Source organism: Ochotona curzoniae, unplaced genomic scaffold (assembly GCF_017591425.1).
Source record: "Ochotona curzoniae isolate NIBS_2020 unplaced genomic scaffold, NIBS_Ocur_1.0 contig_3255, whole genome shotgun sequence".
NCBI classification, from domain to species: domain Eukaryota; kingdom Metazoa; phylum Chordata; class Mammalia; order Lagomorpha; family Ochotonidae; genus Ochotona; species Ochotona curzoniae.
Window position 1 is genome coordinate 5,313,703 of NW_024465777.1, and position 140,196 is coordinate 5,453,898.

Genomic DNA, 140,196 nt, shown 5'->3' on the forward strand with positions numbered 1-140,196 from the left:
TTACACAAACACTGGGAAGCAGTGGTGATGGCTCAAATGCATACCAGAGCTGGACTGAGTTACAGGTTCCTGGCTCTGGTCTTGGCCCAGTCCCAGCGTGAGTATCTGAACTAACAAATGCAAGATGTCCCTCTCTCTGCCTCCTGAAAGATATATATATATGTGTGTGTGTGTGTGTGTGTGTGTGTGTGTATATATATATATATATAATTTATTTTTATTTGAAAGGCAGATTTACAAAGAGAGGGAGAGGCAGAGAGAAAGATCTTCCATTTGCTGATTCACTCCCCAAGTGTCCACAACAGCCAGAGCTTAAGTAGATCTGAAGCCAGGAGCTAGGAGCTTCTTCTGGGTCTACCACATGGGTGTAGGGTCCCAAGGCCTTGGACCATCCTTGAATAATATATATATATTTTTTTTAAGTAAAATATTTCAGGCCCTACGTGGTAGTTCAGTGGCTAAAGTCTTCACCTTGAACGCACCAGGATCCCACATGCATGTCGGTTCTAATCCTGGCAGTTCTGCTTCCCATCCAGCTCCCTGCTTGCTGCCTGGGAAAGCAGTCATGGATGACCAAAGGCATTGGGACCTGTACCCACATGGGAGACCCAGAAGAGGCTCGCGGCTCCTGGCTTTGGATTGGCTCAGCTCCGGCCGTTGTGTCCACTTGGGGAGTGAATCAGCATCAGATGGAAGATCTTCCTCTCTGTATATTTCAATGTCCAGGCCTCTCCTCAGAAAAGTGAAATCTGATTCTCTTGGGGTGGAGGCTTTGTTGTGGCACAGCAGTTAAGCCTCTGCCTGGGACACTGGCATCCCATATGCTCTCCTCCATTTCTAATCCAGCTCCCTGCTATTGGTCTGGGAAAGGAGCAGCAGGTGATCTGAGTGCTTGGGCCCCTGTCACCCATGTGGGAGACTTGGAAGAAGTTCCAGGGCCTTGGCTTTAGCCTGGCTTAGCCCTGGGCCAGTATAGTCATTTGGAGAATGAACCAGTGGATACAGATCTGTCTTTCCTCCTAACTCTGCCTTTTGAATTTAAAAAAAAAAAAAAAACTTAAAAAAAAATCTGTTGGGGTGGGATGTGAGCATCAGCATTTTTAAATTTTATGCTTTTTAAAGATACATTGATTGGGGCTGTGGAATGGCTCAATTTGCTGTTTCTCTCTGTGTTAACAGCCAGCATCCCATAAGGGTGCTGCTTCATATCCTGGCTGCTCCTCTTCTGATTCAGCTCCCTACTTACGGCCTGGGAAAGCAGAGGAGGATAGCCGCAAGAGTTGGGACCCTGCATCCACATGGGAGACTTGGAAGAAGCTCCTGGTTTTGGATTGGCCCAGCTTTAAGCTGTTACAGTTATTTGGGGAGTAAACCAGCTGATGGATGATCTTTCTCTCTGTCTCTCTGTAAATCTGCCTTTCCAATAAAAATAATTAAAAAAAAAAAGATTTGATTGATTTGAAAGGGAGATTGAGATCTTTCATGTGTTGATTTACTCCCCAGATGGCCATAATGACCAGCAATGAGCTAGGCCGAAATGAGAAGCTAGGAGCTTCATCTGGGTTTCCCATATGTGTAGTGGGATCACACTTGGACCATCTTCTGTTGCTTTTCTCAGGCCATTAGCAGAGAGCTGAATCAGAAGTAGAGCAGCTAGGATTTGAACCAGTGCTTGTGTGGGATGCTGGCATCACAGGCAGCAGTTTTATCTGCAATACTATAATGCCAGCTAGGGTTGGTCATTTATTTATTTATTTGAGTGATAGAGAGGGACACAGAAAGGTCTACTTTCCCCCAATTTTCTCAACAGTTAGAGCTAGGCCAGGTCAAAGCTAGGAACCTGGAACTTCAGCTAGGTTTCTGGTCTCCCACATGGGTGGTAGGAATTCAAGCCCTTGAGCCATTATCCACTGCCTCCCAGGTACGTTAACACAAAGTGCAGAGTACCTGGGACTTGACCCAGCACTCCCATAGGGGCTATAGGCATCCCAGGTAATGGCTCCACATTGTGTATCACGCAATACCTGGCCAGGTGTCTACCTTGTGAAACTTGCAAGTGGTTCCTCTCCAGCTGGCTGGAGACCCTTTGATCTGGATGGATGGCCTTAAACCTGTGGGTCTGGGGATGTTCACAGAGCAGGCTTCGCTCCTTGGAGTTGAGCCTGGAGAAGCAAATTCTTGAGCCAGGGTGCCTGGTTTAACCTAGGGGCCCATCACTTGCTCATGGCATGGCCTGCACTGGAGTTTCCTGTCTGTAAAATGGGGGTGATTGTTGCAAGGAACCTCCTGGCCTTGCTACTGGCAATGAGTTTCTCTGGAACATGTTTAGAGCAGTTGGTGTATAGTAAATGCTGTATCTTTTTGTTGTTGTTGTTATTGCTGTATTTTCTATCATTTAACTTTCTAAAAGATTTATTGATTTTTATTGGAAAGGCAGATTTACAGAGGGAAGGAGATCTTCCAACCACCAGTTCACTCCCCAAGTGACCACAATGGTCAGAGCTGAGCCAAACCAAAAGCTAGGAGCCTGGAGCTTCTTCTGGGTCTCCCACATGGTGCAGGGTCCCAAGGCCTTGGGCCATCCTGTACTGCTTTCCAAGGCCACAAACAGGGAGCTGGATGGGAAGTGAGGCAACTGGGATATGGACTGGTGCCTATATGGAATCGTGGGTGTGCAAGGCAAGAATTTTAGTCACTAGGCTACTAAAATGGAGGCTGGGCCTCCATTTGACTTTTTGAAGCATGGGATGGATTGATTTTTGGGTTTTAGGAGAATTTCTTTTTTTCCTTAACTTATTATGAAAAAGTTAAGGGTCTGGAGTCAATTCTCGATCCACCTGCTCCCGCCACTTCCGTGTGACCTCGGACTAGCAACACTTCCTTCAGGTAGCTCCGAGAGCCTGTCTTCTCATCTGCAGACAAAGTCTCCTTCTGCACGACTGGATGTTGTTCTGAATAAGCCCCCTTGGATGAGTGTTTCATCTAAACAGCTGGCAGCCATGTTGCCCCCATACCTTCTAGGAGTCAGGTATGACTGCGGTAGGGCCCCAACCTCAGAAAAAGTCAGACCAGGGGGCCCCCCAGCCCTGCTCCTCCCACCCAACAAGGTTTCTGCTGGTTTCCTCAGGGACTTCCTCAAAGCCTTCCACCCCCAGCCACACCTAAGCCCTCCCCACCCTCATGGTGCCTGGAGCTGTTCTCTGCACCAAGCCTTCTCTGATTCCCATCTTACTCTGGCCAGGCAATCCCTGCCTGTCCTCCCTTCAAGCAAAGGCCCACCTCACTGCAATTCGATGACTTCCCTCCACACTGTTTCCTTCCTGCGTCCCCTGCCCCTGCCCCATGCCAGAGCCCTGGGCTGTCCACTCTTCACCACTCTCCTCCAGCTCTCCATGCAGTGTCTCAAGTTCAGCATCAGTCCATCTGTCCAGGGCAGAACTCTCCCATCCTCCACGCCCAGCTCAACCTTCCAGGCCCCACCAGTTAGGATCCCCGACTCCCTGTCCCCGCTGCTGCTGTGCAGGGTCCTCTTCTCCCTGAAGGTGACTTATGGGGTCTGGCACTGGCTCCTCTGCTGCTGGCCACTCCCACAGCTTCCTGATACCCACCCAGCCCCCGCCATGCCCACAGGGTTCTCTCCAAAACCCCTGACCTTTCCCAGAGCACTTCTGGTTTGTCCCCAGCACACCACACTGTGGAGGGTCTTTGCATGTAGCTTCCCCCCTTTTCCTGCCTAGCACCCCAGCCTTAGCTCCTCCGGGTAATACCACTGCCTGACTCTCAGTGGAGGCTGTGTGAGATGGCTGCTGCAGTGTGAGATTTGTGCCCCTCCATCAGTGGGACAAGGTCTTTATCCTTGAGTCTTGGTGTGCAGTGGGTATACCTTTACCTCCAGCACAGTTTGGCAGATGGAGTCCTCTGGCCTGTGGAGTGCCTAGGCAGGGGCTGTGTTGCCCCTCAGACTGAAGGTTCCTCTGTACATTCCTGGTCCAGGTCTTGCTGGCTGGGTCATGGAGGGCAGACTCCATGAAACTGTCCTTGGTGTCCCCAAGGAGGGACACAGAGAAGTCATGCTCAGCAGAGCTGTAACACAAGTTCCCAGTCATGGGAAGGCCCACTCACAAGACCCAGGGACACCCTAGTGGACAGCACTTGGCCAAGAGTGTCCCACGGTCGAGGCTGGCAATCTGCAGGCTTCCAAAAGCCTTAAGAATACCCAGAGCTGGCATGCGGGGGTTAGGAAGGTGGAATATGGGGGTGGCTGGCTTGGTCCTACTGTGGGTTTTCCACAGCAGATGCAGTGTGCTGGAGTAAGGTGGGGGATCTGAAGGTCCAGGAGCCCTGGGCCCTGCAGGAGGGGACATGGCAGTCCCAGGAGAAGGCTGGGGTCCACATGTTCTCCACACAGGAATGGATATCTCAGAGATATACATCACTGAACCAGGGTAGAACCAGAGGACCCAGCCCAGGGGCACACAGGACAGAGGGACTAGAGGCAAAGCCCTGGAACCTCGCTGCAAGGACAGAGGCAGATGGAGGAGACGCACAGTCTGGCCTAAGATGGGGGCAGGGAGGGGCCATCTCAGGGAGAGGAAACCCAGGAATGGGGGTCCAGGGAAAGATTAGTGAGATTTGGAACTTGGGACAGAATACCAGGGGGGAGGGGTATGGCAGCATCTGGGCTGTGTGAAGGTTGTAGAACCAGGGGCCCGAAGTCGTGGGGAGAAGACGGGGGGGCCTGGAGCAGGGGAGATTTAGGGCCAGGATGGAAGGGTGAGGGTTCAGGGGAAAGGTGACACAGCCCTCGGGCAGAAGATAGGGGACACATGTGGGTGCTTTAACCCCTCTGAGGAGGAGACCCAGCCACATGGCACCTTCAACTCCATCCGCCCGCACTGCCCACCCTCCACAAAACACGAGTTTTTTTTTTTTTTTTTTTTTTTTTGCTTTTTTTCATTTCTTTTTAATACAAACTTGGATCTTTGGGTGTGTCCTGCCAACAGAAAACAACAACAACAACAGAAGAAAAAAACCCAAGAGTGAAAAATAAGAAAGGAAAACAAACAAACAAACAAACAAAAAAAACAAAAGCTCCCGCAAGGTTCTTCTCCCTCCCCCCCGACCATGCGAACTTGCACACCACGGGACCACAGCAGGTTTACACAATGCAATATACAATCCACGATTTATAATAAAACAGTATGTACAATAAATAGGATATTGTTCATTTGTGTCAAACGACCTGTAGATAAATTTCTCAGTGCATTCTTGCAGGGGCTCTGGACACTTCAGGGCCCCGCTTGCAACCTCTTGCACACGCTCGCACTCTCTCGCTTTTTTTTTTTTTTTTGTCTTTTTCTAAAACTGTGTTTTGTTTTTTTTAAGTTTTGTACATTTTTAAAAAGTATTTACAATTGCTGGTTTTGTGCAGAAAGGGCTCACCTTCGGCTTCTGCGTGGAGGAGATGGGCAAGGAGGGGGAAGTGAGGGGAGGTGGGGCACACGGAGGGGTGCGGGGCACAGAGAGGCAGGCGCTCCTGCCAGAGGGCTGTGTGGATGCTGGGACGCTGGGAGGGGTCTCGGCGTTGGTTTTCTGAAAGCTGCAAAGAAAGAAGAGGCACAAGTCAGTGGCCAGTGCACACCGAGCTTTGAGCTCAAGATGGTGGTGAAGTACTGGGGACCCTGGCTGTTTCTCCAGGACCCTGGGAAAGGATTAGTGTGTCATTCTTTTGCCAAATAAACTCCACATGGGCACCTGGAGGACTTCAGAACTGCAAACAGTGAGGCAGGGATGTGCCAGGGTGGGGGTAGAGGGGTGAGCTGCACTGAACCTAGCTGAGAACTTGCACTCTGGAGCCAGACACAGCTGAGTGCAAATGGCAGTACCACCGAACAGCTCTCCAGGACCCTGGCAATTCATGGGGCCCCAGGAGCCTCAGTTTACCCACCATCCCTGAGATCTGTCAGAGGACCCAGTGGTTTTGGGCAGATGAGGCCGGGTCCTCGAGTACAGGATGAATTAAACTAATCACTGTTTGCTATTGCTTCACAGTCCCAGGCTCCCTGTGGGAGAGAACAGCTTGGTTACCTCCAGGTCTAGGCCACTTTGAGGGCTGACACCAGGCTCTTGGCCAGCACAGGTGTGGACCCTGCTCACCCTTCCTTCATCCAGTCCACTTCCCAGGCCCCACAAAGCCATCTGGAGGCACTGAGTCAGTGACTCAGGAAGGTGCCCAGCTCTGCGTCACCCACACGTGGCTGAACACTATCTTGCTGCATAGACACTCAGGTCCCTGCTCTCCCTACCTACAACCCCATCTGGTGGGACCCCAGCCTCGTAGGAGTAAGAAGGCATCCAGGTCAGGGCTGGGCCAGGCCAGGCCACTCCTTAGGGCCCCCTTAGGGTCCGTCCTGTCTTGAGGGCTGGCTCCATGCCTCCCGCCTCCAGTGAGTGACAGCTGTCAAGCGAATCAAGGGGTATGGGGGTGAGCCACCAAGCCCCTCTTCCCTGTAGGTGGCATAGAACCCGTCTCCAAACCCTTTCCTTCGCTTCTCTCTGCAACGGGTCCACATTTAAATTCCACTCAGCCTTGGCTGCTGTCTGCCAGGCAGCCAGCCCCAGAGAGGACTTTTGTCCTGAAGCTGGACTTGCCAGAACTCCCCCGAGAGCCAGGAACAGCCTCCTATCTTGGTGCAAAGACCAGTGGCAGGTACTGGTAGGAAAAGGAGGGCTGAGGTGGGTCTGGCTGTCAGGCCCACAGTGAGGGTAGATGCAGTTAACAGCTGTTGGGGGAGCCCCATGCTCACCAGGGTGGTGCTGGGTTGAAGTGGGTTGTGGGGGACAGGTAGACAAGTCACTCTGGGGGCTTCCCACAGTTAGGGTGACCAACAAGGCCAGTGATCCAGATGAAGACAGCTTGGTGATCACATCTGGGTATGCAGGCTCAGCCAGGAAGCTGAGGGTTTTTATCCAAAGGGAGGCTTCATTACTAAGCCAGAGACCCCCATGGTGCTGGACAGGTATAGTGTATGGGGGTAACGGGTAACAAATGAGTGGGAGGCTCAGGCGGCTGCCACAAACCACTTGGCAAACCAATGGTGCTGAACCCCAGTGCTCCCCACCCCCTCAAGGGCCCAGGGGCAGGCTGGGAGCTTCTGCACAAATCCCTGCCGCCCCCACCCCTTTCAGCCCTTAGCCACTGCCAGTGACCCTCTCCAAGCCAGGTCTCCATGGTGATCTCAGCCCAGCAGGCGGCTCCTGCCAGAACCACCCCTGCGGTGCCCGCGGCCAGGCAGCAGGAGGCTTTCTCACCCTCTGCTAAGCCGCCAGGCAAGGCTCACCTTCCTCCTCCCACCGCCCTCCCCAGCTTTTAGGACTTGGCCAGCTAAAGGCTCTGGCGGGACCTGGGGGATGGGGGAAATCAAAAGGCCAGGGATCCAGGCGGTTGCAATGGGGGTGGTGGTGGCAGCGGGGAGGAGGTGGTGTTAGTGTGACCTAGCACAGTGCTGGGTCCTGGGGACAAAGCAGTCAGGAAGCAGAGCAGACCCCCAAGCCAGGCAGCTGTAACACACCGGGTGAGATGGAGGGGGGCTGTGCCAAGGGAAGTCTGGGGGCTCAGGAAGAATGGAGGGGCCGTGGCTCTGAGCTCATTGTTAGGTACATGGCCCAGCACGCACCGGGGTCAGAATGTGTGCACACTGAATGGACAGGGCTGTGAGGGCAGTCAGAGTTTCAAGGTCCAGCTTCAGGCTGACACGTCTCTGGGACGTGCCCTGGCCATGATCACCCCGTTGCTATAGCTACTGGTGCACTTGGCATTCACTACCCTGCTCCTCTAGGGCATAGACCTGCGTGCAGCACCTCTGTACCCCAACACCCATGGGGTACCCACCACCGGCCCCATGACTTAACCCTTGAGTGTCTCCACAAGGAGCTAGCAACTGTGGTGCCACATTCCACTAAGTCTTGAGGCTCTGGCAGTTTTAGCATCTGAGGTGCCAGGACAGGAAGTGGTGTCTGCCTGTCAGAGGGGGCTGGCATTGGCAACGCAGAGGGACAGCTGGGCAGAGTCGAAGTGCTACAGATCAGCGATAAATCAGGCTCTCCGGATGGAGCTACTCTCTCTGGCCAAGGCTCCAGCTGGTAGCTGCAAGAGGCACAGGCTAGGTCTCCCCTCTCTCCCCTCTGCCCTCCAAGGGGTCTCAATATTGAATAAGGCCAGAGAACATAGGAGGACCTGAGGCTGACTTGTTGTGTGAAGCAGAGCAGGCTCACTTTCTCTGAGCTTCAGTTTCTACTTGGTAAAATCAGGAGGACTGCACAGGCAATGCGAGAGACTTCTGGGGAAGAAAGGAGAGGCAGCCCCCGCTACCCTCAGCACTTGCAGGGTTAATTCTTCTTCCAATGGCTCAGGTCACACCTGACAGCCAGACTGTGAGGCTAGCTGGACCTGCAGCTTCCAGGTGTCCCTGAGGTTGCCCAACCCCACAATCTGTGCTCACAATGGAACAAGGGCATCCCTCACATTGTGGCTCCGCCAGCCATGCCCACCACAGAGACCTTGCTGCTTGCCTCCCTTGGTCACGGAGGAGACCTCAAGTCCTCCTTACTGGGACTGGAGGGGGTCCATGTTCACGGTCACTCAGCAACTGTGGGTTCATCTCCCATTTGTCTGACTCACCACCATAACCATGTACCAGCCCTGGTGCCTAGCGGCAGATGCCCCATGGCAAGACAGGTGCTTACATGTACCACTGAGCTGGACCAAAAATGAGAACAATGCAATCGGCTGGTATCATGGGCCCCTCCTGGCTCTGTACATTGGTAGGTGCTGTGCTCGGTGATCCCCAAGAATCGGGACTGGGGCCGCCCCCCATTCCCGTTCTCTGATGCTCAGTCTTTCTCCCTGTTCCAGCCATGTTTCTCTGATTCAGGTTTTAAAATAAATAAATAAATAAACATCATTCCAGGCAGCATGAGATGGAGTGGGGGGGAGGGGTGTGGGCAGAGATGAGTAATGGGCCCAAAGAAGCCAATGGTGTACAGGGGAGGCCATGCCCAGGAAGGCCTGTCACATGGGCAGAAAGGGCTCACTGGGTCTGGGAAAGATCCTGGAATGCTTCTTGGAAGAGGTGAGGGATTAGTCAAAGATAGGAATCGACAGGTGGGAGACCATGGTGGGTGGGAAAGGGCAACCCAGGCCAGAAACAGCAGAAGCACATTCCCAGGGCTGGTAAGGAAGGGAGTGCCTGGGGAGGAGTTGCTGACAAGGAGGCTGGGTGCCAGGCCAGGCCTTGAATACCTCCAGTGCCCTGTCAGGAAGCTGGGTCTCAATGTTACAGGCAAAGAGACTGTAGCGCTAAGAATGCAATCTGAAGGTGTTAAGCAACAGAGTCGCAGGAGCAGATGTGTTTTAATCAATTCATCCAATAAATATTTTAGGGGCTCCAGACACCATGCATCTAAAAGCGCTGAGGACTAAGCACTTTGGCGGCCAAAATGGGGAGGATGATGTGGGAGGGCAGGGTGGGGGAGGGGAAGGGCCAGGGACCCAGGTGGCTGAGCTCAAATCTCAAATTCAAGATCTATTTCTTGGCTCTACCAAGTTCCTGCTGCTGGCTCTGTTCATAGGGCTGGGAAGGGGTGGTCCCTGGGGTGGCGCCAGGGTCCCCACCCTGGGGAACAACACCCACGTGGGGGCTGTTAATGCCTACTGTGTGTAGGCTATAAGCTCCACAAATGGCCAAGGGAGGGACACTGTGGTCAGAGCAGGCTGCGTGCTTACACACGGTGTTCATGGAGCTGATCCTCCTCTCCTTGCCTCCCTGCAAGGAAGGGGGCACTACAGTGGCAAAGACGCTCCAGGAGAAGTCATACTAGGTGACAAGGTCGCACTGGGACAGAGGACTGAGGTGCCCCACTGTGGACAGGGCTTCCCATGACCTTGCTTCCTTGGGAGAGGGATGTTAGTGGCTGACTTCATCTTGGCCCCTCCATTCCCCCTTCCTCCCACTCCTGGTCCCAGGAGGATACAGTCCAGGTTCTATGGAGAAAGACCAGGTGGTACTTGGGTACCTCCCTTCAGAGGAGCCAAGGTCTTCCTGGGAGGGCAGCTGGGGACTCTGTGGTGCAGAGCAGGGGGACTGGAGTGTGTGCCTCCCACAGCCTGGGTCAGAAGCCCTGAACCACTCCCTCCCCAGCACTGCTCACAGGCCCACAGTGCACTGGATGGGAGCCACAGCCTCACAGACCCATGGTAAATTCTCCCAGGAGACACAAACAGGCCACCTGACTGGTAAACAGAGGCCTGTCTGTGGTTACAGGAAGGTCCCTAGCCACCACCCTCATTTGGGGGCCCTGCTCCCGGATGTGTGGCAACAAGAGGAAGGGGCGTCAGAGGCTGGGTTCCCAGAGAGGTTACCTTCCCAGGAAATGGGAGCTCAGCCTACTCCAGGCTGCAGGAGAGGCGGGAAGCAGGTCGGGAAGGCTCCTTGGCCTGGGAGAGGGGGTGCAAGCTGAAGCCCTGCAGAGCCTGGACCTGAGACCTTTTGCTTAGAGCCAGGGGCAGGAACAAATGACCTCTTGAGGTTTCAAGACTTAGCAGAGCAGCTGAGGCCTGTTGATCCTGACTGAGCACTGAGTTTGGAAATGGTTTACTGCTCCAGTTGGGCCGCAGCCGGGGTGACCTTGCAGGACATGTGACATTTGTCTTGGCCTCAGGTCCAGATCTGGGAGGGGAGAGGGACTCGAGATTCCTGAATACCTCAGAGGACTCTTCCTCCCTTCCTTGCCTTGCCCTGGGGTCCAGGAGAGAGAAGCCGTCTTTGGCCATGGGGGGGGTCTCTTGTGAAGCCAGCATGGCTGACTCTGCTTGAGCTCAAGGCACCCTCCCTTGACCCATTCTTTTTTTTTTTTTAAAGATTTATTTATTTTTATTGGAAAGACGCATATACAGAGAGGAGGAGAAACACAGAGGAAGATCTTCTGTCCAATGGTTCACTCCCCAAGTGACCACAATGGCTGGAGCTGAGCCAGTCCGAAGCCAGGAGCCAGGAGCTCTTCTGGGTCTCCCACTTGGGTGCAGGGTCCCAAGGCTTTCCCAGGCCACTAGCAGGGAGCTGGAAGGGAAGCAGGGCCACCAGGATTAGAACCTGCGACCACATGGATCTGGTGCATGCAAGGCGAGGACCTTAACCACTACGCTATTGCGCCGGGCCCGACTGATTCTTGTCTCTGTCCCATCAGCCACAGTTCTCAGACCAACTGGGTCCCACATTTTCTCCTCTGACCTTTCACGTCCCAATCCACAGTGGGATGTGACCTGCCCTTCCTCATAGTTCCCACTGCTTAGTATGTCCTCCCTCAGTCTCTTAATCTTGCCTATTCTTCAAGGTCAAGATCAAATGTAGCTTCTTCCACATCAACATTTTCCGAAAAATGTCAGATGCCAAAGGAGTTGCAGGAACTGTCCAGGCCAAGCCATTATCCTGCAGATGGTGAGTCAGGACTATGGGGATGGAGCACTCTCCAAACTTTGTAGGGGCAGTGTGGGGTCCATGATTATAATAGCTTCTAGCATTGAGCCAGGGTTGTGGTACAATGGGTAAAGCCCATCAGGTGCAATGCTTGCATCCCATGTAGGTACAAGTTAGAGTGCCAGCTCCTATACAGTTCCCCGCTAATGTGCCTGGGAAAGCAACAGAGATGGCCCAAGTACTTGGGCCCATGTCACTCACTTGGGAGATCAGGATGGAATTCCTAGCTCTTGGCTGTGGCTTGGCTCAATTCTGGTTAATGCAGCCACTTGGGGAGTAAATTAGAATATGGAAGATTTCTCCCTCTTATTGCTTAACCTTTCAAGTAAATAAGCAAAACTTTAAAAAGGAAGGGGGCAGGCCTGGTGCAATAACCTAGTGGCTGGATCCTTTCCTTTCATCTGGTGGATCCTGTATTGGGACTGGTTCATGTCCCAGCTGCTCCACTTCCCATCGAGCTCCCTGCTGTGGTCTGGGAGGGCAGCAGAGGATGGCCCAGGGCCTTGGGACCCTGCACCCATGTGGGAGACCTAGGGGAAGCTGACGGTTCCTGGCTTCAGATCAACTCGGCTCCGGGAATGAAACAGCAGATGGAAGATCTTTCTGTATCTTCATCTCTCTGTATATCTGCCTTTCCAATTAGAAAAAAAAATCTTACCAAACATAAATAAAAAATAAAGAGAGGTGGCAGTGCCATGATATAGTGGGTTAACCCTCTATTTGCAATACTGGCTTTCCATATGGTTCCAGTCCCGGCTGTTCCACTTCTAATCTAGCTCTCTGTTAATACACCTGGGAAGGCAGTGGAAGATGGCCCATGTGGGAGACCCAGAAGAACCCCTGGGTTTCTGGCTTCAGATGAGCTCAGCTCCAGTTTTTGAGGCCACTGGAGAAGTGGACCAACAGATAGAAAATCTGTCTCTTGTCTGTAATTCTGATTTTCAAACAAAAATAAAATCTTAAACAAGAAGAAAACAGGCCCACCATTTTATAACTGCATTCCCTGCACAAGATTCAGAGCTGCACCTGTTTCCTCAACTCTGTGATGGGAGGAGAGGCAGGCACACCTCCCAGGCTGCCCACAGGTCTATGAGGCAGTGTTGGGCCAAAGGCCTAGCATAAATGGGTATCCCTCTTCTCGCCAAGGGGGCAGATGAGGGTGGTTTCTGACTATAACACCTGGCTGCCTGGCATTTCAGAGCCGAGCAGGTGCTTTCAGGCTCTGTGTGCTGTTTTGGCCTCCTGGGGTGGAGGCTGAGTTCGAGAATGGGGGGGGGGGGGGCATGTGTGCTTTGTGTGCCCAGTGCCTGGCACTGACCAAGCTGCAGGGGCTCATGGGGCGAGACTGAGTCGAGTGGCTGCTTCTCCAGTACCCAATGTCACAACAGCTCGCTGCCCGCTGGTGAACGAACGTGTCTTTGTCCTTTCTGCTTAAGCTCTCTGTTGACAATGCAACTCCCTTTATTAATTCTTCTTCCTTCCTGTCGTCTCAGCCCTTTCTCACTCCCACGATGACGGCAATCCGTCCCTGGCACTGGAGGGTTGCCACAGATGAGGCAGTCCGCCTCAGGTGCAGAAGAGAGACAGCTCTTCCGTCAGCTCAGTGCCCGAGCTCCCATCACTGCCTGCCCGGACTGCCGCAGTGGTTTCCCTCTCAGAATCCCTGCCCTGCTCCAGTGTGACCCCTGGCATTCCAGCCAAGAGCTCCGAAAGCCCTGGGTCCTAGCCACACTGCCTTACTGCCTTCCCCCAGCAGTTCCTCCCTTGTGCCAAGGCTCTGCACTGTGTGCTTCCCTCCCCCAAGCTGACCTCCCCCCTGCCCCGCCGCAGTCCAGCTGCCTCTCCCTCCGAGCTTTCAAGCATCAGCTCCAAGGTCTGGTCAGCTTGTTGGAGGCTCTCACAGCCTCCTCGCTTGTTTTCTCTTACACAGTCCTTCCCACGGCTGTAATTATCCAATGCTTTTGTGTCATTCTGCTCGCTGTCTTTCCCTCCCAACTGGAAGTCCCCCGAGGACCAGAACCTCATTTGCAGTGTTCACTGTGGTGCCCACCCCCCCTCCACAATGTCTGGTGTATTGAAGATACCCAACAGATGTCTCTGGAACGACAGAATGCACGGAGTTGAGGATAGCGCTGGTAAGTCCCAGCCATGAGTGGGAAGAGTGGCCAGGACGTGGGGCTGGCTGTTAGCCCAGTTTCTCCTGCGTCCAGGCCTCCCTGGGTGGCTGTTAGGCATTTCACTGAGCTGTGACCTGCCCAAACACCCAGCCCCCACCCCTGCTCGTCTTCCCTCCCTGAGCCTGGGAGAGATGGTTTTTGGATTATTTCACATTTCTGGATTATCCACGAGACATCTCCCCTCCAGTGAGAAGGATCAAGAGTTTGACATTTTAAACCCTAAGCAGCTTCCTCCTAGCCTGCTTCAGATCTGCAGTGAGATGCAAGGGGACTAGAAGGCCATTTTAATCTTGGCCTGGCCTCGCGAGAAAGGAAAAGATGCTGCCAAAAAAAAAAAAAAAAGTTGGGTCCATTGTCTCGACCACACAGAGCTGCAGAGAGCCTCAGAGGAGACTGCATCCTACTTCCTGGGCTAGATGGGGAAACAGAGGTCTGGGAAGGGCAGAAGCTGGCAGCAGCAGGTGGCTGGTCAGTCATGGAACGAACAAAACCCCAACTCCAGGTGCCATCCCTGCCACCCATCAGGCACTAGGGACACAGAATCCACTGACATGGCTTCCAGGACCCCACGAGACCCCAACCTGGAAAGGATGGAGCTTTCCCAGGAGGCTGTGCTGGCAGTGGGGGGTGAAAGTGAGAGGCTCAGCCACGTTTGCAAGCCACCCACCAACACACCCCCTGGGCCCCTGTGGCTGGCTGGGCCAATCTGAGAAGTCTTCTTGGCCCAATGTGGGGTCAAGTTGTGACCTGTATTTCTCGAGCAGGTTGTTCTTCAAGAAAATTGTTCCTGCTTCCTTTTAAACATTTTGGGGGCACTCCCTCTCCTTTATTTTCCTTTTTTAAACACCAAATCTTGCGAGTACTCAAAGGACTCCAACTAACGAGGTCTCGGTGCCTGATCAAAGTCACCTGGGGCAGAGCTCACAGCATTAACCCAACTCGCAGAAGAGCCTGTGGCTGTAGGAATGGCGATGGCTCCCCTGGAGTCCTGGCACCCTGATGGGACCCCCCCACCCCTCTTCATCTCTGGCCCCCTAGCCCACAGCCGCTCACCACACACAGCCCATCGCAAGCTAAAGACACGACAAAACAGCCTCTGGTGGGGCATCCTCTGCTTCCCGACCCCTGCTGAGGGCGGGTCCCTTCAGCCACCCCATAAAGTCCTTGCAGTGTGTGAGCGTGATCACTGTTGCTGCACTGCAGCAGCCCTGAGCACCTAGGAAGTGGAGTGCCCGGTGTGGCTGGCACTCAGGCCAAGCCCTGGATGGCCAACTTGCCATCTGCTTCATCATTCCTCTCGCCCTCCCAAGCAAGGGTAGGCATTTCCCTAGGGTTCAACCCCTAGCATGAACAAGGGACACATGTTTGATGAACTAACCCAGGGACTGCCAACTCTGTATTTCATTTCCGTCACAGGACCTCTGAGATGTCCAAGACTTTCCCCCGCCGAACGGTTTCCCCCAACACACCCAATCTCTCTTCACCCGCACGATACACCTGGCTCCGTGTCCCTGCTTCCTGTTGTCAAGCCAAAGCCCTACACGCAGATAACTCACAGACCTCCTGTGCACTCCCTTCCCCTGTTGATACTACGCCATCCTCCTCCAGGCCTCTCTGCCCACTGCATCCACATCCTCAGACTTACCCAGGAACAAAACCTCGCGGTCCAGTCGGCACTTCAGTTGGCACTACAGGGAGGTGACGGTGAATGTGTCCTCGGGGTGAGGTTCCGCCATGGGCCCCAGGAAGCCACTCTTAGGGCCCCCACCCAAGCCAGGATGCGCCTGCGGCATGAAGCCCGGGTACCTGTAGGCGGTGTCCTGCAGGGGCAGCAGCGAGTCCCTTGGCACAGGGGACAGGGTCAAGTCACTAAGGAGAGGGCAGCCATAGCCAGCAGCAGCTGCAGCAGGGCCACGGGGCGGGCCAGGTGGCCGGGCCATCTCCAGTGGCTCCTTGTCAGTCTTAGGCGTGGCTGGTGGGCTAGCCAGGTGAGGGGCACTGAGGCACGCAGCCTCCGTCCTGCCCAGAAAGTCAGCAAGCAGCCCCGCCCCCACCTTGCCTTCATAGGGTGGGCTGCGGGCAGCTGAGCCAGGTGGATACCAGTAGGCTGTGCCCTTGCAGCTGGGGGAGTCGTAGTGGGGCTGGCCCAGAGGCAGGTCCCGGCAGCTCAGGTGGGCCTGGGTTGCAGTCACGTGGCCCAGGCTGGCCCCCTGCAGCCCATGCTTAAGGGGCTCACAGGCAGCCAGCTTTGCGGGCGGTGGCCGCAGTTCTTCCTTGAAGCCCAGGGTGGGTGAGCAAGTGGGCGAGTAGGCCTTCTGTAGGCCAGCGTCGAACACCGTGGGCGGATGGGCCAGTGGTGGGAAGTGCTTGCCGTCAAGCTCAGGGGCACCCAGGCTGGGTGAGTCGCAGTGGAAGCCCTGGCCAAAGGTGCCATCGGAGGGCGTGGATGGGTTCATGGAGTAGGGTCCCATGAAGTCACAGGGGTCCCGTTCTCCCACACTGAAGGCCCTTGACTGCGAGGGGAGTGGGGACATGCTGCTGTCCCCGCTGTAGTAGTCTATGCCCAGGTCCGGACTGTCCTGGAACAGCGGGTTGACTGGTTGGGGCTTGGGGATGAACTTGGCTTTGGCAGCCGCACCACCCCGCTCCTTCTTGGCTGAACAGGCCCCGCCGCCTCGGCCTCCCCGTGGCTGCCGGGGCCCCGTACTGCGTTTGGATGGGTAGCCCGAGGCGGTGGCCGAGGCGGATGTCGGGAAGCCTAGGTGTGAAGCCTCAAACAGGTCTACCTTCTTCCGCCGTCCACGGCCTGGCTTGGAGCTGCTCTGGAAGAGGACACTCTGGTTCCAGTTGTAGCCGGGGGCCGACGAGGCCTCATTCCAGTCCATCATCAGCTTCTCCAGGCTGGACAGGCTCGACTGGCCCTCACTGCTTGAGGCCTCGCTGTTGGCGCGCCGGAAGCTGCCGCCCCCACCACCACCGACGGGCTGATTGAACTGGGTGCTGTCGGAGGATGACTCTGAAAACGTCTCGGACACGGCTGTCTGCTGCTTCACCTTTTGGGGTGTGTAGTTGGAGATGTCCAGGATCACGTTGGGCTCACTGACGTGGCAGTCGAAATTAGGATTGTAGAGCTGACTGAAGGCCTCAGAGGCCCAGTCCAGGCCCCCGTAGCCCTGCCGCAAAGGCCACTGAGACGCCCCCGCAAACTGCCGACAGTTTTCAGGCGAGGGCTGGAAAGAGGAGGATGAAGAGGAAGTGGCAGAGGCTGCAGAAGCTGTGGTACCCTTGGGCACCATGTAGCCACCGGGCGACACGGTGCTGGCCCGGCTGTCACAGCGCAGGGGTGTAGGGGCAGACCCAGAGAAGGGGGCCCCCTCGGAGCTGTTGAAGAAGGAGGCCTTGCTTGGAGGCAGGCAGGGGCCCCCAGTAGGTGGTGGGGCATAGCCAGCACTGTGGGCGCTGCTGGGTGAGGCGGGCAAGCTGTTGCCACTGCCATATGCGAAGCTGCAGTCCTTGCTGTTTGCACAGTCCTGGCCCGTGAAGGGCTTAGCCGGGGCGAATACACTTTGTCCAGTCCCATAGCCGCCATACTGGGGCGGGTAAGTATTGGTGGGTGGGTGGGCCGTGGGTGAACGAGCCACGGCTGAAGGAGGGGGAGCCAGCTTGGGGAAAGTTTCGGCTGCCCGGCAGTCTGAAGCGGCTGGGGTGATCCCGTAGCTCGCTGCCCGGCCTGGTGGGAAGGTCTGACGAGCAGGCAGGACGGGCTGGAAGGAGGGATCGGCTCCAGCCCCACTGCTGCCCACCGCCACCGGGCTGGCTTTGGTGCCCCGGCTGGGGAAGGTGGCCAGGCCCCGCTGGGCAGGCAGGGCGCTGGTGGGAGGCCCAGCATAGGTGCCTGATGCCTTTCGGGACTCCGGGCGAGATGCCGACAGCGCGAAGTCCAAGAGGTCGGAGGAGTCGTCCGAGTCAAGCAGCGAGCGGAAGTAGCCTGTGAAGAGGTTCTGGCGCTCCTGGCTGAGCTCGGTCTGGCCTGAGGGCGTGCCTGTGCTGTAATAGCTGCCTCGGCCTGAGGCCCCGCTTTCCAGGCCTGTGGAGGTGAAGGCCCGGGCCTCGGTCCCCTGAAACCCACAGTTTCGGCCAGCCTGCCCACCTGGGTGCCCATGGTGAGGGGCCCAACCGCCCGCCTTGTCTCCAGCCCACTCGGTGCCCGCCTCCCCGAATCCAGGGCCACCGGGCACCTGCTCTGGGAACAGAGTCCCATTCTTCCGGGACCGCCTCTTGCGCTTGGGTTTCCCGGTCACTGCGTCCACCTCCCCTCGTCCCCGCTTGCGTGGGTGCCCCAGCTCAGTGAGGCCTGGGCCCCCGACCCCGGCCACTGCTACCACCTTCTTCTTTTTGCCAATTCCCTCAAAGAAGTCGCTGAAGGAGCACCGGGCTGCCTTGGCTGCGTGGCCCCCGCCCCGGCCACCAAAGCCACCTGTTTTGCCACCGCGCCGCCGGAAGCCCTGCACACGATGCAGGAAGTGCGAGATGCTCTGCGTGTCAGGGGCCTGGTGCACTGACTCGGGCTCGCTGGGCGTCCAGCAGCGAGGTGGGGAGCAGCGGCCGGCGCACTGGCTCTGGCGGTTCAGGAAGGCCAGCTTGGCCAGTACATCTGAGTACTCGGCCTTGCTGTCGTTGGCGTCTGCCGCGTAGGATGGCTGGGGAGACGCCAGCTTCTGCTTCCTCCTTCGCCGCTTCTTGACCTCTGGCATGGCCATGGTGGCGGCTGCCACGGTGGCCGCCTCGGCAGCCACCACGGCTGGCTCCTTTGGCTTGCCGGGCCCCAGCAGCAGGTTCTTAGGGGGACGGCCACGCTTGCGTTTGAGGATGATAGGCATCTCGCCGGGTGGGAAGACGACCACGACGTTCCGGCCATTATTCTTCATCTTCAGCAGGGGTGTAGGCTCGGCTGACACACGCAGGCCCAGCTCCTTGCCCTCCACACTCAGGCTGCTGCTCAGGGATGACACTTTGTACGTGGTCTTGTTCCGTCGCCCCAGAGACACGGGGATCTTCGCCATTTTCACCACCATGCGCCGCACGCCCCGGCACTTGCCCTTGCGGCTGGGGACCATTGCTGTCTGGGAAGACTCTGGTTCCAGTTCTGGGACTGGGACTGGAACTGGGCCTGGAACTGGACCTGGCAGGGCAGGAGGAGGTGGCGGTGGTGGCGGTGGCGGGGGCTCGGCCAGAGCGGCTGCCAGCCCTGTGGTCATGGGCAGGGGCAGCAGGCGGCCCTCAGGTCCGGCGTCTGCTTTGCGCCCCCGGCCGGCCTTCCGCCGGCGACACAGAATCTTTGGCCTATCGGTGCGCCGCAAGGCGTACTTGGGGTGGCCCTCAGGCCCAGGGGGGCCGTGGGGGGAGCACAAGTCTAGGCGCAAGGGCTCAGCCAGCGGGCAGTGCCCTAGGGGCTGCTGAGACTCCAGACGGCGACCCGGGACGTCAAGCAATTTGGGCAGGGGGTCGAGTGCTTGGGGGTCGAGCAGCTGTGACTCCAGGGAATCGGGCAGGGTGTCTAAGGCCTGCAGAGCCAGGGATGGCAGCCCTAGAGGGTCAGCCAGCGGCTGCAGGGGTGGCAGCTCCAAAGCTTCCCCAAGCGGCTCGAGGGCCTGTGGGTCCAGGAAGCGGGGCTGGGAGTCCAGGAGCTGAGGCTCTGGCTCTGGTGAAGGCGGCTCCAGGGCCTGGGCCTCCAGCAGCTGGGCCTCAGGGCAAGTAAGGGAGGCCAGCTCACTAAGGATGTCAGCTTCGGCGAGCTCAGAGTAGTCAGGGCCGTCAGGCTCTGGCTCTGGGGGTAGGCCAGTGGCTGCGGCCGTGGCTCCAGGACTGTGACCTTGGCCAGGCTGGGGGCTCTCCCTTGGCTCAGGCTCGGGCTCATAAAGCGGGTGGCTGGGCCGCTCTGACTTGGCATGGGGGGTGGCCCGCTCCTCAGGGCTGCGGATGCTGTTGGCCAGGCTGGGGGACGAGAAGAAGCTGTACTGGAGGTCGCCGGGCGGAGGGGCAGGTGGGCGGCTGAGCCGGAGCCCGCCACAGTCCAGGTGCACACCGCTGTGCTGCAGGTCCTGGGAAAGCCGGGTCAGGTCCTTCATGATGTCAATTAGTTGCACCACTGGTCGCAGAGTCACCCGCCCGTTGTCCCAGCGGCGGTGAGAGCTGCTGCCGTCTCCAGCCGGGGTGGGGCAGCGGGCCTGTGAGACGGGCCTAGCTGCCCGAGGGGGCAGTGGATCGTCCCCCTTGGCAAGGACTGGTGGGCGCCGGGTGCTGTGGTCCCGGCGTGGGGGTGGGCGTGGGTTCTCGGAGAAGGCGTGGGTAGAAAAGGCCTTGTCGGGTGGGCTGGCAGGGGGCCGGGTGGGAAGCAGGGGCCGGGGGGTGGGGGGGCCGCCGGGGTAGTACTTGGGCTCCCGGAGGTAGTCAGGAGAGCTGCACACGGTACTGGAAGTCACCACCAGGCCCTGGGGCTTCACACGCATCCTGACCTTGTCCTCCGCGGGCCGCCGGGCGTGGCCGGGGCTGACATGAGGGTGCGAGAAGCCGGGACCAGGACCTGCAGGGCAGGAGGGGCAGGTGGGCCCACAATGAGTATGTCTGTCCTCCCCAGGTTCCCTTCTCCCATTGGCCCAGGTCCCTAGGCCTCATTCCCCCTGCGTCTCACCCAAGCAGACCCTGACTATAGCTCCAGGATAGCAGGAAACCTCACCACAGCATAAGGAGGGCACCCCAGGGTCCTTGGTCCCAGCCCCAGGACGCCAGGAAGATCCTGGCCACTCACCCTCGGCTCTGCCGCCTGGGCTGTCACACTGGAAATCTCTGTGGACAACCAGAGAGGTTAACAAGGAACCTGAATTGCCACAAATTCACCCACAGCCTAACTACCTGCTGCTGTGGCCTCCTCCACGACCCACTCCCAAGCCCCCCATGTTGTTCCCTGCTGACCTGGGAAAGAGAAGAGCCCCGTACTCAGGGGTTCTGCCAGTCGCTGGCTGTCAGCTGGAAGGGCTGCACAGCCCAGGTCTTGGGCGTGGATAGCGCCTGCAAAGAAACAATGCAGCTTGGGTTTAGGGAATAGGCCCCAGGTGTGCCAGGCACTTGGCACGAGCTGCCTGGGCACCCCTTCCTTTAGCTCTGCATCCACATCCTTTGAGGGGTAGGCTATGACGAAGTCTGTTCCACAGGTGAGCCAGTGGAGGCTCTGAGAGGAGCATCACCCACTTTCCTGCTTGCTCCTTATGGAGTGCCCACTTGGCACAATGCCAGGGCAGACACATGGACATGGTGAATGATTTTATTACTGCTGAGATAGGAGCTGCACAGAACTTCGGTGGTCCCACAAAGACAACAGACACCCTCAGAAAGCAGTCTCTGGTGACCAGTGTGGGGCCAGCATGTGACACAGACTTGCCTGCCCACCACGTCTGCACACTTGCAAACAGGGGGTTGCAGAGTCTGCCACTGATGGCACCAGGCACCCTGAGGGCAAGGAGTGTCCCTTTCTGTCCCAGCAGCCAGAACAGCATGGGGTCACAGTAGGGTTTCTAGGAAGACTGGTGGGATGAGCAAATCCGCCCACCTTTCCCAGAAAGTGCTTTCTGATTCTCTCCGAACCAAAGGTGATCCAAGAAGGATGTTGAGGCAGGGAAAGGGACAAGACTGTGCGTAGGCAGGACACTCTCTGACCCCTCTTCAGTCTTTATCATGGTGATCCTTTCCGATGCTCTGTCCCATTTCTGGCCTTGTTTGGACCCCAACCATCTCATGGCCAGGGTCCCTGTCCCAACTGCAGTCAATCACTGGTGTGGCTGCTCAGGGTACCTGCTCGGAGGGTGTGGGCTCCATAGGGCCATGAATCACATCTGATTTGTTTGCCACAGCAACCCCTGACCCCGGGTCCTGGGGTACAGATACTACATAAATATTTACTGACTGACTCCCTAAGCTGGTCAGGGCACAGCTGGGATTTAGAGCCAGCCACCCCGGACTCCCAAGGGAGCCTGAAGCCTCAGGACCATGGCTGAGCCTGAGCAGCTGAGATTTCCAGGGGCTGAACGGGGGAGGGTTTTAAAGACAGACCCCTGGGAGCCTAGCTTTGTGGGGGCTCCTCCCACCCATACAGCCACGTCAGCTTGCAAGGCTGGCATCACGCGAGCACCAGTTTATGTCCTGGTTGTTCCACCTTTGATTCAACTCCTAGCTCACATACTTGGGAACACAGCAAAAAATGGCCCGAGTGCTTGGGCCTCCATGAGCCATGTGGGAGACTGGGAAGCAGTTCCTGGCTCTTGGCTTTAGTGTAGCCCGGCTCTGGTAATTGTGGCCATCTGGGAGTGAACCAGCAGATTGAAGCTCTATTTCTGTGTGTATCTTTAAAAAATAATAATAAAGACAGATCCTGACCACTGTCCAGTGTTTGGCCCTGAGCACCTACAGACATATGGAGCCGCCGAGCAGGACTGCAGAACTGACTACACGACAGGACAGTGTGGAAAGAAACACTCCCCCTGTCCCCCAGCCAGAAGCTGCCATGTGCAATCTACAAACTCCCTCATGAGTGACCCACAAAATCCTCACGGCAACATGGGAGGCATGGTTTATTACTCCCAAGTTAAAACAGGCTCAGAGCGGTTGTGTAACTTGCCTGAGGTTGCACAGCTGCTAGGTGGCAGGAGTCTTAATCCTGTCCTTAGGCCAGAGCCTTCCTCTACTCCCAGCCCTTGCAGCCCTGCTTAGCTTCCTTTGGACCTGTAGTCTAATTGGAGGCCAGGAGGAACCTCCCAATCTAACCCACTGGCTTCCAAATCCCAGGCCATGGGGTCATCCCGAGTGCCTAGGCCCGGTTCCAGAGCCACCCCAGAGGGTACGCTGTTCCAGTGCCATCTTGTATCCCACCCATTTGGCAGGTGAGGAAACAGAGACCAGAAGATGAAAAGAGACTTCATGGAGGCCCCAAAATAGCACAGGAAGGGCCCTTTGGTGCTTGCCCAGGTGGAACAGCCCTCCGCCCACTGTCCCTTCTGCCTCTGCAGGTCCCTGGGCCTCAATGCTCCTCCACAAGCTTCCACCTGTGACTCTCAGGATCCTGTGCACCTCCACGCCCCTCCCAGTTCAGGCTCCCTCCACTCCAGGGACCCTTGGGGGAACCGGCGTGGAGGTGCTCTCACAGGCAGATCTGGGGAACACCCTCACAAAGCATGGAGGGAAGGGGTTCCAACGCTGGAACCCCCAAGGCCTCCTACCAACAGCTTAGCTCCCCCTTTGAGGTGCTCCCAGAAGCCACGGGCCCCACCCTGGCTGAGGGTGGGGCTCGCTGGCCCAGCAGACCTCCCACTTGGGGCCTGAGGGTGTGGTCTTGGCAGGAGGGAGAACCCTCCTCGGAGGCCATGGCTGCTTCTGTTCCACCCACCCGTGAAGACCTTTGGCCACGTCCTCCAACGCTGGTCACCCGGCCTGCTCGCTTGCTCCAGGATCTGAGGGAAGCAGCTGGCTCCCCTCCCTCCCACACCCTGGCAGCCATTCTCTTGGCCCCCTCCCAAGGGTACCACCTAGCCCTGGCCTGCCTGTCTGCTTCTGGGTCAGTGTGTCTGGCCCTGCCCGCAGGGACACCGGGGGCCCCAACCTGCTGTAGGCAGTGCCGGGAAGCGCCAGCCCACATCCTTCAGTCCCCAGCCCCACCCTCCCCCGCTGTGGCTGTGACCACCCCACCTCTTCCCCAGCTCCCCACCCCCTCCCCCACCCACAACCTCCCCAGGGGAGCCAGCCTGCCAGCCCCAGCTCTCACTTCCGGCCTCATGACCCCGTGTCTCCAGCCTGCACACTCCCCCCCTGAGCCCCCCTCCATTTCCCTCCCAGCCTGGTTTGAAGGCCCAGGGATGTCCTCAAATGGAAAACACTGCATGCAGGGGGATCTTCCTTGCTGCTCTGCTGGGAGGCCTTCCCCCTCCTGGGGCCACATGGCCCAGGATCTTCCCATCACGAACTGGTTCTGGGTCTCACCTGTCTCTTGCTTTAGCCCCCTACCCACCTGGTCAATCATATCTGAAGATTATTGCCTGCCCTCATTCTGGTCCCTACACTGTAACAACAATCACTGTGATGGAAAGAACTGCAGCCATCACTTAGCTGGCATGAAGGCTAAGGCTCAGGGAGAGAGGCTGGGCTCTGCCCCGAGGACAAACACCCACGTCATTCAACAGGGCTGGAGTATGACTTGAGGTTTGTTGGGCTCCTGCATACCAAACCACTCTGCAGTCCAGAGATTCAGCCCCCTCCCAAGCTGCCTCCTCCAGCTGTCCTCGTCCTGAGCCATCAGTTCCAGTTTTTGACTTCTAATCTAGCCTCCTCCTAGCTTCTGGTCACTACCTCCCACTGCAGCCATCCACATGCACTACCCTCCCTTACCACTAGGTGTCCCCTCAGAGCCACTGATGCCCCCAAGGGGAATTGGCCATGCCCCCCCACCCCCAGCACAGCACACCCCACCCCATCCTCCTCTACCTCTAGCCACACAGAGCTCCTTTGTGCAGCCCTCGCCCACCCCCTTCCTGCCCAAAGCAGGGCACCTGGCAAGCAGGTCTGCCCCAGAACCGCCCCCTGCCAGCCCCTTGCCCCGGGTGCCAGGTGTGCGGGCGCCACTGCCAGCTCTCCCTGGGCCTGAGGGTCACCCTGCCGGCGGCCCTCCCTTCCTCCCTCCGAGGTCACCCAGGGACTGTGCTTCCCGCCCTGCTCCGCCCCCATCCCCTCCTGCCCTTGGCCCTTACAGACTCCTGTCCTTGTCTTTCTGTCTCCTGAGGACTCCCCTCCTCCAGCCCCACCAGGCCCTCCCCCAGCCTCTCACCCCCGCCCACCTCCCTCCCCAGAGAGCGCCCTGTTCCGCCCCCCCTCCCCTCCCCGCCCAGGTCTGGAGGACTCCTCCTCCTGGAAAGTTGTTGCTGCAAAGGAAGTGACTTCAGCGATTTGGCCACAAGGCTGGGCACTGCTGAGCCCAGCTCGGCTCAAGACTTGCCCAGCCACCTCCAAAGCACAAACGGAGCCACGTGCACACACCACCCCCACCATGCACCCGGAACCACGAGCACCCACTTCCCCTGTGGACACGAAGCTCCCTCTGGGCACACCCACCCAACCCCCAGGGTGTGGAGCATCTACCCACATCTCGGGGAATGCACATCAGCGCCCTGCACCCACCCACACCCATCCAGTACGCACACACGCATCAGGCATTTCCACACCTGCCCAGCACACACATGCCCTGGACCCTGTTCACTCACCATCCACCATATACACAGCCCTTGACACTCCTGCGGCCCTGCCTGCTTATATAACCTGTATATTCAAGCCCTGCACACCTACACACCTGCTTGCCCACAAGCCAGGCTGGCCTTGCACACTCATAGTCGGGTGCCAACAGGTGTGCTCCCAGCCGTGTGATCCCTGGAGGCCCCACCCCCAGACCTCAGCCCCCAGGAATGCTCCTTTGGAAGTTGGGTGGGGTCCCTGGGCAGGCCTGGCTCTAGGGAGCTTCCTAGCGCCCTAGGCTTCATGTGTCAACTGAGGGTGTTGCCCCTGCAGGGCAGGGTGGCCCCACCTGGCCTTTGCAGCTCCCGAGCTGGGTGGGCTCACTGGGTCCAGCCCTGCCCCTGCCCCCTCTGTGGCCTCTGCAGGCACTCCCAGTACTTCACCTTGGCCTCCCAGCTCTCTGCTTCTACAGCCCCCAGTGTCCTCAGGCACAGGGCAATCAGGGCTGGGGGACTCACTGTACATCCAGGAGCCTCAATTTCCCCTTCTGGACAGTGGGAAGCTTCAGTAAACCCAGAGTCTTTTGGGGTCTCTCTAGTCCAAGCTGGGAGGGGGATCAAGTGGGGAGTGGGAAGGTTTCCTGGGGGCAGCCTGGCTGCCTTACCTGAGCAGGCTGTGACGATAGGCCTCGCTTAGCAGGACAGGCCTATCTCCACCAGCATCTCCAGGGTGGTGTCTGCTGCGGCCTGAGAGGCGCCCCTCACCCAGGGCCCTCTGCACACGCTCAGCTGGGCAGGTGCTGGGGTCCAGGCTGATGGGTAGATAGTCAGGCAAGCTCCCATCTGTGGAAGCAAACACAGGGCACCTAGGCATAAGTGCAAGGAGAGCTGATCAGAGGGCAGGGGCAGAACAATGTGAAGCCCATAGGCTGTCCTAGATGGGGTCCCTCTCTTCAGACCTGACCTCCACCCTGATGGGAACTGGGGGCCTACTGAGAAGTGCCTGTATGTCTAGGAACATGGATACACGCACACACAAGTGCATATACAAACTGGTGGCAGGGCCTCTGCTAGTCAGTCCCCAACTCAACCCTGTCTGTGTGATCTTTGGCCAGCGGGCTAACCTCTCGGACTCTCAGATTTCTCAGCTAGAAGGTGGGGAAGCGATCTCGGCAATGAGCAGCAGCACTCCGGGGAAGTCAGGCACGGTGCAGGTTGAGGTGCTGTTCAGAGTGATGGGAAAGGCAGGTTTCCACACGGGCCCTCACCCACCCCCAAGCTGACCTTCACCTGTCTCCATCAACAAGCAGCCTTGGCTTTTGCCTTTTGATAGCCTTCTTTTGCAGGCCCCGCTTCCTGCCCCTTTGCCTGCCTCCCTTGGTTCTGTGCCGGAGCTGCAAAGCATATGGAAAGCTGGCCTTGGGGACTGCTTGTATGCTACACTCTGGCTGCAAGATGCATACCTGTCTGTGCTGGGCAGTGTGGATGCCCACGCCTGACTGATGGTGCCAAACTGTCTGCACACCTGTGCGTGCTGCTCTGTGTCTTTGGCCCCAGAGTAACAACGTGGTGTGAGCCCACGGATCCCTCGGCTCGGCTGTGGGGGTATAGTCCTCTGAGCATAGGGCCTGATTTAGCCTGTTCACATTTCTGTTCCCTTCTGCTCTGTGTGTGCCCACTCGTGAGGCCTCAGAGGTGGAGTGTATGCCTGAGTGTGACAGGGCGGGCGTGTGCACTCGCTCTGCCTGGCTGTGAATCTCGCTGTGTCAGGAGCCAAGCCGGCTCCTGCCTGTGTCAGAGCTCTGGGGACACGTACGATGGGGGCAGGGTGTGTGTGGGCGGCTGATCCTCCACTGTCCCCGCAGGTTTCCTACTGAGAGCCCTGTCTCCCTTCTTCCCTCCACTCTGCTCCTGGCCCCTAGGGCCTCCGTGTGAGTGGTCACAATATCCCCATGGGTCTGCATGTGCTCATGGTGTGTTCTTGCATGTGTGGCTTTGCCCAGCTGCCCAATGTGCCTGGGTATGGTGGTGGGGCCCTGTGCCATGGCACGTCGTCTCTGCACCATTACAACTGTGCATGTCTGACACGCCAGTGCACAGTGATGATGCCTTGGCGTTTGGGTGGCCCCTTCGTGCAGTCCGGGTGTGTGCACAGGGAAGCCCCTTAGTGTGACAGCGTGTGTGCTAGTGTCACTGTTTGTATGTTCCTGCTTCTTTCCTCCCTCCTCCCTTGCTCCTGCTTGCTCTCTCTCTCTCTCTCTCTCTCTCTCTCTCTCTCTCTCTCTCTGTAGGAGCCAGACAACTCCCCAAGCCTGGATTAGGGACAATTTATCCACAGGCAGAGAAGGAGAATTCCAACCTGCCAGAGCCTCCCTCTGATCCATTCCCCCCTTTCCCTGTGGTTGGGTGGGCACAGAAATGCAGCCCAGCAGCTCCCAAGCCCTCAGGGAGCCCCCACTTCTGCAGCTCTCCAGAGGCCCAGGAAGGTGGAAAAGATAAAAATCTGGGTGGCCCTGGAGCCCTTTGGTGGGGGCGGACTGGTTGCCCCCCAACCAGGCCCCCACCACTCAGCTCCTCTTGGCCATGTTCTGCTGCACGTGGCGATGTGTGCGATGTGTGCGTGTGTGTGTGGGGTGGGGGGGGAGCCGAAGGGTTCTGCCCAGTCGCAGGGGCCAGGGAGATTTAAGGCGCAAGGCTGCGCAGGCCGCCCTACAATCCCAGCAAGTGCGAGGGGCTGGGAGCCTGGACTGTGCCCACTTGTGCCCACTTGGGCTGGGAGGCAGGCGGAGGGCAGCGCGGCAGGGGAATGCGGCTGGGCTGCGACTAAGACTCCCTTCACGGTGCTCCAGGCGCAAAGCAGCATCACATGTTTCCCATTAGCTGCTCTGGCCTCCCTGTTCAGGGGGTGTCGGCTGGGGGAGATTTGTTCTGGTTGCAGACACCAGCCGAGACCACACAAGAGAGAGAGAGAGAGCAAAAAGAGAGCCAGCCAGCCAGCTAAAAGGAGAGACAGGGAGACAGAGACACACAAAGGGAGACAGGGACACTAGAAGACACAGGCAGAAAGGGCGAGGGACAGGCACACACAGACACAAAAAGAGCCAGAGAGTGAAGATGGACGGTGACCTGAGGTGGAGGCAGACAGGACCGGGAGGTGTGGTTGCAGAGGCCGAGGACTGGGTGTGGGGTCAGACGGGCATAGGGTGAGTCTGCAGCCAGCAAGGACAGAGGAGACAGGGCCATGGGGGCCAGCTGGTGCCACGGGAGTCTGGCATGGAGGCGGGCCGGGGAGTGGGCTGCCGGCCTCGTGCCTGCTGACCCCCGGGCCTGGGAGATAACAGGCCGAATAGTGCTGACTTGCGGTTCAGAAATCCAATATCCTCGCGGCGCACTAATCGACTACCTGAGCTCCCGGCCCGCGCCGAGCTGCCCCGATTAATCCTGCGGCTCCACAGCTTTAATTAGTTTAACAGTTTCAGGGGCAGAAGAGGCAAGGAACAGGGTCCCCCAGGCCTGTGGGGATGCAGCTCCCCCCATCCTTCTGCAGACCCCACCCATCCCACCTGCCTAATCAGCCACACTCCAGCCCTAGGGACCCCTGTCCACAACCTTGGGAAAATGCAGGGGCCCCTCCTCCCAGGGAGTGGTCCTGAGGGCTGGTGCCCCAACCCCCAGGTGGGTGACATGGGACCAAGACCTGCCCGCCCTCTGGGCTACGGGTTCTACCCCACCAGAGCCCACCAGCTGCCAGCATCCCCATCACAAGGTAACGGGTTGTCTTCTTCGGGTGACAGACAAGCTCCCCAGTTCTTGACAACTTCCCAGCAGCAGGAGCTCTCACACATGTCACTCCCCACAACAGCACGAGAGAGGCACATGGTGACACTGCTCACACACAACAGCCAGAGAGACGGGCACACGAGCCTGTGACAACCCTCCCAACAGCAAGAGCAAAGCACATAACCTGTCGCTTCCCCCAAGTGTGCAATGGGCACATCTCATGTCCCCAGACGGCATGAGATAGGCCATGGGCTGTCACCTGTCACAATGGTGCTGTAACACAAGCAGCCACCCCCCAACACACACACCACTAACAGGATGAGAGACACGCAGAGAAAGGAAACGTCACTGTGCTGACCCCAAGCTCCACAAAATGAGAAAGGCACAGGCCCCCCGCCAGTGCCCCCCAGCATGAGGCAGGGGCACAGCCTTGCCCCACACCCCCGCCGAGTTCTCCCTCCAGAATTGTGGGATGGGTCTACAACATGTCACCTTGCTGACTGCTTGAGCCAGGTAGCAGCCCACCATACCACGCCCCCCCCCGACGCCACCAGCCCGGGAGTGGGGGTGCTATCCTCAGCCTGCAGAAGTGTCACAGCTCACAGGGCATGAATGTCACCCCAGCACTGCCAGGGCTGGGTACAGCCACATGTTGCCCCAGTGATAAACACCATTGGCCCCAGGAGGTGGAGACATGTAGGGCCCTGGGTGTGACCTTGCTCCCTGGGCACCAGGAGGGGAGGTGTTGTGGTCTCCACCTGAGGAACCCAGAGTTGATGGGGCCGGGGAAAAGTACCCAAGAGGAAGCTGCTGGGCACACAGACAGCACCTGGAAAATACCACCTCCCCAAGCCCCTACCCTACCCCACCTCCACTCCACCTGGTAGCTGTGGCTCCTGGGAGGGACAGGATCTGAGGTGGGCGGGCAGTAGGGAGACAGTAGGGTTTGCTGTTCCCCAAGCACCCAGTGAGAGGGTGGGACCTGTTCACCAGGTCCCCAGCTACTGCCAGGGGTCCCCCCTCTTCCTTATAAAGGCCCTCTCTCCCAACTTCAGGCCACAGAGCCGGGGACAAGGAGGCCAAAGTCCAGGGGCATGACTCACCCAGGGAACAGGCCCAGCCTGCTGGCCAGAGTGGTGAGGGAGGCCAGGAGCCAAGAGGCTGGGGTTCAAGTGTGAGCTCCTCCCGGGCCAAGCTGGGTGACCTTGGAGCAGCCGCCCAGCCTCTTTGGGGAGGGGGAGAGGGAATGGATCCAGGAAACCACTGTGGGAGGGGGAAGGGAAGGATCCAGGAAACCACTCCACCCCTAGATCCCTCCTTTCCTTACAGAGAATCCCATCTTCCTATGCCTCAGTTTCCTCATCAGTAAAGCAGGGACAGTAAAGCAAGCATTGCAGGACAGTGTCATAGCAGGTGGGCAGGTCCTCGTGGAAGAGGGGCAGAACTAAACTGAGAGGGCAGGACATTTGCCTAAGTCACAGGGCCAGCAGCAGCAGCTGCATTCAGTCTCCACCTCCAGGCGGCCCACCTGGAACTGTTCTTTATGGCTGCTTGCAGGAGGGTGTGCACATGTGTTGGGTGGTTAGTGTGGTGGTGGATTTAGCATGGTCCCACCATGGGGGATCTACCAGGGGATCTGTGGCATACCCCTTCTGACCTTTACCCTAAATGCCACTCAGCTCACCTTTAAACCTTAAGACTACAAGGGCAAGGCACATGGCAGCTCTCTAGCACCTGCTGCTTGGAAGAAATGTGGTATGTGGGCTGTCACTGTCTGGGGCCTGCTCAGGTCACCAGAGCCCAGAGAGGGACAGGCCTACCCTGAGGTCACACAGCAGGACAGTGGCAGAGCTGGTCAGGGACAGCCTCTAGCCCCTGGGGGTGGCTGGAGCTGCAGGGCCCCCGGGGACTGAGCGAAACGTGGCGACAGATGGCCTGCCGAGGCAGCGGCGATCTGGGCGGCTGGCAGGCATGCTTGCTCCCGCGCAGGGAAGCGGCTAATTTTAGCTGAGGCCTCGATGCCAGCTTTGTTCCCCCCCACCCACCCGCTGAGGGGGCCCAGCATGCCTTGCGTGCAACCCGCCTCCCCCAGGCACCCCTACTCCCCCGTCTGGCCCCTCGGTGAGTAGTGTTCAGACCCAGGGTCCTAGAACTGTGTGCCTGACCAGGCCTTACCGCCCCCAGGGGCCAGAACTGGGCCCTGGGGCCTGGCTCCCCAACTGCAGGGCCAGCTTGCCCAGGAGTCCAAGCTTCCTCCTTGAAGAGGGGAGGCCTGGAGGCTACTGCCCAGGCCAGGCAGTGGAGTGGGAGGGAGGGAGGGCAGGAGGCTGGACAGCAAGGCGGCCAGTCCTATGCCCCACCCTCCACTTAAGGAGACAGGGCCCTGATTCCCTGGGGGCCCTGGCCCTGCCTGCCTGTAGTCCTCCTGGTGGCACTGGAAAAGAAAGAGAGTAGGAGCCATCTGAGCCTGTCCTTGTTCCTCACAACTGTGACTTCACCACAGGAACCCAAACTACTCTAGAGAAGTCACAGACAAGCAAGCACAAAAACCCTAAGCCACGTGTGGAAACTGAGGCATGGTCTGGGACAAATATATTGTAACTGGGAGAGACAAATTCCAGGATCCAGGGGATTCTTGGTGGACACAGCCCCTGGAACTACGGTCTGCCCCTGCCTGGGCTGCCAGAAGGTGGACTGGATGGACCAGGGACAGACCCTGCAGGTTCATTAACCTCCAAATCTCCTCATTCCAGGTTCAACCTTGCGCGCCAAAAGTGGCTTCCAAGACACCTGGTCCCTACCAGGAAGGGGAATCATTTGGGATGACTGTAGGAAGTGCATACACACACCCACTCCACACCCTGCTCTCCAGCCCAGGGCTTCAAGGGAAATGATCAAGTAGGAAGTAGAGGAAGGAGACCCGAAAGGCAAGAGGGGGAGGGAGAAATCAAGGCAGAGAACGAGACAGAAGGAAAGAGAAGGTGAGGTCAGGAGAAACAGGGCCGACGAGGCTTAGGGGAGGATGAAAGGCAGAGATGGGGAGTGGGCTGGATGGAGGGAAACAGCAAGAGAACCTCAGGAGGAAATGAGGAGGAGGAGAAAACAAAGAGAGATAGGAGAAGGATGCAGAGACAAAGACCCACACACATAGCAAGAGGAAGAGACACACTTGGGGTGAGGTTGTGGGGGAAGGGGGCAGGAGCGGAGCAGCCTCCCCAAACACAGATGGCCAAATACAGGAACATGCGAGCCGGGAGCTAGAATCTGGAGCTGGGCAGAGGGGACGACCCACCCAGAGGCCAGCAGACAGTGGAGAGGGTGAGACCCTGGTGGAGAACGACTGGGTGGGCAGGGGGCATACCGAGTGATGCACAGTGGGGGAACAGCAAGAGAAGGCAGGGGCGAGGAGGGAGGGGATGAGGAAGGGAGGAGGGGAGATGTCATCGCCAGAACTAGGGGGGACAGAGGACCGAAATGGAATGTGGGCCTGGGCATGAGGCTCACAGATGCATGGGCTCCGGTTTCAGCTAGGGCAGTTGGCTGCTAGGGTAGGGGGAAAAGGAGTTGAGCTGGCAAGGGAGGGGAGCCTGTTGCCATGGCGGCAGGCACGGCAGGGGCACAGTCTGCTGGCACTTGGAGCTCTGGGCATGGTAGGGGGCTGGCTGAGGGGGGAAGAGAGGAGGGGGGTGCGATAGAGCAGCCTCACCCCTGCCCCCAGGGCTTAACAGGAAAGTAAGTTTCTAGAGAGTGTGGATGGGAGATGCTGGGAGAAGTGGATCTTAGGGCCCTGCTCCATTCCATGAGGGCTGCCAGGGGACACCACTCTCCAGGAGGGCCGTGGGCATCCCAGGTGCCTACCTGGGCCTCCCTCCCTTACTCCCCCAGTCCAGCTGAAGATCCAGCATGCTGCTGCTGTCACTGCCACCACTACCGCTGTATCTGCTTGCACAGGAGCAGCAAGATTGTGAATTCAGGATCTGTAATCCTAACGCAGAGCCCAGGCCTACCGGGCTCCAGTTGCCAAGGCGACGGCAGGTCAGAGGGCAGCGCGGGGCGCCCGCTCCTCCAAGTCAGAATCCCAATTGTTAAAGCCCAAGAATAAACGGCTGAAGCGGCTGTGGGGGGGCCGGTCGGGGGGGCTAAGGTCTGCATCGGCTCAGTGTGGTGTTGTCAAGCGAGATGTCACTAATTGTCTGAAGGGACGGGCTGAGGCAGCTCTTAACTGCTTCCCTGCCACCAGAGACACCTTGGCTGCCTGGCCCCATCCCAGGGCCTCCCAGCATTCCACAGGACAGGCTTCTTGGCGGGGGCAGTGCTGGCAAGGTTTAATCCCTGCCTCCCTTGCCCCGAACCACCACCACACTATGGCTCCCACACATTTCCTTGCCTGATGTGAAACCTCCCACCTGGCAAGTGAAATCCGTGCCTCCCCCAGAACTGGTACCCACAGGCACTGGGCCCACAGGAACCAGGCAGTGCAGCTCTGTCCCCTAGGGCCTCCAAATCTCCCTCAGCTCACCCCACACCGTGCCCTCCTCCTGCCGGAAGCCAGGGGTTCTCATCCGTGATGTGAGCACTACAGAGGAAGAGGTCCTCCTCCAGAACTTGGGAAGGGCCTGGGAGCAGCTCTGGCCACCCACTGGAGCCCTGGTTTCCAGCTCTGCTTGTTCCGCCCACAGGCCTGTCTCCTTATCCGCGGTCCACCCTCAGGAGTGCCTGTTCTGAACCCCACGGTGTCTATAAACCCCCGAACAAGCTGGCCTTCCTGCTGAGGGCCCCATGGCTCATGCAGGCAGGTGTAAACCAAAACAGGTCGGGAGGGGAGGCGTCCAGCAGAAAGCAGCAAGTAGCGAGGCTTGGGCAAGATGACTGAGCCCTCCAGGGGAGAAGGGGTCTTGGACGGCTCTCCAAGGGGAGGGAGTTTCAAGGTCTCCGGATCGCGTGCACAACCTCGCTTACAGCAGGAAGAACGCGGCCTGCACCAGCTGCCCCGCCCCATGGGCAAGCTCTGCCTCCTCCTCCACCTCCTGTTGCCGACTCCACCCTCTGCGCGGCCCAAACCCAGGGGAGCGGTGCCCGCCAGGGGCGGGCCGCCTGCAGCCCGAGCTCCCGGGGTTGGCCGCACCTGGAATGTCGTCACGAGGGGGCGGGGCTCCGGGCCAGCCCCCACCCGCCCCCAGTACCTGGGAGGGGGCGCTCAGCCTGCCCTACCTCACCGCACCCCTCAGGTCGGGGGTCCGCGGGCGCTGTCCGCGGGCGGGGAGCTGGGCACCGAAACAGGGGATCCCCCAGAGAGGGCCCAGCCCAGCCTGGAGCTGGATTTGTACAAAAGGCGACTTGTTCTTGCTTGGGATGCCTGCGCCTTCTCAAACATACCTACAGCCACACTCAGGGGACAGTTACACCCTTATAGCCTCACAGGGCGGGGAGGGAAGACGGCTGTGGACAGACCCGGAGGTGGGCGGTAAGAACACCCACCTCATCCTATGTCACATCACCTGCATTGCAGCCCCGGACCAGGGGCACAACACTGCCCCAGTTCCATCTCCAAGAGCCCCTTCCCATACATCTTAGTCTACAATTTGCCAACTCCTCTGGTTGCCAGGTATACATTGGATGACTTGGTGCTCCGCAAGGCGTCTTACTAAGGTGATTATTTTTACTGAGCACTTACTTCATGCAATCCTAATGATCCCACCTGGTAGCTGGTAGTCTTCCTATTTGGTCAGATGGCAGCAATTTGCCTGACACAGACACCAGGTTCAGCTCCGGTGCTGTGGCCTTGGTCTCCTACCTTACCATCTTAGCACTCCCAGTGTCCCACAGTCCACAAACCAGGCAGCAAAGCCTAAACACACCTCAATGTCACTGGGCTGGTTTTTCTCACTAATCCAAAACAAGGACTGGGGGGCAGGGCAAGTGTCTTTTCCTTCTGAGCTCTCCCCATGCTGGATACTTGGTCCTTAGTCATTACAAATGGGGGCCCAGAGTGACAATGCAGCAGCCAGCAAAGACCACCTTGCACCTTTCCCACAGGTTTACCTCTATTTCTGTCTACCCCTGGAAGGGGGTGTGTGTGTGTGTGTGTGTGTGCCTGCAACTCTCCTTGACCTCGAGGACCTAGCCCCCCCCCAGCCCCCAAGCCCCTGCTGATAACAAGCTGAAACAAACTCCTTCCTAGGCCGTCAAAGCACCTATCCTGGGGGAGCAGGCGCTGTGATCCCCGGAGCCTGGCTAGGGAGAAAGATCGGGTTACTCCTTCCCCAGCTGTGCCCCTGCTGCAGGGGGCTGACCTTTCACCTCCTCCAGGCCAGGACCCAAAGGGGGCTGGAGTCCAGCCCTCACCTCCTGTTAACCCTGTGCCTGCCTCATCTCTTCTGGGTTCCCCAGCAGGGCCAGGCTGGTGGGTCCCAGGAAGCCGGTTGGGCATGCCAATCTTTTCCTCCCCTCTTGGACTCAGGGTCCAATTTCCCAGACAGCTTTTACAGAGCTGCTCCTCCCTGCCCCCTGCCCTAGCTGCCCTGTGGGGATCAGATACCTCCGCCCAAGCAGCTGAAAATGACCTGGGCTATTTTCGCTCAGGGATCACATTGCAAACTCCCCCTGGAGCTGACAGCTTCCCACATCCCTCCGGACCACGGCCCCCCATCCCTCACCCTGGGCACTAACAAGACAGGCAGGTTGTCAGAGACCACCAGCCTGCAATGCTCCAGTGGGGACACTGAGACCGTGACGAACCAAGCACCATGGCTGGGCAGAGACCCAGGCTGCCTGGTACCCGCCCAGGTCTCTCTCCACTGTCCCAGCACGGTCTGCTCCGTACCCTAGATTTCAGGGCCTCTGACCTAGCCAGAGCCCCAGCCAACCTTCGCCAGGCACCAGAAAGTCCCACTGCAGGCTACCCACAAGCCCCTGCGCTGCCCTGCCTGTCTGGAACCACCTTTGTCACACTTTGTGTAGACTCATACCTGTGTCCAAGACACGTGGACCACCAGGAGGATGGAAAGATGTGGGAGGGTGAGGCCTAGGCTCGGGCTTTGTTCCCAGCTGCCTGGGCCCCATCTTCTTGCTTCCCCCACTTTGATCCCCACATTTTGGCCCTCCAGGCACCTCCCCCCCTTTTGCCACTGCCTTGCCCTCTGCCACCTGCCCTAACCCTCCTGGGTAGGAATGTGACTGGTCAGGTCTCAGCTCTAAGGTGACAGCCCCCCATCTTGCTGTCCCTCCCCCAGCCCGGGGGAGCTCACATACCGAGGTGAGGGTGGGGTGCTGCTTTAACCCTTTGCAGTCTGGCACTCACAGGAAGGCTGCAGGTGTGTATAGGCAGAATCCGCTGCCTGAGGGGAATGGCATGGGGTGGAGGTGGGGGTGTGGGTATCTGCCAGGCTAGTCTCTATCAAGGAAAATTGCCCTTTGCCATGCTAAATGCTTTAATCTCATTTCCCAGGACATTAGGGGAAACTGTCAGGAGTTGGTACTGAGGGCAGGGAAGAAAAAGAGGTGTCATGAACTCCAACCCCAGAAGCCCCTAGTCTGATGGGAGAAACACAACCTTGCCCTGGGGAGTCGGATGGGGGAAAAGCAGGCATGGAGGCCACCAGGACAAAGAGCTGGGATGGCAGGAGAGCAGAGGGAGCTGCGGCGGTGCGAGTGGGAGGAACCCGGGGCAGGAGCACAACAAGCCAGGTGGGGTCAGACCCGGGCAGGCTTCCCGGAGGCCCCTCAGCCCACACCTCTCCCCCCAGGCTCTGGAATCTCGGGGGTCAGGGCTGAGGGACAGCCCCACCCCCTGCTCCCCTCAGGCTCAGGAATTCCACCAGCCAAGGGGGTGGGGGTGTGTGGAGGAAGGACGGCTGCTTCGGCCTCAGTCCAAGTTGGCTCCCACTGGACCAGGAACTGCAGCGCTTCCACAGCCCCCCACCCCCACCCAAGCCCCTGGGCTGGCCCCCAGCCCCCTCCCCCCTCCCCGGCTGGCACAGTGTGTGCCAGGCACTGGCAGAAAACAAACCCGCCGGGGTGGGTTTGCAGGGAGCTGGGTAACCTTGACACAGTTGCGGCAGTCGCTAATGGCAGACACACACTCCGCCTGTTCTGGGGGGACTGTTGCCGTTGCTAGGAAACCGGCAGCCGCGTGAATGGAAATGGGTCAGTAAACCTGGGGAGAGATAGTGTGACACTCGAACCACTGCAGCTGCTCCAGCCCACACCGAAATCCCTCCTCTTCAATATTTATCACTCCCGCCTGGGCCCTTAGCTCCTGCCAGACCCTGCACCAGCCTGGCCCTCGGGCTCCCCCAGGGCCAGTGGGGGGTAGAGAAGAAAGGTGGAGGGGGGACTGCTTATCCACTTGGGGGGAAAACCAGGCGGGCTAGAACTGGTTCTGGAGGAGATTGAACAGGAAACAGAGTCTAATCCCGTGGTGGGGAAGGGGTTAAAAGGTCAATTCACGCCTGTTCCTGACTTAGGCACTGTGGTAAAATTACTGTGAGAGTGAGCTGGCTTGTGGCTGCCTGCCTGTTTGCTTGCTTACCTGTGGAGGACTGACTGAGCCTGGAGATGTCCCTCCTTAGATCCTGGGGCCCCTCCCTCCATAGGGGTGAAGGGCAACGGGGTTCCAGAACACCTTCCAGCCCGAAAGAAATACCAGTGGATGATGGCCTCAATACTCTCTAAACACACGTCACACGGCCAGGAGCTGCAGATGGCCCTGCCGTCCCGACTACACAGCCTGGACAAGCTGGACAACAGTCCCACAACAGTGCTGACAACTGTAGTTCTGAGTTCAACACCCACCTACAAGCCGACAAACCCAGGCAACAGGCAAGGCTGAGCTTTCCCTTGCTCCTCACCGCCCTGGAAGGCTGCTAGGATTCCGTGTCTTCCCCTCCTTGCATGGGCAGCCTCTCTGTTGTGCACATACACTGCCCCTGTGGTAGCTCTCCTGGACTCACCAGCCTGAAGCTTCGTGCCTAGCACCCCGTTACCTGACTGGTCCCAGACTCACACCTTCCCTCCTGGGCTATGCAGCCTCACAACCCCACTGATACAAGCTCCAAGAGCTTCAGGTCTCAGCAGTTCGGCGGAGGGGGTCCTGGAAATCAGCACTGCCACTCACCTGGGTGATGGGGCCCCCTCCACCCATCCCCAGCCCCTACCAGGATCCCTGAAAGGTGTGTCAGAGAGGGAGCAGCCTTTGGGGGGGGGGGATACCTTAACAGGAATCTCCCAGCTGACAGGGTTCTCTGTGTGCTTCTATCTCCTAGGATACATCAGTCAACATGGGCTAGGAGCCTGTCAGAGCTAGAAGATGCCTTAGGGAGGCACTAATCCAGCCGCCTCCTCGAGGCAGCAGGAAGCTAAAAGCCAGAGTCAGAGAGACGGCTCTCTGGGTCTCAGCTTGCTGCCTGAAGCCTCACAGCCGGCTGCTGCAGCAGGCCCTTCTCTTGGCAGTTCCTCCCTGGGAACCCTCTAGGAGTTGGAGAGAAATGGAGAGAGAGAAAGGCGCGTGCTGGGTGGGGGTGGCGTACACAGCCCCAAGACAGAGGGAGGTGGGAGTGGACTGGCTGGGAGGGGCCGTGTGTTGTGTTGTTACCGAGAACTGTCCACAGTGTGCTCAGATGGGAGCACCTGGCAGCCAGGAGCCTGGGCACATAAATGTGGTCCAGCCCAGGCTTTGCCAAAACGACCTGTGGACATTCATCCTTGCTCTACTTCCTGTCCCCTCACACCCACTGTAAGCTGCTGACCCAAAAAAAAGGGAAGGGTGTGTTCCCCTGTTCCCCGTCCCTGGCCTTGACCATAACTGCACTCCAGTCCCAGGGCCTCCCTGCCTTAGCTTATTTAATAGATGTGTGTTAGGAAGCCTCTGGGAGCATGGATGAAGAGGTACTCTCAGAGGCAGTTTTGATATCAACATCATTTTGCAGGAAAGCACATTGAGGCCCAGGGTGGGGTCATTTGCTCAAGCCCACATAGGCAACACATGGAACCTTGACCCCTTGCAGTATACCACATCATTCTCAGCTCCCAAGGCTGGCCAATTAAACAGGTAACAAGAACTGGACTTGGAAGTGGAGGGGCCCAGGTCCCACACCCTGGGCAGAGGGGCAGCGAAAGCCATGGATTTGACTGTGGGTATCCCTCTGGCAGCGGCAGAATGAAATATCAGGAGTATGGAGGCAGAGTTCACCAGCCTCACCAGCCTGGAGGGCTGGGCCAGAGCCACTCTGCCAGCTGCACCCCCCCCCAGTGGGGTAACAAGAGAGCACTGTGAGCAAATTGGGCCCTTTCCCTGGGCCTCAGTTTCCCCATCGGTTCTAAGAGTTGGCCTAGCATGAAGGCCTTCCAAAAGGTCTGTCTGGCTTTAAACATTCAGTGACCAGCAGGCCTCTCAGTCCCCAGAGCCCACACAGAAGGTTCTCCCTTTAGCATCCAGGGCACAAATAAGTGAACTCCATGCAACTAGGTATCTCCATCCTTCTCAAGTTCAGTGTTGCTTGTGGGAGGGGGAGTTCAAGCACTTTAAAGGGCTGCCTCTACTCCCCTCACTGAGGCTGGATGGCACACAGGTTCCCCGACTGTGGGCAAACTGCACCCTCTCTGCACCTGATCGCACCATGTGACTAGGGGCCCAATAACATCCAGTTTTTCAGGCAAGAGGGAAAGGAGGTAGTGAAGGGACTGGCTCAAGGTCACACAGCAAGCAAGTGACAGAGAAGGCATTGCAGCTGCGCCCATCCTCAAGGTTTTTGTGTAAGCCGCTAAGGGTGGCTGGGAGGCGGGGAAGGAAGCGAGACGAACAGGGGCCACTGGTGGAGGGGGCGGGGGAATGCACCCCAGGCGGGGGAGATGCCTGCGTAGTAGCCAAACGTTCAACAGCTTGCGAGGCACCAAATGGCGTGGTGGGAAAGCTCCCTTCCCCCACAAAGAACAGGGTGGACCTCTTTCCCTCCCTCAATCCACAGCAGTACCAAGAGCGAGCCCAGGAGGTCACTCACTTACCTACTCTCCTGGGTCTCAGGGCTCCAGGAAAATGAGGCCCCCCTCTCGCCCAGGGGCCCTCCTTCTGGCCTCCAGGTCCGGCAAGGTGCAAGAGCCGCCACCAGAGAAGGTTCCTCCCGCCGTCGGGGAAAAGAACCCAAGGCTTTTCCAGCCCGGCCGCCCCCGACCGGCTCGGCAGTGGAGACCCCGGTCTCGACCCCGTCCAGGAAGCCCTGAGACGCCTCTCACTGCAGCGGGAGGCATCGGTCCGTCCGCCTCGCTGTCTTCCCGCCGCCGCCTCCCAGGCTACCTGGCCACCCCCGCACCCTCCCAGATGAGGCCGCGGAGCTCCTAACTCCAGGAGGAGGTGACGGGCCGAGAGGGAAACCAGGCGGCTGGGGGAGGGGCGGTGCTTGCACCTGGCCCCTCTCTCCCTGCCCGGGTGGGAGGGGCGGGACTGGACCCCCGCCAGCCTCTAAAAGGGCGGGGAGGAGAGAAGCGCAGCCGGGGCTCTGGCGGGGAGCCCTCTCCCAGCACCCAAGCCGCCAAGGCGCCCCCTAGGGCCGGGCGTCGGGGCGCCCCCTGCGCCAGCGGCGCGCTCGGCCCGTTTCCCCGGCCGGCCGCGCGCTCTCCAGCTGCAGGAAATTCCAGAAGCTCTCCATCATCCCGGCGCAGCGCGCGGCCCCGGCTGCCAAGGATCCCAAGGATCCCCGAAGGAGAGCCACATGCCGGCCGGCCGACCGGCCGCGCGGCCCGCCCTCGCCCCCCACCCCGTCCAACTAGGCCGGCCAGCCACGTCGGGTCGGGCGGGGACCCGCCAGGGGCCCACCCTTTCCCGCGCCCCGGGCCCAGCGGAATGCGTGGCAGCCCCGACTGGGGGCTATTTTGAGCGGGAGGGGAGCGGCCCGGCCTTGGTGTTTTCGGCTTTTTCCTGGCCCCCGGCCCGCCGGCCCGGCCCTCGGCTGCCCAAGAAGAGGGGGTAGGGTGGGGGAGGAGAGGGGTCACGTGGCGGGGGGGAAGGGCGGCTGGGGCCCGGGGCCCAGGAGGCGCCCTGCCGCGGACCGGACCTACGCTCTCAGCCCGGGCCAAGCGGTGCGAATATTAATAGAGCGCCTGGCTCGGGCGCTGGCTCCAGGGCGCCCGCTACCTGCGCGCCCCTCCTCCGGGAGCGCAGGCGACCAGGACGCACCCTTGCCGACGGCGGACTAGGGCCTTACTGGATAGCGCCAGTGGGCACCAGTGGCCAATCAGCGAACTCGATTTCCTTACCTGTGAATTGGGGACGAGCTACCGGGCTTTATATGGTGAGTACCATATCCAATTTTGGCTGGCCACACTCCTTTCCTTTCCTTTCCTTTCTTCTTCTTCTTTTTTTTTTTTTTTTTTTTGAGGTGGGGGCAGCTTTCCTACTTGTAAAGTGAGGAGGCCTGAGGAGTCTTTCCCTGGAAAAACGTTCACACCTGGACCATAAATTTTTCACTTGGAACTCACCTCAGCCCCACCCACGCCCAAGGGTAACGGCCATCGCTGCCCCAGCTCACCTATTTTAGGTCCCCATGGAGAAGGCAGTACTAGCCCCCTTGTTGCTGATGACGAGGGAGGCTATGTGACCGCCCAAAGGTCACGCAAGTGGCACAGGACAAACATCACATCTTTGGTACAGAGGAGGGGACTGAGGCAAGGCAAGATGTGCCAGTTGCCTCCAGCCGGTGACTAGCAAAGGTGGGTCCCCCAACCCAAGGACTCCTGTTTAAGCACCTGGCAGGCTCCCAACTAAGTGTCCCAGACTCCCAGACGCCCAGGGTGCAGTAATTCATCAAATTCTAGCCCCAGTGTCATTGGGGTGAGGAGAGATGGCTTAGTGGGGGGACAGCTTAGGACAGGCTCTGCTAACCACTACCCCCCCCAGCAAGGAAGCACAAAGACTGGCAGCCCCCCCCAACCCCGCCCCGGAAACCTGGCAGTTTATTTCTGTCTCTGGGCCCCCTGTTTCCACAGTCAGTCCAGGAAGGCTGGTAGCAGCTGGCTGAGAAGGGTGGAGCTTCAGCTCCCACAAGGGTCCAGCTGCCACCCTGCCTCCCGCCCCACCTGCCAGGCCAGACTAGACATCAGAGGTGACAACTGGGATGAGGGAGGGAGGAAAGCAGGGGCTAGGGGAACGCAGAGCCCCAACACAGGTCCTATCTGGGACCAGAAGGTCAGGACTCCGGGGCAGGAAAGGTAGTTGTGTTAGGCCAGCCCCAAGTCCAAATGCTCTCCTGGGCTGGGTTGGCCACACCCAGTTCACGTTGTCTAAGGGTGGGACCTCTGGCACATCCAGCCCTATTTAGTCCAAATCCTTCTTCCTATGACTCCTCTGGCTCCAGGTCCCCAAGAAAAGCATAATTCTAAACCTGTGCTGCCCAACATAGCAGCTACTGGCTACTTGTAGTGCCTAGGCGCCAGCAGGATGACTGGTCTGAATCAGGATGTGCAGTGAGTATAAAACACATACCTGATTCTGCAGTCCTATAAACAACTAAAACATCCCAATACTGTTTTATAATGATTATATGTTAAAAGGATCATGTCTGGGATACACTGGGCTAGATAAGATACATTGTTAAAAAATAAATTTCACACTATCTTTTGACTGTGTTTCATGTGGCTACTAGAAAATTTTAAACTATACTATGTGGCTTTCATTGCTGTTGTACACACCTGCTCTGAGATGCTATGGTGCCCTGGCCTGGGATCAGCATTCTGCTTGCTCCAGATCAGTATCTGTGTGGCTTTCACTCACCCACTGCCCCATATTCAGACCACAGCCCGATATGTGGGTCTCAGTCTCACTACCCTGCACCCTCCCACCCCAGCTTTCTGGAAATGGAGGCTCTACCAGGGATATGCTTGAAACTACTATCTGGTACCTTTCTTTATCAATTCCCAAAACAGCTCAACAAGAGTGTGGCTCTGGATTACCTTCCACACTAACCCGCCGCAGATCTAGATTCCAGTCTGACCCCACCCCCGCCCCCGAAGCTTGCCCTCTTAGGTCTCCATCAGGTTTGATATCTACACCAGCACTGTGGCAGAGAAGGTAAAAGCCACCACCACTTCAGATGCCAATATATCATATGGGCACCAGTTTGTGTCCCAACTGCTGCACTTCTGATCCAGTTCTTTGCCGATGCGCCTAGCAGTGGAGGAAGACCTCAGTGCTTGGGCCCCTGCATCCACATGGGAGACAGGGATGAAGTTTCTGGCTTCAGCTAGGGCCAGCGCTGCCTATTATGGTCATCTGGGGAGTGAAGCAGCAGATGGACAATCTCTCTGTCTTTCCCCCTTGTCTTTGTAACTCTACATTCCAAAATAAATCTTTTTTCTTCTCTCTCTCTGCGTCTAGACCAGGGGTTGGCATACTGTGGCCCAGAGGCCAACTCTGGCCTGTCATTGGATTTGTGTGGAACACAGCCAAGTTCATTTCTGCATTGTCTGTAACTGCTTTCAAGACACGACAGCAGGATTGAGTACTCAGGACAGACACCAAATGACCTATAAAACCTGGAAGTTTTACTCTCCAGCTGTTTACAGAAAACTCCTGTCCCACAGGACTGACGGACCCAAGTCCCCAGAAATCTGGATTCCAGTCAGAGCCAAGACCTGCTCATAATCTGCACCACCTCCTGCTGTAGTTCTGGAAGATGCTGTCGCCAGGATCTTAAACCAGAGCCTGACCCTGGCCCCAAGGAGCTTCGCATCCAGGTTCTCCTCAAGTCTTGGCAAATGGGTACCAGGACTCCTCTCTGGGGTGGGAGGACTCCCTCAGACAGATTATGGCTTTGGGATGGGGCGGGGAGGGCGTGGCTGATTCTGGAGATCTACCTCCTCAAAGGGGCAGACCATAATCAGGCCAAGAGTAGATCAGCCCCATACTCCACAGCCCTGCCCTGTGGGCTCCAGAGCTTCCCTGGGCACAGACATCAAGCCCTTGCCTCTGGCTGAGGAGGAACCACTGCCCCCTCCCCCTGACCTTCACCCCCCCCTTCTCTATGTCCTTCTTGAAGAATCTTCCTGGGTCTGCCCCTCACCCTGCCATGTTTTTTTTCCCTCAGTCCCAGAACCCTGGCCTGACCTTGTGGTTAGGATCTCAGGTCCTGTAGCTGACAGTCGAGACCTGAGCTCTGACCCTGAGCCAATCATTCCCCCTATTTAGGCCTCTTCAGTTTTCACCACTATAAAAATGGAGTAATAATACCAGGGTCTATTTCATAGGATTGTTCTACCCCTTTAACAACATCATGAAGTAGTCTAGCAGTTCCACTTCTGATCCAGCTCCCTGATAATGTGTCTGGGAGGCAGTGGGAGATGGGCCCAGTACTTGGGTCCCTGTCATCCAAGTGGGAGATCTGAATGGAGCTCCCAGCTCTGGCCATGAGGCCATCTGGGAAATGAACCAATAGATGGAAGATTTTCTTTCTCTCCTTTACTGTAAAATCTGCCTTTTTTAAATTATAAATAAACAAATAAATGGAAAAGGGGCATGAATTTCAGCCCAAGTGGGACAGAGAGAGAAAAGTCAGGTAGAGGGCTGGCACCAGGGAAACAGTCACCTGGGTCCTAGACATTCTCCCAGTTCAGGCTAGCTCCAACCTGACCCATCATTTCTCACCTGCTTGTCTGAGGAAGCCCCCTAGGGGCCCCTATGCAATCACCTGGGCGCCATGTGCCCCACCTAGGGCAGAGGGATTTCATGACCCTGTCTCTACCTGGAAAGGTCTTAGAGCTCCCTACCACTAACCACAACGTCAAGGCTGAGGATTTGGGCCTGACATCCAAGGGCCTTCATGGCCAGCTCCAGACTGGCCAACCCCTGGCTGTTCCCTCTCCTGTGACCAGTAGACTACACTGCCCCAAGCCACCCCCCAGCCTTAGTCTCAACACCACCCACAGGCTCACTCAGTTCTGGACGCTGTCTGCCCCTTTGCTCAATCACAGTGTCTCAGACCTGCCCAGCTGTCCCTGCTCTGCCCTGGGGCTTGGCCCTGGGGTCAGCCACTCCCGGGGCTCACCCTCAGCAGCCAGGCCTGGACAAGCGGGCCACAAGTCCGTTCCATGGAAACGAGCCTTTGCCCCGGCTCTCCACTCACCCGAGGACATGGACCGCCGGGGCACTGCCCCCGCCCTCGCTGATCTACTTCTCTCAATCTGTTTCGTCTCACTTTCAAACAGTTCTGCTCACCTCCCAGGGACCTGAGGATGGCCCTCTAAGTCAGGACCCCCAGGGGTTGGAGGGTCCTTCTCTAGAAACTGGGGATGGCAACACTTGAACATCACACAGCACTCCTGGCTGGGAGGTGCCTTTTCTCATATGCCCCACTACCCAGATAACACCAAGGGCACCCCCATCTGTAAGTTTACTTAGAACCATCATGACCCTGAACTTTGGCTCTCCCTAAACCTCCCCTGCTGCTTCATCCTCCACAGCCCGCAGCACCATCGAGCCACATGTTTACTGTCCGATTTCTCCACTAACTGCAAGCTTATGGAGGGCAAGGATTTTTCTCTATTGTGTTCACTGCTGTTGTGTCCCAGAAAATAGAAAAGTGCCTGGTACCAAGGATGCATTTGAGAGCGGAGAGGGGGAATCAGGTGCTTTCTGTAAGCCACATGTGGCATGCACCGCCCATCACCGCCACCACCACCATCGTGAAAATGAGTCGTCAGGGAACCTGCCCCAGCCGGCGGTGGTAGAAAGCTGCCTCGCAGCGACCTGACTCTGGAGTCTGCCCTCTTGTCACCTTGCTCTATTTCCAGTCTACATGGGGGTTATTTCCATCTCAGCATTAGCAAAGCCTCTTGAAGCTGCCACCCTCCCTGTGGCCTGGAGGCCATGAACCCTCCTAATCCTCCTTCAGACTTTGCTCAGCCATTTCCTCCCACTTCTCAGCCCTAAACTCCACTGACCCCAGGGCCTTTGTGGATGTCACCCATTGCTCAAGATTCACTTCTTCCAGGAAGCCTTCCATCCACTCTTCATGGGCTGCCTTTCCTGAGCTAAGGCCTTGTGACTGATTTAAAAATAAATAAATAAAACAAAGCTTGCAGGAGCGCTGGCTGATTTGGCCCACCCTCCAATTGTTTGCTGAATTTGAGGCCTAGCCCACCTCTGTCCCTTCCCTTCTACTCCTTTTGCCCCTTCCCAGAAAGGTCTCCCTCCCTTCCTCTTTTGTACCTTCAGCCCCCCTGCACCCCATCTCTTAAGCTTAAAGCTCTGTGACTGACAGCACAGTGATGGATTCTCAGCCGGCAGTGCCACTCTTCCTACAAGCTGACTTCCCTGGGGCATCTCACTCTACCTGTCTGGACCTGCTTCCTATCTGCGAAATGGGGATAATTTGAGCACCTGATTCCTAAGTGGATGTACCTGGCACACAGTGAGCACTCCATCAATGCCAGCCTGTTATTTCGGTAGCATTTTATCACATTGCTAACTCTCTTCTCAAAGCCTCAGGCTCCTCTCTTTTCTCCTGTCCAACCAACCTGCTGCTGCCTTTCTAGATGAGGATGATAACATTAAGATTGCTTAAAAAAAAAAGGTAACAGGTATTATAGCCCCTTACCTTCTGCAGTGACTGCAAACGCATGTTGCACGCAGCAGGTGCTCAACATGCTTACTGAATAAATTAACCAATTTAACCCTCATTCCCTGGAGGTTGGAGGTGGGGGGTGGGTTGGGGAAAAGCTACTATTATACCCGTTCTACAGACAAGGAAATCAAGGCTGACGAAGGACAAATGAATCACCATGGTTGGGGTCTGTGACCCTTCCCATCCTGATGTGTTCTAAAGTTCACCCAGGGGCAAGAACCTTTCCTTCTCCAGGTGCTAGGCAGTTGCTCCCTGTGCCCCCCAGTTTCCAAGGTCAAATTCTCCCTACCTGCTCTCTTCTGAGGCTTGCAGGACCCTCTGGTGACAGTGCTGTCACCATCATGTCCTCTTGACAGACGAGAGGTGGAGGCTAAGAGAAGTATCAAGTAACTAAGGTCATACAGGATTCGAAGCCAGGCCCACTCACCAGCATCCTGGTCATCTATGATGACTTTCTCCCACTGTCTTCTACAACTACTGGTAAGTGCTCCCACCAGCCACCCGCTTTGCCAGTTGGTTTACACAGTGAGATCTCTGGGGCCAGCCCTGCCACATGCCCCCATTGGTGCCTGGCACTGCGGAAGTGTGCACTGTGCTCCCCAAATCTTCCTGACCACTAAGTCAGGGTACACACGGACTTCCCACGTGTCCACCCATAGCAGATCCTGATTTGTGGGCTGTGCTTGCCCTATCAGGCTTAGGGATAATGAGGGCAAGGCTGAGCCTTACAGACTCTCCAAAGACACCCTATCTCCCAGAAATTCAAGGCTCCTGAGTTTAGGAAATTCCTGGGGCAAGACAACATAGAGGTTCAAAAGGAGAACTCTATTTCCCAGGTCAAAGGCTCCTTCAGCCAAGTACGGACAATAATCCTAGGGTGGCTGTGGTGATGAAATGAATATATATTTAGGGATCAGCAGAATTTTGGGACTGGGCAAACTCATAAAAGTAGGGCTCCTCCTGGCAAATGGAAGGGTCCCTGCGGTGGAGTGAAAAGCAAGTGACAAAGTAACCCCAGATGCAGGTGGATAGCTGAGGCCAGCCAGAGCAGGGAAACGAGACAAAATAGTTCTTGGACCTTCCAGAAACCCCTTGTGTTAGGGATCCCATTCCTGGTCCCAGCAGACTTGTGACCCAGTCTCCCCATCCTCATTTCCACTACACTTCCCTTCCTTCCCTCCAGCTGCTGCAAACTCATGTCATGGGGCTGGACAGATGATGACCAAGATGCAGACCCTGCTTCTCTGTAGCACTGGACAAGTCACTGGGCCTCTCTGAGCCTCAGCTTCTTCATTTCCTCAGGCCCAAGGGGGGCGTCCTTGAGGCAAATGGACACCTGAAGGGAAAGGTGCTGGGCACCAAGCTGGTAAGTCGCGCTGCCCCTAATAATTAGTCCCAGGCATCATTACGAGCTTATCCAGCAGATATGCATGTTGAGGGCAGAGGTTGAGGTGCCGCCTGGGGGACAGTCTTGCTGAGTCCAACTTCATCTGCTTCCAATCCAACTTCCTGCCAATGCACACCAGGGAGGTGACAAGGTGTCTCAACTACCTGGGTCCCTTCCACCCATGGGGGAACCTAGCTAACGTTCTAGCCCTGGGCTATTGCAGGCATTTAGGAAGTGAGCCAGTGGGAAAAATCTCTTTGTCTGTCTCCAAGGCTCTGTCTTTCAAATAAAATAAAAATAAATTACGGGCTAGCACTGTGGCTCAACAGACTACACCTCTGCCTGTAAGCACCAGCATCCCATATGGGTGTTGGATCATGTCCCAGCTACTCCACTTCTGATCCAGCTCCCTGTTGGGAGACCCAGAGGAGGCTCCTGGCTCCTGGCTCCTGGCTTTGGATTGGCACAGTTCTGGCCATTGCAGCTATTTGGGGAATAAACCAGCAGATGGAAGATCTCTCTGTGTCTCGCTCCTCTGTAAATCTGCCTTTCAGATAAAAATAAATCTTTCAAAAATAATGTAAACTAACTTAAATTTGCTTTTCAAAAGTTTCCCCACCAGCCCATACTGCCCAAGGCAAGACCCCTGTGAGCATCCCAGGACATGACAGTACAGACATGGCCACTCCTCACCACACTGTAGGCCAAGGCCAAGGCCCATGTGAAGGAAAGGCAGAGCAGGGAGGAGAGGGCCTCTTGGGGTGAGCCAGGGGGAGAGAGGAAGACCCTGGGGTGGGACGCGCATAGGGGGGCCTATCCCTCAGAGCTTCCTGGTTCCCCACAGCCTACCCAGCCATCACCTGGCTGACTTCCTCCCCTCCTGAAAGGAAGAGTTGGCAGCAGCAAGTTACGGTCGCGATTACCCGCTGCTAATTAATTAAAATAAACAGCAAATTAAATACAGTAAAAATTAAAATAGCACAGGAAATTAGTTCTCTAGCAACCCCACCTCACAGGTGAGATGTTTAAAGGGCTCCTCGCAGCCAAGATCCAGGGCAACCATGTGGTCATGGGGACCCATCAGACCACACTTACACTACACCTCCCAGCAACCTCAGTGCAATGGCACTCGTTGGCCTTGGCTACTGTGACACTGGCTTCCTGGCTCCTTACCCCCAGCCGACTCCAAGTGCTGAGTCACATTCCTGAACCCAAGCCCTCTTCCGGGTCAGTGGGCAGGAAGGGTCCTCACCCCCAGGCCAGAGACTGGGCACTTTGCCCTCCTGGGCACACGGCCCAGGCCACTGCTACACAGGTCAAGGCAGGAGGGACAAGAAACCTAGGCTACTCTCCTTGGTTCTCTGTGAGACTTTAAGTCAGATCTAGCTAAAACACTCTCATCTGGCACTGAGCTTGCCACCCCTCATTTGGGGGTGCCCTAAATCCAACCACCATGTGCCCTTCTACTCAGAATGCTCTGGAAGAACACACTGGTGAGGCCCAGAATCCCAAGCCACAGACATTACTTCAGGTGGTCAGCCCAGCCCCCTCAATACTAGAATTCCCTGACAAAACCCATCAACTAATGGCACTGATGGGCAAACAGGGTGGGGAGAGAGTGAGTATCAAAGCAGAGTGGAATCCTCAGTGGTCACATCCCAAGTCTCCTCCCAGTACCACTCAGCATGGCTGCTTCCTGTCTGATAGCACTGGGTAGGCATAGGACTCCTCCACCAATTTCTGAGCTTGGCCCTGGGCCTGCTGGTCATAGACTGTTCTGCCCGCCTGACAGAATCACTCACTGCCAGGCAGGGGCCATAAGCTCCCAGGGTGCTGGCCCTCCTGCTGTCTATGAGATGGCATGCTCAGAGCAGCCCTGTGAAGCTGGGGTGGTTTGCCTACGGGCCACGCCCCAGCACCTAGCTCTCAGAAGGGCTTTGGGAAATCTCTTGTAAGGTTCCCCCCATGCCCAGCCAATAAGTGACAATCACCTGCACTGCCCCATCCTCACAGTGATACTTGCTCAGGTTCTGAGACCACTCCATCAACCTCTCCACCTGGCTCGCCTTTTTTGGCTTTGACCACCACCACTGCCCACCTGTTGTGCTGCCTACTGAGTCCTGGTATCAAAGACTTGCCATGACTTCCTGTGGCCCACTAGCATGGTGTCTGCACCTGGGGCCATGTGGCTTCTGCCTTTTTGCAGCGTCTGTTCTGAGCCCCAAGTACCACCTGTGTTGTCTTCCCCTTTGGTTTGACTCCTCGGTTTGTGCACACTGAACCCTCAGCCTGGAATGCCCTTCCTGGAGGGCCCTGAGTGAAGGGCCCACGTGGTCCTTGGTTACTGCAGCCTCCCTAGGGCTCACCCTATAGCCCCCGCTCATCGGTGTCTGCCAACTGACTGAATGCTGGTTGTCCTTGTTGACCGAGCAGAGCAGTGACAAGAAGCTACAAGGCCACAACAGGCAGGGCTGGAGGTGGAAGGGGAGAGGTGGAGGCCAGGAAGGCCAAGGACACAGTGACAGATTTTGCCAGGGCTGATCTTGGCCAAGCTGCACTCTGAGCAAAGGGCAGGAGTGTGAGAGATGCAGGAAGAGAAGCGTCCATGTCAGGGTGTGTACACATGTGTGCACAAGAAAGAGGTGTGGGCCCACAGGCAGGAACGGGTATGCGTGTTGCATTTGTGGGTTAGCTGGCATGAGAAGTGGGTGAGGGGGGTAAGTGTGTCTGTGCATACCACAGAGGCTGTGGGCATGCGTGTGTATGTGTGCATGACACATGTATCTGCTGGGGAAGACATGCAGAGCCTGGAGGGGGAAGGGAACATGGGTGCAGGGCATGTGTGGAAAAACTGGTGTGCTTGGAGCGTGACCACTGGCAAGCCACGGGAAGAGGTATCAGGGCTTTGTGAAGGGCGTGGCTGCTGTGGCCTCAGTCCCAGGCCCAGTGCCAGAGGTGGGGGCTGGCGGGGGGCCCAGGCTTTGGCGGGGGTGGGGGGGTCGGCGCTGTGACTGAGCTGAAGAGTCTGCTGCGTCCTCCCTGGAGCCACAGGCGCCAGATTACCATGTCCCCAGGCAGGGAGGTCGAGGAGGCAGCCCAGATGTGCGTGCGCCTCCACATCTGTCCACAGCAAAACCTCTGGGCATTTATTTGTCTTTGTCTGTGTCCGGGTGTGCATGCCTGTGCTTGTGCGAGCACAGCCGGCCGTGTGCCTGCGCCTGTCTTTGTCTCCATGTGTGTCTGCGCCTTTGTCTCTGGGTGTGTGGCTGTTGGTCAACGCCTGCTGCATGACTGTGTCTGGTTCCGTGTATGTCGGAGACACTGTGTGTTCCTGACTCTGTGCATGCTTAGGCAAGAGAATGTGAGATCCTCTGGACCGCCTGTTGGCAGCCATGGATCTGGGTGGCCTTGGCCATGAGTGCCGGCAGGCCATGCTCTGCTCCTCAGCTGGTGGGCCCAGACCTTTTGGCATAGCCAAGTGTAAGTGTGTACTTGTGTCTGTGTGGAAATGCTGATCTGTGTGAGAGCTGTGTGTGTCTATGCGTGTGTGGGTGTGTGAGGGGTTTGTCACAGACTGGTGAGCAAGTTAATCTCAGACTCCGTGACACGTGGAATAAAATCACGCTCCCATAATGGGATCATTCGTCTTCCTGTCCAAGGAAGAGAACCCACTCTTCACCCTCCACCCTGGGGGAGCCAGTGGGGCTGGGGCCAGGCAGCAGCCCCCACCCAGGCACCCTTTTGGCCTCAGTTCCCCACCCCCACACCCTCTGCTGCGCCAGGCTCATTCTGACTCCAGAGTGCCCTGGTGCCCACTGCGGGCTGGGCAGGGCTCCAGGACATGTGACTGGGCCTTAGAGGCCTGTCCTGGGCCCCCCAGCCCCTCCCACTGCCGAGGAGGGCCCTGTCCCGAGATGGGAGGGGGGGCGGGTGCAGGAAGGAATCTCTGGGCCCCTCCTCCTCCCGGAGGGGAGGGATGAGCTGCAGGCCCGGCCGGCCGGGATTTTCCATCTCTCAGCAACAAGATTCCTGGTGAGCAGGCTGCGGGGTTTGGCAGAACGCCTGCTGGAGACCCGCCCTCACCCGCCAGGACGCCTGGGTCCCTGGGGCCAGGCAGCAACGGCTTCCCTGGGGAGCTGGGAGGGCCCCAGAACTCCAGCCTACTGTTGCCTGTGCCCGTGGGAAAGCCAGAGCCTTCCAAGCAGACTTGGCTCCCCAGGTCCCCCAGCCTGCTTCCTCTGCTCCCCTTCAAGCCCTCCCCAGCCTTTGCTAGAGAAAGTCTTGCCAGGCGAGCCACCAAGCATGCCCCTAGCCTGGACCCCAGACCTTGCCTGAGGTTCTGAGAGCTCCTTAGGGGCAGGGCTGTGTGACCCTCCCAGGGCAAGGGCACTCTGGGCAGGTCGAGGCTGCGGGTCCCAGCTGAAAGCCCCCAGGGGAGGATACCAACCCCAAGTTGAAGAAATTAAGGCAGTGAGCCCTCTACCTTACCTCCCCTGATGACTCATGGGCAAAACCCAGCAGCCTGGACACCACCATCTTAACCCTGCCAACAACAGCGGCTGTCTTTCCCCAGGGAGGGTGCAACCTGTGGGGCAGGAGGAGGGGATGTGCTGAGCCTCAGCTGGCGGGAGAAGGAAGTGGGCAGGTGGGTTCCCACTGGCCCCCCGCATCTCAGAGGAACAGCTGGAGAGCAGGTTTGGTGAGAGATTAAGGTCCAAGAGGAGAAACTAGATGCTGTAGGATTTATGAGCCTCTTTCTTCTCCCTTAAATTCCCCTCCAAGCCCCCCAGCTCCAGTCTGGTCCCTCCAGGACCATGCTGTGGCCCGGGGCCAATGTCAAGGCCCCGAACCCATCCATCAGCTGTTGCCAGGGAGTTTCCACCCCAGGGGGTTCCAAAGGGAGGGGTTTGCCTGACACTAGGAGCCCAGATTGATGGGAAGGGAGCAGGGCTCCAGAGAAGAGCCAGCCAACAGGCCTCTGCCCCCTCCAGGAAGCGGGGGGCTCCCAACATCCAGGGAGAACCAGGCCATTGGCAGGGGGGAGAGGCCTGGAGGAGGGAACCTCCTAGCCCTGCCACCACACCCAACCCCGCCCTTCCAATCAACCAAGAGCCCTAGGGTCCCCTGGGGCCCAACAATACTCAGGGGTGTGACCCTGGGCCTTCACTGCTCTGCCTTGGGCCTCTGCCTCCCCTCCACATGATGCAGGAAGTGGCACAGTCATGCCAGGCGTTCCCCCTTCTGCTCCTCCCCCGTGATACTAAGGCTTGCCTCCTTTCCAGTGCAGGATGTCACCCAGAATCCAGGGTAAAGCTGTGACAGCTACTCGAAGGAGTCCCTAAAGTTACCCACACCCGAGCTGAGGAGCGCCTGGGGATGGTCTCTCCAGTATCCACTGCATTTTCCAAAGAGGGAAACAGGCACTAAGAAAGGTTCTGCGGCTGCACGGAGAGCTGAATTTTGCCAGTAGGGTGGTTAAGAGCATGAGTGCTTCAGAGTCTTCCTCTGTACAATGGAGTCCTAGTGCCTCCCTCCAGGACCACTGAGCTAAAATGGGAAAACGCACACCCAGGGCCTGATCCCATGCCCAACATGGTAATGGCCGCAGTCAGGATTATGGCTTCCATGAACAGAAACCGAAGTACCAGCGGAGAGAGCCAGGAGGGCTGCTGACCTGGCTGGAGGATGAAGGCCAGGCCAGGACGCCCACGAGGGCCAGCCGAGTTCCGTGAATCCCCCTAGCTGCCTCCCTGATTCATTAATGGCCTCTCATTAGGGAGCCTAGGCACCTGCCCCTCCACACAAGTGAGCCTCATTAGTATCTTTGCCCCAAGCTCTGAGCCCAGAATCTGGGCATGCACACGTACCAGGGTAGGGGGCAACATAAGGCCACCAGCCAGGAGACAGCATCCCTGCCAGCCACACCCCCTGCCTGTCATCCCGAGCCTGTCACCACCCAGCTTGTCACCTGCCTGCCTCGCACCCGCACCACCTGTCACCCACCCAGCTCGTCACCCACCCAGCCCATCACCTGCACCACCTGTCACCCACCCCGCCTGTCACGGGAGCCACAATGACAGGCATCTGGGTGGGGGACAGGAGATGTGAAGGAACAGACCACAGGGGTGTGGAACTGGGGGCCCCAAAGACCCTGTGGGACCCCCACTTCATCTCAGCATCCTGCAGCATCGCCATGGCAACCTCTCAGCCGCAACCACTTTCCCAAACATACCCTTTCCTTCCCCCCCCACCCCGCCCCACTGCCATCCAGTCCCTGCTCTCAGCTGAGCAGAGGCTAGGATAAGAGCTTGAGGGGAAGGAAGGAGGGAGTTCAGCAGCTGGTCGCCCTTGACCATCTTTCTGCCTTTGGGACTTGGGACTCGGTGACTCCATCTGCAAAATGGAGGGCCAGGAGTAGGTGAGGCCCTGGTGGAACAGGCTATCCCTCTCAGACCTGGATTGGTTGAGCCAGCTGCCAGCTTACCTGTGAGGGCTGGGGGTGGGTGGGACAAAAGGATGAGTTTCTAGGCTCTTCCACATTCTATTGCCCCTGGCACAGCCCAGTGTGGCTGGGCCTCTGGGCTGAGCTCACACAGCAGAGGAGGCACAGGCTGGGAGAGGGGCTCTGCCACAGGGCTGCCAGCTGAAGGCACCACAGTGGGTGACCCAAGGTGACCGTGGGTGGAGCTGGCCCCCACCTTGGTGCTGCATTATTTATAAAACGCTGAGCAACAGCTGTGGCACTGACCCTCTAGGGGGCACATGCCACGGTGGACCGAAGCGGACAAGGTGCCTCCTCAGGGAAGGCTCCTGGGGCCCCTGGCTCCCTGCAGGACTGGTGGAGGCAGGACCGGTGGCATAGGGGCAGTGGCTGGGCCCTGCCTCCCTCCCAGCCCCCTCTACTCTGCTCCTCTAGGCGGGCAGCAGCCATAGGATTACTTCTGCATGACTGCCCGCTCCGCAGGGTTCCCGAGACCCTCCTGCCTGCAGCAATCTTTAAAATTCCTCCAGCCCAACCTCTCTCCCCGCAGTGAATGCTCCGGCGCCTACTGCAGTATGTCTGCTATTGCTGCTGCTGCCACCACTGTCACCATCACTGAATAGGCTGGGGCCCTGGCACCCTTGGGCCGAGACGGGCCCACCCTCAGTGTGTCCCTGGAGCCTCTCTTAGGCCCAGGCCCTGGTGCAGACCAATCATGGCTCTGGCAGGGGCCAATCATGCCAGCTGCACCAAGGTAGAAGGGTGCTGGGAGGCGACACACCTGGTGGGTGGGCACACCTGCTGTGCCTGGTCTCCCAGGACATGGTTGCCCTTACCTCTGCTCTGTCCCCTCCCCATCTCTGCAACCCTGGGGCAGTGGGAAGAAGGGGGCAGACAGTGGCTGAGACTGTGCCTGGGGCTCCCCAGGCCATGGCAGGCAGGAAATCGGTGCATTGCATTTGTTAAGGCCCTAATGAACCTGCATCCCAGGATCTGAGGAACTAGCGCACAGGCCGACTTGGGGACCCCCCCATAGCACTGCAGCTGCTTCTTTCAGGTCTGGGGGGTGGTCAAGCAGTCCCTTGCATGAGCCTTCCCCCTAGCAAGAAAAGAGGCATGAGGGGCCCCTGGGAAAGAGACAGGACTTGGGGAGTACTGTGAGCAATACCCAGAACCGTCCCCTCACTCCCCCCACCCACAGCCCAGCATCTCCAGCCCTAATGCAGGCAGAAGCAGTTCAGCCTCTAAATCACTCCCCTCGCTCGCTGCCCTCCGAGGCGGGTTCTGTGCATCTGTAATTAGGGGGTGGAACAGATGGTGGAGATTCCGTTTAAAATCATGCATCTCCCGTAAAGTAACCTTCCCTGTCGGAACTGACTCCTAGGGAGACCAAGCACTGAAGCCTGGAGGGCTGTGGACCCAGCAGCTTCTCCAACCCTTTCCAGGCCCTCTCAGGTGAGCCTAGGTTTGCGGGGGCAGGGAGGGTGGTGGCAAGCCCTGGGGAAATGCAGGTTGGGAAACTCCCCCAGACGTGCCAGAGCCAGGGTATGTCTGGGGGAAATGGGGTGTCAAGATGCTCTGCCTCACTCTCCCAAGCCCAGGCTGGGGTGGGATGGGAGGGGAGGTGGAATGGGAGCAGAGCACAGGGTCTTGAGTTGGGGAGCTCTTAAGAGGGGTCCTCACCATGCAGGCATGGATGGCCTGGGGCAGTAGAGGGCCGAGATACCTTGCCAGGTGAGGTAACACTGGGACTGGAATGTGTGGCTGGTGGGAGTGAGATGATCTCCGAGAGAGGGTGTTGTGGGGTACAGGCAGGCACTGCTCAGAGCATAAAGGAGTGAATGCTGCAGCCATAGGGTGACCCACAGAAGCTGCAGGTGTGCACCTGTGGGGCCAAGATGGACTCCTGGGGCCTACTGGGGTCTGCAGGAGCTATGCAAAGCTGATGTAAACCACACCTGTGTCTGAAAGCTGCTGCAGCAACAGGGGGCGTTCCTGCTGGAGTGAATATGGAGTGTGTGTAGCTGCTGGGCTGGGGTAGAGCCGGTGCTACAGGAAGAGGGTGCTTGGTTGCAGAGCTGGCACTCTGGGGGTTTGAGTATGGAAAAGGACTTGCGCTGTCTCAAGCAGATCCTGGGGGGCAGGGGCAAGACGCTGAGAGGGGAGAGGGAGTAGAATGGCTTGAGAATACAGCAGAAGGGGCTGGGAGGGCTATCAGGGCTGTGCAATCTGGGCTTGGGGGAGGAGCTTGGGGCAGTGTCTCTGGAAGTTGCTGGGACTTGCATGGGGCGGCGGGGGGGGGGGGGGGGCTGCAAGGGACGGAGAGGGGCTGCTGGACTGGGGCGGGAGCACTGGAGATCTTCCCTACCTGCTGTTTGTGGAAAGACCAATGTGGGGACCTGTGTTTGATCGAGAGCTAGGGGATAGGGAGAATACCTGTGGCCAGCCACCAGGTGCCCCTGGAGTCCTGGAATCACAGGCGGCCCCGAAGGGAGGCACAGGATTATGGGGGCACAGAGTAGCTATGTGTGTGTATCTGTAGTGGTGCCGAGCAGCCGGCAGCTGTGTTTGGAAGGGCTGGGAGTAAGGGGCAGTTGTGTTTGTTTATTTAGGAGGTGTTGGGGGCTGTAGTCAGATCCCTGTGCCCTCCCAGAGAGGTGCTGGAGCTGCTGGAGGAGGGGGGAGGCTCTCTGAGGAGTCCAAGGGCAAAGTCCTGGCTTGGGGGCCGAGCTGGGGGGCAACCTGCTAGAACCCATCTGCTGCACCTTGGTGGAGGCATCCAGTCAGAAGATGATGTGCCCAAGCCAGAGGAGCAAGGGCCATCTCAAGATCTCTGGGGGACAGCAGGTTTCCTGCCCCCCCGCACCTGCCTCCAGGTGGTCTAGGTAGGAGCCCCCCACCAAGCGGCCTGGAGGGCACCATTGCGTCACAAGAGGCCCACTCAGTGAAAGCCATCCCGGAGAGGAGGGAAGCCACAGACTCCATCTGTCCTAGGGTACATCTGTGTGGGTCAGCACCCAGCTGTGAGACCACACTGCCTCTCCCACAGCTGCACTAATGGTCCCTTTTCAGGTGACCCTGGGGCCTTGGACAGCTCCTCTCCAAGTCTGGTAGCAAGCTCAAGGCCTCATAGCTGCAGTGACACCCTGCTATACGCACACACCCCACACGCACACATGGCCTCCTGTACCCCTCCATTCACGTGCAACCTACTATGTCCCCACACTCCCACTCGGCAAGCCCTGTGCTGTCGCATACACCCGTCTTGCACACACATCACAGGAACACACATCCACATTCCCATACCCGACAAGGCACTGGCATGTATGTACCCACACACTCCCTACACTCTGAAGCTCCCTGTTACACACAGATCCCGTGGTCCAAAGTGCTGGGTCTCTGTGGAGCCAGACCCTCACAATCTCTCCTACCTACACATGTGTGCACACACATTTTCACCAGCTATTAGCTTCTTCCCCCTGCTCCCCACCCCACCCCAAATCACCTGTGGCTGTTCTGGGATCCAGACCAGGTCCTACACCTTCCCAGGAGGGCTGCCCCTAACATGCTATGCCCTCTGGTCCCTGTATCTTGCCAGCTGGGTCAGTGTGGGGGTCCCTCTCTCTGCTCCAGTGTGATTCCCACTGTAGGTGTGAGGGCATGAATGTGCATGTGAGTGTGTGTGCGTGCTTCTAAGCTCCTACAACAGGGCCCGCGGGTCAGGGATGGGACACATTCATTTGTTCTGTTTGCGAGATGCAGCATGAATGTCTGTGTGTGTGGAAGGGGGAGCAGGGCCTGTGCAGACAGGTGTGAGTGTGGGGGCTGCACTCACAAGGACACCCTCTGTTAAGCAGTGAGTGTGAGGGGACTTTTTCTGGAGACAGAGATTAGCACATCTGCAGTGGGGTCAGGGCTCAAGGAATTGTCCTCCCCATCCACTTCTCCACCCTGTCCCACCCCCAACACTGCCCCTCCCCAGGGACGCCAAGCAGGCAAGGGGGGTTCTGAAGGGCTTGTCTTTCTCCCTCCCTCTCCCTCTGACCTCCTCAGCAGCTGGAAGCAAAGCTAGGGGGTGGAAGGAATGGAGACTTGGCTGGCCCCAGGGTTTGGGGAGGGAACAGGCAGAAAACACCTTCCAGATTCTCCTTAAATCCCTGCCTGTGGTTTGTAGCCTCGAGCCTCTCCTCTCTCCGGCTGGGTTTCCCCCTCTCTTTATCTCTTCCTGTTTCTCTGTCTCTCTCCTCCCATCTCAGGCACCCCAGCTAGTCCAAGAGTCTCTGCCTCTCTTCCTCCCTGCCTCCTCCCACCAGGTTCCTCCAAGGTTTCAGGCTCCTCTTTCTGCCAGTGCCTCTGTCCGTCCTTCTCTCTGTCCCAGTCCATCTGTGCATCTCTCTCTGTCTGTCCCACTGCCCATCTGTCTGGTTGTCTGTGTTAGTCCTTTGAAGGGGACCTACTTGCTCCTGAGGCACACTCCCCCAGGTCAGCAAAGACTACCTCCCTCCCCCCACCCCTGGCTCCCAGGATGCAAGGGAGGGTGTTCAAACTACAGCTTCTGGAAGCTTCACTAGCAGCTGGGCTGAACAAGGAGTTCGGGGCCAGCCAGCTGCAGGCGCAGCTTCTCCCCTGGGTTCCCAGGCCAAGGACCCCAGAGCAGAGAAAGCAGGGCCTCACTGCAGCAGAACTTGAGCCTGTGGTGGGGGTGGAGTGAGGCTGCGGGCATTACTTCTCCATTCCCTGTGAAGCTAGGCCTGCAGCCCAGTGACCCCCAGTGCCAACCTTCCTTCTGCCTGGCCTAGGGAAGAGACCTGGGATCCAGGCCTTGCAGGAAGGAGGGGCTGGGAGCCACAGCTTCCTGTCAGCTAAGCAGTGGGGGGGGGGGGGCGCCATCTTCCCTCCTCCCTTCCAGGCAGTCCCTGGGGACCCCTCCCACTCTGCTCCCAGCTAAGGGCATGAGGGGCTGGACAGGCAGCTCTTGCCAGTTACATGGGAGCTCTTCTACTTCCCACCTACCCAGAGCTACATAGCGTGACGGGGAGCGTCTTCCCCCAGCTCTGGAAGCAGCGGAGGTTTGTCCCTGACACATGAGGGCCATGTTCCTGTCCAGGCACTGGCCATCCTGAGCAGCCCCCAGCAGCCCCTATCACTGCCAGACCAGGGCCTCACCCCCACAGTGCATCCCACCTCCCCTAGACCAGCACCCACTGCTGTGACATGAACTCCAGGGCTTCAATGGGGAGCCTTCCCAAGGCTCACAGCAACCCAGCACAAGCACTCAGGCCTCCAGGAAGCTGAGGTACAAGAGGAGGGGAGGAGAAGATGCCGGCATCCCTGGCATCCCTCGGGAGACCCCGGGCAGGGGAGAGAGGATCATAAATGAGGAATGAGGAAAGAGATGCTGCCTGCAGGGGCAGAATCTGGCTCCTTCCTGACCCACCGCGGGCAAAGTCCATATTGGCGGCACCCTCCACACAGCACTGCTGGTGTTGCTGCTGCTGCTGCCGCCGCTGGGTCTGGGCCAGGGCCTGGCTCCCGCCCGCTCTCACTCTCCTTGCCCCTGGCTGGGCCCCCTCCCTCTCCCCCCTCCCGAGCAGCCCTCCCTGCCCTCTCCCTCCGGCTCTGGCGCTCTCATCCTCAGCTCTTGGAAGCCTGACTCACTGTTTCCCCTCCTCTCTCCTCTCTCTCATGGCAGTGGCGCCTCCCCCTCCCCTGGGGTGGGGGGGTTGGCCACAAGGGTGCCTGCCTGCTCCCTGCTCCTCTCCCTAGGCTCCAGCCCCCTCAGCACCCAGGAGGCCCCCTGCAGCTGCTCCACTTCTTCAGCTCCAGAAGGCACAGTGCCAAGAGCCTAGATCACAGCCCACAGTACCTGTGACCTGCACCAGTGGCTCCCCTCTTCCAGTCTTGGTAGCCTCCTGTCCCGCAAGACAGGATAAGGATGCCAATGGCTTTGGGGCCCTAATGGTTCCCTGCTTCTGTAACCTAGAGGCTTCCTGGCACAGAGCACCCCCACAACCTGTGGGTGCTGGACCCACCTCAGGCCCCACCCCCCAGCTCCCAGGGAGAGTTCAGCTCAGTTCCCATTCAACCAGGTCTTCTCTCCCTGCCTTGGGATCCCCATTCTCCTTCCTCAGTAGAAGGCTTACTCTCCCTTCCTGCCCCCACCTGTCCCACCCTCTACAATCTGCTTCCCTCCGAAACAGCCCAAGCATTTGATCCCGGTGTGCTGGGCTACTGCAGGGTGGGCGTGGTTACACGGAGCTTCCCGGAGCCCCCTGCCAGGGACCCTGAGCCAGGCCCTGCTTTGCTTTCTTCTGGCCCCCAGTGGCATCCTGGCTTCCATCTCCATCCTCCCCTCTTCCCCAGCATGTGTCTGTCTGGGCCTCTCTCCTCCCCACCCCTCTGGACTCCCCCTCTTCTCTCCCTGGGGGGCCCATCTGCTGGCATTAGCAACAATGTTAGCCTTGCTCTCTCCTGCAGTCTCTAGCTCCACCCCATCCTGGCGCCCCCCCCCCCTTTTCCCAAGAGACCCAGGGGACCCAGAGACAGCTCCATCCCATAATAGTGAGTCTGCTTGACCTCAGCCAGCCAGCCCAGAAGGGCCTGGGCATCTGGTACACAGGCATGGCACCTCCTGCTCTGGGTGGCTGGCATCAGACACAGAGCTCTGTATTCCACAAACCAAAAAAAAAAAAAAAAAAAAGTTGACCTGGGGTGGGACGGATGGAGGGGGAAGAAGAAAACGAGGGCGGTCAGGTTTGCCTGGAGGAAGCCCCTGTCCAATGGGGAAGAGAGGCAGAGAGGAGGGAGTGGTTCAAAGTCAACGCCTCAGGCAGATCAGAGAGGAAGCGCTGGCCATCCCCTGGTTCTACCATTCCAGCAACACCCCAACACTCCCCCAACATGTGCCCGAGCCCCCTCAGCCCCCTCAGCCCTAGCGGCCTCCAGAGGGGTGGAGACCCCAGCCCCTAATCTTTAGAAGGCAAGTCCAACCTTCCTACTACACCTCCCTGCTTCACTCTGCAGGGGGTTCCACCAGCTGCCTCCCCCTTGAGACCTAACTAAGCACGTGCAGTGGGAAGAACTGAGCCCCCCAGTTCCCAAGCCCCTTCACCAAAATCCCCACCATGGGCTGGGGAGCAAGGCAGAATGACTCCTGGAACTCTCACAGGCTAAACATGAAGCCAAGCTGGCCACCCCTCAGCACCTAGCTAGGGGTGGGAGCCCCCTGCTCCCTAAGCCCCCCAATCCTTTCCCCAGACCCCCAGCCCAGCAACCACAATAAACAGCAAGCTCTTTTTCTTTATGACACCAAATTTCTCCAAGCCCAACAGCTCCTTCCATCACTACCTCAGCCATAGATCACATTAAAAACTCACAGAGGGCAACTTAAACACATCACATTTGTTTCTCTCTATATTATTTCAAAAGTAACGGCATTAAAAATGGATTTTACTACAGAAAATAAATATCAGCACGTGGGCTGGGAGCCCAGGCTGGGGAGTCAGCCCACCAGGAGAATGTCCCTGAGGGCTCGGGCACATCATGGGCACTGATCAGGGAGGTGCACAAGATGCCAGCCTGCACCCTGGGGTGCAGAGTGGGGGGGTGGGCTCTAGGGGAGGGGCAATACCTGCCCACCTGGCACCTGCCCCAGCTGAAGGCCCTGGGGGGGGGGCAAGTCACTGCAGTGGACTGGTGCTCACTGGCCCCCAAAGTTCAAGCCCTCTCTGGTATTTGCCACCTCTGAGGGGTGGGCATTCTGGGGCAGAAGTTCGCTGGTGTCTGGGGGTTACTCCAAGCATTAACACAACAGGAGAAAAAAAATGAATTCAACTTAACTCTCCAGTTTGATTTTCCATTACTACAAAAATAAATATGCATCTGCTCAAAGGAAGGTGAGGGCAACAGCATGCCCATGCCACCTGGGGGGTCTCCCCTGCAGCTCATCACCACAGCCCAGCTTTCCTGCCCACCACCCAGACTTGGAGGAGGGGGCAGGATGGACACAAGAGTCATCTTTCATTCCCAGCCCCGGCTCCTAGACACACACACACACACACACACACACACACACACACACACACACCGGGCCACACGGAACAGGAACAAGCCAACAATAGAAACACCCCAAATGCCCCTGGCAGGACTGTGCCCAGGCCCAGGCACATGCCCCCGCCTTGCCAGTGGCAGCAACAGCAGCAGCAGCAGCGGACAAAATGTGGCCACCCTGACCCCGGAGGCAAAGCTTGTCCTCACACCCTCAGCTCAGTCCAGGGAGCTGGGGCCAAGTCCCGCCTGACACCAACTGGTCCGGCGGGAAACGCCTGCCCAGCCAGGCCAGCTCAGGCCCCCAAGGGTCCCTCCTTGGGCTCAAGGAGCAGACTGGTGCAGCCCAGCCCTGCCTCCAGGGGTGACGCCTGGGCCCAAATTCAGCTGGCCCTGCCAGTCAGCCACTGGTGCAGAACCAAGGGCACCAGGCTCAGCCCCTCCCAAGCTCAGCCTGGGGGGGGGGCAAGCTGGGAGGGCGGGGAGCCTCCCCACCCCTCCACATCTGGCCCTGGCCCCCAGGGTCTGCGGTACAGAATTCCCGCCCCCGCTTCTCTCTCCCTCCTCCTGCTCTGTGCCCGCTGCCCGCCTCAGGGACAGCCCCAGATCCCGCCTCCGGCCAGCAAGGCCACATCCTTCCTCCCTCAGCTGGACCCTTAGCCAGGCAGGAGGCTGGGGGGTCAGGCTGCTGGGGAGTCACCCCCCCCAGCTCCCATCAGTCCTCATCCCCCAGCCCCAGAACTCTGGGTTGCTGTCCCTTTTCCTGTCGAACAGGAAACAAGGTTATTTCCTAGACTCCAAGCCAGCCCCCTGCCCCTCGGGCTAAGCCCAGGGACCCTGACCCAGCAGGGGAAGGCGCCCTCGGGTGAAGAGCACAGGGACCCTGATCCCACGGTTTACCCCCAGCTCAGGGTCTAGGGGGCTGACAGCTGTCACTCAGCACCCCACCCCCTGGGGAAGAGGGGGGTCCGATTCAATCAGAGCCCCAGAGGAAACGCATTGATAGGCGGTTATTTATTTATTTATGCAAAAGTGAGCCGACTTTGTTCGCCAGGTAACCGGGCACGCGGCCCAACCCCTCCGGTCCTGGCCGCCCCCAAATCCCTCCTCCGCCCCACACCCCCTGTGGGTCATTAGGTCCCCGCCCCTCAACTCCCAGAGCGCCGGTGGAACCTTGGGATTTGGGGGGTTGGAGGGGAGGGGCTCCTCCCTCCGCAGGCTCCCCTTTTCCAGTGCCGATCCTAAAATCCAGCCTTGTTCTCCGCTCCCACGGTCCCCCTTCACCCCCCCCCCCACATTCTCAGCAAGCTGGAGAGCAAATTGCAGTTTTAAATCCAAAGGCGGAGGGAGGGGGAAGGAGGAGGGGGCGCGCGGCAGCGCTGGGCGCGCACCTCGCCCCCGAGCCGGGGGAGCGGCGGGGCGGCCAGGAAACCCGAGAACCCCCCCTCTCCGCCCCCCCTCCCAGTCCACCTCCCCCTCCCCCTTCCCGGCGCTGCCTGCCAGGCTTCGAGCCGAGCCCAGCCGAGCCGCGGGCCCCGGTGGAAACAAAGACCGATCGCACCGCGGGCACCGCAGCCGTGGGGTCCGGCGGACCGGACCGGGGGTGCAGAGGTTGGGGGGCGGCCCCCCCAGGGCGCGCTGCACAAAAGAGCCCGGCCGGCCAGTCCCCCCAGCGGGGGTCTAGGGTTGGGGAGGAGGAGCGACTCACCGGAGTGCTGGGCTGCTGCCGGCTCCGCGGGTCCGAGCCAGGCGAGGGGCTTTTGGGGGGCGTCTGTGTTCCGGCCGCGGCGGCAGCAGCAGCAGCAGCAGCAGCAGCAGCAGCAGCAGCAGCAGCAGCGACGCGGGCGCCGGGCTGCTGGAGAGAGGAGTCGTGGGGGAGCCCTGAGCCGCCCGCCGTCGCTGACAGCATGGCTCGCGCCTCGGCTCACATTCTCCGCCGCTAACTCCGCTGGACGCGGCGCCCCCCGCCTCGCCGCTCCCGGCTCTCGCGGCGCCCCTCGCTCCCCCCGCCGCGCACACACTCGCTCGGCCCTGGACACCCCCACCCCCCAATTGCAAACCTGGGAGGGAACGCGCCCCGCGTAGTCCGCCTGCTCCTCCTCCTCCTCCGCCCTCCGCCCTCCCGCGCTCCCCGGCTGGCTGTCTGGCTGTCTGTCTGTCTCTCTGGCTGTCTTCCCTCCTCGCCCGTTCTGCCTTTCTCTGCTCCCCGAGCTGGGTGGGAAAAGGAAATGATGACAGAAAGCAGACGCTGGCTTTGGGTGGTGGTAGCTGGATTCCCTCTCTCCCTCCCTCCCCCTCTCCCCTCCCTCCTCCTGCCTTCTGCTCGCTCCGCTGCGAGCGGGGCTGAGCGCAGCCTGGCGGGTGGCTCGCTCTGCCCGCCCGCCTGTCTGTCTGTCTGCTCTGCCTCGCTCGCTCCCTCCCTCCGTCTCTCGCCCTCGCCCTGCCTGCCTGCCGCTCTCCGTCTCCGCCGCCGCCGCCGCTGCCTCTGCGAGCTCGCCTTACCTTCGCCGCTCACCATCCGGAACCCCAGGGGGGAGCGCGCGCGCGGCACGCCGGGACTTGTAGTCTCCGCCCCGGCCGCTCGGCGCGCGCGGGGCGGGCGGGGCGCGCGCGGCTGCTCCCGACGGGGCGGCCCGGGGCGCACCGGGAGCGGGCCGGCGCGAGAGCCCCGCTCGGGCCCGGGGAGCGTGCCCGCTGCTTGTGGGAGGGCGCCGCGGAGGGTCGCTCGGGACCGGGAGCGCGGCTCCCTGCGCCCAGTGCTGCGCGCTCGGGCTCGGGCGGAGGTGGCGGGTGGGAGCGAAGGGGCGGGGCCTGAGACTGGAATGGGAGTGGGACGGGGAAGCGGCGGAGGATTAGCCCACGGGGTTTGCGACTTTCTGGGGCGTCCCGGTTCAGAGAGAGGGCAAGAAGAGAACCGAGTTTCTCAATTTGGGGGAGGAGGGAGGCACCCTCCTACTCGGTAAGGACCAAGGCTCTGACCCAAGGAACACGCCTCCTCAGTCAGCGACCCCTCCTCTCCTGTCTCAAAGCTCCCGGTGCAGCCCCTCCTGGAGCCCCGTTTTTTCTGGCTGTGCCCACAGGCCGCCCCACGCGGAGGAAGCTGCCGGCCATTGAGATTCCCAGCCCTGAGCTCCTGCTGTGCCTTGCGCTGGGCTCAGCACTTTCACCTACCTCCTGTGCGGGTCACATCTGTTTTGCAGCCCCTAGCCCCTGGGGCCCCCTGCCTGGCCTGACCCGCAGATGGAAATGTGTACTGCCCAGGGCCTCAGCCCTGCTGGACAGCCCCGGGAGTAGCGCAGGCACGCGGGCCCCACAGGGCCCTGATGTCCGGCTGCAGCCCAGCAAAGGGGGGCTGTTACTTCCATTTGGGGGTGGGAGGGAGGCAGCCCAGTTGGGAAGCGCTGGAGCCCAGTCTGATATGAACCAGAGCTCACAAGCTTAACCCCTGGGCTGGGGCCACGGCCGGGGGCTGCCAGCCCCTGCCTTACCCCCGCTGGGAGTGACCTTCTCTTTGTGCATCTGTGTCCTCCTGGGGGCACTTCAGTTCAACAAATGTCCCCTAAGGTATGCAGGCCGTGCAGGGGACTTGCACCATTGATGTGCTGGCCTCGCTGTTGACCAAGCCCGGCCCCAAGGTCCCGTCCCAGTCCACCTTGACCAAGTGGCTGACCTGCCGTTCCTTCTGGCTCCAGCCCACCTGTGTCTGACTCCTCCTTCAGCCTTCAGGGTGACAACATTGTGAGGCCAGGGCAGGGGATGGCATTTTGCTGAAGTTGGCTCCCAGGATGCACCTTCCCCACACCTACATGCTTCCTGAGCCCCTGGTATTGAATAGGCTGGAGCCCCCAGAAGACGGAATCAGGGTCTAAGGGGCACGGTCCATTAACTCTTGCTTGGGGAGGAGGCATGGTGTAGGGCAGTGGTAACTCCAAGCAGTACACCTGCCGATCTGACATACCAGCAGGAAGGCCTCCTTCCAGGGGCAGCATCTGTACAGGGATACATCGGGCCCTGTGCTCAAAGTTCTACTCTGGACACAAAGTGCTCTGGAATGAGGAAGCTGTAAAGTAGGGGTTCGTGCCATTAGAAGCCCCCTTCACAGCTCTGTTACCTGAATCCTAAGTTCTTACAAGTAGGTGAAGCTTTGGTGCTTCATTTGAGCTGGCCCCCATAGAACAGACGCTGGAATGGGGAGGGTGCCAGATGCCTGCCCAAGATCCTTACTCATGTCCCCCACTCCTCATGGCCCATGGCCATGAGGACCTGACCCCATCCACATCAAGTTTTGGAAGGCAGCACAGGAGGGCTTCTAGGAGGTGCACAGCCCCAGGTACAATGGGTGAAGGTGAGCTTGGAAAAGCCTGGGAGGGGGCAGTGACCCTCCCACCCCCTCACCACCACCACCCCTTACTCCATGAGTGGGAGGGGAAGACAGGTAGGTAGGGTTTTCTAGTTGTGCCCCTTCCACTCCACACCACTCACCTGCTCCCTCCACAAAAGAGGGGTGTCATCAACCTCCCCAAATGTCAAATGCCCCATGGGAAGCAAGCATTTCAGGGATTCGCTGTTATTTGGGGGCTGATCTTTCTCCCCCAGCCTCTGCAAATCTGTCAGGGTCTCCCCACGCGCCAGCCCAGGCTTCTTGTGGACCGCTGCTGCCACCTACTGTCTTTTGCCTGAAACTGTTGTGCAACTGTGGGCTGGCGGGGCGCCTCAAAGCCAGAAGGGGGTGGTGGGGTTGGGGAGCCGGGACCCAGGTGCTGCAAGAAGGAGCTGTTTCATCCCTTTGCAGGCTTAGCTGCCTCTTACCACTCCTGGGGCCTGAGAACAGCAGGCAGTCAAGCCGCACCCCACAGGTGAGAGCCTATGCAGGTTAGGAGCAGCACAGACCTGGTGGTCCTCAGCCATCCAGGTCTAAGTACGTGTGTGTGTGTGTGTGTGTGTGTTTGTGTGTGTGTGTAAGAGGGAGACAGAGCTGCTGGGCACACTCACTGAGCACACAGATGGCAGTGCACTGACAAAGCCAGCAAGGGCAAGGGGACCGGGTACAGAGTCCTGGTCATCATTGTCATCATGACAGTTGAGTGTTCGCAGCAACCTGGAACCAGGTCCTGGGTTCCTTGGAAGGACAGAAGAAAGAACCCAGAGAAGGACTATGTTGTGGAGCCAGTGGTCAGCCTGGGCGGCAGGAGGCAAGCCTTGGGCCCCTCCTAACTCTGAGCTGAGCTGGAGATGGAGGGACAGGAGGTGTGCTGGCCCGCCTGGATTTTCCCTCCTTTGAATGAGAACAGGTTGGAGTTGACGCCCAAGACACGGCAGAAGCAGGAAGCCCCCCTGATTGTGGCAGAGTTGGAGGTGGAGGGGGGCCTGAAGCCCCCACAGCCCTCCTCCTGGGCCAGCCCCTCTTCCTCCCCCCGTGCAGTCCTCCCACATTCCTCCAGGCTACAGGAAACCCCAGCTGCAGTCCAGACTTCAAACAGCTCCTCCCTCTGGGGCAGGGGGTGTGGGAGGAGAGGCCAGAGGGTAGAGGGCAGAGGTCAGCTTTGTTCCTGCCGGAGGTGGTGAGGGACCTGGAGAAGACCCGTGGGGGCAGGGGAGGGCCCTGCGTGTGTGTGAATTCCTGTGTCCATCACAGTGTTCATGGTGCTCGCTGGCCGCCATCCATGACCAGGGTGAGCGAGGGGCCTCCGTGTGTTTGCAGCCTGTGGCTCTGGGGTCCTGGTCTAACCGGGTCTGAGCAGTCATCTGTCTGCGGGTGCTCAGCCCGGGGGGTCCTGCTGACATGTCAGTAGGTGTCCTCACCCACGTGCCTGATTCCCAGCCTCATCAAAGCTGCATGTCCTTCTGTTCATGTGACCTGTGTCCAAGACAAGCGTCCCTCTGCACTTCCTGTCTTCCTGTCAGGCCTCTGCCAGACAGCTCCTTCACAAAAGTGACTCCATTCAGCCTGTGAGCCCTGCCAGGCCCAGGCAGGTGCACGGCCTTGCCTTCAGTCCCTGACGCCTGCTCCCCTCAGACAGCACCCGTGGCACCAGCAAGACCCTGACTTCCTGCACAGTTCCATTTTTGTCTCCAAGCTCACTTACATCTCTTCTGTGTGCCATGCCTCCTCTTACCTTCTTTACCAACCAAACCCTGACTCTTTGCTCTCTGTCGAAGCCTTGCAGACATTCCCCCTGCCCCTTTGAGATAGGACCCTCCCTGTTCACCCACATTCTCTGCCTGTGTCTGTTCCCTTAACTCCCATCACCATTAAACCTTTCTGGGGTTGGAGGTGGGACAGGGTTGTGCTGCACCTCCTTGACCCCCCCCCCCCTCTGGGATTGGAGGTTTCTGAAGTTCCCAGGGGAAAGTTTCCAGCTGTCTTTTCTGTAGTACCTCAAGTCCCCACGAGAGGGAGCATGGACATCGCTGCAGGATCATCCAGGCAGCCCACGTGTGTGTTGGGGAGGGGGAAATGGAGTGACAGGTAGAGGTGGGAGGAGGAAGGGAGGCATCCACACTGCACCAGGGAGACAACTCCTGGATTGGATTGAGGATCTAGCCAGCCCAGTCCTAAAACAGTGGGATTCAGGATAGATTGACCCAACAGGTCGTTTTCCTTGAACCCCCGACTTCCTTTTCATCCCTCCCCACAACTCAGGGGCCATATCTCTTGGTTCCCTCTCCTACTTCCTGTCTCTGATCCCCTCCCAACGCTCCTCTCTGCCTCCCCTGCACCCTCGGTCCTCCTACGCGTGATCTTAGCACTTGCCCAGTGGGCCTTGCCTTACCCTGCTTCTGGCAGTTTGCACATGCTATTTCCTCCGCCAGAGATGACCTCTCCTTTAGCTCCCTCATAAGGCTGAGTTTTCTTTCCTGTGATTCTGAGAACTTTCCCTGGGGCCCCAGAATGACCTTGTCCTGTCATGTTGTCATTGTTGACGGTTCTGCCTCCTGGACAGGACCGACCTGCAGGAGACGTCAGTTAGTGTGTGCCAAACGAGCACATGGCCGAGTCCTTTGAGGAGGCTGATCCTCAGCTTGTGTGGGGTGCTCTGGACGCTCCCAGGGCCTGGTGCCGGCTGGCATTACACCTGCCCCATCAACTAAACGGCTGTCACAATGCAGGGTGCCCAAGACTTTGAGTTCAGATCCTGGCTCTGCCAACCAGCTGGGTGACCTTGGGTGAGTGTAACAGCTGCCCAGTGCCTTTGTCCCCTCCCTGGTGAAATGGGGACCATCACACTTCTGCACTGCCTTGCTATGAGGATCCAATCAGAGGAGGCACGTGAAGCACTCAGCATCCACCAATTAGGTGGCCTTCTCCCCCTGCCATGAACTTGGAAATAAAATTGCCCTCTGAGTCTTAAGCCAGTAAAATCCACGCATGGCAGACAAGAGCCAGGTGGGGGAGTGAATGAGGCGAGAGATGGTTTTGTAAACGACTGAAGAGTTTTGTGAACGGTGCAAACCGCAATCAAGGTGACCCGCCTGTAATCTCAGGGAGGCAGGGCGAGGATGTGATTGAAATTGAGAAAGCAGAGACCTAATCAATTGCATTGTGCTCTATCTGAAGGGAACAGAGGGCTGCCAGTAAAAGGGGGTACGGAAGAGAATGCACGTGATTACACTGGGGGCGGAAGGAAGGCAGTCAGGGAAACGGCTGGCCCTGGGAGCACAGGCCCTGGAGAATTTGGGGTCCCTGGAAGACAGTAGTCAGGGCCTGATGGCCACCCAGCACGTCCCTGCACCAAAGCCTCACAGGCATCGCTGGTGCCAGGCTGGGTTCCGTGAGGCAAGAAGGAACATTCTGGTTCCAAGAGGAAGTTGTAGAGACTGGGTGCACTGGTTTGGGGTTAAAGCCCCTGCTCCTGCGCGTCATATGGCCCTATAACCTTGCAGGAACTCACGAACTTCACTGGACCTTGGTGTTGTGTTTTGCCAAAGGAAGGGCTCCGTAGCCTTGTTGGTGGTGTGGGCGTGCAAGGCGTAAAGAGCTGCGCACACTCAGCAGGGAATGGAGAAGAGCAGTGACGAGGGCCACCACTCACCCTGAGCAGTCCCCATGCTGTCTCTCAGGTGAGGAGACAAAGGCAAGTATCTTCACCCAGCTGCTGAGGGCTGAGCGGAGTCATCCCAGGCCCCTCAGCTCCAATCCCCACAGCCCCAGCCCTGTCCAATCCCACCCAATGCCCCACAGCCCTGTCTAGCCCCCAGCCCTCCCCAACCCTACAGCCCCAGCCTCTGTCCTCGTCCCAGCTCCAGCTCCAGTCTTTGTCCCAGCCCCAGGCCCAGGCTGAGGCCCACAGCCTCAGGCCCAAGCCCATAGCTCCAACCCCAACCTCAACTTCAGCTTCAGCCCTGGTTCCTGTCTGCTTGCTCCACAGCAGACACACCGGCCACATCTTGGCTGATGTACCAGGGCAGAGGCCACAGCTCTGGAAGTAGCCCTGGGCCTTCCTCCATCCCACTGCTTCCTGTCAGCAGTCCCTTTGCAGGGCTGTACACAGGGTCCCCTCCCCTGCCTTGCCCTGCTTTCTTCAGCCACTCAGCCCTTGGGAAGGGGCTGGGGAGGTTGCCAGAAACTCTCCATGAACGACCGGAGGGAGGAGGAGCTCTCTCTCAATCTCTCTCGCTCTCTCTCTCAGACACACACACACACACACACACACACACACACACACACACACAGACACTCTTCCCACAGCCCAGAGGCAAGGAGATCAAAAGGAAAAACCGCTGGCTTTGGAGGTAATCCCAGTTTTCTCTCATCCAGCTGTGTGACCTGGCTCCGTCATAGAACCCTGGAATCTCAGTCTTCTTATCTGCAAATGGCACGAATTGGAGAGCCAGGCTGGAGGTTAGAGGGATAAAAGAACAGACGGGAACAGCTGCCACTTGGCAGACATCACTGACATCACCACCACCGCTGCCATCACCATCACCACCATCACAACATCACCATCATCACCATCACCACCATCACAACATCACCATCATCACCATCACCACCATCACAACATCACCATCATCACCATCACCACCATCACAACATCACCATCATCACCATCACCAACATCAACATCAACATCAACATCAACATCACCACCACCACTACCACCACTACCACCATCACCACCACCACCACCACTGCATCATCATCACCACCACCACCGTCGCCATCACCATCACCTGTGCCCCTCATCTCTCCGACCACTGTCCTGCCCAGAGGCCACCCGGGAGATGCTCAAGGCCCCTGCTCAAGATTTATATTGTCATTTTCCTTATTTACACAATCAGTGAACACGCACTGTTCAGAGGAGGCGAGCCCTCAGCAGTCCGCCCCCTTAGCGTAGGACTGCCACCATGATCTCTACCCAGCAGAACCGCCCCCAACATACACACACCCAGAGACTGTGACACAGTAGCCAGGAGGTCAGTGCCTGGGCCCAGGCCAGGGAGGACGAACAGGAGGACAGGAAGCAGGAGGGTGGGAAGGCAGGTCAGAATGGAGGCTAGGAAGGGGTTCTGCAGTGCTATAAATAACCGCACAAGGTCTGAGTTGGGGGGTGGGACAGAGAGGCTTGGGGTGGGGGGTACAGGCAGAAAGGGGGAAAGCAGTGCCTGGGGCAGAGTGGAGGAAGGCTGAGTTCCAGGAGCCCCTTGCCTCTATCTGTAAAGCAGGCTGGCCTGGCAGGTGTCAGACCACCTGCCTCCTCTGACCCTGACCTCATGGGGCTCACAGCCTAGGAGCTCTAGTTGAGAGTGCCGGGGCTGTGCAAGAGCAACTGGGCATCCCCGCAAGATGGGTGGCACCCGGGGCTGGCTAGGTCTGATCCCCAGGCTGGTACTGTGGTTCCGTGGAGGTGAAGTAATCTTCCAGGAAGGACTGTAGGTACTCGAAGGTGGGTCGCTCCTCGGGCTCCAGGCGCCATGTCTGCTCCATGACCTCATACAGGGATGCGGGGCAGCCTGGAGGGCATGGCATGTGGTAGCCATGCTCCACCTGCTCCAGCACTTCCCGATTATTCATACCTGCAAAGGAGAACCCCATCAGTCAGCAGGACCACTCCCTCCAATGTGTGTGTGTGTGTGTGCTGGCAGCCGGAAGGAAGTGCTTCCGCTCTGCCCACCTGGGTAGGGGACTCGGCCCTTGCAGATGAGCTCGGTGAGCAGGATCCCAAAGGACCACACGTCTGACTTGATGGTGAATCTGCCAAACAGTGCGGCCTCTGGTGCCGTCCACTTGATGGGAAACTTGGTTCCTGGAGAGATCGCAGGAGAAGGAGAAGTCAGTGAAGGTGGCTCAGGGAACCATGCCTCACTGGTGTCCACCTGGGAGGCTCAAGTGCTGGGGCCCTCGCCACCCCCGTGGGAGACCTAGAGGAAGTTTAGGCTTCCTGGTTTTACCCTGAGCCAGCCCTGGGGTTTTGTGGACATATGTGGAGCAAACCAGAGGATGGTCCAGCTCTCTCTGTCAATCTGTCTTTTAAATGATTAAATTTAGGAGGTAGAGGGAGCGAGGAAAAAAGGAGGTAGGGATATGGAGAGATTGGGGGTCCTGAATACATAGGCTCCAGCTGGGATGCACTGGGGACCTTGTATGGGGAGGGGGCACGATGCCCACACTGCAGCCCTACTGTGAGAGCTGCAGCCCTCACGTGCCCACGTTGTTGGCAGATGTGCATGAATCGCCCAGGAGCCCAGGGCAGTAGATAAGGAAAAGGGGGCAAACAGCAGGCAGGTGACTCATTAAGGTCACAAGAGTCACAGGGTCATATGACCAGCCGGCTGGGGACCTGGGTTCGGAGCTCAGCTCGGTGGCTAGAACTCCTACTGCTGTTCTCCACTGCAGAGCCCGGCCCAGGGCTGCAGGCTGGCCAGCCCACTCCATCTGCCTATTTTCCATTTCCACATGGAAGAGGCATACTTCTCTCACAGTAGAGGGACAGCTTGCCCAGGCCACAAGGCTGGCATGTTGGTGGGCTGGGACTGGAATACTGGGGATGAGGGTGCTCCAGGGGACCTAGAGTGGGGAAGGGTCCCGGGAAACTAAGGGATGGGGTTGGAGGAGGGGGGCAAGCTGAGCAGGGCACCTTGCCGGGGGTTGTACTCATCATCTGTGATAAGGCGGGCCAGGCCAAAGTCGGCGATCTTGCACACGAGCCGCTCCCCGACCAGGATGTTGGCGGCCCGCAGGTCACGATGGATATAGTTCATGCGCTCCACATAGGCCATGCCCTCAGCCACCTTGGAGGTCAAAGTGAGAGGAGACCCGAGAGCTCATGAGACATCACAGGATCGTAACCCGTGGGAGTCAGAGGGGAAGGGACTTTCCCACGGTACATGAGACTACGGGCAGGGAGGCCTGGGTGCTGAGAGCTACCTGGGCTGCCATGTCCACCAGTTGGGGCAGCTTCAAATCCTGGCCCTCTTGGTCTTTGAGGAACTCCAGCAAGCTACCTGAGGGCCAGAAGCCAGAACCCGTTTTAGGACCTAGCCCAGGCCTTCTGAATAGGGTCAAAACTGGGGGTTCTCTCTTCCTGGACATGCCCCGTGTGGGCTCTGCCCAGCACAGATCCTGGTTTTCTTAGCTCAAGCTCCACCCTCCAGCTGACATGCCCCCAACCATGCCCGAGACTCTGCTCCACTCCCAGGACCCCACCCAGTTCACCCATAAGGGCCGGTCACTCCCACAACTGGTCCCCTTGCCAATCACCGTGCTCTGTTCCCAGAGACCCCACCTCAAGATGCCCTGGAGCCTGCGTGCCCAGCCCAGCTGGCACCCTCACCATGGCACATGTACTCGGTCACAATGTAGATGGGCTCCTCTGACACCACAGCATACAGCTGCACCAGCTTGTCATGCCGCAGCAGTTTCATGACCTGTGCCTCTTCCAGGAAGGCCGTTGGCGACATGGTGCCCGGCTTCAGCGTCTTCACAGCCACCTTGGTGGTGCCGTTCCACGTACCTGTTCCCTCCCCAGTGCCACTCGTCAGAACCTGCTCCCTTCCCCGCCCTGCCCCACCCTGCTCCCAATCTCCACTCCATACCCAGCCACACGTCCCCGAAGCAGCCGCTGCCCAGCCGGCGCTCCAGTCCAATGGAGGAACGGCTGATCTCCCAGGCATCCTTGGCTAAGCCCAGCGTCTGGGGCTTCATGGTGGTGCAGGCCACAGTGAGCAGCTGGCACAGCCCATCGTTTACTTCTGCAGGGGAGGGGCGTGGAAGTCGGACCAGGACCACACCCCCACGTCTCATCCCCCTACAGCCTGCTCTGGAACACCAAACCCCCCATCAAAAGGGCATGGGCTGGCAGAGCATCTCCCACCCCAGGCCCTGAACTGGTGAGCATGTGAGTGCCCTGGGAAGGGTGTGCCACCTGAAGGACAGAAGATCTGTGTGATGATGAGGGGGCTGGTACATGGGAGCTGGGCCTTAAAGGTTAAAGTATTGGCACAGGTAGAAGTGGGATGGGGATTCCCAAGGTATGAATGTGAGGCCCATACCCTTTCATGCCATCATGTCCTCTGCCTGACCAATCCAAGTGGGAAACAGGCAGAGTGCTGACCCGCATCTGCTGCCCCCCAACCTGGTGGCCACTGCCTGCCACTACACTCCTCTCTCCATCTGACCCCTGGCATCTATACCCCACCAATAGATACAGCTTCTCCCCAGAGCCCAGGCCCTGTGGCATCCCCATATCCTGGGAACCGAGGGTATGGAAGGCCTTCACCACTGCTCAAGACTTTGTGAAAGACTTTCCAGGGACTCTGGCCTTGAAGCCAGAAACTGGCCAGTTCTCTACTCTGAAGGTAGGGGGCGCTGCTTGGCCATGGTGGGCTTCCCGCCTCTGTCTCCGGGTGAATCCCTCCGGGCGGGATTCTGAACCGGGAGCCCCAGCACTCGGTTTCCCCGCCTTGCCCGAGTATGGCCACTCATGCCTCATGTCTCCACGTGAACCAGGGTGTCAGCAGGTGGGCCCGGGGGCCAGAGGTGCCCATCCTCACCCCTGTAATGCTTCACCAGCTCCTGCACCGAGTCGAACTGGACCCGCGTGGTGATGTAGTAGCCGCCCGTGTCCAACTTGCGGATCTTATAATGTTTCACATGCTCTCCTCGGCTCGGGTCCCAGTCGCGGATGGACAGGGAATAGGCGCCTGAGAGTGGGGGGAGGGTCAACAACCATCTGTCTGGTAACCAACCATCATAGCCAGGCCGCCTGGCCCTGCACCCCAGGGCTCAGTGCCGACCTTTGGTGGTTTCACTCTCCCGAACGAGAAAGGTTCCCTGCGGGTTGCCCGGGCACAGCAGCTGCCTCTCAGCATCCTTCCTCCCGATCTTTCCAAAGTACCACCTGTTGAAATGGGCAGGAGAGGGGCAGGAATGTGCCATTCAGACCACTCTGCATTCAATGCTCTCAACCCACCTAGCACCTGGTTGTGAGGACCCCAAGAGAGGGAGGTGGGAATCGTCCAATCCCTTGGCCCCTTGCAGTTGCCCAGTGAAGGTTAACTATCCCCCCCCTTACTGGGGTGGCATTTCAAATGCCAGGTGGGACACCTGCATCCACCCGTCGCCAGCCTGGAGCATGTGGGTTCGAGTCCTGGCTGGGTTCTCAATCCCATCTTCCCATGCACCCTGGGAGGCAGCAGTTGATGGTTCAAGTCCCTGGGTCCCTGCCACCCAGGTGCATGACTCAGGGCTGGGGTTCCTGGCTTCTGCCTCAAGCCTGACCCAGCTGTAGCTGTTGCTGGCATCTTGGAAGTGAGCCAGCAGTCTGGAGATCTGGGCTCCTCACTCAGAGAGAGGGGAAGTGACCACCTACGCATCTGGCTGAGGAGGAGCCCCACCTGGAGCCCTTGATCCATGACCCCAGCAATCCTACAGATCCGTCCCCACCCCCTTTCCTTGTTGGCTCATGGAACAGCAGTCTCTCCCTGACCCTTCTCCGATGGTTGCTTCTTCTCCACTCTCTTAGGTGTCCTGCATCCCAGCATGCCCTCTTGGAGAGTCCTCTGCACTCCTGCTCTTTCCTGATGACCCTTTCTGGCGGGACACTGTAGCCATACACCAGCTGTGCCAGCATGCAGCCACAGTCTGACAGCCCCACAGTGTTGGAGGAGACTCAGATGTGTTGGGATGAAAAAAATTGGCCTGTGGTCATCATGGGATGAATTAGAAGGAGCATAGTTTTTAAATCAAAGGAGGTGGGAATTTCCATGAAGTCTGGGATGGTCCATCAGCCCACACCTGGGTACTAGGCAGAGTTCAGGGAGCAGGAGAAGGCATAGGCCGTTAGCCTCATGTCTGGGAGTTCAGGTAGGTGGGGGCAGGGTGTAGACAGGACACGCATGCCCAGGTTTTCTCATGGCCCTGCCCCCAGCCACATCTCCTACGTCAGCGGTTTCCTTAATAAGCAATGTTAAGAATAACAGCCCTTACTGCATGTGTCCATTCGCCTCTCAGAACCACAGTTGAAACGGGGGGCTATTGTTACCCCTCAGCAGATGCAAGAGGAAATCACGCTCCCCAGTGGCCGAGCAGCTTGCTCGTGGCCACGGAGCTCGGAATAGGAACCCAGCGGCTGCTCTGGGTTTGTGCTCCTGACCATGACAGTCACTTAACCACACCACCGCGCCCAGCGTCCCCGAGCTGCAGGTGCTGCCTCCTACCCATCACCCCAAGCGGGGACACAAAAAGCCTGAACTCTGCCTGTACGCGCCTACCTCTCCTGCTCTGTCCAGTCTGACCTTGTCACCCACATCCTGCCATCCCTTCTCCACCACCCCCCCCCGGAAGCTTATTACCTGTGTCTCCACTTCTTCACCGTCCTCTCCCGCTGGACTCTGTCCAGCCTGCACCCTCACCCCAACTCACCCCCTCTTCTCACCAGGTTCACTCCCCACTGCCGCTCCTGTTTCTCAAGTGGTCTGATGGGCCTGGTCTTGTGTTCCTCCCCTTCTGCTGGCTGCTTTTAGGCCACGCTCCCCAAAGCTGGGTTCAGGCCAGCTTCTCCCTCCTGCCTCCCAGGCAGCCTGTACTGGCAGCCTCGCTTTGGCGTCCACCGCAGCCTGGGCATGCCCGCGGCAAGCAGGCATCTTAGTGACAGTGAGGGGCAGCGTCTCTTCCTGTGGGTTAACTCAAGGGCCTGACTTGGTCCTGGCTGGGCGGGTGCCTCTCATGCACAACACAACCAGGGTTCCAGGAGCCTCAGCCCAGTCCCAACAAGCCTCCCACCCTTGGGTTAATCTCTTCACCCTTCACCCTGAGCGAATGGCACCACCAACCACCCAGCTGGCAAGGAAGATTCTGAGTCCCCCTCGAGTCCTCTCACTCCCTATATCCAACAGCCCATCAGTCACCAAGTTCCTGCAACATCTCCTGAATCCTCATTCCCCAGAAGTGCAGGATGTAGGCAGGCCTCAGTTTCCTCATCTGTGAGATGGGAATCATGGCCATCTCAAAGACTGTATTGTGGGAATTTAACAACAAACCAAGGTAAGGGGCTCCATGAGTGGCAGGACCCTGCTTAACCCTGAGATATGCTTCTTTGCATGTTTTGGCACTTGGCAATGCTGTAAAGGCCCTTCACCATTGTCAGCATTCGTACGGCCCAGCAAGCACAGCCAGACTGTGCAAGGTCACGTTCCAGCCCAGTCACTCCCAAGCCTTGGGAATGTGGGCAGGGGACTGACCTCCTCCTTGACCCAGCTGCCTCCTTTATAAGATGGGAAGCTAGCAGTTTTGGATTCTGTTGCTACCCAGAATGTACCCCATCTGTGCCCTGGGTACAGCGCTGTAGCATGGGCGCCACCTATTCATGTACCCCTGTGCCCTGTCCCCCTCATTTACAACCATTCCCCACCATTCCCCGCACGACCTGTGAGAGTCAGAAACAAAGAGCCAGGCTCGGGCCCACACAAGCACTTGGCCCAGAGGTGGCCTTGCCATCTAGCCCCAAGGGTGTCACCCAGACAGCTGACCTTGCCCCAGCCCACACTCACTCCTCGGCTTGGATGGAGTCCACGGGGGCCACATAGTTGCTGGGGATGTAGCCGGTTTGTCCGGAGCTCAGGGACCGAGCCTCCCACCAGTCACCCTCGCTGCAGGCACAGAACAGGGCATGTCAGATCCGTTTGCATGCACGCACACACGCACACACACACACACACACACACACACACACACACACGCCCCTGTGGCACCCCGAGGGCCAGGTAGGACCATAAAAAGGCTTGCTGGAGACTGTCCAGCTGTCCCCTCCCCTGGGATACACATACACCCCTTCCTCTCCCTAAGCAGGGACTTTGGTCAGTCCTGCCCACAGAAGATAGTGGGAAAGCACGGGCCTCCTAGGGCTTGGGGACACGGTGGACAACAGAGGATGTTGCTTCCCCACTGCTGAGGGCTCCACACAAGGAGAGTTCAAGGACACACCGAGGGGCGTGTGTCAGCCCAGGAGTTAGCACGCTGACTGGATGCCCACAGCGCATGTGAAAGTGCCTGCATCCGGGCCCTGGCACCAGCCCAGCTTCCTGCTCACTAGGACCTTGGAAGGCAGGTGGCCAGGAAAGCTGAGCACTGCAGTCCCTGCCGCTGCCCATGGGGCCCATCTATTGGGTTCCAGGTTCCTGACTTGGGGTTGGCCCCGCTCCTCCTGTTGCAGGCATTTGGAAACTGAACCATGTTGGTTAGAAGGGTGACCAGATGACAAAAGAAACTCGCTGATCTGAACACTGCTCAGTATGTATACTATGTGGAAAAGAAATGTTAAAGAGAGAGCAAATCAGCTCTGTCCCTGACTATAAATAAATAAAGTTTAAAGTTTAAAGAAAACATGAAATTAAAAGATAAGTTCAGGGGTTACTGTTGTGGCACAATGGGTTAAGCTGCTGCCTGCAATGTCATTATCCCATATAAGCGCAGGTTCAAGTCCTGGCTGCTCCACTTCTGATCCAGCTCTTTGTTTATGTACCTGGGAAAGCAGCACAGGATGACTCAGGTTTTTGGGTTCCTGCACCCACATAGGAGACCCAGATATAGCTGCTGACTCATGGTCTTGGCCGGCCCAGCCCTTGCTGTTGCAGCCATTTGAGCCATGAACAGAAGAATTTCAATCTCTCTCTTTCTCAGTCTCCATCTCTCTCTGTAACTCTTGTCGTTGAAATAAATATATTTTTAAAAGATCTGTTTTATTTCTATTGGAAATTCAGACATACAGAGAGGAGGGGAGATAGAGAGGAAGATCTTCCATCCCAATTCACTCCCCAAGCAGCCACAACAGCCAGAGCTGAACCAATCTGAGGCCAGGAGCTTCCTCCAGGTCTCTGACATGGGTGCAGGGTCCCAAAGACAGTCCCATGGGCTGTCCTTGATTGCTTTCCCAGGCCACAAGCAGGGCCATGGGATTGGAACTGGCACCCATATGGGATCCCAGCATGTACAAGGTGAGGACTTTAGCCGCTAGACTACTGCACTGGGCCATTTCAAATAAATATTTTACAAGAGAATATATAGGCTGGTGTGATGACTCAACAAATTTGGCATCCCCAAAGGATTCTGGTTCGTATCCCCCTATTCCACTTTCAATCCAGCTCCCTGCTTGTGGCCTGGGAAAGCAGCAAAGGATGGTCCAAAGCCTTGGGATCCCGGAAGAAGCTCCTGGCTTCAGATTCACTCAGTTTTAGCCATTGTGGCCATTTTGGGAAGTGAACCAGTGGACAGAAGATCTTTCTCTCTTTCTCTCTGTCTCTATAAATCTGCTTTTCAAGTGACAATAAGTATTTTTTAAAAGAGAACATATAAAGGATGAGCTCATTTTGTTGCAAACGTATTTAAAATTCATTTCTTTTCATAATACACATTTTCCACGAACTTATTGAAGAATTCTTTTTTCCTTCTGGAAAGCAAGCCTTTGTGAACAAGCCTTGCAGACTCTGGTGCCATCGGCTCCCCAGCTTCTGCACCCTTTACTCCACGCTTGATACTGCATCATCCATCTGGACGTGACAAACCACTTGGTGGCTTCTCACTCTTCCTCTTTGCTCATCTTCTTCTTCACTGGTTGTTCACTTTTAAAGACTCAACTTAAAAATCACCTCCCCCAGGAAGCCTGCCCTAATCACCACCCTGGGCAACCTGTTTGGTGGTTTGTTTTTTCTCTCTGTGCTTCTTGTTCCCCAGGCTCCCTCCACCCCTTAGCACAGCTATTACTTGGGGATTATATGACCAGCCAGGCAGCAGTTCTCAGAAGGCAGAGATGGGGTAAGACTTGAGATCAAGGGGCCCGGCATGATGGTCTAGTGGCTAAAGTTCTTGCCCTGTACACATTGGGATCCCATCTCGGTGCCACTTCTAATCCTGGCAGGCCCTGCTTCCTATCCAACTCCCTGCTGTGGCCTAGGAAAGCAGTTGAGGACAGCCCAAAGCCTTGAGACACTGCACTCGCATGGGAAACCCGGAGGAGGCTCCTGGCTCCTGGTTTTGGATCAGCGCAGCTCCAGCTGTTGCAGCCACTTGAGCAGTGAATCATTGGATGGAAGATCTTCCTCTCTATCTCTCCTCTCTATATATTTGATTTTCCAATAAAAATAAAATAAATCTTGAAAAAAAAAAAAAAGACTTCAGAGCAGGGGCTGAGGTGAGCTGGGTCACTTACGTGTTGTTCAGGATGTGGAACTTGTCGCCCTTGGTGAAGGTGAGGTCATCTTCAGTGCGGGCCTCATAGTCGTATAGGGCGATGAACAGGGTCACCCCGCTGCCTGCAGGGCAGGGACCGCTGAGCCAAGTAGGGCACAAGCCAGCAGCGCCAAAGGAGCATACTTCCCAGAAGTCCACTGTCCAGCCAGGCTCAGGGCTGAGCACTGTGGCTGCCGACGCCCTGTGCACCTCTGCCCCTACTCCTTTGTCCACCCTGGGGAGCCATATTGTTCATTTCTCCACCCCACCAAGAAGACCTCCTAATTGGATTATGCACCCAAGTGGCCAAGGTCAGGGGGCTCTACGCCACCAGCTTCCCCTCAGATGGGGGAGGAGCTGGATCCACCCCCTGGGAGGCCCCCACATGGCCAGCCACTGCAGTCTTGGAAACAGGGCTGCTCTCCTGGGGTCAAGTCCATGTCTCCCCTCTCTGACCGCCCAATGTCTGCCAATGTCCAGGCAGCACCTGTTCCCAGCTCCCCAACCACCACCTCCGCCACTCACCTGAGATGCCCTTGACATTGCTACCTCCAAGGAAGGTGTGACTGGTTGGCTGAGGGGAGAAGCTGTTGTAGTTGGGGATGTGGGTGAAGGAGGAGGCTGGCCGGCCCTGTGTGGGGTCGGGGCTGTAGCGGTTAGCAGTCCCAGAGGCCCTGAAGTTCCCTTCCAGGCCATCATCCTCCTTGGACCCCCGTTCCAGCTTCTTGCAGAACAAACAGCCCATTCCAGGTGCCCTGCTGCACAGGTTGAGAGGGCACGCTTCACCGCAGGGTCCTTGCTAGGGTGCTCCAGACGCACCTGCCCACGGGCGCACACACACACACCTGCACACGCAGACACACAGCCCGCCCCGGGTTGCGGGTCCCCTGTTGTGAATGGTGAAGTGGCACAGGCCCTCTCTCCAGCCCCCTGGGTCCGCCTCTCAGTGGCTCCTGCCCGCTCCTGCAGCCGGGCTCCAGCCCACAGCAACAGACCGCCTTTCGACATCAGGATGTTGCTGCGGTCATTTCAGCTCTTTGCCTCCCATGGCTGCGATAGGCTGTGTTCCTGTGACTTCCTTGGGGCACTTGGGTCCGTGTGTCTCTTAGGATGCTGGTCTGCACACATGCGTGCCTTTGTGTGTGTGTGTGTGTGTGTGTGTGTGTGTGTGTGTGTGTGTGTGTGTGTGCAACTCCCTGGGGATGCTGTTAAGGTGTGTGTGTGGGGGGGATGGTATGTGTGAATACCCATCTCTGCTCCTGCTTGGCTGAGTGTATGCAAGTCTGCATCAATGTGATTGTAAAGTGTACCTGCAAATGTGCACATCTGTACAGTGTGTATGTGTGTGTGTGTGTGTGTGTGTGTGTGTGTGTGTACGTGTAGGTCTGTGGGAGAAGCCAGAGCTGTGTCTCCGTGTCTGTGACCATGGACCATGTGTGAGCGGGAGTGCATGCCAGCACCTGGAGGTTCCCTGCAGAGGGGGATCAAGACCATTTCCTGTCATCCGTCCAGCCTCGGGCCTCTCCAGCTGCCTCTTTCTGGCTCCCCCACCCGTTACCTAGCAACAGGGCCCTTGGAGGAGTGGGGGTTAGGAGGAGTTGTGGGGCTCAGCAAGGCCACTCTGTTTCCTGATCCCCAAAGTCCCTAGTCCTCCCCTCCCCACCGACTACTCACCCTTGAGGCCCCTACTTCTGCATCAGCGTGGCTGTACCATGGTGCTTGGAGGGATTGGGGACCTGTGGGGAGGCAAGGGGACACGGTGGAGGATGACCCGGCCTGGCTTCTGCCCTGGAGGGAAGTCGGGCAGCTGGGCTGGGCCCTAGCGTGACTTCTGCTACTGCGCTGAAATAGCATTCAACCCTCCCCTGCAGGCCAGCACCCCCAAAACCCACACTTTCACCAACATACATGGGTATAAGCATGAGCTTAGCAACATACAATCCACACATTAACATATCCATTTATGCACATGTGTGCGTGTGTCCATGGACTCGTATCTGGCCACACACAGGTAAGCCTCCCTCGCAGCACAGTGGACCCACACGGGTGCTCTCAGCTTGCTGGGCTGGGCCATCTCTAGGTGGATCCCCCCTTCCCTGCCCCAGTCTGGCTCGTTCCCCAGGGCCCCCAATCACCATCTCACAAACCCCAGGTCCCTTTCCCAGCCCTGTCTCACCCTGCCTGGGCTGTGTGTGCCCCTGGGTGGCTTCTGGTGGAGCAGGTAAGCTGGGCACCCACCTGCAAAGCCCTATTCCATCCCCACGTAGAGGAGAGTCAGAAGCTGGGGCTGCCAGTGCCCCTGAGGCAGCCCCCACCCCCCGACCAGCTGTGATCCAGGCCTGCTCCTGTAGCTGAATCGCCTCGAGCACCAGGGTGGGGAGGTCATTGAGCAAAGGGTCCCCACCCCTACATAGCCACTGCCATTGCACCACTCAGAGAGGAACTAGCCACCAGCAGGGCTGGGTTTCTTAAGCAGTGGGAGGAATGCAGCGCTAGGGTGGGGCCCGCCCCCGCCCCCGCCCCCGCCCCCGCCCAGTGAACCCCGATTTTCCCCAGGGGGCCTGAAGGTCCTGGTTAGAGGAACTCCTAGCTTCTCCCTCTGGACTTCCAGGTAGCCCCCTTGCAGGTATCATTCTGTTTCTCTCTGTGTGGCCTGCCCTTCCTGTGAGCACCACTCACCTCTTCCAAGAAGCCTTCCTGGATCTATTGGGCCCAGTTTCCTGGTCAAAGATTCTGTCTCATCGTTGCCTTGCTCTCCACCACCCAGGCCCCACCGGCCTCGTCACCCTCCACTGTCGCTGTGCTCCCATGTGTGTGTTGTGGGGGGCGGGGTGACACCCATGTGGTCAACAACGAAGCAGGCTGCGGTGAGAGACCTGCCTGAAAATAGCCACTGTCGCTGGGCCCAGGCTGACATCTTCTCCCTAGGACCCCTCCCCTTGGGTGAAGCTTGTGTGTCTATGGGGCCCCAGGCAGGTGCAGGGTCAGTGATGGTCAAGAGAGAGGACAAAGGGGGCGTGGAAGGGAAGGACCAGGGCTGTGAGAGAAACCAGGCTGGGGCTGGTTCCTGGTGCAAAAGGGTTCCTGGATAAGAAGTAAAACCTTGCAAGAAAACTCACATTTGTACCACCACTCTCAGTTCCCAGGCTCCCCAGATCCACACAGCACTACTAACCCACGTCCCTGGCAGCCCACAGCCTCTTCGGGAGACCCGTGGCTCCTTCACCTTGGTGCTGTGGTCACACTCCCCACAGATGCTCACCTCCAGGCCCATCCACCTTGCACACATGTGACCTCGCCAAAGACCTGCAGGCACAGACCAGGACGCACAGGACCAGTCAGGCACTGGCTGCAGCCCTCCACCTAAGGCACTCTGGGCAAACTTGGGCTCCTGGGTTTGATGATGAGACCACAGAGACCCCTGGAAGGTTTTAATTTGCCCTGCACTACACAGAGGGTGTATCCTGACTGGGTGCTGGCTCTCAGCCGCTCTTCTCTGCCTTGCGCCAGTGGCGCAGTGTCCCGCTGGGACTCAGAGCCGCACAAGGCTCTGCCCTCCAGGGATGTGCACGTCTTCACACGCAGACTCACTGCTGTCACTTCTAACAACAGCTGCGTGCCCAATATCGCAGTGGGTCGGTCGCGTCAGCCCTGCCTTGTCCCTGGCCTGTTCTGAAGTGCTGGTGGCAGATTGTCCGCCCCAGGCAAGGAGGCTGAAAGCTCTGTGGGCCAGGAGAACGCTGGCAAGGCCGTCAGTGTGGGCGGTAGGCAGAGGCCGCCATGCTCGGGGCTTCGTGAATGCCAGGCTTGATGAGGACTGAAGCCCTGGCTGGGCTGGGCTCTCTGAGGACCTGGATCCTGAGGATGGAGGGGAGCAGGTGGTGTCCTGGGGTCCACATGGCCCAACACAGGGAGACGTACTGAAGGTGACATGGCTCCTGTGGCTTTGTCAGAAGAGAAGACACGAGGACATAAGAGAGGTGGGAGTAGGAGTGTGGGCATCTGGTCTAGGGGCTAAGACTCACCTTGGGGTGCCTACCTCCCCACATCAGGGGGCCTGGGCTCCTGCTGGTGTGCACCCTGGGAATCAGCAGGGGATGAAAGCTTGGGGGATTGGGTCCCTGCCACCTGCGTGGGGTTCTTGGCTCCTGGTTGCTGGGGGTGTTTGGAGAGTGACCCTGTGAACAGCACATTTCATATTTTAAAAAGAAAGGGAGAGAGAAAAATAAAGAAAGAGACTGAGCTAGCCTGCGAGATATACAGACAGGCAGAGGGAGAGCCAAGCAGCATGCTGCTGACTGCCTCTCAGGAGGAAATGCTGGGCTGCAGCATCCACTGGCACCCGTGGGGCACCGTTCCTCTGGTGGCTGATTTAAAGCTTACAGAGTGACGCCCCAAATGCTGGCTTGGGAGGAGAGAAGCAGAACCAGCCTGAGCCAGCACAAGTTGGCTCTGCTGACTATATCACTGCCAGGAAAGGACAATGAGAGAGAGAGAGAAAAAGAGAGAGGAGAGAGAGCTACAGAAATGCAAGGTGAAGAGAAGGAGTGCCAGGGAAACATGGGAAGAGGCAGAGGAAAAAGGCAAATAGAAGCAAGGTGGAGGCAGGCAGAGAACTAGACACAAAGGCAGTGAGGGCCAGGGAGCAGCTGAGTGCCCTCCGTTCAGGGCTCTGCATGGCCATTGTCCCCAGGATGCCACATGTCACTCTCCCAGCCCCCACTCTGTGGCTGCATGCACACCTGTACCTCCTATTATATGGGGAGGAATGTGACATCCTCCAAGTCTGGGTTGCAAAACAGATCCATTGCATGTGTGCTGGTTTATGAAACAATCATACCGCAGCTGGCATTGTGCCAAGCAGTCCTCACGTGTGGTACCATTTGGGACCCTTCAGAGGCAGGTCCTGTGATCAACTCTTGTCTTTTTGATGTAGCCACTGAGGCACGGAGATGCCAACAGCCAGGTGAGCGACAGAAGCAACACAAAGTCGGAGATGGCTGCACGGCCTGCTCCAAGCACTGCTCCTGACTACAAGGAGTAACAATGTGTCTGAATGAACGCTTGCTGTGTGCTTCACACTCAATCCTCCTCCCAGCATCTCTCAGCTGACCACCGAATCTGAAGCCGAATCTGAAGCTACGCCTGTCTTTCTTCTTCAAGCACCAGGTTTTGTGGCCTGCTAACAACAAACAACAGCCCACGGTGGCCACAGCATTGCCAGACCCTGCTGGGCCCTGGGCTGTCGGACAAACGTGGCTATTATTTTCAAAATATGTGTTCATTTATGTTGAAAGGCAGAGTGATAGAGAGAAGGGTTAGAAACGGAGAGATCTCCCATTGGCTGGTTCATCCCCAAATGTCCACAAACAGGCAGGGCTGCCCGGAGCTGAGGCCAAGAACCAGAAACTCCGTCTAGGTTGGTGTAGAAGCCCAGGCACTTGGGCCATTCTCTGCGACGTTCTTTGGCATTTAGCAGGGAGCTGGTTCAGAAGTGGAGCAGCATCCCCGTGTTCTGATTTTGGCATGTCAGCATCACAAGTCAGCAGAGGCTAACCCACTGCACCCCAATGCCAGCTGCCAAATTTGCCTCTTGGACATCTGATTGGTAGGAACCAATACATCCGATTGCCAAAGCCCTGTCAGGGACAACATCCTGTTATGGGCATCAGAACGGCAGTCTTGCCCTTGGACCCTGCTGCTCCTACCTCCAGCAGATGCCCCTGGACAGCCCTCCCTTCCACTTCCACAAATCTGCTCAGCAGGAGGAGAGGGGGAGATCTGTAGTGTCTGCACCTGTCCCTCTCTGCAGAGCTGCCATCAGGGTTCAATGATGTGAGGCTCTTGCCAGGCAAGTGGTGACCCCATGACATTGACATCCACAGGTGGCAAAGCTAGGGACAGCCCCCAGGGGCCAGTTCACACTCATCGACCCCACCCCACCCCCACCTCGCTGCAACCTGCTTGTGTGTGGTGGGGAAGCGATGTGCCCAAGGTCACACAGCCCAACAGGGACTTCAGAGCTGGAGAAGCCTGAGCAGATTGTGCTGGCCTCAGCTGCCAAATGCCGACTTTCTACCGGGCCCCTGACCAACAGACACATCAGGCAGTTCCCCCCCCCCCCCCCGGCTCCCCACTTCTGGACTAGGGAGTCCCAGGCCCCTTCCATTCTTTCTGGAAACCCATACTTCCAAATGCCACACCAGAGCTTTGAGGTGGAAACATGATGTTTTGGGGACCCTCTACCCCAGCCTGCATGATCTAGAAGCAGACTGGGCTGAAATCCTGTCCCAACCCCCACACCTTGCCTCCATCCCCCCCCCCCCCGCCCCAGCTGTAGCTGTGGCTACATTTCACATAGGGAGACAAATCTCCACACAAGCCCCCAGAGGTTGAGGCACACAGCAGGTGCTCAGCCAACTTTTCACTTCTCTCCTTTTCACTTGAGGAAGGCCCTGCAGCGCAGTGGGGAAATAGCCGAGGGGGCAGAACTGGACAGAGCAGAGAGGAAAGAGAAGTTCCCAGGAGAGCTGGCCCCAGCGACGCGTGGGGGATTTCACCAAGAGGGAACTGGACTCTAGGCAGTGGCCGGAAACCACTGTCCTGCAAGAGTTCCGGCTTCTTCTCGGGGCTCTGCTGGGCAGGGGCAAGGCAGGGCATGGAATTGGGGGCACACAGTTGAAAGTCTGTGAGGTCAAGCAGGTGAACCCAGCATCACTATGTCCCCACTCCCAGAGCTCCTGGCTGTAGGTGTCTCCATCCCTGCACCCACCGGTGTCTGCCCAGGGTGAACCCCACCCCCCTTCTCACCTTGTCTTGTTTTGAACCCCCAGGGACCAAGAACACATCCCCAGAAGCCCCTGCTGCCACCTGGGGGAATGGGAATCAGCACACAGACACAGGCAGAAAGAGACCAGGGGCCCAAGGATTCCCGAGGACTGCCGGCTTGGGTGGTGGCCACCTGGGTGTGGCACCCAGGAGCGGAGAGGACAGACCTCAGGCCTGCTGACCTCCCTGGTATGGGTCCTCAAGAGTGCTACAGGCCATCCATTTATTAGACACCTGCTGTGTGCCTGGCCCCGGAGGCCCAGGCAGTAGGCTTTCAGGCCCCTCCAAGTTTTTGAGAAGGTAAAGGATAGCCCCATTCAGGACCCTCAACAAAGGTCACGCTAGACCTGATTCTGACCCAGCCTGGGGCAAGCAGGTGCAGTATGCTTTGTCTCACCTCACGATTGGAAGGTGGGGGTGTCTGTAGTGGCAGGGTGGGGGTGAGCAGGTGGCCTATCTAGCTCAAGCTGGCGCCTGAGGATACTGACTCAGGAAACTCCCCTAGGAAAACGGTTTCCTAGCTGTGCAGGACCACCTCCACCAGCAATCTAACACACGGTGCCCTGTGTCATCCAGCCGAGGCAACAGGGTTTTCAGGAGCTAGGCTCCAGGCACTATCCAGAGGGGAGTTCAGGGCTTAAAGAGTCTGGCTTCCACAATGTGGCAGACAGGAAATCCCCTCCCTGGCCTTGGATGGGGGGGTATCCCTGTCCTCTCCCACCTTGGGCAGCCCAGCCTGCTGTGTGCACAAGGGCCTCCCAAGCTTGGGCCATTTCCTTTGTCGTAGCAGCCTCAGTGGGTGCAGCACAAGCCCTGTCTCACAAGGACGCTCCCAGGCTCTTGCACATTTACTAAATGCCCCAGCCACATGCGCACACTGTCACACCCTCACTTACAGCTTCGTGCCCTCTGCGGGTACAGGAGCTGGCGGTGGAGCCCAGGAACCCCACATCTTCCTTCGTGTACCTCTTCCGCCTCCCGGGGTAGGGCTGGGGGGATGCTAAGAAATGTGGCAGAGATGAGCGGAGGTGCTCAGCCCAGATGCCCTGGACTGTTAGTCCTGGCTGTTGGTCCTGCTGGTCATCAGCTGCCTAACCTCCATCTTCCCATCTGGGGAATGGGAATCAGCAGCCTGTTTTCCCTTCACAGACACAGGCAGAAAGAGGTTAGGGGCCCAAGGATTCCTGAGGAACTGCTGGCCTGGGTGGTGGCCACCTGGGTGTGGTACCCAGGAGCGGAGAGGACAGACCTCAGGCCTGCTGACCTCCCTGGTATGGGTCCTCAAGAGTGCTACAGGCCATCCAGGCCATCCATTTATTAGACACCTGCTGTGTGCCTGGCCCCGGAGGCCCAGGCAGTAGGCTTTCAGGCCCCTCCAAGTTTTTGAGAAGGTAAAGGATAGTGTCCTTTAGTGCCTTCAGGACCCTCAGCGAAGTTCACTCCCCAGCCTGGGGCAGGCAGGGTCATTCAGCATGCTTTATTTCCACAGCTGGGACAGGAAGAAGGAGGCCCAAAGAATACAGCAACTGAGGACCCAGTGTGACCAAGAGCCCACATCTGTGAGGCTACAGAACCCTGGAACATGGAGCATCACCGCCTCCTCTTTCTGTCCTGCCGTCCACCCAAAAGACCCCAAACCGGCAAAGGCAAAAGCCAACAGCCTCGGGTCCGGGCCTGCCCCGCCCGCTGCAAGGAACCCAGCAGCAGCCAGAGCCCAGCTCGCCTCTCCGCCCTCTGGTTGCCATGGACACAGCCCCTCCACACCTCCACGGTCAAAGGCAGGATTTCCGTCGGGGCGGCTAGCAATTCCCGGATCCCGCGGGGAACGCGGAGTGAGACGTTCACTGCGGGGCGAGGAGGGGGTGCCCGACGAGGCCCGGCCCTGCCGAGGGCGGGGACTTCCCCAGGAAGACCCTCCAGTGCCGGGCGGGACAGCTTTGGGGTCCAGCTGTCCAGGCGTCCTCCCTGGCCCTACTGGCTAAGCCTTGATCCCCTGTCTCTGCCAATGCGGGACTGGGGGACTCCCTGGACCCCCGGAATTGTATCCTCAATCCACGCGCTCAGAAAATGCTCCCGCACCTGCTTCCCGCAAGTGCCCACGCTTGATTCTCCCAGTTCCTTCCTAAATGCTCCCTTTCAGGGTCCCCTTAGTTCCTCCCCAATCGCCCCACTTTCCAGATCCTACCAATTTCGCCTTGCAGGGGCCCTCCTGTTTCCCCGCCAGACCCCCCTCTAAGATCCCAGATGCCCCCAGCTTTGCTTCACGTTAGACTCCAGGTTTCTGCCCTTCTACCCCCCTGGCGCTTTTCCGGCTAGGGTCCCCCTAGCCTGCAACTTCTGCAGCTCGTCTAAGTTCCCACCCGCCTTGCCCGCCCCTTCCCCGCCCCTCCCAGCCCCCACCTGTCTGGGCCACCTACCTGGTGCCAAAGGAACCTGTTTCTGGTTGGCCTGGGCAAGCTAGCAAGGGCTCCCGCAGCCAGGTATGCCGGCGTGGTTGAGAAGCTGGGTGCTGCCCGCCTCTGCCCGCCGCCCCCTCTGGGCAAAGGAGGGAGGAAGCTGCCTTGGACTTCTCTTATTGCTGCCGCGGGTAGGTGGCAGTGGTGGCGGCGGGGAGCATTCACTGTCACGCCCCAGCTCCGCGACCTGGCTGCCCACAGCGGGGAGGGGCCCCCAGATCCCGGCGCGCCTGCCATCACTTCCCGCCTCCGTAGCCCACTCCCTGCGTGGGGATCCTTCCCCAGACCCCGATTGCCCACGAAGTGCCTTTTCTGAAGACCCCCTGCGGAGTGGCAGGTTGCCCCCAAGCACTTCGGGAATCCTTGTTGGAGTTAGGGGCGGGGGTGGGGATGTGGGAAGCCCCAGCAGCTGGTGTTGGGAATCCAAGGCGCAGGTGTGCAGAGCCGGAGGACCTCAGAGCGCTGTCACCAAAAGCGGCTCTGGATGCAGTCGCGGTGCTTGTGTAGGAGGAATTAGGGACCTTCGCGGTGGGCCAGGCGAGGGCCTGTTTTATAAGTTTTAGAAATTTTAAAATCTATTACAGCCCCAGCCTTCTCCTCTACTGGTGATATGTGACCCCTCAGCCCGGAGTCCACCCCTCCTTTACCTCTCTTACTTCTTTTAACAGAGTGGGTGGATGTAGTGCAGGTGAAGCTGCCCAGCCTTAGATACCAAGCACCAGGGGGTCCTCCTGCGGTGCTGCGCCTAACCACTTGCCATGGCATGCCAGCATCCCAGCTAATCTCATGCACCTGAGACAGCAGTGGAGGATGACCCAAGTCCTTGGGTCCCTGAGCCCACCGGAGACATGAATGGTGTTCCTGGCTCCTGGCTTCAACCTCAGCCAGCAGCTGTCAATGGGGGCTACCTGGGGTGTGAGCCAGCAGAATGATCTCGCTCTGTCTCTGCCATTATGCCTTTCCAATAGATTAATTAAACTTTTAAGACAACAACAAAACCAAGCACCAGAAAAATCTGCCCTGCCTGGGTGAAAGAGACGTGGGGGCAGCGAAGAGAAGGCTGATGGAAAAGCGTGTATCTGACTGTGGTGAGGCAGCATGGAGGAACTATAAACAGTTTCTAAGGCAGTGAGAATGAGAGCGAGAGAGACTGAGATTGAGAATACAGGCAACAATACAGTGAGTTGATGGGACCTGTGATGCAGGCAGGTGTGTATGTGTGTGTGTGTGACTGGGAGGGAGGGACGTGTTGAGTTGTGTGTGTGCACGCACCCAGGTGTGTTCCAGTGTGACTGTCAGGTAGTAGAGAGTGGCGAGATACAGATAGGAATGCTTTTCTCCTAGGAAGATGGGAGCAGGAAGCTCCAGAGGAGATGCGGGAACTTGGATGGCCTCCCAGGGCTGGCAAGCTCTCTGACTGGCCATTGGTCCCCATGCTCAGAAACAAACAGCATTACTCCCAAGGGGCCAGCCTTGGGGGGCAAAGGAGCCAGGGATGAAGGGACTGTCCTGCCTGACTCAGGAAGTCTGGGCAGGGTACCTTCCCTGACACACACACACACACACACACACACGCCCCACCCCAGTTCAGTGGAGTTCCCAGGAACTTCCACTTGCGCTGCTGGCTCCTGGCTCCTGGGGGACGTGGAATGGCAAGGGTCAGGACCAAGACCAGCTCTTGCAGCCATCTCAGCTGCCTGTCAAGGACCTGGCACACAGCAACAGGGGCTCTGGGCAGAAGAATGCTTGACTCCATCAAAGAAACAAAAATATGAGCAGGTGAACAAATCAAATAAATGCGGAACTAAAAGTAAGGCAGAATGAATGAAGACATTCAAGACTCAGGCACTGGATGAACAAATGAACAGAAAAAAAACCAATCGTTTCTGCATTGTAAAATACCAGAGGGGCTATACTGGTCCTTACTTAAACTCTTCCAGTGGCTTACCTTTCATTTTGAAACAAATTAACACAAGTAAAATACAACAACAACAACAATAATATGGGCCTGGTGCCGTGGCCTAGTGCCTAAAGACCTCGCCTTGAACACGCCGGGAACCCATAGGGGCACCGGTTCTAATCCTGGTAGCTCCACTTCCCAATATACTCCCTGCTTGTGGCCTGGAAAAGCAGTTGAGGATGGCCCAAAGCCTTGGGACCCTGCACTGACATGGGAGACCTGAAGGACGTTCCAGGCTGCTGGCTTCAGATCGGCATGACACCATCGTTGTGGTCACTTGGGGAGTGAATCATCGGATGGAAGATCTTCCTCTCTGTCTCTCCTCTCTGTATATCTGACTTTGTAATAAAAGTAAATAAATAAATAATAGAATCCAAAAGCTTGCAAGGTCTCCCAGGTCGCCTGGGGGCCTGCTCTGCCACCTCGCCAGTTCCACACTATGTAAGTCTCTTCAGTTCCTGAGATGTATAGAATTTTGCTTCCGGGCCTTCTTGCAATCTGTTCTCTTTTCCCAGGACACTTTTCCCTGACACACAGAGAGACAGAATCAAGGACAGGGTCAGGGACAAGGACACACAAAGACCTCCCACTGGCTGGTTCACCTTCCAAATGTTCGCAACAGCTGGACTGAACCAGGAGGCAGGAACTCAATGTGTTGGGACCCAAGGACTTGAGCCATCACCTGCTGCCTCTCAGGGTGCATGTTAACAGGAAGTCTGGGGGTAGGGGGTGGGGCTGGGGTGATGGCTCAATAGGCTAATCCCGGCTTCTAACGCCAGGATCCCATGTGGGAGCTGGTTTGCATCCTTACGGCTCCACTTCTGATCCAGGTCCCTACTTGTAGCCTGGGAATGCAGCAGAGAGAGCTTAGCCCAAAGCTTTGGGATCCTGCATCTGCATGGGAGGCCCTGAAGAATCTCTTGACTCCTGGTTTTATATTGGCTAAACTTCATGCACATCCAAAGACACTCTGTCTCACCTTCTCTCCATAAATCTGATCTGTCTTTCCAATGAAAATGAATAATTCTTTAAGGAAAAAATAAATAAATAAAAAGGGATTGGGAGAGCTGGCCCTGCAGCTCAACCGGCTAATCCTCTATCTGCAAGTACTGACATTCTACAGGGTTACTGGTTTGTGTCCTGGATACTCCACTTCTAATCTAGCTCCCTGACAATGGCCTGGGAGGGCAACAGAGGATGACCCAGGGCCTTGGGCACTTCCACCTATGTGGGAGACCTGAAAGAAGTTCCTAGCTCTTGGCTTTGGACCAGTCCAACTCTGGCCATTCTGGTCCAGCAGATGGAAGCTCTCTCTAAGTCTACGTTTCTATTTCTCTGTAAAAATCTGCCTTTCAAATAAGAAATAAATGCACAAGTCTTAAAAAAAAAAAAGAAAAAGAAAGAAATTAGGAAAGCTGGGATCAGAAACAAAGCTGGACACCTGAACCCAGGCACTCCACATGGGATGTGGGTGTCCCCAGCTCTGCCTTAACTGCTGTGCCACCTGCCACCCCTGTTCCTGTCCCTTTGCATCCCCCACCTGGAGTGTCACCTTCTCAGAGGTGACCTACTCATGTGAACATCCCACCAGAGGGAGGGCTCCTCAAGTCCCTTGGGATCTGGAATAGCTTCATTCTCTGCTCACTGTTTAGCACCTTGACCAGATCCAGGCTCTCAGTTCCAGGGACCACCTGGTACTACTCAGGACAGAGACAGGTGATTCCAGGCTCTTATTCATCCATACAGATTAGTCGTGGTTAGGGGACCCGCCTTGTGGTGCCACAGGTTTAGCCCTCACGTATGAAGCTGGCATCCAATACTCCGGTTTGGTTCCTATTTGCTTCATTTCAATCCAGTTCTCTGCAAATGCACCTGGGAAAGCAGCTGAGGATAAGCCAAATGCTCATACCCCACTACCCAGGTAGAAGATCCAGATGGCGTCCCAGGGTCTTGCCTGCCTATTGTGGCTATTTGAGGTGTGAATCAGATGGAAGATCTCTCTCTCCCTCTTCCTCTCCCTCTCTATGTAACTTGGACTTTCCATTAAATAAAAAAGAAAAAAGAAGGAATGGAAGGATAAGAGGGAAAGAAGGAAAGAAGGAAGGAAGGAAGGAAGGAAGGAAGGAAGGAAGGAAGGAAGGAAGGAAGGAAGGAAGGAAGGAAGGAAGGAAGGAAGGAAACCCAGGTGGTTAGTCAGAGTCTGGAGCTGGTCTCTGTTTGTAATCTATCTCTGCCTCTGCATGATCTTGGATAAGTCATTACTGCTTTCTATGTCCATAAAATGGGGATAATGCCAGGCCCCACTTCACAGGAATCTTGGAGAAATCAGTGAGTTTGCATGTGAGTGCTGGGCCAATGGTAATGTCATGTAAATGACAGTTCATTCATTCATTCAATCAGACTTCAAAGCTTTGCACCACTATTCTGCCCCAGGCCAGGTGCCTGAATCTGAGGGAGGAATCACACAAGCCCAGTCTTGCCTCGTGTGTGACACAGAACATTGGCAGGCAGAAGACAAAGAGGTCACAAGAGGGGGGTGTAGAACCCTACTCTCTGACCCCAGCCTCCTATCCTTCCTGACCCTGCTCATACACTCCTCCATTAAATTTGAAAAGGTGTGCTTACTTATTTGAAAGACAGAGGTACAGAGAGAAGGAATGATGGGAAGACAGAGAGTCTCCCATCCACTGGTTTACTATTCCAAATAGCCGTAACAGCAGGACCGGTCCAGGCCAAAGCCAAGAGCCTGAAACTCCATCTGGGTCTCCCACATGGGTGCAGGGTCCTCCCAGGGCTTTGGGCTCTCCTCTGCTTTCCCAGGCCACAAGCAGAGAACTGGATCCGAAGTGGAGCAGCCAGGATTCAAACTTACATTTCATTCTGGATGTCAGCAACAAAGATCACGTCAGAGCGCTGATCCCTAAAGCAATTCTGAACCCTAATGTCAAAACCAAAGCCCTGGCCCTGTACGATTCCACAGTTGGTTGATCCTCCCCTTGTGGGCACCACAGTCCCATGTAGGCACCAGTTTGAGTCCCTGCTGCTCCACTTCCCATCCAGCTCTCTTCTTGTGGCCTGGGAGGGCCACCAGAGGATGGCCCAAGTCCTTGGGACCCTGCACCCATGTGGGGGACCTGGAGGAGGCTCCTGGCTTCTGGCTTCTGACTGGCTCAGCTCTGGATGTTGTGGCCATTTTGGGAGTGTACTAGCAGATGAGTGATTTTTTTTCTCTTTCTCTCCTTCTCTCTGCAGATCTGCCTTTCCAATAAAAATAAATAAGCCTTTTAAAAACAAACAAATAACAACAAAACCCAAAGCTGTAAGGCCAGTGAGTGCACTGTAGTTGCTAATCGGTTTCCATCTCAACAGCCCTCTCCCTCCTGCCCTTCTGCTCCCAGCCAACCTGCTTCCTATAGTTATTCTGCCACCCCTGCCCTGCCTCCTCCTCCCTGCAGGGCACTCAGCTGCAGGAATCCTACCTGGCACTTTCTCTGAGGGGGGAAGGAAAATGCCACCTGCTACATAGGATGCCCAGCCTCGGAAAGACTCTACTTGGCCCTGCCCCTCCCTGGGAACCAATTCTGGCCCTGCCTAGATGACCGACCCTGTCCTTTCTTTCAACCCTCCTTTATCCTTCTGCTTCCCTCCACAACCAAGTCCGGGTGCTTTCCAAGGCCCTCAGGCGCTCTATCACCCCTCTCCCGCACCATCCACTTCTCCCTATCCACAGAGTTGCTACAACATGCAAACAGGTTCTCGAAAAAGAAAACACACACACCATCTCATAGAGAATAAAACCTTTATCCTGCCTTTTTGATAAGAACTGCGATTGATGAAGGAAAGTTGTCACATCAGCGAGATGTGAGCTCAGGCAGGTGCACAGCAGGTTAATTGGCTGCCTGAAATGTTAGTGTCTCATGCTAGTGTGCCAGCTCAAGTCCCAGCTGCTGTGCTTCTGAGCCAGCTCTCTGCTAATACACCTGGGAAGACAGCAGAAGATGTCCAAGGGCTTGGGCCCTTGTGCTTGGGCTCCTACTGATGTGGAAGACCCAGGTGGAATTCCAGGCTTCTGTTTTCAGCCTGACCAGGCTGTTGTGGACATGTACGGCATGACTGAAAGATCTGTTTCTCCCTCTCCATGTTGCCCTGTCTTGCAAATAAAGGAAATTTAAAGAATCATCAATGGGGGCTGATACAGTGTGGCGCAGTGTTAAGCTTCTGCTTGTGATGCTGATATCGCCCTCCAGGGGGCCCCTGATTCCACGTGCTTTTTCCCAGGAAGCAAGTCTGTCCTGGCTAGGACAGCTAGTGCCTGACTGGCTGTGTGACCTTGAGCGTGTCAGCCTGTCTCTGGGCCTCTGGCTCCTGGTCTGGGTGGGACAGGATGCCTGTGAAGTCCAGTGGGCCTTCAGGTGTCTTCCTTGGGGGTCTGCAGCACTGGAGATTCCCCGCTAGGACCCCCAGGAACCGACCGGCTCATCACCAGCCTGTGAGGAGCCAGGCTGGTACTCTCCCCCTTCCTCAGAGGGAGGGGCAGTGTGGCTCTCATTCAAGTCTCAGCTCTGTTGTCTTAAGCAAGTGACCCAACCACTCTGGGCTAAAGTGTCCCCATCGATGTGGCAAGATGAGCTCTGCTTGTCTCCCGGGACAGACAGAAAAGGAAATGATGGCTTCGGGGCCGGTGCTGTGGTGTAGCAGGTAAATCCTGCAATGCCTACATCACATATGGGCACTGGCTCAAATCCTGGCTGCTCCGTTTCCGATCCAGTTCCCTGCTAAAGTGCCTGGGAAAGCAGCGAAGGATGGTCCAAGTCCTACCGCTCCTGTATTCATGTGGGAGACCTGGAGAAGGCTCCTGGCTTCATTATGACCAACTAGGGGGTAAACCAGTAAATGGAAGATGTCTCTGTCTCTCCCTATCTTGTTGTAAATCTGGCTTTCAAATAAGCAATTATTAAAAGGAAAGGAAATACCTCGCACATGGCAAGTGAACAGCGGGTTGCCAAGAACATAACAAACAGGCAGTTCACATTGTAGCATGGCAAGTTAAGTCACCAGCTGCTACACCAAATGTCATGCAGCACCAGTTTGTGCCCTAGCTCTTCTGTCTCAGACCCAGCTCCCTGCTAATGTACCTGAGAAAGCAACAGAAGATGGCTCAAAGACTTGGACCCCTGCACCCATGTGAGACAGCCGGGTGAAGCTCCTGGCTTCACCTTGGCCCAGCCCCAACCATGGTGGCCATTTGGAGAGTGAACCAGCAGATGGAAGATTTCTCTCACACTAGTGCCTTCAAAATTGTCAACTGATTGATGAAGGAGAAATAACAAAACCCAGGGCCGCCATTCTGGCACGATATCGCACTTCCAAAGCAGCTTCCTGCTGATGCTCCTGGGAACGCAGAGGGAGAAGGTCCAAGTCCTTGGGCCTCGGCCACCCTGTGGGAGACCTGGATGCAGTTCTAGGCTCCTGGCTTTGGCTTGGCCCAGGCCCAGCCCGTGCAGCCAGTTAGGGAAATCAACTCGTGATCTTTCTCTCCCATTTTCTCTGTGACTATAACTTTCAAATAAATAAATTTTTTAAAAAATAATACATGCCTTAGGATTATGTGTCATAGTAACTGTTCAGTAAATATTTGTTGAATGATTCATTGCTTATGTATATATGTGTATATATATATATATATATATATTTTTTTTTTTTTTTTCAGATCTTTTGGTTCATTCCCCAAATGCCTGCAACTGCCAGGGCTGGGCCAGTATGAGGCTGGGAGCCAGGAGTTTCATCTGGGTTTCCCACAGTGGAGGCAGGAGCCTGGAGGATGGCAGCTGCTGCCCAGGCACATTAACAGGGAGCCAGAGTAGATGTAGATGCCGCATTAACAGGAATAGAGTAGATGGGACTTAAACTAGAACTCTGACCTAGGAAACAGGCATCCTTAGCAGCACATACCTCACCGTGCTGCTGCACGCCCTCCCTAGAAGCATCCTTTTCTAACCACTGTCTCACTGGAGGCGTGAGGGAGCAGGTCAAAGGTCATGACCTCTGTGCCACAGGGGAAGCTGTGATGGCTCAAAGAGGGAAAGATGCGCCCCTGGATAGCACAGCACAACTGGTTTTGGAGTCTACTTCCTTCTAGACACCAAATCTATAACTGATACCTTGTTAACAAGGATTCAGCAGGCTCTGCCTGTACCCGCCCTTATGGAAGGGGGTGAGCATGGGCAGCACCAGGCCATGTACAAACCGCAGCCTGCCCCAGGCACCACAGGCCCAGCCACGTCACTGTGCTTGGCCTTGGCCTGCCTGTCTTTTCATTGAGAGGGCCATGGAGCCACAGGACAGTGGCAGAGAGCGGTGGCTGAAGCCAGGGACTGCCCTGGCCCAGGATGCTCAGGCAAGTCAACCTGGTAGGTGGCCAGAGCCCTGAGTGTTCTCAACCTTTGGTGACTGTTCCCATGTTTCTGGTCAGTGAGGTCTTCTCCTGGGGCTGGCAGGAGATTGCTGGAGGCGATGGTTATCTCTGCTTGGCTGGAGCGAAGCCCATGGGGTCAACCCACAGCAGCCCTTCAAGGGCATGCCAGTTGCACTGTGCCCAGTCTAGGAGCAAGGGAGCCCTGGGAGGGCAGGAGAGGTGGCAGGAGAGGCAGCAAGAGCCAGATTAAAAATTTTCATGGGAGCCACTCAGGGAAGGCAGCATAGCCACTCTCCCTTAGGACAGGCCCGTCACAGAGGCTCAGAGCATCCACGTGGAGCTGGAGTACTCCAGATGCACCTAGAAGGGTCTGGGGGTATTAAAGTGGGGTGTGCGGTAGACAGGGTGCTGGCATGTATTAGGGACTAGAATATAACAATGGGGTGCAAGAGGCTGGCACTGTGGTCCAGTGGTTTAAGCCACTGCCTGCATGCTAAAGCATCCCATAACTGCTCCACTGCTGATCCAGCTCCCTCCCAATTTCTCTGGGAAATCAGCAGATGACCCAAGTGCTTGGAGAGTCGGATGGGAGACCCAGATGGAGTTCCAGGCTCCTGACTTCTGCGTGGCCCAGCCCCAGCCATCGTGCCATTTGGAGAGTGAACCAACCAATGGAAGATCTCTCTCTCTCTTTCTCCCCCTGAGACCTTCTACCTTTCAAATAATCAACCTCTAAAAAGAAGAAAATGGGGTGCTACATATGACACAGGAGGCTGGCATGTGTTAGGGGGACCAGAGGATCAAAGTGGAATGAAAGTCTTAAGGCAGAGGGGTAAGGAGAGGGGACATCCCTGTGGATTGCAAGACTACAGGACTTGGGGGTAAATTGGCCAGGGATCCCGGAAGTTCACAGAAGGTGAGGGCTGTATGCAGGCCCGTCTGCCCTCCCAGCAGCCTCCCGCCAAGAGCAGGACTCCCCACAGAAAGAGAGGGTGTTATGTGTCTCAGAGCTCCCATGCAGCCAGGGTCCCCTTGGCAGCCTCCCTATAGCCGCTGGGATTTGAGGTCCCTGGTTCCTCCGTGGGAACAGCACTGGGCCCTCCTTCAGCCTGCCCTGCCTCAGTGGCCCCATGGGGTCTCAGAGCAGGTGTTGTGGCGTGATGAACGGAAGAGGTGTGGGCTCACCCTGGTGGGGTGCCAGGCTTGCCCAGTGCACCCCGGCACCCTGTGGCCACACGCTCGTCACATGCTCGTGCACTGTGCAGCGAGCTACCTCGGTGTTGTGGTTCTCTGTGGTTCTCACTAGCTCAGCTGCAGAGCCAGAGTCTCCCCTTCCCCGTCTGGTTGGGCTGTTCCTTCCTCTGACTGGGGCCCACCTGCTTCCCCTCCCTTGGGTGTCTGGAGACCCTGAGAGCGGAACAGGGGGAAGCAGTCCCCAGGCCTGCTAATCAGGGGATCAGTGATCCAGCCTGGCTTGGCCTAAGGCCCAGGTCTGGAGTGCTGACCCAGAAAATGCTGCTTCCAGAGCTTGCTGACCGAATTGTAAGAAACCACTGGCTGAAGCCCTCCCACATCTCAGGCTGCCTGAGTCTTCATAATTACCATGCCTGTTAAGCTGCTGCTGTTTCCCCATATGAGAAACAAGGAAGGGGAGACTTAGAGGAGATAGAGCTGGTGCCCAGGGTAGAGTCAGCACTTGTTAATCTTGGTTGATTTGAAAGGCGGAGTCAGAGACGGAGAGACAGACAAGGAGCGCTGCTGTCTGCTTGATTCACACCCCAAACACCCAGAGCAGCTGTGGCTAGGCCAGGCCCAAGCTGGAAGCCAAGAGTCCCGTCCAGGGTGCCGGGGACCTGATGCTTCTGCTGTCACCTGCTGCCTCCCAGGGCACACATTGACAGGAAGCCAGGGTTGGAAAGCAGCCACTCTAATGTGGGGTGAGGGCATAGTAAGCCGAATCCTAACCCCAGTGCCCAATACCTGCCCCAGGCAGCACTTTGTTTTTAAGACTTGGTTACTTTTATTGGAAAGATGGATTTATAGAAAGAGAGACAGAGAAAGATCTTTTACCTGCTGGTTCATTCCCCAGCTGGGAACAAGGGCCAGAGCTGGGCTGATCTGAAGCCAGGAGCCAGGAACCAGGGGTTCCTTCTTGGTCTCCCCATGTAGGTGAAGGGACCCAAGGATCTGGGCCATCCTCTGTTTCTTTCTCAGGCCGCAAATGGAGAGCTGGATTAGAAACGAAGCAGCTGAGACTCCAATTGGCGCCCCATGGGACAACAGGCATGGTACCTATTTTTAAGGTTTTTAATTTATTTGAAAGCCAGAATTTCAGAGAGAGAGACAGAGAGGGAGAGAGAGAGAGAGACAGTAGACAGAGAGAGAGATCTTCCATACAGTGGTCCACTCCCTGAAAGGCAATGGCTGGAGCTGAACCTGTTGACCCCTCTGAGTCTCCCGCATGGTTGCAGGGGCCCAAGCCCTCTGGTCGCCATCTGTTGCTTTCCCAGGAGCATTATCAAGGAGCCAGATCAGAAGTGGAGCAGAAGGCTGGTACCACAGGCGGCAGCTTAACCTGCCTGGCACAGTGCTGACCCTACGTGATGCTTTTTGATGATGGGTTTGCTCTGAAGCACACAAGTGAATAAATTAAGAGGAGAGTGGGAAAAAAGAAAAAAAGAGAGGAGAGTGGGGAAAAGTGAAGTAGTCAAGTTTATCAGTGTCAAGTTCTCCATCACCCAGATTCACGAGCTCCTACGCTCTGTGTCTCGTGCCTGCGTCCAAGCCGCCTGGTGGTCTACAGTCAGTCCCGGGGTGCTGGCTGCCCCCATGGTTCCCTGAGATTCTCTGAATAAAAGGAAGCTGCTGAGAGCCTAGTCTGGCCATCCAGCAGAGCCTGCACTCTGACAACTCGCAGAAGATAACAGGAACATATTGGCCCAGCTCCTCTTTCAAAGGCCCTTGGGTAACCTCAGAGGAAACTTAGGTTCTTTATTGCAGCAAGAATGACGCCAGCTGGACTGCAGAAGGCACTTTCTGTCAGAGAGGAGGAACAAGCCAGAGGGAGGGAAATTCCTCACCAGAGTCAGGAAATGACATGTCATCCCTGTAGGCAGCTCCTGTGGCTGAGCTCTGGCCTTGGAGGGAGACGGGGCCAGCAGGAACCACACAGTTCCCACCCTCCCTGCACAGGGTAACCATTGTCGGGTGGCGGAGGCACATCACACCCTTAGGTCAACAGTCAAACAGAAAGGCCAGTCGGCGGGGTGAGAGCAGAGCTGGGAGGGAAATGGAGAGCAGGGGTGGGGTGGCATTTCCTGGAAGGGCAGGGAGGTGTAATGGGAGGGGCAGGGACCGGTATCCACCCAACCTCCACCTGGGCCAGGCCTTGGGCTGAGTCTTTTACAGATGGCTGTCTCTTTGTTTATTCATTCAGCCAGCAAATCCCCAGGGGGTGTGCCAGGCTCTGGGCGAGGTTTGAGGAAGCAGCCATAAACAGCCTGAACCAGCCCTTCTGCTCTTAGAACCCTCAGTGGGAGGGGTTGTGTGCTGGGGTGGGTGATGGGGTGGGCGACAGATGGGGTGGGTGCAACATATGAAGCAGGCCAAGGGTCAGGACAGATTGACAGTTAGAGGTCAGGGCTGCTTTATTTATTTATTTATTTTCCACAAGAGAAGGTCTCTCTGCAGAGGCTATTTAGTGGAGACCTGAGTGAAGCTGTAGGGCAGCCTGTGCAAAGACCCTGGGGCGCAAGGACGCTGGGAAGTGTGTGGGGGAGGGGAAGGAATCCATGGCACCCCGGGGAGGGCCTTGTCAGCCACCAGAAGGAAATTCCACTTTATTGAAAATGGGTTGGCAATGTTCAGGAGGTTTTCTGAGCAGAAGCTAAAACTTATGTTCAAAGATCATGTTTAATTTCTGAACAGATAATATAAAGCACCTGAGCCCAAAGGAAAGTGTAGGAAAAGTATTAAAAAGCAGTTTGTGCAAAGTTGCACACCCCTCTCTGCAGTTCATTTTTGTGATTTAAAATTTATTTTTGTATCGTTCTTAAATTGAAAGGCAGAGAGATCTTCTGTCTGCTGGTTCACTTCCCCAGTTCTTTGCTACAACTAAGGCTGGGTCAAGTCCAAAGCCAAGAGCCCAGAACTCTATCCACGTGGGAGACTTGGCACTTGATTTGGCATTTGAGTCCTCCCTGGCAGTCCTGGAGGGCTCCTCGCTGGCGGAGGACTTGAACTAGCACTCACCTGGCTGAGCCAGAATACGCATTGCCTTCTCTTCCCTCCCTGTTGAAAGCCATATGAGTGAATTTTCTGGTTGTCCCTCCATGATGCAAATAATGCAGGTGAAAGCACACATTCATTTAACTTATGTTTTTTTAAAAAAAGATTTATTTTTATTGCAAAGTCAGATATACAGAGAGAAGGAGAGACAGAGAGGAAGATCTTCCGTCCAATGATTCACTCCCCAAGTGACCACAATGGCCAGTGCTGTATTGATCTGAAGCCAGGAGCCAGGAGCTTCTTCCGGGTCTCCCACGCGGGTGCAGGGTCCCAAAGCCTTGGGCTGTCCTCGACTTCTTTCACAGGCCACAAGCAGGGAGCTGGATGGGAAGTGGGCCTGCCAGAATTAGAACTGGTGCCCATATGAGATCCTGGCACGTTCAAGGCAAAGACTTTAACCATTATGCTATTGCGCTGGTCCTCTCCTGGAACTCTTAAAAGTATACAAGTTAGAAATACAAAGCATCTTAGTATTTGCATCTTCACTGATTCACCCAAGCAACGAACAGAGCCTGAGGAATACAGACCTACAAGGACCATGCTCAGGGCATACCTGTCCTCAGAGTCGGTCCGTGTGAGGCCAGAGGGCAAGCAGGCACTGGGGAGGCCAAGAGTTGGAGTATTAGGGTGCCAGATAGAAGCACGTGACCAAGAGAGAGCCCCCCCATCGTGGTGGCTTGCGAGGGGAGTGATTACACAAAAATACAACACTGCCCCCCTCTCAGCTTCTAGGTTAGCATCATAGGTGGAGGAGGTGTGTTTTTCCACTTCATGACCCTGAACAAGCTGCCTAGAGTCACAACTGCTTTCCCAGGTCACAAGCAGGGAGCTAGATGGGAAGTGGAGAAGCTGGGATGTGAAGCAGCACCCATATGGGATCATAGTGCATGCAGGGCCAGGATTTAGCCACTGAGCCATATAGCTCTGGGCCCCATGTAACATTTCTATAGCATCTACTGTGGGTAATTTTTTTTTTTAAAAAAGATTTATTTATTTTTATTGGAAAGACAGATATACAGAGAGGAGGAAAGACAGAGAGGAAGATCTTCCGTCCAATGGTTCACTCCCCAAGCGGCTACAACAGCTAGAGCTGAGCTGATCTGAAGCCTGAAGCCAGGAGCCTCTTCCAGGTCTCCCATGTGAGTGCAGGGTCCCAAGGGTCTGGGCCATCCTCGACTGCTTTCCCAGGCCACAGGCAGGGAGCTGGATGGGAAGTGGGGGTGCCAGTATTAGAACTGGCTGCCCATATAGGATCCCAGCAAGTTCAAGGTGAGGACTTTAACTGCTACGCTATTGCGCTGGGTCCTGTGGATCATATTTTGTCCTATGTTTTTCATTTGTTTGTTTGATTTTTAGAATTTATTTATTTGAAAGGAAGAGTTAGAGAGATCTTTAATATTTCATCCCCTCATTTGTTCCGCAAATGGGCACAATAGACACAGCAGGGCCAGTCCAATGCAGGAGTTTCTGGGTCTCCCAGATGGGCAAAAGATCCCAAGCAATTGGGTCATTTTGCACTGCTGTCTCAGGCAGGTAGTTGGATGACAAGAGGAGCAGTCGGGACTAGAATGGGCACCCAGATGGGACACCAGCATCATGACATTGCAAGTAAAGCTGCCACCTGTGGTGTCAGCCCCCTATTCTACTTTTTTTTTTTTTTTAAGATTTATTGGAAAGTCAGACATACCAAGAGGAGAGACAGAGAAAGATCTGTGCACTGGTTCATTCCTCAAGTGGCCAAACAGCTAGAGCTGAGCCGATCCGAAGCCAGGAGCCAGAAGCTTCTTCCAGGTCTCCCATGCGGGTGCAGGGTCCCAAGGCTTTGAGACATCCTCCACTGTTTTCCCAGGCAGGGAGCTGGAAGGGGAAGTGAAGCATCCAGGACACGAAATGGCACCCATATGGGATCCGGCACATACATAGTGAAGACTTTAGCCACTAGGCTACCATGCCGGGTCCCTGTTTTACATTTCTGAAGAGCTAACTCATTGAGTCTTCTTAGGACCCAATCTTTTTGGTTTTTTAATTTAATTTTTTGATGATTTTTATATAGTTAATTAGGGTACAAAGGGTTAAGGGCTTGAGGAAAGTGGGTAAGACTATTATTTCCACATTCTCTTTTTTCCTTCCTGTACCTGGAGAAAGTGGGGAGAAAAGGGGAGAAGCCACACCCAGCCTCCCAGCCACCCCAGGGTCCCCCATGTGGCGCGCACTCTGAAGGTTCTGCTCAAGAGGTTTTGATAGCTCATCAGTTCTGAATTGCTGCTAATCTCGCCACTCCAATCACGATGAAATCTCTCCAGAACCCACGGGCTGACACAGTCCACCTTAGAGTTTTCATTTGCCCAGATATTTTTACTGCCAGCGCTTGACTGGGGCAGATGATCAGTTCATTCTGGTCTCCATCCTCTGTTACAGCACCAGGTGTAGGACTCAATCTTACGTTGTGGGGGGATAATTGCTTTAGAGACGAGCAAGCAAGAGCGTCACAAGGCCCAGTAACTTGTGCCAGATTACACAGCACCTGTGTGCCTGTGTCAGCTTCTTGGCACTCCATGACAAATGAGCGCAGCTGGGTGGCTATACACATGCAAGAGCTTTCCTTGCGGATTCTGGGGCTGCGTTGTGCACAGCTGCGGGCCCTCACCGCCGTGAGCCTTGGGGAGTGCCAGCAGCCATGGCCCTCCTTGGCTTGAGACGCCTCCGCCTCTACCTCAGTCTTCTCATGGCCACTGCAGGTCTATCTCTGTGTCCAAAGGCAAGAGTTACAGAGAAGGAAATAGCTTCTGATTGTGGGACTAAGCCAGGCTAAAGTCAGGAGCCAGGAACCCAACCTCTCCCATGTGGGTGCAGGGGCCCAAAACATGGGCCATCTTCTGCTGCTTTCCTAGGTATGTCTGTAGGGAGTTGGGTTGAAAGTGAAACAGCTGGGAATTGAATTGGTGCCACATGGGAGTCTGGCATCACAGATGGGGGTGGGGCAGGGTGGTATGGGTGGGGTGGAAAGGGGTGCTATTTCTACCTTCTGTAACAACACCAGTGTTATTGGATTTAAGGCCCACCTTAGGGGGACAGCATTTTGGCATAGCAGGTTATGTCACTATCTGCAATACCAATATCCCATGTAGGTACTGGTTCAAGTCCCAGTTTGTTTACTTCTGATGGAGTTCCTTGCTAATGTGCCTGGGAACCAGCAGAAGATGACCTAAGTTCATGGGCACCCTGCTCCCACATGTGACACCCAGATGGAATTCCAGGCTCCTTGTTAAGGTCATCCAGGCAGTGACCTAGTAGATGAAAAAAAATTCTCTGTTCTCCCTCTCTGTAACTCTGCCTTAGAAATAAATATATAAAAAAATTTTTTAAGTTCCGCCCTGATAAGTTATATCATCTTGATTATATCAGCAAAGACTCAACTTTCCTGGGATCTGGGTGGGCATGAGTTTTGTTGAGAACCAATTTGACCTTCCACTGGAGTAACAGAAGTTGTATTGGAACTCCGAGTCTCTGCCCTTAATCGCCAATTATGTAGCCATTCACTAGGGACAGGTGACATCTCTCTTTTCCTTCAAATGGTGTGACATCTCACACAGTCTGTCCTGCAACCTCCCTTCAAAAACATTTTTATTTATCACTTAGGTTTTTGTGTGTGTGAGAGAGAAATTAGCTACTGTTAAGTGTCAGCCATCAGTGGAACTGGACCAAACCTGGGTTCAGTCTGGGAGTCAAGTACTGGAACCCATCACCTGTTCCCTCTGGGTGTGTATTAGCAGGAGGCTGGACTTGGAAGCAGAACTGGCACTCTCATCCTGGGGATGCTACAGCCTGTAACGAGGGCGTCCCAAGCAGTGTCTATCCAATCTGGTGGGTGCGGGTGCATCCTGTACCTACTAATCCAACCCTCTGCCAGCTGTATCTTGGCCACAGTGAATAACTTTAACCATGTATCACTTCCCACATAGGCAAGAGTTGAGAAGGATACATTCCTTGAAGTTGGATACCCAGATGCAGTTTATTATTTTGATACATTTTGTCAACATGGCCTTTCCGGAATCTGTACCAATTTATATTCAAATGTGTGAGAAGCTGTGGGAACATGTGTGAATGTCCTATGTCCCTAGAGAAATGCCCCCAGTCTGTTATTAAACCTCTAGAAGTTTTGCGAAATTGGTAAGTAGTATCTCAGTATACTTTTCCTGATTGCATTTCTTTTTGTTATTCACTTTACTTATCTGAAGGGTTAGGTTAGAGAGAGAGAGAGCTCTTCCATGCAGTGTTTCAACATCCCCAAAAGGCTCCAACGACTGAAGCCAGGCCAGCCCAAAGGCAGGAGCCAAAAACTTTCTCAAGGTCTCTCATGTAAGTGGCAGGAGCCCAGGCACTTAGGCCAGCCTCCACTGCTTCCCCAGGCCATTGGCTGAGAGCTGGACGGGAGTGATGCAGTCAGGACTCGAACCAGTACCCACATGAGATGCCAGCACTGCAGGCAGCCACTTCACCAGCTACACTGTGAGCCAGCCCCTTTTTGAGTGATATATATGTTTTGAAGATTTTTTTTTAATTGGAAAATCAGATATACAGAGAGAAGGAGAGACAGGAAGATCTTCCATCCAATGATTCACTCCCCAAGTGGCCACAATGGCCACAGCTGAGCCAATCCGAAGCCAGGAGCCTCTTCTGGGTCTCCCACGTGGGTACAGGGCCTCAAGGCTTTAGGCTGTCCTCTACTACTTACCCAAGCCACAAGCAGGGAGCTGGATGGGAAGCGGGGGTGCCAGGAGTAGAACTTGTATCTATATGGGATCCCAGTGCATTCGAGGCGAGGACTTTAGCTGCTACACTATCGTGTTGGGACCTTTTTGAGTGATTTTTAACTGACCTGTATTTCCTTTTGGGGAACGGTCAGTTCATATCCTATGTGTATGTTTCTATTATTTTATTGGTCCTTTCCTCCAATTTCCAGGAATATCACAAGTATTTTCTTGTGTTTTGTCGTTTGTCTTATGACTTGATTTATAATGTTTTGCCACAAAGAAGCTTTTGATTTTTAATATAGTTGACGTTATCAATCTTCTTGTTTTATATATATGGCTGCTTGATGTTTGAATCAGGTTAGCCCTTTTCTACCATGAGATTATAAATTCTCCCGTGTTTTCCTCTGCTGCTTTCCAGGTTGCATTTTGATTTTCCTGACATTTAAATCTTTGATCCCTTGGGCGCTCGTCCAGGTGCTCCATGCGAGCCACAGGTCTGTTTTGTTTTCCCAGCCGGTGGCCTTGCTGTCCCAACACCACTCATTAAAGAGGCCTCAGCCACTTTGAGATGCCACCTTTATCAAACACGGAATTCCCGTGTGCACTTGCGGCTATTTCTGGACTTTCTATTCTAGACCTTGAGTCTGTCTCTTCCTGAGCCCAAACCCGAGTTGTTTTCATTACTGAGGCTTGAAACATTGTTACAGGGAGTGGTGGTAGTCCTAGTGTTCTTGGTGCTGTTTCTTCTTCTTTTTCAGAATTTTCTTAGTAGACTCTTTTTTTTAAATTTAATTTTAATATTGTTTACATAGTAGAGAAGGATGCACAACCTCCCCCCCCCAGTAGGTCTCTGATTAGGGTGTACAGGGTCAAGGTTTGCAGGAATGTGGGTGGGACAAACGTTTCCTTTTTTTTTTCTCTCTCTCTCTCTCCTGTGTCCCCAGTAGGGAAAGCAGAGGGGCCACTCCTTGCTGCCAAGACACATTGGGACCCAGGGATAGAGGGCAGTCATTTGGTGATGCCTTAGTGACCCCAATGTGGGAGAGTGTTCTGAGGGTGTTATTTGAGTGGTTTTGATAAAGTTCTGAGACTCTGTTGTATCAGGGTTGAGAAAGTTTTTCCAAGGTCTGTTTGTGGACCAAGTCTACCTTAATACATCCCCAGGCCCGGGAACATGCTGCAAAGCTTGACCAGGAAAGTGGTCCAACGTGTTCTGCTCTCCATCCTCTACTGGCCTAGATGAGCTGTCATGTCCACCATGTGTATCTGGGTATGTTGTCCACTGCACAGGCATCAGCCACTGAGGAGGCCCAGTCTTGATACGCACTCCAAGGACAGACCACATATATTATAATTTTCCCTGTGACTGGGTTGAGTCCAGCAGTCCAGTTGTGGAATCCCTCAAGAAACCTTGCCTGGAATGACCTCAGACTTGACTCATGTGTGTCAGCCAATGCAGGATCAGGTTCAGTCTGTCAGTTGCATCAGCCAAACGCATACTGGTGGATCCAGTGCCTGGTCAGCTCCATTCCTAGTCCATGTCTCATGCTAACTGATGGGTGCTGCAGCCTAGCCCAGCCCAGCTCACCACAGGCCAGATCTTCATGTACACCAGCAGGTTGGATAGGGGCACCAGGCCCTCCGTAGCCCTGGTTTTTGCACATGCTAGCATGTGTTGGGGCCTACCCTGGTCCATCCAGAACCCCAACTGGCTCTCGTGCATGTCCATGGGTGCTGCAGCTTAGCTTAATACATGTATGCCGGCATGTACTGTTGCCTTGACCAGCCTGGCCCACCCGTAGCCCTGGCTTTTGTGCTTAATAGTGGGAGCTATAGCCTAGTAGGGAATGCCCATAGCTCCTCTACCAGGCCTGCACTCAGCCCTGGATCCTGCGCTTGCCAGGGGGTAATGTGGTCCAGCTTGACCTGACTTACACTCTGTCCTGGCATTTGCCAGCAGGTGCGGCAGCCTAAACTAATCTGACCCACCCCCAGTTCCAGTTCTTACTCTCACCAGGAGAAGCAGCAGTCTAGCAACAGAGTCTTGGAAGTTCCCCTTCCAGGCCAGCTCTCATCCCTGAGTCTTATGTATGCAGGCATGTGCTGTGGCCCAGTCTGAGACGGCTGGTTCCCAGTCCTGGCACTCACCTGCAAGTACTATAGCTTAGCCCAACTGGCTCACACCCATTCTGACTCTTGCTGGTGGGTGTTAGAGCCTATTGGCTCACCCCAAGACCTGGTTCCCATGTGAAATGTCAGGTGCCATGCCCTAGCATGGCCTATTCCACACCCATTCTGGCTCAGTGAGTGTTGGTGCCTAGTTCACCTCCAGATCCAGCCCATATATATGATGATGGGTGCTTCAGCCTTGCCCAGACTTGTCTACCCCAGCACTGGCTCGCAAGCTCATAAGTGGGAGTTGCAACCTAGCCCCAAGAGTTTTCTACCAGGCCTGTCCCCAGCCCCAGATCTTGTGCTTTCAGGCAGGTGCTTCAACCCAGCCTGGCATGACCCATCTACAGTCTCAGCTCTCGCTGGCATATGCTGCAGCCTAGCCCAGCCAGGCTTCCCTCCCCAGTCTCAACTTTTGTGTGCACCAGTGTGTAGTGGGAGATATTATTTAGCCCAGCTCAGGAATCCCACATGGGTGGGTGCCTTGGCCTGACCCAGACATGCCCTCCAAATTCCTTCCTCTAAACCACCCTGTCTCAGCATCTTTACCTGCCTGTGAGTGCAGTGGCCTGGTCTATGAAAGCCCCCAGAAGTCATTCCTGCCCTATCAAACATGCCCTCAGCCACTCCCACTCTAATAAGTCTACAGACTCTCTGACCCAGGAAAATTTGTAGCCCACCCTGTCTAGAGGCCAGGGTGGCATGTTCTGGTCCAGCATTCTTTGGCCCGGCGTGGTGGCCTAGCGGCTAAAGACCTAGCCTTGAATGCACCTGGATCCCATATGGGCGCTGGTTCTAATCCTGGCAATTCCACTTCCCATCCAGCTCCATGCTTGTGGCTTGGGAAAGCAGTTGAGGACAGTCCAAGGCCTTGGGACCCTGTACGTGTGTAGGAGACCTGGAGGAAGTTCTTGGACCCTGACTTTGGATCAGCTCAGCTCCAGCCGTTGCGGCTGCTTAGGGAGTGACCTATCAGACAGAAGATCTTCCTCTCTGTCTCTTCTTCTCTGTATATCTAACTTTGCAATAAAAATAAATAAATCTTTTAAAAAAATAAAATAACAAAAAGAATAGTCAGTTATGCTGGTGTATTGGTATAGTTAACACAAATTTGACATTAACCAGGCCCAGAATGCCTGCCAGCTATTGGCTATTTTTCTCCCATTAATGTAACATTTGTCTAGGTACAAGGCATTCTAGCCAGTTGTCTACAATTTTTTTTTTTTTGGTCTTTCTGAGAGGTTAGGAAACCACAGGAGATCTCATGGGACTTGTAATCATTATGTATTACCTGATAGTGGTAAGAAAAGTGACAGTAGCGCCCAGCGGCGTGGCCTAGTGGTTAAAGTCCTCGCCTTAAACGCACCGGGATCCCATATGGGTGCCAGTTCTAATCCCAGCAGCTCCACTTCCCATCCAGCTCCCTGCTTGTGTCCTGGGAAAGCAGTTGAGGACGGCCCAATGCTTTGGGACCCTGCACCCATATGGGAGACCTGAAGGAAGTTCCTGGATCCTGGCTTTGGATCGACACAGCACCGACCATTGCACTCACTTGTGGAGTGTATCATTGGATAGAAGATATTCCTCTCTATTTCTCCCTCTCTCTGTATATCTCGCTTTGTAATAAAAATAAATGAATCTTAAAAAAAAAAAAAGAAAAGAAAAAAGTTAAGTGACAGTAGATGCTGGCGCTGTGGTGTATTGGGTAGCATCCCATATGGGGGCTGGCTCATGTTCAGACTGCTCCACTTCTGACCCAGCTCCCTGCTAATACACCTGGAAAAGCAGTGGGGATGGCTCAAGGCCTTGGGCCCCTGCGCCCAAGTGGAAGACCCAGTAGAAATTCCGCCTCTCTCTCACTAATTCACTCTACCTTTCAAATACATAAATATTAAAGAAAAGGGACGTGAAAGCAGGTGCAGGACTACGGGGTGACCAGCGCAGGCCCCTGGATGAGGGGAGACATCTGAGTGAGGGATGGGAGCCCACCTGCGGGGAGCCCTGCCTGCCGGAATAAGAACAAGATCAAAGACCTCAGGCAGAAGCTTGGCCAGCTGAAACACAGCAGCCAATGCAGTGGGAATGGAGGAGGCAGAGGGTGGGAGGTGAGGAGGTGGGGCAGGCAGGGCCTGGTGGGCCAGACAGAGGAGGGACACTGGGAGACCCGAGAGGGGCCTGAGAGGGGCATGTCCTGACCTCCCCTTGATCCGCAATTGCTGTGTGGTGTATAGTGTTCAGGGGGCCAAGCCAGCCAGAGCAACTGCTGGGAGGGGCTAGGACTTGGGGGGAGCGAAGAGCTGTAACTGGGGGTGTTTCACCCCTTCTGTGGACCTGAAATTGAAACTCCAAGAAAGAAAGAAACATGCTCAAGTTCAGGCCATAAGGAAGTGGCCCAGGTCACATTCAAGGGCTTGGTCCCTGCAGCACAGCTCCTCTGCCACCGTTTGGGTCCCTCTGCAGGGTGGGGGAGTGACAGAAGCAGGGGTGATTCCTGGTGTTTGGTTGGTCTTTGGCTGCTGCCAAGGCACAACTGAAGCTTCCCTCTGAAGGTGGGGCCCAGCGGTCAGGCACAGGAGCCAAAAGACCCTCCAGTCCTTGGGGTGCGTAGAGTAGAATGAGCCTGGGAACATGGCATGTAGGCAGGGAGAGACAGAGAGAAGTCCGGCTTTGATATCAGGTTTTGATTTGATATCAGATTTGTGCCCATATGTACACAGCATTCCAGCAGGAAACTCAGTTTGTGTATCTGTGAGATGGGCACCATGGGCTGGTGCAATGACACAATTAGCTAATCCTTACTTTACAAGTGCTGGCATCCCATATGGACACCGGTTCACATCCCGGCTGCTCGATGTCCCATCCAGCTCCTTGCTCGTGGCCTGGGACAGCAGGGAAGCAGGGAAGAATGGCCAGAAGAAAGTCTTGCAACCCTGCACCCATGTGGGAGACCCCGAAGAAGCTCATGGCTGGCTCCTACCAACGGATTGGCGCAGTTCTGGTTGTTGTGGCTATTTGGGGAGTAAACCAGTGGATGGAAGATCTTTCTCTCTGTCTCTCCTTCTCTCTGTACATCTGTACTTCCAATAAAATAAATAAGTATTAAACAAAAGGGGGGAGCTGGGGGACACCATGGACTCTGCCTGATGGGGCTGGCTTGGGGGTGGAACAAGGCTAGGGGCATCTCATGCTACCTGCTCTGAGGGCCTTATCTCCAACTTGCCTGCAGCCACAGCACCCTGCTCTGTCCCTGCGGAGCAAGAGCCGGCCTGGTTAACCGTGATGGGAGTAAGAACTTGGCCCCGAGACAGGGAGCAACAGTGTGCATGCCAGCCGAACTGGTGGCAGAGAGCACACATGGCAGCCCCAGCGGGCACCACAAGGAAAGGATGGCATTGGTCTGTCAGGGTTCAGCTTGGGGTTCAGCTTGAGGTTTCTCTGGCCATGGCTTTGGCCTCCCCTGCATCTCCTCTTGCTGCCCTCTTTGGGGTTACTGCTGGGCGGAGAGCTTTCTCAGCTCTCAATTCCTGAAATTCCTCCCAGGACCTTATCAGCCCAGGGTTACTGGGCCTCCTAGCCTCCTTGAGCATGGGCCCCCCCCTTGGAACAGGGTCTAGGAAGATTCCCCTCAGCAGTTTCCACTCTCCCCCCCCCCCACTCCCGGGGAGTGGTGAGTTGCAACTCACTCAGCAAGGTTGTTGGATGAGAGCCAGTCTGCCCTTAAGGCTCACTTCCTGTTGCATCATACTCAAGTTCTCCTTTTCTCAAGCCCCTCTTACCCACAAGGCACATGAACAGCTGGTGATTGCACCTACAAGTGCCTCCTTCCCAGCCTCCTCGCTCTGGATGGTAACCTGGGCTCCCTGTGCCCAGCTGGTGCTGGCTGGCTACTCCAGGCAAGGGGAAAACAGGCTGGGCAGAGCCTCTTCAGTTCCAGGTCTGCAAGGGGACCCTGGTAGAGTGGGGCCTGGCCAGGGCTGACACCTAGGACCCTGTTGGGGCCAGGCCAGCCTGGCTGTACTCTCAGGATGGTTGGTGGATCAGGGCTTGGTTCTGCAACAAGCACCTCAGACAAGGTGCACATCCTAGCTGCATCTCAGGTCCAGGCAAGCTCTTCAGCACTGGGCACGGTGGTCAGAAACTGGAGGGAGGACTGCCTCAGAGCAGGAGCTATCCTCTACCTATGGCACCACCATCCCATATGGGTGCCAGTTCAAGTTCGGTCTGCTCTGGTCCAGCTCTCTACTAATGCACTTGGCAAAGCAGCAGAGGATGACTCAAGTGCATGAGCCCCTGCACCCATGTGGGAGACCCAGAAGAAGCTTCTGGCTCCTGGCTTTGGACTGGCCTGTCAGTGCCAGTGCTACTATCTGGGGAGTGAACCAGTAAATGGAACACCTGTGTGTGTGTGTGTGTGTGTGTATGTGTGTGTGTATGTGTGTGTGTGTGTGTGTGTGTATTTCCCTCTTTCTGCCTTTCTTAAATAAATATATTCTTAAAAAAATAAATAAAAAAACAAACAGGCACTCCCTGCCTCTGCAGATCTGTGAACAACATGAACAGGTGTGGGTAGAGAGTTACTCTGTCATTCAATGAGGGGAGAAAGGGATTATTAGGTGCCAAGCAAGTGCATGCTAGGTACAGTAAGGGTTGAGCCGGGAACCTCTTTGTCCCAGAGGTTTGTGACTTCTACACAGAGGGTTAGGGTCAAGCAAGGAAGGAAGTCTGGGCTGGGGACAACAGCACGTTCAAAGCCCAGAGTCAGGTAAGACAGACACTTTTTTTTAAAGGCTTATTTATTTTTATTGGAAAGTCAGATTTTTACAAAGAGAGACAGAGAGGAAGATCTGTATGCTGGTTCATTCCCTAAATGACCACAATGGCCAGAGCTGAGCCGATCCAAAGCCAGGGTCCAGGAGCTTCTTCCAGGTCTCCCATGTGGGTGCAGGGTCCCAAGGCTCTGGGCTGTTCTCGACTGCTTTCCCAGGCCACAAGCAGGGAGCTGGATGGGAAGTGGGACCAGTGGGACACAAACCAGTGTCCACATGGGATCCCAGTGCACACAAGGCTCAAGACAGGAACTTTTAAGGCTCTGCTAATTTAGTGTGGACAGAGGGAAGTGCAGAGGAAGGGGCATGGTTGAGTTCAAGGGTCGCGCCTGTGCTCAGCTGAGCAGGAGTCCCTCTTAGGGGACAGAATCCACCTCTCTCTGCTGGATGGTCAAGAATAAGCAGTCAGCCAAGTACAAGGTATGGATCTGGGGAAGACTCGACCCTGCTCAGGAGGATGGCGTGTGCACCACGAGGATGGGGGAGCCAATGGCAAGAAGCAGGGAGGAGAGAGGCCCTGGCAGACGCAGGCAGAGCCACAGCCTGGGAGTTCTGCTGAGTGGTCCTCAACAGAAGGATTTGGGGCAGGGAGTGACCCACCTTGGGAGAACATGAAGAGACCCTGGGGTGAGGGTGGGGGGTCTTTTCAACTCTGCCAGTGGCAGTAATCTTTTCCTTGTTTAATTTTTAGTTTTTCATTTGACACACAGAGAGATACCTTCATCTCCCCCAGAGGCCCCCAGCAGTCAGGGCTGGGCCAGGCTGAAGCCTCTATCTGGGGAGTGAACCAGCAGATGGAAGCTCTCTCATCTCTTTCTCTCTCCGTAACTCTGTCTTTCAAATAAATGAAGCCTTAAAAACAAAAACAAAACCCCCCCACAACAATAAAACATTCCTGAAGAGCCACAGACTCTGCAGGGCCTTTACAAAGCCCAGCGGTCCCAGGCGTGGGGTCACAGAGTCATCTCAGAGATCGGGGCAATTAATCAGATGAACTAAAGAATCTGGGAGACCCAGAGCTGGAGGTAGGGACAGATGAGCAAAGAAGGGGCGGGGGTGGTGGTGGGGGGTGGCCCTCCGGAAAGGACCGGGCAGGTGCTGGCTAGAACCAGGAGGCAGGTCCTGCCCAATGACTCACGAGGTCCTAGCTGGCCAGGCCATGCCCACAGCCTGTAATGGTTAGACGAAATGTCTCTAGGTCACAGAACGTGTGAGGACATCGACACACCTCGTCATTCCCCACAGGTGTCACCGCGCTGCGCTGGCTGCTGATCACAGGGGCGACCCTGGCTGAAGACCACGCAGGCTTCGGTCTCAGGGACTCCAGGATTCGCGGGCACCTAGGTGCGCTCGCTTTTGGGGTCCGAGTCATGGGTAGAGGAAGAGGTGGAGGTGTCCGGGAGAGGGCCGGAGGGCGAGGCTGTTGCGGGGACTTTCCTGCTGAGCTCAGAGCCCCCGAAATAGCCGCGCTGGCCGGATGGGCGCCCGGGGGGCAGCCACACCCTCCGCTCCGCCGCGCACGTCCCCTCCCAGTTCCCATTTCCGCCAGGCCGGCTGTTTGCAGAGGACGCCCGGTGGCCGACCACACACGCGGTGACCTCGCCGCGCTCGTGGGCTCTCCCACGGTCACGGCGCCCGGGGGTGTGGTCGCCGCGGCCTCGCGCACGCCAATCAGCGCGCGGAGACCGGTCCCGGACACACCTCCCCGGCGACGTCACGCCCCCGGCCCCCCGGAACCTCGCCCGGTGGCCTTGCCTGGGAAAGGGGCTGGGGGCCGGTGGGGTGGAGGCGGCGGCCGGTGGGGTGGAGGCGGGGGCCGGTGGGGTGCAGGCTGGGGCCGGTGGGGTGGAGGCAGGGGCCGGGGAGGGAGGCTCCTGTGTCCTTCGCGCGTTATAAGCGCCCTGAGGGATGCTTCACGGGTCAACGCTGTCCTGCGCTCAATCACGCCGCGTCCGCACGTCCGTCCGCCCACCCACTCAGCCAAAGGGATCGCGCGCCCCCGTGCGCCAGCCGCTGGGCTGCCCTGTGAGCCACGCACCTGTGCCTGTCCTCAGAGCGCCCAGGTGGAGAGCCCCAGACCTTACACCTGCCTTGCTTTGATGGCAAGCAGCGCCAACCCTAGCATCGTTCAGCACAGGCCTTTTGCTGCACGTTCGGGGAAGGAACACGAGGCCACTCTAGCTGGGAAAGAGGGCGAAGGAGATGAGGTGAGACCTGCTGGGCTAGGAGTGACTGGGTTAGCCCTAGGAAGCCACAGCAAGGAGGCAGGGCCTTGCTCCGAGTGTGATAACAGCCATTGGGTGCCGTGTGTGCTGGACGGCTCATGCATCTCGTTGAAAGGCAGAGCAGGAGAAGAGCCAGCAATATCACCTGGGTCCAGGCGGGTGGCAGACACCCAAGCACCTGGCTCACCATCTGCTGCTATCCCCCCGCGCCCCCCCCCCCCAGTGTGCATTAGCAGGAAGCGATTTCAGAAGCCGGGTAGCCAGGATCCAAATCAGACACCCCAATATGGGATGCGGGCATTGCATGCTGCGGCTTAACTTGCTGTACCACCTGGAAACTTGATGCTGCAAGTCTGTCTCTGTGTGCAAAACAGACAAGCGTGGAAACAGGGGATTTATTAGGACAACTTGGTGGTGCCCTCTGGGACCGAGAGTCAAACCCTGGATGAGAGGTGCCACAGGGGGAGGCTGAGAAGGTGTGGTCTGGGATGGGTGGAGGGGCTGGCCGGGGGGACACAGGAGGCAAGTTCACTGGAGGACATTACTTGAAGGATGGTACCAACTGCTCCACAGAGAACTCAGTCCAGGCCCTGCCCTTGCCACCTGTTCATCTTCGGGAAATCATTTGACCTCTCTGTACCTTGACTTTGTCCTCCTTAAAGTGGGGATCTCAAGGGCTGGCGTGTGGCACAACAGGTTAAACCTCTGTCTGCATCTCCAGCAACCCATGAGGGCTTCAGTTCAAGTCCCAGCTGCTCCGCTTCTGATCCAGCTCCCTGCTAATGCACCTGGGAAAGCAGCGGGAGATGGCCGAGTGCTTGGTTCCTTGGAAGAAGCTCCATGAAGCTCCTGACTTAGGCCTGCCCAGCCTTGGTTGGCTATTGGGACCATTTGGGGAGTGAACAGCAGATGGAAAATATGTGTCTTTCCCTGTCTCCCTCTGTAATTCTGCCTTTCAAATAAGTAAATAAATCTTAAAAAAAAAAAAGCAGGGATGGGGAGAGAAATCCTAATGGTTCCCCAGAGGGTTGTTGCAAGGTTTAAGTGAGCTAGTATGTGGGCAATCTTGGTTCCAGGAGCTCAAAGGGGGTGTCTGGGCTGGGGACTTGGCCTTGGGGCTATGTCTTGGAGTGGGCAGGATACTGTCTCTCATTGGTCACACATGAGACTCAAAACATACTGCATGAGAGCAGCCGTTCCACGCTGGGCTCCACTGGAATCACCTGGCTTGGCTCGTTCCAAAGCTCAGGCTGTGGGAGCATTTGGCCATCCCCCGTGTGGGTGAGATTCAGTAGGGGTGCTTTTGAAGTCTCCCTTTCCTGCTCCGTCACCCAGGGAGATTCCAAGGTGCAGACACACTTGGGAGTCAGCACAGTGGAAACATATGGGAACATGGGGGCTTCTCTAAAGCAAGTGATCCTGGAGGGCTTCTCGGAGGAGGTGACTCCTGAATGGAGCACAGAGAGAAGGAAAAGCTGTGCTGGCCGAATAGGGGGAAGAGACTCTGGGAGGGTGTCTGGCCTGGGTGCCTAGAGGGATCTTTGCCTCAAGTGGGAAGGCTCAAGGGAGGAATGGGCTTGGTTTTAGTGGGCTCCAGCAGCAGCTAAGCCATAATAGGCCATGGAGGCCACATGTGCACACAGGTGAGTCCTACTGGCTCATCAAGAACCCATGGATGGGGCTCCCATAAGCACACACCCTGTATGAACTGCCGTTCAGGTTCCAGCTGCTCCACTTCCAATCCAGCTCCCCGCCAGTGCACTGGGAAGCAGCAGCAGATGGCCTGCGTGGGTCTCTGCCACTCACGTGGGACAGCCGGATGGAGCTCCTGGTTTCTGGTTAAAGTCTGGACTGGCCCAAGCTGTTGTGGCCCTTGAGGAATGAACCAGCAGATGGAAATATCCCTTTTTTTCTCTCTCTGTCCCTATAACTTGGAGTTTCAAATAAAGAAATAAATGCATCTTTAAAACAAATAATTCATGGTCACCACTGTGGCATCCTCACTTTGTAGGACCATCTGTGCTGGCACTGCAGCTGTTCCAGGCTGTTCCACTGAGCAGTCCCGGGGCTTCCCTATCCCCTCCCCCACCTGCCCTTGAGGAAAGGGGGCTGGGCACTGGTGGCCACGGGCGTGGGGTGGGGTGGCGAGGCTGGGTTCTAGGACTGCAGCCTGAACCTGTTTCCCCTCCCTGACCCTGTCTGTGGAGACTCCAAAGGCAGGAAAGAGGAGGTTCTCTCTCTAACCCCAACCCCCCCAGTCGCCTGCCCCCACCCCTACGCCAGTCATCGCATACAGGAAGTGGCTCCTCGCCGGAAACCACCGGCCTCCTCTGCCTGGGCAGCCTCCAGTTGCCACTGTCCAGATCCCCTGCTGACTCTGGTCCCTTTGCAGACCGAGCCTGGGTCACCCTGTCCCTAATGTTAGTCTACGCTGTCTGGCTGAGCAGAAGCGCCCAACAGGCACCTTACATTTCTTTCAGACCCCTGGGCTGGAGGCCTACAGGTGAGCCTAGGTCACAGACCGTCTTCAACTGATGCCAATCTGGGAGTTTGGAGATTCGCAGGCAATAGAAAGTAGAAGAGGTGCAGGGCCTGCAGAGATTCCCAGCGTGTCCCTCTGCTAGTGCCTTTTGCAGTGGCAGTGGGGTTTGCCCCAAGCACAGCTCTTGCTCATCACCGGCTGCTCCAGCCCCCAAGGGCTGTGATACTGCCACGGTGGGGCTGCACTGCCACCTGGTGGCCAAAGTGGCACACAGCACACAGGAAACGCACCCGTCCCTGCCCAGAAAGGGGAGAAGTATGCCGGGGCCCCGGGGTCTCCGAGCCCCTTCCAGAGCAAGGGGAACCCTAAGTTAAAGGACCTCTGCTGAAGAGCAGGACACTCCTAGACTGAGCGCTTGGGGAAGGCATTCTAAGTCTGGATGCATAGTCCACTCCTCTTCCCCATTGGACAGACTGGGCAGCAGGCCCACAGAGTAACACTGTCGGAACAGGTATGGCCCTGGAGTGGGGAACCACCAGGTAGTTTCTAGACCCCGATTTGTGATCAAACATGGCGTCTCCTAGCAGCATCACCCACTTTAATCACCGAGTTGCCATCACAAGGTGGCCTTGGGCTGCTTCCAAAAATAACAACCCACGTTGACAGGGCCAGCATCCGCCAAGGTCAAGGGGAACTGAAGCATGTGCTTCCGGCTTGCGGGTTTTAGAGCCAAGGGCCTCGGAGAGTATGACATTCAGGTTCCCTGGTTTTAAAACCGGGGAGCCTGCAAGCAGCTGGCAGTGGCGCTGGGACTGGCTGGGACACAGCTGTGGGGCTCTCTGAAGGCCACTGCTGGTGACCTCTGCCATTCCTGCTCTGTCAACGGGCTGACCCACAAAGGGGTGAGGGGTGGGTGGAGTTGGGGGTGAGGGGTGGGGACTAAGAGAAGGGGCAGCCAGGGGTGCTTAGTGGCTCCTTTGCATCCTGGGCTGGGATAGACCCATGTCTGCTGTGGCATCTGCAGCACCTGCTCAGTGCCTGGCATGGGTGGAGCAGATGGTGCGATGGAGGTGGAGAGTGCTGGGGCACAGGCGCCAGAGGAACCTGGGTGTGACTGTGTCACCTGCAAAGGACCTGTTGTTTGTGATGTCCTTTGGCCCGAGAACCGCTGAGACCTCCGACCTCAGCCCCTGGGGGACTCAGTGGGAGGCTTCCAGCCTTGATGCTGATCCAGAAAGGGGCTGCTTCTGTGGGAGGGGCCCTAATCTGGTGCACCCTGGAGTTAGACGCTGCCAGTGTTGGTTGCCATGTGACATCTCCTCCATTTTGTGTGGATCCTTAAGCCGCCAGTCAGAACAGCTGACATACCACATGCCAGGCGCCACGCCCAACCCTGCCTGTTTACCCATCCTGTCTAATCTCCCAGTCAAAACCCTGGAAGCAAAGTGCTGCCATCTCCATTTACAGAGGGAGAAACTGAGTCACAGACTGGTGAGGGACTCAGCCGGGAGGTGGCAGAGCATGGGTCCATGGGACTCCAGCAGGCCATACCTACCGCTGTGCCCCGCAGCCAGGCCTGTGTGTATCAGGGACCCATGTGTACTTGGGCCACAGCGGGGCAAGGGGCTCAGCCCCCCTCCTCCACCTTCTGGCTTGCCTGGTGGTCACAGCACCACCAAGGGGCCTCAGGGAGAAACCAAGAGGCCCAGCCACACCCTGCCTTGATCCTTGGGCGGCGTGAGGGACAGGTGCATGGGAGTGGAGGAATATTGTATTCAAGTTCAATGCTGAGCGCCTGCCATGTGCCAGGCCGTGCTGGGCACTGGGAAGGAGAGAGTGGGCACAAGGCCCTCCCAGCACATGGCGAGGTACTGTGTGTGATGAAGGGAGCTCAGGCAGCAGAGCATGCTACTAAAAACACCCCCCATCTCCCTCTGCCCATCCTGCAGGGGCCTGCTGAACTGGGGCCATGGTGGGCAGTGTCAGCCCCAGGGACCCAGCACGGCTTCAGCTCAATCCAAGGTGTCTCTCCTACCAGGCGTGTCTGCTGCCAACAATTGACAAAGCCAGCCAAAGCAAGCAGGTGCTGGGGCAGAGGTGGCAGGAGCTGGGGTGGGGAAGGGGAGGGGCAGGAGAAAGAGAAGCACGGGGCTGAGGAAGGGGGAGGAGGCCTGGGGCCACAGCCTGCATGGCTGGGGTGTACTTTTGTCATCAGCCTCGGCCGCCTGCTTTCAGGCTCTCGCGGGGGGGGGGGCGGGGGGAAGAGGCAGACTAGGCAGCAGGGAGGTCCGTGGGGAGCCCTGTACGCCCCCTCACCGAGCAGCGCCTAGCTGGGCCCCCACTCTGCTCCATTCACTGCAGCTGCGTTGTCGGGGCCTCTCCCCCAGGGGACACTGCGCCAACCACAAACCTCTCTACAGGGCGTGGGCGCCCCCCCCCTCGCCCCGGGTTCCCTTCCCGCTCTGTGGGCTGCTGCAGCTCCTCCTGCAAGCTGGCAGTCCTTGCTAGGCCTGGGGGAGGGGAGGGCCTGGAAGCCAGGAGGACAACCCAGGCCTGGAGCAGCCCAAAGCGGGGAACCAGGCCCTGCCTTCCCCCAGAGGCCTGCTCTGAGCCCCGGCAGGAGATTATTCCAGGCTGACAGGAACAAGGGAACTGAGGCCCAGAAAGCGGGCCCCAGCTGGGAGTGGGGTGCCTGAGGAACTGGCTGGAGCCGGATCCTGCTGGGGCCCCTGGCTGCCAGGGCGAGGCACCCAAGAACAGAGTGCTTCCCTGGCGTCCGCCTGGGTTCTCACCCAGGTCACTGGGCGGGCAGAGAGAGGGAGGGCAAGGTGCAGGGGATGGTGGATTCCAGGGAATATGTGGACTTGGCAGCCCAGAAGGGCACCGGGTGTTGGCTGTGATCACCCTGTAGCCGCCAGTCCCAGAAACCAGGCCAGGGGCTCAGGGGACAGGCCCAAGAACATGCTGACAGAGCTCCTGAAGACAGCGACCTGGGCAAGGGACGCGTGCCATGACCTAGCGGGTTTATCTGCTGTTTAGGAGGTTCGCATCCCACATGAGCACCGGTTGGAGTCCTGGCTGCTGCTACGCAGTAGGGAGTCCAGCTCCCCTGCTCACGCTCCTGGGAAGGCAGCAGATGATAGCCGCCTGGTTCCCTGGGATTGAGCAGGTACAGAGGGTGACTGTCCCATCTGCAGATCAAGGTGCCCAGGAGATGCCTGGCCTGCGGGGCTGAAGACAGACCTTGTGGTGTGCCCCTGGCTGAGTGGCATCCTGCTGCGATTCTAAACTAGTTGGGGCAGCGCTTTAATTCTCTGGTGGTTCCGTTTCCCCCACATGGATGATGAGAAATACAACACACACACACACACACACACACACACACACACACACACACACACACGAGCTGAGTCAGCATCCTCCCTTCCCTTGTCACCCCCCCCTCTCTGCAGACCCCCTGCTGTCTGAAGCTCAGTCCCCACCGGGAGCTGGAGCCCACCATCCTCCTGCTTCACACAGCCTCACAGAAGGGACTCTCCCTGATCACCTGTGGGCAGCATGCAGGGGCCGGCGGCTGCAGCGCGCCTGCGCCCCCTCTTTCCAGACCCCCTCAGTCGTCCCCGCCTCCACAGAGGACGATACCGCCTTCTGCCGCATGGTGGCGCTGTGCGCGGGCGCCGCTGACCCTGGGCATGGAGAAGGAGGCAGGAGCGCGCCCACCGCGTGTCCCCAGCCCGAGCCTCACCAGCTGCGAGCCAGCCCAGGAGCCTTCGCAGGAGCCGCAGCATGACGGAAGGCGATGTGCCTGCCCCAGCCAGTGGTTCCCGGTGTAGCCCTCAGCAGATACTTGGTGTAGCTGTAGCTAAGTACTGGGGTACTTGGCTTCAAATTGGGGTGACAGCGCCTGTGCCCAGGGGTGGTAGAGAGCTTGGGAGCTGCTACACTGTGTCTTAGGGCGGAGCTGGTTGCCTGAACTCACCGCTACAAAATGATTCCTAAGTAGTAAGTGGTTAGCTAAGTGGTGAAGATATCCAGTAATGGGAGCCCCTGGGTTTGATGCCCAGCCCTGGCTCCTGACTCCACCTTCCTGCCAAGGCAGCCCCTGGGAGGCATAAGTGATGACCCAAGTATTTGGGTTCTTGCTGTGCCCAAATTGCACTGAATTCCTAGCTCCTGGCTCTGGTTTCTACGTTGGCTGTTGGGGACATCTGTACAGTGAGCCAACACGTACAAATTCTCTGTCCTTCAAATTATTTTTAAATTTTTGGGGCTTGCATTATGGCACATACATTAATCTGCTGCCACCTAGGAAGTCAGCATCCGACATGAATGCAGGTTTGAGTCCTGGCCGCTCCGTTTCCATTCCAGCTCCTTGCTGAGGCACCTCAGAAAGCAGCAGAGGATGGTCCAAGTACTTGGACTCTGGAGAGACCCGGAGACCCGGACGGAGCTCTAAGCTCTAGGCTTGGCCCAAACCTGGTTGTTGTAACAACTTGGGGAGTGAACCAGCAAATCTCTCTCTGTGTCTCCCTCTCTCTGTAACTACCTTTCGAATAAATCAATCTTTATTTAAAAAATCAGTTTTATTTATTGAAAGGCAGATATACAGAGAGAGGGAGAGAGACAGAGAGAGAACATCTATTCTCTGCTTTCATGTTTCTCCTCCCACGTGGAGAACCATGACTGAACCAGGTCCAAGCCAGACGCTTGAAACTTCATCTGTGAGTGGCAGGGGCCCGAGCAGTTGGGCCATCTTCTGCTGCTCTCCCAGATATATTAGCAGGGTACTGGATTGGCGGCAGAGCAGCTGGGACTCAAACTTGTACTCATATGGGATGCTGGCATCACAGGTGGCAGCTTATCTCACTGTGCCATAATGCCGGCCCCTATCAATTTATTCTTATAATGTGTTGATTACCTGTAGGTACAAAGCATTGACCTCACATTGGCTTCATTATTCAGGGAAACAAACTTGCCTAGAGGGGTAGATAAGCTTGCCTGAGTTCACACAGCACATGGTGCAGCTGGACGCATGTTCTAGATAGTCACAATTTCAAGTCTACGCCCTTCCCATATATCGCAATGTAAAAAACACAGAAACCTCCTAATTCCCCACTGCGGTGACCACTGTCTGCTCGATGCTGTTTCTGTGTGAAAAGCACCAAGAGGACAGAGCGAGCCCCCAGCCCCGTTAGGCAAGAGAGGCTGCTTGCCGCTTTGCGGTCACAGTTACAGGAACCCACAACACCTCCCAGCACAGGTGGAGGAGTACAAAGGTTCCCAGCGCATGCAAATGACTAATGTTGGAGGAGAAGGAAATTCAAATTACCCCAGTTTGATCATTACGCAGGGAAAACACGTATTGAATTATCACTCTGTACACCATAAATAATACGAACATGTACATGTTGATAGGCGACAAACACCCTCCCACATACTGAGTGCTTGGTAGTTCATGACACAAGACCACTTTGTCCAGCCATGGAGTGGCAGTCAGAGTTTTTGTGTGTGTGTGTGTGGGGGGGGTAGATTTGTTTTGTTTTGATATTTATTTATTCAAAAGGCAGAATTACAAAGAGATGAACACACACACTCACACACATCTTCCATGTGCTGGTTCACTCCCAAAATGACCTCAATGCCTGGTCCTAGGTTGGCCCAAAGCCTGGAGCTTCTTCTGGGTCTCCCATGTGGCTGCAGGGGCCAAAGTACCTGGGCCATCCCGTGTTGCTTTCTCAGCTGCATTAGCTGGATCAGTAGCGGAACAGTCAGGATTTGACCTAGTGTCTGTATGGGATGCCAGCACTACAGGCAGTAGCTTAACCCAATACACTACAATGCCAGCCCTTCAAGTCCACACTTAAAAATATATTTATTTGAAAGCCATGGTGATAGAGGATGGAGGGGGAGAGACAGAGAGACATCTTCCATTCATTGGGTCATTCCCCAAATGCTCACATCTGGGCTGAGCCAGGCTGAAGGCAGGAGCCAGGAGCTCCACCCAGCTCTCCATCTGGGTCCACCATTATCTGCTGCCTTCCAGGCACCTCAGTAGGAAGCTGGGTGGGACATGGTGTAGCTGGGACTTGACCCCAGGACTCTAGGGTGGGATGCAAGCATTGCAAGTGGCAGCTTACCCGGCTGTACCACGCAGCCACTCCAGATGGCTTCACTTATGCCCTAGAGATGAACCTGCAGGGTAGATCTTGTGGCATAGAGGGTTAAGCCACCCATGTGTCCCATAAGAGTTCCTGGGACTGAGTTCTGCTTCCACTGTTGATCCCACTGCACACCTGGGAGGCAGCCGATGATGGTTCAAGTACTTGGAGCCTTGCCACCCACATGGGTGATCCCGGCTGAAGTTCCTGGCTCCTGGCTTTGAGATTTTCTTTCTCCATTTTAGTTGGTTTCTAAGGTGCCAAGGGGTGGGGGGAGGTGACAGGGTTAAGGCTGCCAAGAGCTGATGTGGCACCTCTAAGCCTCTTGGAATTCTGCATCCCCTTACCGTGCTCTACCCTCTCAGAACAGCTCCAAACCAGGGCACTCCAAGGGACCCAGGGGGTACTGCTTCCTGCCTTGGCCTCCTCCACCTGCTCCTCAGGGCCGAGGCTTCCACAGGCAGCCTACAATGGGTGGCAGCTTGGTGCCTGCCCTTTAGAGCTTCCACGTTTACCTTGGAGGAGACGGGGGACGCAACCTTGCTGCCTGGGGCCTATGGAGAGATGGCAGCACAAGGCAGCAGCTCTCAAGACGCAGACTGGCTTTTTATAATCCTGATTGGATTCCCTCCACCCACTGCAGGCAGCCAGACCTGCTCACAGCTTCCATTTCCGGCGCATTGCTTTCCCAGCTCCTCCAGCTTGGCTCTGCTGCGGCACTGCCTGCTGGCAAGAGAGTGTGGTTCCAGCCAGGGCTTGATTCGAAGCATGTCAGGCCACAGTGGGAACCAGGGCCTTGCCGGGCTCAGGGACACCAGCCACCCACTTCCCTTGGGGACTGGGAGTTTCACCACTCAGCCCAATTAACAAGAATGCCGACCAGTTATGGAACGCTTGTTGCATGCCTGGGCTTGTGCAAGAAGCACTCTGCGTGCACAGCCTGTTTGCAATCCCAGCGTCCTTGGCGTGCCCTGTGCTGTCTGGAATCCTGTTTGCTTGTTTTCTAAGGCTGACTGCTTTGGGGTGATGGGGGCACCATAGGACCAGTAAAGTCTACGTGCGTGAAGCCATAGTCATGCCTCCTGTCCCTTACAATGGGCTCTCAGATCTCAGAACTGGATCAAGCTCCCTCCAAATCCTTAGGATGCCAATGCTGGTAGGAGTACAGTGGGTGAGCCTCCTCCTGGAAGGATTATTCATCACCTTCTTCTCAGGGCAGAAGGGATCTGACGGGTTTGAGCTGCCACCAGGCGCCAGCCACCGTTTCCAGGCAGCAGCCTGCTGCTGGCAGGTGGATGATTTGCTGACAATTGATAACTGCAAGGTCCTCCTTGGCGAGAAGGAGCCCCTATTATCGGCCCTGTCTTTGCCGCCTGGCCCTGCCCTGATAGGGCTACTGGGGAGTCATGGAGCAAGCTTCAGAGGCTGTCTGACACCCCTGGGTGGGGTCCCACCCCAAGTGTCCTCTGCAGGTGCTCACTGGCCTGGGCAGAATGACATGGGGGAGCATGTGCCTTATGCCCACGCCTCTAAGCCTGTCCAATGCCCCTTACCCAGACCTGCCACTCCCCAGCATTCCATCCGGGCTCTTTCTTTGCCCTTGTCCACTGAGCCGAGCCAATTGCCACTTATCAGGAGTTAATATTTGTGTCTTACTCCACCCTCCTTTCATACAGAGAGTGCCCTGCTCATAGTTCTGTCCCTGGAGGGGACTCACCAGGGTCCTGGGCTGTCACAGAGTGCTCCATTTCCAGCTGATGTCCTCTGAGCAGACTGCCTTACCTGTGGAATGGTCCAACTGCAGGTAGCCCTCCATGAGACCCCATGAAGGGGGCAAAAAGAGAAGCCAGATCAACAGTGTCAGGTGCCATGGGAGCCAGAGCTAGGGGTCACGTCCTTCACTTGTGCCTTTTGGACCCTTCTGGCCCATTCATGCCCGTACGGCTTGTGTCCCCTGTGGAATTATAGTCAAGCTTGTCTATTAACTTCCAGCTTAAGCCATGTGGCCTTGGGTGGGTGTTTAACCCGGCAATAAGATGTGTGTTGAGATGCTCACAACCCACATCAAAGTGCGGGGGTTTGATGCCCTGCTCTGGTTCCTCGTCACAACTTTTGCTCATGTGGACCCGTGGAGGCTGTCGCTGCCTTCTGGTGATCCACGTGGGAGACCTGGCCTGAGTTACTGGCTCCCAGCCTCAGCTCCAGCTGAGCCCCTGTTGGGGAGCGAACAAGTGGTTAGGAGCTCTCTCTTGCTCTCTCCCTCTCTCTCTCCGGCTCCCTGCCTCTCAGAAGCAAGAGAAACAAAAAAGCTTCCCATGGCCAGGGACCCAGTGAAACACAGTGGCTTTTTCCCCAAGTGAGCATGGCTTGACCCCACAGGCCTACCAGTTCTCACTGCTGCACTCCTGTCTGGGCTCGCAGTCTTCCTTGACCCCGGCTGTGTCTGACCCAGCTGCTGTGTCCACAGGGTTGAACCAACTGAAGTGGCAGCATGGCTTCTTGGTGGCCTGACCCAGTTGCTCGGGGCACCAGCCCTACTGGTATCCTTCCTGGCTACCTAATAAAGATGGGAGAAGTTTTTGTGTGTGGAGATCTGTCTCCAAGATCTAAAGAGACCCACGAAACTGTGGCTCTTTCCATGTGTGGGATATGAGTTGTGGAATAACTTGTGTGTGCTCTGTACTAAGCCGCGGAGTGGGACCACACAGGAAGACCACTAATCTTTACCTAATTTGTCTTCCACTCTCCAGAAGATGTGGTGCTTCCCACTGCCTGCTCATGCCCAGGAAGTATAACATCATCAAGATGGTAGGCCAATGTGATGTTCCATGGTATACAAAGCCACCAAGGTCCTGACAGACTAGAGAATTAAACAAAGGAGCCAGCACAATGGTTCAATTCACTAATCCTCCCCTCGCCAGCACCAACATCCCTTAAGGGTGCCACTTCATACCCCAAATGCTCCACTTCCCATCCAGCTCCCTGCTTGTGACTTGGGAAAGCAGTAGAGGATCGTCCAAAGCCTTGGGAACCTATAACCACATGGGAGACCCAGAAGAAGCTCCTGTCTCCTGGCTTCAGATTGGATCAGCTCTGGTCATTGGGGACACTGGGGGAGTGTCCAGTGGATGGAAGATCTTTTGCTCTGTCTCCCCTTCTCTCTGTAAAATCTGACTTTCCAAAAAAATACGTAAATCTTAAAAAAAAAAAAAAAAAAGGTAGGGCCTAGCACAGTAGCCTAGCAGCTAAAATCCTCACCTTGAACGTTCTGGAATCCCATGTGGGCGCTGGTTCTAATCCCTGCAGCCCCACTTCCCATCCAGCTCCCTGCCTGTGGCCTGGGAAAGCAGTCGTGGACAGCCCAAAGCCTTGGGACCCTGCACCCATGTGGGAGACCCAGAAGAGGCTCCTGGCTCCTGGCTTTGGATTGGCTCAGCTTTGGCCACTGAAGCCACTTGGAGAATGAATCAAGATCTTCCTCTCTGTCTCTCCTCCTCTCTGTATATCTGCCTTTCCAATAAAAATAAATAAATCTTAAAAGAGAGAGAGAGACAAAGCCTTGCAGGTAGATGGTGGTGATGGTTGCAAAATTTGAATGTATCTAACGCCACTCCCCTACCCAGTGACAAATAGTTAAAAGAGGGGAAAAAAGACCACCCTGCTACATATATTTAAAAAAAAAAAGGTAAACGAAGCCCCTAGGGGACCTAGTGAAAGTACTATTGTGGTAATATAATGTGGTGATTCTAATAATAATATTCAGTGAAGGACAGGGAGACGGAGGTGTGTGTTTGAACCAGTGGTTTAGGAGCCTTGCATCCCATGTTGAAGGGCCTAGGTTTGATGCCCAGCTCCTGCTCCGGCTCCAGCTCTGGCTCTTGTTAATGCAGACTGGGCGACAGCAGTGATGAAAAAGGCAAATGGGCCCAGCACAGTGGCCTAACAGCTAAAGTCCTCTCCTTGAACACACCAGGATCCCATATGGGTGCCAGTTCTAATCCTGCAGCCCCACTTCCCATCCAGCTCCCTGCTTGTGGCCTGGGAAAGCAGTCGAGAATGGCCCAAAGCCTTGGGACTAGGCACCCATGTGGGAGACCTGGAGGAAGTTCCTGGCTCCTGGCTTTGGATCAACACAGCACTTGGGGAGTGAATAATTGGATGAAAGATCTTTCTGTCTCTCCTCCTCTTCTCTCTGTATATCTGACTTTGCAATAAAAAAAAATAAATCTTTTTAAAAAGTGTGATTAAGAAACTTTAAACAAAACAAAACAAAAGGCAAATGGCCTTTGCTCTGTCCTTCCCAAAGGAGTTGGAAGGAAGGTCTTCAACTTGCATAGGGTAGAAGCTGTCCTGATATAGGTTCCAAGAAAGACCACATTCAGAGGAACCACTCTGATGATGGGGCAGTCACCTGCTCAAGTCTCCAAGTCCGCCCATCATCTCCCAAAGGCAAGTGAATTGAATGAGCATATCCTAGGGAACACAGCCAAACTATTAGATAAGAAATCATAGTGCAGGGCCTGGCCTGATAGCGCAGTGGTTAAGGTCCTTGCTTTGCACGTGCCGGGATCTCATATGGTCGCCGGTTCTAGTCCCGGCAACCCTGCTTCCCATCCAGTTCCCTGCTTGTGGCCCGGGAAGGCAGTTGAGGACGGCCCAAGGCCTTGGGACCCTGCACCCACGTGGGAGACCCAGAGGAGCTCCTGGCTCCTGGCTTTGGATTGGCTCAGCTCCTGCCATTGCCATCACTTGGGAAGTGAACCATCAGATGAACCTCCTCTCTGTACATCCACCTGTGGCTTGGGATGCCTGTAGCCCACATCAGAGGGCCTGGGTTTGAGCCCCAGCTCCACTGCCAGTCCCAGCTTCCTGCTAAAGCAGTGATCAGAGCTCAAGTAGTTAGGAACCTGCCACCCACCCAGGAGATCTGGCCTGAGACACAGGCTCTTGACTTCAAACCCACCTAGCTTGGCTGCTGTAGGTCCTTGGAGCATAAACCAGTGGATGGAAGATCCCTGTCTACTTGCCTCTCAAATAAAAAGAAATTTAATTTAAAAACTGTACAAAGAGAAGTAATACCACAGAAACAAACTATAAGGTAGTGTGTGGTTAATTTTATGCATTAGTGGCTGGACACAAGCAGCCAGATACTTGCTCAAGCTTTAGATGTTGCTGGGGAGGTGCCCTTCAGATAAGATTAACATTTAGAGGAATAAACTGGGAATATAGTTATTCAAACCCATGTTCAAAGGGAGGGCTAGGGAGGGCTGAAGCTGATTGGCTGAAGCTTTATAGGAGACAAGACTGACACCCCCACCCTAGTCCATGAAGGAGATCTGCCTGCTGATGGTCCCTGCCCCTGCACTTGACCTGCAGCCTCAGCTATACTGCTATTTCCTGCCTGCCCAGCCGAGTTGCAGGTTCTGGACTTGCCAACTACTACAATGTGCCAACTCCTTAAAGGAAATCTTGCACTCCCTCTTGGTCCTTCTGCCGCCCTCTGTGTGCATGTATGTCCTGGTGGATGCCACACTGCCTACTGCAGGCAGCTTCAGGAGTTTCCACCTGGCTCTTCCTATTGTGACAGCCAAGGTCACAGCATCCACAGGGGACTGTCACCTCCAGGAGCCTCACTGGTTTCAGGATGCCTTCTATCTCTCACTGGAGAGTGACTGCTTCTTTTCTTTTCTTTTCTTTTCTTTTCTTTTCTTTTCTTTTCTTTTCTTTTCTTTCTTTCTTTCTTTCTTTCTTTTTTTCTTTCTTTCTTTCTTTCTTTCTTTCTTTCTTTCTTTCTTTCTTTCTTTCTTTCTTTCTTTCTTTCTTTCTTTCTTTCTTTTCTGTTGCAGACAGAAAAGTTTATTTGCGAAGGGACCAGGTGAGCAGGGAAGAGAGAAGGAAGGGGAAAGCACCTCTGGAAAGAAAGCCAAGAGGCGGGCGCCTCTCATAAGAGGAGGGAGAGAGGTACATCCTTTTATCTTTCTTTTAAAGATTTTTTTTTATTTGAAAGATTTACAGTGATAAGGAGAGACAGAAAGATCTTCCAACCACTCACTCCCCAGGTGGCTGCAACAGCTGGAGCTGAGCCAGTCTGAAGCCAGGAGCTTACTCTGGGTATCCCATGTGGGTGCCTAGTCCTAAGGCTTTGGGACATCCTCTACTGCTTTCCCAGGCCATAAGCAGAGAGCTGGATCAGAAGTGGAGCACTGGGACATGAATTGTCACCCATATGGGATGCTGGCACTTGCAGAGGCAAGATTAGACTATTGAGCCCTATACTTGCCTTCCCCCTCACACACACACACACGCACACACACACACCTTATTTTTATTTAAGAGGTAGAGTTACAGAGAGTCAAAGAGAGAAGGATCTTCTATCTGTGGGTCCCCTAACAGCTGGAGCTGAGCCAAGAGCTCCATCTGCCACTTGCACCTGATTGGCAGAAGCACAAGTACTACTGCCTTCCCAGTGCAGCAGCAGGGAGCTGGATCAGAGGTGGAGCAGCCAGGACTCAAACTGGCAATTTGTGTGGAATGCTTGCGTTGCAGGCAGCAGCTGAACCCAGTGCTAGCCCCAGTTTCTGCTTATTCTAACCTAGGAGCTTTGATGCTGTTGTGTGTTTCTTCGTTTCTGTTAGCCTAGACTGTATTTTAACAGTCTTTGGAAGTTGGGACAGTCTTCTTTTCCAGTGTACAACTACCTTGGCAAAGCCAGAAGCCAGGAGCCTCCTCCAGGTCTCCCACATGGGTGCAGGATCCCAAGGCTTTGGACCATGCTCTGCTACTTTCCCAGGCCATAAGCAGGGAGCTAGATGGGAAGTGGAGCAGCTGGGACATGAACTAGCCCCTTCCCCCACATATGGTATGCCAGCACGTGTAGGCTAAGGATTAGCCAGTTGAGCTAATATGAAAATTGGGACACAGGTCCAGTACTTGTGTTTCTACACCCACATGAGTGACCTGCATGGAGTTCTGGGCTTCTGACTTCTGCTTATCTATTGTGGCCATTTGGGAAGTGAACCAATAAATGGAGGCTCTCTCTCTCAGTCTTATTCTAAAGGCAAACAGGCAGGCAGAGAGAAGGAGAGAGAGGAGGGCTTAATAGTGAGCATCTCTGGAAATTATGACCCAGAGATTATGACCATCTTCAGGAGTTCTTATAAGAAACTAGCATCTAGGGTATAGCAGGTTAAGTCTCTGCCTTGTGATGCCAGCATCCCATGTGGGTGGCAGTTCAAGTTCCAACTGCTCCACTCCCATTTAGATCCAGTTCCCTGCTAATGTGCCCAGGAAAGCAGCAGAAGATGATGCAAGTGTTTTGGGCCCCTGCACCCAGGTAGGAGAACTGGAGGAGGTTCCTGGCTCCTGGCCTTGACCTGGTCCAGCCCATCCATTTGAGGATTCAACTGGTAGATGGAAGATTCTCTCCCTCTGTGTCTCTCTCCCCATCTTCTGTAACTCTGACAATAAATAAAAACTTTAAAAAAATAATCTGTGTCTGTCTGACATCCTGCCTGCCCCTGTCTTCACTGTCAAAGGTTAACTCTCACTCCCACATATGGTAGCAAGGCCTTTTAAGTCTTTTGATGTGGAGCTTGTTTTTCCCAAGCTGAGACTTAAATCCCTGCCCCTGTAAGGATTTGCTAAGAACTGACCCCCCAGTGTTTGGAAGATGTAGTAGAAACAGGTCTAAAGAAGAAAGCAAACACCCTCTGGGAGGCACTTGCTCCACAGAACATCACTGCACAGACTTGGAGAAAAAGGAAGCCACTCTTCCCTGGCAAGAGGCTAGGAGCTCCTTCTGTGCCTGGAGGAACTTGGGAGGAGCTGTGGGACACAAACTCTCGGGGCCAGCATGCTGGTGCCCCTGGTTGGGCTGTCACCTGTGATACCAGCATCTTATATAAATATTGGTCTATGTCCTGCCCATTTCCTGCTAACACACCTGGGAAAGGAGCAGGAGAAGGTCCATGTCCTTGGACCCCTGCACCCAGGTGGGAGACCCAGAAGAAGCTCCTGGCTTCTGGCTTTGGATTGGCTCAGTCTTAGCAGTTGTAACCATTTGGGGAGTGACCCACCAGATAAAAGCTTGCTCTCTCTCACTCAAATTCTTTCAAATAAATAAATCTAAAACAAAACAAAATTCAATGGTTGTGATGACAACCAATATCCTGGGTTATAGTCACTCAGCTTACTTCCCAGCAACAAGCCCCCATCACCTTCATCTAAGTAGAAATCCAGCTCCCAAAATAGATGTCAGTTGATTCTAAATGCCAGCCGATGTTCCCAAGAACACAGAGCCTGAATCAAAGGTTATATGCTAATAATTTCTGGGGGTTTTGATCCTAACGAAGCAGAATTCTACACCAAGGGGTAGTGCTAACTCACTGCATTGTGTTAAGTCACCCCAGCTGTTGCTGGGGAAACCAGAGCCTTCACAGGTTCAATGGGTCAGACACAAGTGTTAACGTTGCTGTGGTCCTCTCTAGAGCAGGCTTGCTAGAGTCCATGGCATTCAATCGCACTTGACTCCTACTGAGCCTGGAGCAGCCAGGAACGTGTGGGGATGAGACAGTGATGTGGGCTTCTTGCACTGGAAGACATCTGAATTGAGTCTGGCACAGTCAGAGTGAGTTGGTATTTACCTACAATGAGATGAGAAACCATTGAAGGGAGTAGAATGATGCGTCTCACTCTGTGTGCTCTGCGATGGTGGGGGAGTACCTTAGGCATAGAAGCAGGGTGACCAGTTAGGAGACAATTGCAATGACCCAGGTGTCTCTCGTATGGTCTTATGCTAGAATCAGGAGCTCTGGGAGTGAGCTAGAGTAATGGATTTATCACAGACAAGGTTGCTGGCTCATAGTTGATGTATAGTTGTTTCTCGTGCCTCTGGAATCAGGCTGGAAGTCAGCCAAGCAGGTAACTGCAAAGAGAAGGTGGACATGAGGAGAGGGAGGGCCAAATGGAACCTGTAAAGATGGACTGGGATCCGGGAGAACAGGCCAGATGCCCACCTGCAAGCCTCCAACTGTGGATGATTCTGACGAACAGGGGCAGCTGGAGCTGTGCACCCACGCCAGCAATCTGAGAAGCCAAAGACTCAAGTCCAGGGGGTGCTGAAATGGCTGCAGGCCTGGCTTCTGCTCGCACCATCAATGGCAGCCAGCAGATCGGTGAAGACGGGCAGGAGCTGCTGCCACACCTGACCTGCCAAGCGGAAAGCTGGTTACAGCCTCACTTCCACTTTGTAAAGCCTGCCCAGATCTCCTCCTGTGGCACATTCTCATCCAAAACTACAGAGGGATGGAGTTTCTGGGAAACACAGCTCCACTTTAGCTGAGCTGACACAAAACCAAGGCCATCACGCCAGCTAAGGCGTTAGGATGGCTTGGAGCGGAGTCCTGGCAGGAGCAGTAAAAGCAGTGTCTGGATCCTTGTATCTTGGATATTGCTTACTGCTTGACTCGTTCGCTTCCTGAGTGTGCCTGGTGAGTCCTGAGGCAAGGTTAGGCATGTCACCTTGAATTTGAGCAGAGAGAAGCAGGCAAGCCACACCCAGGTGCAGCAGTCAGCACAAAAGGGATCCATGGAGACTCACACACTACACATTTAGGTATTTAAAAATTGGGACACAAAGCAGGCCAGTGAACTATTGAGTTAAAAGATATTCGAGGACAACATGCGGGACAGTAGGTTAAGCTGTTGTTAGCAACATTATCAGGGTGGTGGCAGCACCACTCGCAATCCTGCTCCCTGAGAATGTAGTTGTAGGGAGCAGATGATGTCTCAAGTGATGGGGCCCCTGCCGCCAATGGGGGAGACCTGAATGGGGCTCCAGGCTGCTGCCTTTGGTTTGGCCCAGGCCATCTGGGTGGTGAACCAGCAGATACATCCCTCTCTCTCTCTGTGTACCCTCTGCTCTGCCACCACTTCAATGTGTCCTCCAAAAGTTCACTTGTTGGAAATTGTATTCCCATTTTTATATGCTGATGGGATTTGGTGATAGGGCCTTTGGGATGTCGTTAGGATCGTCTGAGATGCCGTTTGTGACTTTGTAAGGAGAGGAGAGATGTGCCCAGCTAGAACTAGGCAAGGTCCTGCATGCTGTGTACTGGTGCAGCCAGAAGATTCTCACAATGTGACAACCTGGACTTCCTGGCCCCCAGAACTGTAAACAAACTCAGCTTCTTTATCAGTGCCCTGGGGCTGACACCATAGCATAGTAGGCTAAGCTGCTTCCTGCCATGCCAACACCCCATATGGGCACGTTTTTTGAGTCCCGACTGCTCCACTTCCCATCCAGCTCCCTGCTCATGGCCTGGGTAAGCAGCAGAGGAATGCCCAAGTCCTTGGGACCCTGTGCCCTGTGTGGGAGACCTAGAGGGGACTCAAGGCTTTGGATCGGCTCAGCTCTGGCCATTGCGGCCATTTGGGGAATGAACCGATGGATTGGGGATGTTCTTCTCTGTCTTTCCTTCTCTCTGTGGATCTTTTCAATGAAAGTAAACAAACCTTTAAAAATATAAATTTTGATCAAAGTCCCGTCTTGGAATTTTGTCATGGCAACAGAAGCAATTGAACACAATGCCTCAACATGCAGGCCCTTATAATCACAAAATGAGAAGCTGGTGTGGACCTAGAGCTTTATACGACTGCTTCACCCAAACACTGTGTCTCCACCTTCGCCTTGTCCCCAAGTTAAACACCTTCTTTTCCTCTAATTTAGCCTGGAGATCTCAGAGAAGCTGTACATTGCAGCCCTGCCCTCTGGGACTCCAGGGAGGCGGGGCGAGCGAGGCTGGGGTGTTCACAGTGTGCTTGTCTTTATTTTCTTTTTTGTTTTTAAAGATTTTTTTAAAACAGAGTTTAAAAAACAGCTATAGCCAACTTCCTAGGTTGCCTTGTACCTGCAGAAGAAAAGCAGCCAATAGTTGGTGGGCATTCTGGGCCTGGTTAATGCCGGCTCTGTGCTAACCATACCAGTGTGCCAGCATTGTTGCCTGTGAGAAAGAGAGAGGAGAGAGAAGAAGAAGAAACCTGGGAGGACGAGGGGGCAGAGTGCTTGGCATACCACTGCAGGCAGATGACAGCTGGGACCAACCCCCTCATCACTGCTGCCGCATTGCCAGGGGCTAGAGGTCTGAAGACAGGTCTGAATGAGGGCCGCTAAGGGTTTGTTTGAAATGTATAAAATGGTTTCTAGGGGTTTCCATGGAATGGCCCACGGGACCTGCAGGGAATTGAGAGAGCCGAGACAGAGCAAATCAGAAGGTAGAATTTGGAGGGCTTTCCTGGGTCAAGTCAAAGCACCTGCCCATGTGCACAACAGCTGGGCCTGGAAGGCTGGGCTGGGCTAGGCTGCAGCACCCACTGGTTTGCTGGGCTGGGAATGGAACTCACTTGGCAGCTGCTCCCCTGGTTCATTACATGCGTTGGCTGGTACAGAGGACAGGCTGACTTGACCCTGCACATGAGAGCAACATCTAAAGATCTCCCAAGGCAAAGGTTTTTTTTTTTTTTCTTTCTCTTGACTTTCTTTTCTAAAATGTATTTATTCTTCTTGGAAAGACAGATTTATAGAGTGAAGGAGAGACAGAGAGAAAGATCTTCCTTCCCCTGGCTCACTCCCTAACAACCACAATGCACAGAGCTGAGTTGATCTGAAGCCAGAAGCTTCTTCCAGATCCTATGTGGGTGCAGAGCCCCAAGGCTTTGGGACGTTCTTCTCTGCTTTCCCAGCCCATAAACAGGGAGCAGAATGGGAACTAAGGCAGCTGGGACACAAACCGGCACCCATATGGGATCCCCTGGCGTGTACAAAGTGATGATCTTAGCCACCAGGCTACTGTTGGGCTCCTTAGAAACAATTTTTTTTTTAACCTCTGGTATAACAAAAGCCAACAACTTCTCAAAACAATCAAGACAACTTAAGTTACACCCTTGGGACATTCTTCTCCATATAAAATAACCATCTCTGTCCCTGGACACTGATGTAGTGTGAGCACCTGCTCCTTGCCCCCCACCACTCACGGACACATGAGGAAAAGCTGAAACATTTATTTCACCCACTCTCCCCTGCCCCCGACCATCTCTACCCTAATCAGAGGCCACATGGGTCTGTAGCTTGCTCACCTTTTTAATAAATATTAATATTTAAAAAGTTTGATGAAAGGCACAATTAGAGAGAGAGAGGAAGAGATATCTTTCATCTGCTGTTTCACTCTCCAAATGGCTGCAAAGGCTAGGGCTAGACCAAAAACTCCATCCTAGTCTCCCACTTGGGTGGCAAGAGCCTAAGCACCAAGCGCCATCCTCTGCTGCTTTCCCAGGTTCATTAGCAGAAAGCTGGATCAGAAATAAAGCAGCATGTATCCCTCAGCATGGGTGTAGACTTGGGTCTTAGGTATGCCAGACTGGGCTAGGCTCCAGCACCTGCTAGTGCTCACAGGAACCAGGGTGGATATAGGATGGGCTGGGCTAGGTCTCAGCACCTGCTGAACCACACAAGAGCTGGCCAGACTAGGCCACAGCATCCAGCAGCACATGTAAGACCTGGGAGTGGGGGGCAGCAAGTCCTGGTAGAGGGTGCTGCAGGGGCGGTGCTGCAGGGGCTCTCCTGCTGGGCCACTGCTCCTGCTGAGAGTATGAGAGCTGGAATTGGGGGCAGACAAGGCTGGGCAGGACTACAAAAGCCATTGGCTTGCATGTGAGCTGAGTTAGGGGAAGACCCAGGCTGGGCTAAGCAACCGTATCCATTGGTGTATACATGAGTCAGGGTAAGTCCAAGATGGTGGTGGTCGAGCTTTGCCACAGCATCAGCTAGCACACGTTGGGACTGGGGGCAACTCTTGTCCGGCTAGACCATAGAACCACCTGGAAAGTACAAGATTCGGGGCTGGGAGTGAGCCTAGTAGAGAAATTGTGAGCAACCCTCTGACGGGCGGCCACCAGTGAGCATGGGAACCAGGGCTAGGTACAGGCCTAGCTGGGCATGCAATGTCACCTGCTGGCATGAGTGTGGGCTGGATAGTGGGGTCTGTTTGGCTGAGCTAGGCTTTGACACCCATTGAAGTGTAGAGAGCCGAATACTATGCAAGACAGACTGGACCAGTCTGCTGCACACACCGGCATGCACAGGAACTGGGACTGGGAGCAAGCGTGGAGGGGGTTTCTGGGCATCACTCTGACTAGGCTTCAGTTCGCACTGAAGAGTGTGTGCATGAGAGCTGAGGGTGTGGTGGGCAGGTTTGGGCTGGACTGCAGCATCCATTGGTTTATGTAAGAGATGGGACAGGGAACAGAACTGACCAGGTGACAGAATTACAACCACCAGTGTGTGTAGGCTGAGGTGGCTAACAGACTGAACCCAGACCCTGCACTGGCCAGCACACACAGGAGTCAGGTCTGGAGTCACTTTGGTGAGATTTCTTTGGGGACCCACACAATTGGACCGCTGAACTCAGAACTCCAACCATGGGGAAAATCACAGGATATGTGATCTGAGCATGGGGTGCATGTGTCAGAACTGGGTCTGCTTGGTTGTCGAAGCCTGTGCAGTGGACGGCATGCCCAGATGCACATGGGGAACGTGACAACCAGTTCATTGAGGCCTGCAGAGGACATCTAGTATCATGGAGGGCAGAACAAATTTGACAGCTCTTCATGCTAAGCTTTTTATTTTCCTTTCTTTATTTTTAAAGATGCATTAATTTTTATTGGAAAGGCAGATTTACAGAGAGAAGGAGACAGAGAAAGATCTTCCTTCCACTGGCTCACTCCCCAATTGGCCACAAAGGCTGAAGCTGAGCTGGTCTGAAGCCAGGAGCCAGGAGTTTCTTTCAGGTCTTCCATGTAGGTGTAGGGTTCCAAGGCTTTGGGCCATCCTCTACTGCTTTGCCATCAGGGAGCTGGATGGGAAGTGGAACAGCTGGGACACTAACTGGCACCCACATAGGATTCCAGTGCTTGCAAGGCAAGGATTTAGCCATTGAGACATCATGCCAGGCTTCCCACTGCCCGTCACTCCTGGCCAAGGGTTGACAGCAAATCTCTGGGTAAGTGGAGACTCTAAGGTGGACTACATCAGCCAATGGATCTTGGAAGGATTTCCTCAATGTTGTAGCAACAAAATCAACAGTATCTACAAACTGTCAAGCCCATTTAAGCACCCTTGGAACATGCTCCACATTGGGAACCCTGGGATGACATCTGGTAACCATCCCTCATCCCCAGGTACTGATGTTGGGAGCGGTCTTCTCTTCTCTTTCCCCCATTTCTCGACCCCTCCCCCTGCCCTAATCGGTTGTCCTCATGGGCAGGCATCCTTCTTTGCTGTGTGAACATCATCAAAACCAAAATAAATTTATTATTTTAAAAAAGAGGTGAAGCATCTTGGACATAAACTCAGGTTCAGATAGGATGTCAACATCACAGGAGGGCCCTGCGCCATGGCCTATCAGCTGAAGTCCTTGCCTTGAACATGCCAGGATCCCATATGGGCACCAGTTCTAATTCTGGCAACTCCACTTTCCACCCAGCTCCCTGCTTGTGGCCTGGGAAAGCAGTCGAGGACGGCCCAAAGCCTTGGGACCCTGCATCCGCATGGGAGACCTGGAAGAAGTTCCTGGATCCTGGCTTTGGGTCGACACAGCACTGGCCATTGCGGCCCCTTGGGAAGTGAACCATCAG

The 140,196-nt window shown here is 56.1% G+C and overlaps 2 protein-coding genes across 8 annotated transcripts; both read right to left on the reverse strand.

Moving 5' to 3' along the window:
* Positions 1-5,353: 5,353 nt before the first annotated feature.
* AHDC1 (AT-hook DNA binding motif containing 1) lies at positions 5,354-64,189 on the reverse strand. The gene is made up of 6 exons (XM_040979669.1): positions 63,990-64,189; positions 25,644-25,821; positions 20,684-20,779; positions 20,520-20,557; positions 15,357-20,294; positions 5,354-5,599 (listed from the first exon to the last, which is right to left on the reverse strand). The coding sequence occupies exon 5, from the start codon at positions 20,218-20,220 to the stop codon at positions 15,400-15,402; it is 4,821 nt and encodes a 1,606-aa protein (XP_040835603.1). The 5' UTR covers positions 20,221-20,294; positions 20,520-20,557; positions 20,684-20,779; positions 25,644-25,821; positions 63,990-64,189; the 3' UTR covers positions 5,354-5,599; positions 15,357-15,399.
* Positions 64,190-71,517: 7,328 nt separating this feature from the next.
* FGR (FGR proto-oncogene, Src family tyrosine kinase) lies at positions 71,518-90,306 on the reverse strand. 7 transcript variants are annotated; one of them, XM_040979672.1, is made up of 14 exons: positions 90,191-90,306; positions 83,184-83,305; positions 82,620-82,681; positions 81,471-81,703; positions 80,926-81,028; positions 78,272-78,370; positions 75,518-75,621; positions 75,275-75,424; positions 74,318-74,473; positions 74,056-74,235; positions 73,650-73,726; positions 73,360-73,513; positions 72,397-72,528; positions 71,518-72,298 (listed from the first exon to the last, which is right to left on the reverse strand). In XM_040979672.1, exons 4-14 carry the CDS (start codon positions 81,688-81,690, stop codon positions 72,090-72,092), a joined length of 1,584 nt encoding a protein of 527 aa, XP_040835606.1. In that variant the 5' UTR covers positions 81,691-81,703; positions 82,620-82,681; positions 83,184-83,305; positions 90,191-90,306; the 3' UTR covers positions 71,518-72,089. The 7 variants fall into 7 exon arrangements, with proteins under 7 accessions (XP_040835606.1, XP_040835611.1, XP_040835608.1 ...); XM_040979677.1 differs by lacking the exon at positions 83,184-83,305 and having other exon boundaries at positions 81,471-81,700; XM_040979674.1 differs by lacking the exon at positions 83,184-83,305.
* Between the last annotated feature and the right edge of the window lie 49,890 nt (positions 90,307-140,196).

Coding starts and splice junctions, on each gene's coding strand:
- AHDC1 (XM_040979669.1), bottom strand. CDS start 20,220: ATGCGTGTGAAGCCCCAGGGCCTGGTGGTGACTTCCAGTACCGTGTGC.
- FGR (XM_040979677.1), bottom strand. CDS start 81,690: ATGGGCTGTTTGTTCTGCAAGAAGCTGGAACGGGGGTCCAAGGAGGAT. Junction 78,371..80,925: donor TTCCACATCCTGAACAACAC/GTAAGTGACCCA, acceptor CTGTGCCTGCAG/CGAGGGTGACTGGTGGGAGG. Junction 72,529..73,359: donor TGAGTACAACCCCCGGCAAG/GTGCCCTGCTCA, acceptor CGATCTCTCCAG/GAACCAAGTTTCCCATCAAG.